Source organism: Lonchura striata, chromosome 17, assembly GCF_046129695.1.
Source record: "Lonchura striata isolate bLonStr1 chromosome 17, bLonStr1.mat, whole genome shotgun sequence".
NCBI lineage: Eukaryota > Metazoa > Chordata > Aves > Passeriformes > Estrildidae > Lonchura > Lonchura striata.
Window position 1 is genome coordinate 552,175 of NC_134619.1, and position 115,275 is coordinate 667,449.

The window sequence follows — 115,275 nt, forward strand, 5'->3', positions numbered from 1 at the left end:
ACTGCCAATATGTGTTCTCCAGTGAGCACTTCAAAAGCAAACAAAAAAAATGCTGCTACTTTGTAAAACAGTCAGGGAGTCAATTACAGGGAGTCTAACATCAATTACTATGAATTCAAGGCTTTTCATGAAGATGTAATTAATTTACATGTGCTTGTAAGTTGCTTGCAGCTGTTACATTTTTATGTTGTCTCTCCCAATAGCAGCAAGATGATAAGGTCTTCACACAGTATCACAATACCAAAGAAAATAATAATCCATGGTGTGTTCATCTGCATGCTGGCTGTATTCAGCCTTGTAGGAAAAAAATGTTATTTACTCCTGACCTGCTGAAGGCTCTAGGAAAGTCCCAGAAAGTTGGGTGAGATGTGATTGCATCTGTAGATATACAGAGTAATTTTAGAAACTTCAGTCAAAATAATGTAGTTAATAGGGATTTCCATGTGTGTGGTTAAAATCAGGTTCTGGCCTGTGTGCAGTGGATATGAATCAACTTTCACCTGTCCCTATATAATTCATTGCAGATAACTGATTTTGCTAAAGACACTGCTGATTTATTCTAGCTAAGAACTATCCCTTTGATTTCTACAAATGATCAATCTTCAAGCAAGATATATGGAGGTAGTTTGCAGTGAGCTTTGCAGAAATAATTTCTTAGCTTCTGACTCTTCAGGAACCTAGACTGCCAGTGGAGCATTTGCATTTATCTTTTTAACATCAGCCTAAAAATAGGTTTAAGCTAAAGATACTCAGGTAACTTGACAGCAGAGTGACTTGGAACAAATAGAGGCTTAGAGTGAACATGGTGAACAAAGGAAAAGAATTGCTAGGAAGGGTGGATGGAATTCTCTGTGATTAGAAGATAATATAATACACACAGTTAAACTCTGAAAGCACTTAATTAGACACACGGTGTGTGGTAGAAGGACATAAGTAGTACGTCCATTTGAAAACAGGGAAACAGATGTACGTATCTGAAGTGGCTGCCCAAGAATACTGTGAATATGGGCAAAACAGAGCCCACTCAAAGGGGTCACCACAATGCCCCTCGAGTTTCCAGTCAGCAACTCAGATTTTACCTGTGGGGTTGTTAGGTCACCTGTGAGTGCGACGACACAGCAGTGCCCAAGGCTTGTGCTTCTCCTTGGCATCCCCACTTACCTGATACCCCAAATATCCTAGAGAAAACTGAAGGTTAACACCACTTCATGCCATAAAGTATTCTGGTTTTGAGAAGAAAGATGAGATACTATAAACTGTATCATGGGTTCTGCACACAAGCTTTTGTAAAATGTTACATCAGTGTTTCTCTTGGAAGAGTGACAACACAATGAGAACGGAGAGTTGCAGCCTTCCCATGAGGGGAGATGGACAAAGCTTTTTGAAAATATTCCTGGTATTGAACTCACTAATTAATTGGAAATGCAGCTTATTTCTTTTTCATAGGTTTCAGATTTGTGTCAAATCCTAAACACATATAATTGGAGAAGAAGCGTGTGTTATTTCATACATTCTGTATTCAAGTCAAAGCATTCAATTTTGGAAGACACCCTGGGAGAAGGCTGTATTTGCTACTACTCACTCCTCTGATACTTCTTTTCTTTCCACTGTCTGATTCACTTCTTTAATCATATTTCCCCTCTTTTGCTCTTCCTCAATCATACCCACCTACTTAAAACTAATCACATACTAAAAAGTGCATAATTAGGTTTTCATTATGTTCTTTCCTGACATAATTTTTGATTATGTAATTGAGGGTTCTCACTGAGCTCTTGAACTGAGAGAAGATTTTTGGTTTAATTAATCAAATGGTCCTTCTCAATTCAGGTTAGTTTTAAGCAGTTTTGTTTTTAAGTCAGGTGCAGAAAGTTTCTATTATTCCTGACATAATGCTATATGATCTGATCTTTACCCTCTAATGCCAACAATAGAGAAGCATAGCCTTGACAGCAGGCTCAGGTATATTTATCTAAAGAAAAGAAGATGTATCAAACTTCAATATGCTTGAAGTAGGATGATTTTTTTTAATTTTTAAATTTTCTTTTTCTTTTGCAAATTAGAAGTTTGTCAGATTTTGATTAAATAGTCAGTTAAACTGGGGCTGTTCCAAGTGATTTTTCCCCATATGAGACCATTTACAAATTTGCAACTCCTTACATTTTTTTCAGACAAATTAACATTCTTACAAAATTTATTATTTTGGGAGAGTACTAAAAAAGGCTTCTGGAAAGTTTGCAGATTGTATGCAAATAAGTATTTGCCCTGTGCTAATACCTTCAAGCAAAGGTTTATTCTCTGTATTTTGTTCTCTGTAAGTACATGAAGGAAAAATAGCATGGACAATAGTGCTTGTTTTCTGTTTCGTTATAAATTACTTCTTCCTAGCTGCAATTGCGTTATTTCCTCTGCCAGTACATTGAACAGGAAAAGCCACCTACCTCTGTGTCAGCACAAGCTATGCATAGAAATTGTAATGAGGAGGTGGAGGCTGGAATTCTGTGGCTGGTTCAAAACTTGTGGTGGTTTCACAACTAAAGCTGGAAAGAATCTTCTGCGAGGAACAGAGAGCTGAAGATCATAGGAAAAAATATTTTATGGCACATAAATATACCTGGAATACATGGCCTCTATGCACCTGCTCTTCTTTTCTCCAGTTCTATTCTTTGCTTTTCCCAATGCACCTCAGTGGTGTTGAAGATGTAGGGCATGATCTTGGGGCAAGGGATTGGCACTAGCTCAGCAGTCTGTCACCAGCTGAAGGGGTTTTGGTGAATTGTTCTCAGCTTAAGATCGGACCACGGCTGAGAGACTGACTGGGCTGAGGTCCAGTCCGTGTGCTGTGTGAGGAAGAGGAGCAAACATCACAGAACGTGCTACTGCATCTCCTGTGTCTGTGACATTCCCTGTTCCAAATGCAGCTGTGCAGATATGTCATTTCTGGGATTTATTGTCTGCACCTGCAATTTTGGTCAGTTTTTTTTTTTTAATACTGGAGTATATGAGTAAACTAATATGCATTTCCAAGATGATATGTGAATTCTTCTCCACTAAATACTAAGAGTGATGGAGGTCTGCATTTGATAAACTAAAGATCTTTGCTAAGGATTGGCTGAGTCAGTTTCATATCACACCAGCACAAAATAGAGAGCTTGGTCATAATACATGATTTTGCCATTTATAGGCTCCCTGTGCATCTTGTATCAATTATAAAACTCTCTCCATGGTTATTGTAGTGCGCACATTTTGTATCTATGATCTGAATTCATGTAACTTGGAAACATTTAGTCATCTGTGTAGCTTGGACCCTGTTTTTATTGTTGAATTTAACCAAAGTGTGAACTACACTTTTTTCCCTTCGACACTGTTGCCAATTTTCACCACTTCCTTTGTGACATTGTGGCGGACAGCATCAGGAACTGATCAGCTGATCCAGCTCAAATTAACTGGAAGGCAAATAAACAAAAGGTCTTTTTTTCAGTCAGATTTGCTCCCGGACAAGCTCAGTGTGCAACCTCCAAGAGTTACTGCAGGCATGAGAGGAGCTGTTCAGTCCTGTGGTAAGGGCAGGGATGGGAGAAGGATGGGATTGCCTCTTTTGGCAGTAATTCATCTACAGATCAGTTTAAAGCCATTTGTGAAACTATAGCCTTGCACAACTGCCTGCATCAACACTGGATGCAGTCCTTGGACTTATAACCACTTGTGTAAGGTCAGTGCACTTGCAGCTCACAGTGTAGGAGCAGAAAGGCATTCTAGGAAATCATCACCAGCTCTAACAGAATGCTAATCAACTACAGCAGTCCCTCCAAGGAAGGGGAATCAGACTTTTTGTACTATTGATATTTCCAAAACAGGCTTCTTTCTTTTTCCCTGGTTGATCTTTGTGCAGAAACATTAAAAGTGTAGCAATAAAAATGCCATTAAACTGACAGTGTCACTCGTTAAATCACAGAACACTTCCATTTGAATTACAGTGTAAATACTGTACAAGTCTTAACAGGAAGCCATTAGGAAGAGAGTTAGGAGGAGGCTCTTGTGCTTTGCCATGGAAGATAGAACTGTAGGCTCAATGCTATGCTGAGGTTGCTTTTCAGGGGGGAAAAGGAAAGATAATTTGATAGAGAATGCTTTGTTTAAACAAAAACTACTTAGCAAAGTCATAGGGTATTTGTCTCTGGCCTGCACAATGTTTGGCTTTTATTGCTCGTAGGGACACCCTAGTGTGAGTATAAGGTGTACAGGATTAAGCAGAGTGTTGTTTCCCGATCTCAGGATGTTTTGAACTGGATTGTGCAGACAGTTTTACAGCTTTACATCCATTGCTGACCTCTGTGATGTATTATTACATCAATGGTCCCAAGCACTGAAAAGGACCGCCACAATTCAGACTTTTCTGGGTGTCTTGGAGACTTCTGACAGCAGCCTTGAGCTCTGTCAGTCCCTGGGGAAGGTGGCAAAATGTATTTTATGCTTGCTTTCTCACAAGCACAAGGAGAGAGAACAGCTCTTTAGAAGCGTTCAGACAAAGCCTTCTCTTGGAGTGGCTGGTGCTCTGGACATAGCTTGCACTGGGCCTGTATTGTCATCGTTCCAGCACCAAAGTCCCCACAGGGTCCTGTGTTTCCTCTGCTCCTCTAGAGGGGTAGGAGGCAGTGGTTTGTGTGTGAAGTGTGGTGGGCTTTGGCTGCATTTCTGTCTGGTATGCACCAGGGCACCAAAGCATGCCAGCTGCAGTCACTAACAATGCCCGCTTGCTAAAGGGTGCAAAGGGGTGGGTGAGTGAGTCTGAGTCTCCACATTTCATTGGGATGATGATGTGGAAATGATGATGTTTTTCCATTCTACTGGTTGAAGAAATTATGAAACCATTTCTGTTTCAAATTGAACATGCTGCCTTAGAACACCAGACCAAGACAGTTAACAGGTTCTTTCCTCTGTGTCAGTACAATATATTGCAACACAATTTTTGCACTTTGCTTTTTGTAACTTTCCTTAAAATGGTGGCCGGGACTCAAATGATGAAGTACAGAGACAAAGGGAAACTAAAACAGTGGTTTTGGAAAGAAGGCCAAAAGATATAATATAAAGACAGAGATTTTCAAGAAGATTGTGGAAAAACTTCCATTGACAACAGCATAGACAAATATTCTTGCGCTTTATAAACTGAACCGCTCTGGAAGGAGAAAGAAAGGATCAGTTCCACAGCCCCACTTTCTACACACACATTTCAATTTTTTCAATATGTTTCTTCTGATCCAGTAACATTTAGTCTCGTAAAGCATTTGGGAAATACTGCAAGGACAAATAAAATAAAGCTTAAATAAAATAGGAATGACTGGATTGCTCACTGGACCTGTTGAGTTATGCATTTTAATTCTAGTCCAATAGGAAGAAGATACAATAAGCCAAACCAAAACAAAGTTCCTTTTGTCTCCATGAAGATTCCTCTGAAGAATACCTGACTGCAACTCAAGAATAAATGGCTCAGTAATGAGCAGAGAGAGGAAGTCTTTCCTGCTGAGAGGAAAGGAAACAAGCCTTCTTAAATCTGAATCAAGTAGCCAAGGACCTGGCTTTGGGAAAGACATGAAGAGCTCTGCACATACATGAGTAAGGTCTATACTGTATGATAAAGCTAGGGACATTTCTTGATGGCACTCTGAGTTTCTTACAAGAAATTATGAGAAATAAAGATCAGATTAAAGGTTAGAGAGAAGGTCACATCATTTTAATTCCTCAAAGAGCTACTCATCTCTTCTGACTGAAGTTATCCTGATAGAAACCCACTACAATTGAAAACCAGGATCTTCTGTAGCTTAGTATTCCATTTCCTTTGTTTTTACTGAGTACAAGGTTTGTGTCAACAAAATCTGCCTCATTATACACTTGCCTAAGTGAAAAGCAGAGTGCTGTGCAAAGTAGGCTCTTCTGTGCACAGACACAATGTGAACAGCCAGGTCTGTGCCATTCAAATATACACAACTCCAACTAGCACTTGCTTCTGTGGCAAGTAAAGTCTCATTATCACCTCTCAGACAGGAAATTTGGAAGTGAGTGATTATCTAGCCCCAGGTCTTCCACCTCTCCAGCACCCCAGGGTGTGGGAGCTACTCAATTTCATTTGCATCTTTCCAAACAATTACACTTCTTGCTCTGCAGGCAAAAGCAGGAGTTGGCAAAAATATTTTCCCCAAATGCTCCTTCTCTCTGGCTGCTATCCTTTAAAAATAAATGCACTTTTGCTTTTTTCAAAACACGTTGTTTCTAATGTTTCTCTGTATGTAGGTAATTGCAGACTTTTGATATGGTTCTAAACACTGTAAAAGGAAAACAGAAAATTTCAAGCCTATGTTAAGCTATTAAAATGACTGTGTTTAGGGCTGCTGCTCATCAGAAACACACTCTGCTACCAGTGAGAGCAGTGGCTGTTCAGTAATATGGGCCACAAAGGCAATAATTTTTGAATATGTGAACACTTTGATTTAAGTCTGACCTTCAGATTCTGTTGCATCTCTGCTTGTCTGAACACTGTTATATTCCTTACCATCCTCTTATGGTTACATATTATTTGATCCCATAACAAGGAACAGAGGCTGCAGTTCAGCATCGAAGGGTCTTTGTCTGCTTCTGTCCAGTACACGTGATTTATTGTGATACCTTCATGTGAGTCTGGTACCACAGCGGATCTCAGGATTGGCTCCTTCTGCCAGGACAAGTGAAAAAAAATCTCTAACTTGGTGTTTATTGAAAGGTCAACAAAAAAAAAAATTAATTTAACAAAATTATTGTGTGGGATAAATATCTACTTTCTTTGGACAGGCTGCCGATTCTTTGAAATGTGAAAAAAATGAAAACTGCAGATTTGGGGTATTGCCAAAGTATGTATTCCAGATTTTTTAATAAGAAAGTTCAAGTTCTCTTTTGAGAGAGAGAGAACTGCAAATCTGATCTATTCTGATGGCTTTATAAGGAAAGAAGAATTTAATTTGTATTTACTTAAAATTGTATAAATCTCACTTATTTGAAATACTGCTATTATCCTTTGTAACTTACTTCAAGGTAAAATATTGGGTTAAAAAGTAAATCCCAGCAGTGAGCAGGTTTGAAAGCCAGTGGTGGCTGCAGCACCGCAGGGCTGGCAGTGGTGCAGGTCTGTCAACGGTGCAGGGCTGGCAGCGGTGCAGGTCTGGCAGCGGTGCAGGGCTGTCAATGGTGCAGGTCTGGCAGCGGCGCAGGGTTGGGAGTGGTGCAGGGCTGGGAGCAGTGCAGGGCTGGGAGCGATGCAGTGCAGGGCTGTGATGCAGGGCTGGCAGTGATGCAGGGCTGTGATGCAGGGCTGGCAGTGGTGCAGGTCTGTCAACGGTGCAGGGCTGGCAGCGGTGCAGGTCTGGCAGCGGTGCAGGTCTGGCAGCGGTGCAGGGCTGGCTGTGGTGCAGGGCTGGCAGCGGTGCAGGGCTGGCAGTGATGCAGGGCTGTCAGCGGTGCAGGGCTGGCAGCGGTGCAGGGTTGGGAGTGGTGCAGGGCTGGGAGCAGTGCAGGGCTGGGAGCGATGCAGTGCAGGGCTGTGATGCAGGGCTGGCAGTGATGCAGGGCTGTCAGCGGTGCAGGGCTGGCTGTGGTGCAGGGCTGGCTGCAGCAGCTCCTGCCCAGCCTGGCCCAGCTCGGTGGACAAGCAGCTCCAGTGCCTCTCCTGCCAAGTGATTTTTCTTTTCATCTCATGACATTACACAGTGCTGTTTAGATATATTGTCTGTCCTTTTCTCACATTACAGGGCTTCTCTGGCTGGAGTGCAAGGTCTGTGTGAGCCTGCTGGCAGTAAGATGGTCAGAAGACACAGAAGGTCTCAGACTGGGATTTGAAGAAAATAGTGGGAGTGAAAGGGAGAGCATTGTCTATACACATCATGGTGAAATGCCTCGCTAATATCACAGAAATACTTGAATAATTACTCACTTAATAGTTATCTCAATTATATTGCTAGCAGTGGAAGAGCGCTTTACTATGTGGATTTACTGATTTTAGAGCATGCAGTGTTGAACTGGAAAAAATTAGAGAGTTGAGACAGTGAATCAAATGATGATACCCCCCCGGGGAAATCCACAAATAAGTACATTACTGGACAGCAGGAAAAGTGGCTGGAAGCCAGGCAGAATAAATAGGATCAGTCCCAAAGGAAATTATTAAAAATAGGCAGAAGTAAAAGAAGTTCTATGCTAATGCTGGACTGGGAACCAAGCTACTATACAGACCAGTACTGGTTTTCCAAGAATTTCCCATTTCCAAGAATGTCCTTTCTGCATCTATTTTTAGACTGTGGTTTCCTTCCTAAAACAAGCTATGTAGCAACATGCCAGTGGGAAAGTGCTGCGAGGTTAGTCCTGTGAGTCAGTACAGAGCACCTGGCCTCTGGGCAGAAATCCAGAGCAGCTTCTTGCCAAGGAAGTAGCTTGTACAAATTGAACTCTGTCCACCTGTTCGGCATTGTTTGCTCATGATTTATGTCTCGCACTACAGACGTATTTGCCACAATGAGCTATTTACAGCAGTTTAATAGTAATCGTTGGAATTGGCATGGAACGCACTGGCAAGCACATGCATGAGATACGTGTATTTCTTCCCCCTTGCTCTGCCTCCTCTCCCACTGAAAGGCTTTCTTTCTTTGTCTGCAGCCAGCGGCACACATCACGCAGCTCCGCTCTGCAGCACGGTGCTGCGCTCAGCAGCAGCACTGCACTGGCTATGCTGCTCTTGAATTAGCCAAATGACTCACATTCTTCCCTCAAAATCAGCTACTGTAATCTTTAAAATACTCTGAGGAAAAGAATCTTTGAAACTAGTCGTAAGAATGACATCAAGGCCATTATTCTTCCACTGAGTTTAGTTCTCCGTGACGGCAGCGTAAGGAGAGCACTGTGTGCGGAGCAGGCCTCTTGGACTTCAGGACGGTCTGTCTCTCGTGGTGGAGACATCGTGTGGGCTGGGAGACACTGAGGCATTATGCCATGTGCTGGAAGCCCAGGTGCATTTGGTGTTCAGGTAAAAGAAGCCCTTGGCTATAACCAAACTTCAGCTAGGGGAGCATGCCACGCAGCAGCTCTGCGTTCTTCATCTGCCGCTGGCATCAGAGCTCGCTGAAAAACCGAGGCCTGCTACTGGCTCTTGGCTCTTTGAAATCCAAACCACAACCCCAGTGTAGCCCTACACCTATGAATTCAGATAGTACTCTGTGATTTCAAAAACAGGGGGCTTACCTGATAGAAAATTTTTTAAAATCTCCGTTAAACCATCTGTTCAATCTGTTTTCTAAAAACTAGCCTGTATCCATTTGCTTCTCTCCTGAGAACTAATCCTGTCCCACGATAAAAACCCTAAAATCAGAACTGATAATTTGGCTGACAATATGTGAAGAGCTCTGCTGCTTAATTAGTTCTGCAATGCTGCTGACAGTAATTACAGCCTCCTTTTGTGTCAATAACTAAGTCAGCAACTCTCAAAAAAGATTCAGGGCCTTGTTTGTCTTTTAGTAATGTCACTTTTGCATCACTGTAATTTCAGTGATAACAGTAAAATTACCCTTAATGTGCAGTAGAGTAAGTGAAAGGAACATCTAGATGTATACCTTGGGGGTTGGGTTTGCAGTCACATTTTTGATTTTAAAAATATGTGTCAAAAATTACAAGCACTGGTCAATTTTCCCTGGGAAATAATACTAAACTGATGCTTTGCACAGGTGTTTGGAGCTTTTGTTAGTGGTTTTGGGGACAAGAATTGCAGCTCTTGACAAAGCAACACTGAAGATTTATTGATGTCATTTTACAGAGTTAGAGTCCTGCTGTTTGAGAAAAAGGAAGCAAAACTGCAATCTGGAGAACTGAATGTGCTCCTGTATTCCCCATTAGATGTGGCCATCTGAATTTGAAGGAGACCTTTGTGGAATTTCATGGAAGAGCTGTCTGTGCACAGTGATGGTTAGCAGAACAAGGAGGGTGCAATGGAGGAAATACGGATTCTTGCCACATGGTGCTGATGGAGTAAATATGGTTTATTGCTGCACGGTGCCAATAGGGTAAATATGGATTGTTGCCATATGGTGCCAATGGAGTAAATACAGATTATTGCCCATGGCTACCGGCTTTGGAGCCCCGAACCGGGTTTCAGCTGTGAGGTGCTTTACCTAGGCAAAGGGGAAAGGGAGAAGATTCAATTAGGTATAAGGTTATTTATTAACAGAGAGTTCATAGCTGTGACTGAAAATTTCATTTTTAGTGAGTCCTCATTAGTGTACGACTTGGCTTTTTTAGATGTGCTCTCTCTGCATGCCTCGTTACAGGACTGTGTGAGAGTTAACAGGGATAATGCGAATGGCGAGATACTTAGGTCAGAAGCATTATAAACCCGACTATTCCCCCAACGCGACAGTAAATCACATCCCGGGCAGTAATTGACAGCTTCCCTCGGGCCTGGCCGGGCCCGCCCCTCAGGCAGGCCCCGCCCTCGGCCCCGCCCCGCCCCTCAGGCTGGCCCGCCCCGCCCCTCAGGCAGGCCCCGCCCTCTGCCCCGCCCTCGGCCCCGCCCCCGGCACGCGCGGCCCCGCGGGCGGGGTCAGGGCCGGCCGCATCACGTGACGGTGTCAAGATGGCGGCGCCGTGGCGCGGCCGCTGAGGGAGGCGCGTCCCTTCCGGGTGGTGTCGCGGGCCCGGTGCTCGTCCCGCTCCCGGCCCCGTCATGCAGCCACCGGCTCACGAGCAGGACGCCCGCACCAAGAGCATGTTCGTGTCGCGGGCGCTGGAGAAGATCCTGGCGGAGAAGGAGGCGAAGCGGCCCCCGCACGGGCAGCTGCGGACCGCCTGCCAGGTGGCGCTGGGTGAGTCGGCCCGGCCCGGCCCGGCCCGGCCCGCACGGGGCACGGCGGTGAAGGGGCCCGGCCCTCCGCACGTGTCCCCTCCGCCTGCCGTCCCGGGAGGTGCGGGAGAGCCTCTCGGGACCTTGGGGCGGAGGGAGAGCTCTCTCTCCAGTACAGGACGTGCAAATACGCGGGGAAAAACCCCAAATACCCGTTTTATTAAGTTCTGGTCTCGGTGTGAAACAGGAGGGACTTGGTTTTGAGAGCCACTTCGGTTTTGAGAAAATTAATTGTAACTTTTCGACTAGGAAACAAGAGTTTTTAAGTCCCGGAGCTTCTCGGGATGTCAGATATGACCTGATCTCCAGGTTGTGTTCGGACTGATTAAGGACTGTTAGCATTGTAACCAAATGCCCGTATAATATCTGTGATGTTTTCAGAGCTGAAATCGCTTTTTGTGAAATTTGTGGACTGCTCCTGAAATCTGCAAGTACAAGCTTATGCAAAGATCTCTGTGGTAAAAGTTCTGACAAAACGGTGTGTCACAGAGAGGGAGAAGATAAACCAAGTAGAACAGTAGAGCTCTGAAGCTGGAGCTCTCTCTGGCCCTTTCTTAATTTGCAAAAATGACATTTTCAGTTTTGGTTGCATCCCATCAATATTTTCCTTGGAATTGGGAACATTTAGTGTATGCAAGACAGAAAAAAGACAGGTTGGGTATGTAAGGAGGCTGGGCAGGTGCAGGTCTGGCCTGGACAGAGTGAGCTTAAAGAAATGCTGTCATTTTTATCTTCCTCCCAGCAGTCTTTACTGCCAGGAGATCTGTAGGAGCTCTCTGTAGTGACAGTATATCCAGAGAAGGGTAACCAGACAGAAGAGTATTTGAATTATTACTTGAAGTTGGCATTGTGAGCAGCAGAGCAACACATATGCCCCAGCAGCTAGGGTCTGTTTTTCCTAATGAGTTCCTTTTCCTGATCTCCTCCCCAGCTGCCCCCACACGCACTGAACCCACGTACAGGGCAGAGAACCTGTTTTGCTGCTATATAAACATATTTAGAGGCTGAGAAGGGGAACTTCCTTCTCAGGTGCCTGGTGAAGGTCTGTGTTTGCTGAGGCACTGCAGACGATGATTTTGAGAGGAGTGTTGTGCAATGGCCCCTGTTGGCACCTGCCACTGGGGCTGTGGCTGTGCCTGCATGTTCTGAGGTTGTGTGTTGGAGGGGAGATAATGCTTGTCATGGTGCATGTAACAAACTTGCTTTGAAAAGGAGCCCATGGACTTTTCTGGACTAAAGCAGAGGTCAGCATAAAGAGATAACCTTCTGTTGACCAACGGTTAGGGGCCTGGATGACTGTATGGGAGGATCTCTGTTATATTTGGTGAATATTACTTGATCATTATAGGTTGCCAATAGGAATGGGGATTCTTTTATTTACATGTGATTTTTTTTCCCCAAACTTTGTTCTATTTTGGTTAAGCCTTTTTTTTTTTTTTTCTTAAATGAAAAAATCTGTTTTATTTCCATATACTTAATTTTAATTAAGCATATAATTTGTATTAACTGAGACTATGACAATTCCAAAAGTGTCCACTTAATTTTCAAGCTCTGTGCAATAGTAAATATGTGAGGAAATGTGGCAAGAATGTTACTGGCAGAGTGAAGAATTCAGGCCAAACTTTGTAACCTACAGAGGCTGTCATGGATGAAAGAAGCTTCAGTATTATGAATAATAATAAAAAGTGCAGTTAACACTGAATAAAAATAATTCTGTTTGAAAGAAATGTAGTTACTTTTTGAAAGAGGTCATTGTGTCAGCTGCACTTTTCTCCAAGTTATACTTAGAATAATCCATTTCTACTTCTTACTAAATCCCTTTTGCTGTGCAGTCTTCTCTATGCCATGGTGTTTTTATTCAAGCCTTGTGGCATTGTGCCAATTATAAACCAGGAACACAGGCATGGAGCATGTGTAGCTGATATCTGCTCCTGGGACTAGGAAAGTCTAAGATGAATTTTTTTTTTCCCAAACAGGGAGAAACTGGTGTATTCTACAGCTGCCTAATAGAAATGAGCCAGTTTTTATGGCTTCTGCTATGGTGTTACTGCAGTAATGTTTCTATTACTTACCTATGCTTTACATTTGTTGTTTGGTGAGAGAGAAAAGTTTCTATGAGAATACTTGTTTTCTTACATGACTTGTGTATTGGTTTGTACATATAACTCCTAAGAATTTAAGTAAATTACTACTGAATGTTGCTGTCTCTCTTGTGTAGAGGTATTATCTAATTCTTATTTTAATCTGCTTTAATTTTTCTAAATTTAAAATCTTCTCACCCTTTTTTCCCCTGTAATTCGGTCCTTTCACTGGACTAATACTGATCAGTTTTGGACTACAGAATACACATGACCTTGTAGAAATCAGAAGAACATAGGTAGGTGCGAGTAGGACAGAAATGCACAGTATGCAAGTATGGAGGAAATGGAGCAAAACCACTTCACAGTGGTGGTGTTTTGGGTTCTTTGCTTCTTTTCATGCCTTCCTTTGAAATAGACAGCATTAATGTTAAGTAAGCAGAGTTTGAATAGATTCTTTCATTCAGTCTCTTGCTTCATCAGTAGGTGTAACGGTTGTCTCTTGTCTCCTCTAGTTGTAGTGCCAGTAAACCCCAGGAGAGAGTGGGAGAAATGGAGGGTTTTAAACAGAGAAGCTGTTCTGCTCTGCTTTAGAAAACTGTGTTTGAAAGAAAATTTGTTTTCAACAGACCATTGTATTGTATAAAAATAGTTGTTTAGTAAGCATTTGCATTTCCGTGAAGCTCCAGGTACACATGATTCTTAGTAAATCTACTGAAATTATCCTGAAAAATTTGCAGTGGAATACTGATAGTCTGTATCCCAGCAGTTCATGTTAGACTAATGCTAATTGTGCACCTGGGTCACTCACATAAACTATTACTTACTCCTACCTACTGGGGCTGTTTTTAATGACATACTGTGCAGCCACCCTGGTTCTGCAGCCTTCTTTGATAGCCTGGGCAGCTCCACATACATATCTTCAAGCTTTGTAAACAACAGAATTTGTTTAGTTAGCTTGTTAACAAGTTAAAATCTTTTCACCCATGCCTTCACTTAGGAATCTGGTTGTGTGTTTGGGAATCTCTGTGTCTGAATGACAAACGTCCAGGAGAAGTTGTGTTCCTTAGCTTGGCCAGCGAGTTCAGAAGCGCTGGGGCAGAGAGCAGGCTCGGCTTGCCAGCCCTTTTCAGGGGGCTCTGCGCAGCGCCGTGTGGTCCGTACCTGCTGGGCTCTGCGTGGAGGTGACGGCAGCTGCGCTTGGCAGCGCGGTCAGCTTTACGGGGCTGGGGGAGGGAAGCTCTGCTGCTGCTGCACGTGTTTGTGCTGGCTCTGCTGCCTGCTGCTCGGACCATGGTCCCTGCCCTTGTGCCAGCACAAGCCGTTCTTTGCACAGGAGCTCACCCCACTGCCACTGCCACAAACCCGACTCTAAGGCCACAGAGCAGGCATCGAGTTGCAGGCAGACAACAAATGTCTGGTTTAATGTGTAGTTTTCAGTACAAGTGAACCGAACCCATTCATCTGCTAGAGAAAGGCAGCTATCCAGTGTGAGATTTAGCCTGCTTTTATGGCCAGAAATTCTGGAAGAAATTGCTGCAAGGCCATTCTTGTTCCACGTCTGTTGCCTGGTAGGAATGCTGCCAGACTTTCTTAGATGGGCAGCGCAAGGCTTGAAGATGTTTCTGACTGAAGGAGGTGCCGTAGGAGAGACAGGGAGCTCTGGGACCTAAAGCACCAAGTGTGGGATCAGTGTTGTGCTGGGGTGACCAAAACTGGGGCAATGTTCTGTAGCTATGGAAGGGAGTTGAGCTGTGCCCCTTACTCCTGTGACTGGAGAAAAACAAGACCAGTGGCGGGCGGTTTCAAGAAGCTGGCAGTGTCTGGTTAGGGCTTGGCAAGCTGTTCTTGGCATCAGACTTCAATTAGGCAACTAACTATTTGCTTCACTCACTTGTGATTGTCAGACCACCAAATGAGTACTTCAGATTCGGAGGTTTTCAAACTGTTTTGATGCAATCAGTAGCACAAGTATGCCTGCAGCTTCCTTTTGTCCTTTCATTTATTCTCTTCTGCTAGTATTATCTATTAAAATACTGTTGTGGTTAAGATGTTTTTATATGGCTTTAGAAAAGCTTTTATTATAATAAAATTGTGGGGAACTTGGTCAGGCCTTGGTTAGATTTTTTTGTTGTTGTTGTTTATAGAGTACTTCTGAGAGTTATGTTGTTGCTCAAATATGGGATATTTTCTTGCATTATTTTTCCAGTGCAAGATCTATGACAAGTATCAGTAAAGATGGGCATGATCATGTCTCCTTAAGGCTATAATCTTTATGAGTCTTTCAATTCAACATCTTTTTTACTCTGCAAAACAATCAGTATGGGGGGAAATGATCTTGAAAGAGAAACTTAGTGGAGTTTTTGCATTAGAAAAATGTCTTCACTAAGAAAATGCTCTGTACACCTTGGTTCTACAGTGTCTGAAATACAGCATTAATTATATTTTTGCTGACCCTGGCATCCTGTTGTACTTGGGATTCTAGCTATAGCTAAAATATGCCTTTCTCTGCCAAGACCTGGAGGCAGGACTAAGTGTTCTGAAGGTGTAAAGCTACCTAGAAAACTGTATGTTTTAAGCAGCGGTTCCTGCATGCTACAGGAATATGCTGTGCTAAGAGCAAGGCAGATCAAAACAGGGACACAATTGGTGGGTCACATATGTTCTCAGTAGCTCTTTGGATTATAATATGGTGTTAAAGATGGGGAAGGTAATTAAATCAAAAGGCCTGAATTGAATTTCTTACTAATCACCTATTGGTAGGCCAGCTGGATACTGGAATGAAAAACACAGTGGTTTGAGAAGTGGTGCTGTGCAAGATTTACATTGTATGTTTGGCACAGAAAACCTTGGTCATTTCTTACCAACAGCCTCTATTCTGTTGTCTCCTCTCCAGTTGAAGCCTAAAGCATCAGGGGACAGGTGGTGCTGACTTTGTGCTGTCACAGAGCTGCAAAATTCCTACTGACCCTGAAGGCCTCAGTGCTGAATGCTGGGCTTGGCTTCTGCAGGGCTAGCAAGTGACAAGCTTTAAAGCTGTTCTTTAAAGCTGCGGGATATAGTTGGTTGTGTGGTGGGCTTGAGGAGAGCATATTGTGCAGGAGAGAATATTGTGCACCCAGGCTCTTCTATTTTTCTGGTTCTCTTTGGCTGACTCTGGAGTGATAACATTACTTCAGTTGGTGTGGCATGACTGTATGCCATGAGAACTAAGGGGTGTCAGACTGATGAGTGGATATGGCAGAGGGAACAGCAATCCTGGATGGAGCTTACCACTCACAGCTTATAGTTATAAAGGTTTTTGCTATGTTCTGCTTCCGTTTTCTCTAGCCAGTGTGGGTAGTAATTTTCCAAAATCAGTACCTGCTGTGAGGATTAATTCCTGTGCCATTTACTGACAAGCAGGTCTGGACAAAACCCTGTAATCTGTTTGCTGCAGTCTCTGTTCTTTAGTGTGATTTGTGTATTGATTCTCTTGAGACAGAAGAAATTCCTGAGGTTCACAGACAGCACTGAAATCATCTGACCTGTGGACAGCTGACCGCAAACAGTGGTGTCTCTCCAGAGTTGTGGAGTATAAGTACAGAATGAATGATCATTTTCTAATACCTATAATTGAAAGAAGATTTGTAAGCGTGGTAATTTGCAGAGTCAGGGTAGTTTGCAGCATGTGCTGTAGGGTGGGATGGAAGGTTCTACTGGTGTTACAGATGATGAGTTGTGCAGCCTTACTGTGGGTGCTGTTTTAGATACAGATTTGTCAGTTCACAGTGGTGCTTATGCTGGTCTGTATTGTGCATCGTGGGGATGTCAAAAAGCCTGACTAGAATCTTTGGGATCTGCTGCTGTATACAAGAGAAGTGAGAAAGGAACTTTCTTTGCCCCTGTATTTATTTTTATGAAAAGCTCTTTAAAGGTGTAATTAAAAAAAAAATAAATCTGCTGTCAAAAGGACAAAGTGCATTTGAGATTTCCTATCTCCTGGGAGCTTGTCCAGCTGATTCCTGTTGTAAGGCTTAAGACGAGCAGGCTAGCTGGCACTGCAGGTAAGGGGAAGGTTGGATGCATTGAACTCATGGTTTATCCAGTAGTTTAAAGGCTTCTGCAGGCCTGAGCACTCTGTGATGTGGACTTACACTGGAATAGATGTTGCATACTATATCTGAGGGTTCTGAAGATACCTTTTGTTGAGAAAGATACCTTTTGTTTGGAAAAAGTAGCTTTTTAAATGCAAAATTGGAAAGATACACTTTTCAATAACTGGTGAAACTCTAATCTCTGAAGCTGAGCTGTTACAGAAATGGAGTAGCAAACACTGAAGTGCAAAACTAGATTTAAACATCTTTACTTTATTACTGTGTTATTGATGGTGATAACTAAGGCTTGAATTTCTTTTTCTCTCTTCCAGATGAAATAAAAAGTGAGCTGGAAAAGCAAAGGTAAATTGTTAATTACTCTAAATAGAAGTGTGTGAAAAGAGCAAATGGAATAGTTTTGTGGAAGTGTAAGAGTGTATATACATTATAGCAGTGAATTTGTGAATACCCAGTTACCCACCTTTCTGCCAAGAACATGTGGCCTGACCTGTGTGTTTCACTTACACAATGTTTGTGGCTGTGGGTACTCAAGCCATAACTGCCTGTGAATTTCACCAGGAAAAAATTGTGAAATTTCTAAAAGGTGCCGTTTTTTTGCTTCCTTTTACTGGACTCAGTAGCCTGATAGGAAATAATGGGGAGCAGTACATACCCCCTGTTTGATAGCATGTGCTCTTTATTACCTAGATCAAGAACACCAATTTAAATATTACTGCAATAAAAGTTTTAAAAAAGTTTTCCAGCACTGTGCTATGATTGAAAATGAGCAGATGGGTCTCCAAATGTGTTTCTGTTTGCTTAGTGTTCTGCTTATGGGCATCGTTTAATCCATTTTGAATAACATGGGTAGATATATCAGTTGTGTAGGAGTTTTCCAATATTTCAGACAGTGGGACAGTGTTGGAGTGTAGTGAGGGAAGAGTAAAGCTGAAGAAGATACAAAAAAGATCAGATAGAACATAAATAAATGTAAAATGGGTTTTGTGTGATTTTTAAAGAAAATTAATCCTTGTTTAAGAAAGTATATGCAAGAAAACTGCAGTACATTTTTATGCTTCTTTGCATTATTTTCCTTTAAATTCAGAAAAAAGAGAAAGTGTAGTTTGCTGTGATATACATGCTTAGAAAACTTAATAATTCTTTGTATCTGACCTAGAGAAGGCACTGCTGCTCCACCAAAAGCAAATTTCATTGAAGCAGATAAATATTTCCTTCCATTTGAGCTGGCCTGCCAGTCAAAGTCTCCACGCATAGTCAGTACTTCCCTGGATTGTTTACAGGTAAGTGTTGTGGGTAAGCTTCGTCAGAGTGAGATGGAGAAAGCTGCAGTGACCATATCTGGCATGCAGCTCCTGCAGCAGGGAATGCCCCTGCCCGGGGTGACAGCAGCCCCAGGGTCACAGCAGCCCCTGCCTGGGGTCACACTGGGCACAGGGAGGAGTGTGGTTGCCCTGCTGTAGCCCCTTTGCTGGGGCTGGGGGCTCCTTACACCGGGCAGTAAAGGTGCTTCGTCTGTTGTGCTCCACAAGGAGTGTTACCATGGGGTTCCTTTGGTGCTGATGTGACAGAGGAAGTCACACTCTGGAAAAAACTGGTGCTAATTTTTTTTTCTTTGGTTATGGTGTGAAGAAATGGCCTGAGTTGAAAAAGCTTTTGTGTCATACTAAAATCTCTTTCGTCCACATGTGTGAGCAGTGAAACTATTTGCTGGCCAGACTATAGATGGTGTTAAATTTTCACATTAAAACTGATTAAGTGAGGTATGCTATCTAAGCACACCTTTTTATGCTGTGCTGAACTGTATTTTTCTTAACAGTATATGGTCATCTAAGCTGCGTTTTTTCTACCTAGAAACTGATTGCATATGGGCATATCACTGGCAATGCTCCAGACAGTGGAGCTCCTGGGAAACGACTGATTGACCGAATAGTGGAAACCATTTGCAATTGCTTTCAGGGTCCTCAAACAGATGAAGGAGTACAGCTGCAGATAATTAAGGTATTTTATGCAAATTTATTTTGGTGCAACGTTAATTTGCCTTCTCTCTCTCTCATTTCGTAACTGAAAAAAAATAAAAGCAAAATATTACTGAGGGCCCACTTGTTCCTTTTCTTACATTGTTCCATGTGTCACTGCATTCAGGGAGGCTGTCACCAGGGCAGAACTGGTGAGGAAAATGTACTTCCTGTTGGGAAAGCAGAATGTAAAGGAGTCTTTTAAAAATGTTTGTCCTTTCTGAGATAAACTATCTTTCAGAGAGTTTGGTGCTCCACTTAGTGGCTCACTGTGCCCACCTCCATCAGGCCAGGGAATTGCTTTCAGCCCTGATAGCAGGCCCTGGAATTGGGATGCAGTGCCATGGAATACTGTTCAAGCCTGTCTGCTCCCCTGGCCATTTTTCCAGGCAGCTGCCAGTGTATGTTCTCAACATGTAATGTCCGTCAGTGGTGTGTGTTCTGGCTCTGAAATATTCTTGGATTACTGTAGCTGAGGTTGGAAGTTAGAAGTTAATGAACCTTCTAGTAGTCCAGTTTGACATTAGTGTAGGCCAGTTGTCTCTTGTGTGGAAATGAAGCTATGGAATATAGTAAATTTTTTGGAGGTGGAGTATCTCCCTTAGTTTTGATAAGACCTTCTAAGAACAGCTCAGGAAGGAGCAGAGATGTGGAAGTCCTTTTGAACTTTCTTTGACTTGAAATGTTGTTGCTTGTAAAACCTTAAAAAAAGATATCTGTGTTTTGTAGCAAACCCAGTGATTATTCTGGAAGACATGCATGAGGAGCATTGCTGCTTACTTGGCTTAGGTTTCACTTGTACCATGTTATGGACTTTTCTAGGCTCTTCTCACTGTAGTAACATCTCCGTATATTGAAATTCATGAAGGAACAATTCTTCAAACTGTTAGAACCTGCTACAACATCTATCTGGCCAGTAAAAATCTTATTAATCAGACAACTGCCAAAGCTACCCTTACACAGATGTTAAATGTAATTTTTACACGGATGGAAAATCAAGCTGTAAGTAGATATTACTTTTTCTCATCTCAAATGTTTAGACTTGCAAATGACTGAAAACTTTTTTGTTATTATTGTTTTTGATGAATCTGTTATTGTAGTTGCATATCTGTTGATTTGTCATGTAAGAAAACCTGTCAACTTGTGCAGTGAGGCATGCTGACTGAATTGAACATAAAAGATGACATGCACTGCTGATAACAAGGTTTCACACCATAGCTTCTGTCAAATGGCACTGGATAAACAAATGATGCTTTTCAAATGAACTTGAAGCGTATCTTTTTAATCTCATTGGGCAAGTGGTTGTAGTTTCACTGATTCTTGTTAAGAGGTGAGTTCACAGAGGAACATCAGTCGTCATGGACAGGATTTCCCTCTGTGTATTTTGTACTTGGATTAATCTTTCCGTGTGTTTTCCAAGCTGCAGGAGTCCAGAGAAGCAGAGCGGTCGCAGAAGCCGCAGTCCCCCGCGGTGGCGGGGTCGCGGTCCCCACGGCCGGGGCAGCGGCAGCACAGCTCCTGGGGAGACAGAGCTGGTACTGCCAGCAGCATGCTGGCCAACGGGGAGCCCGGCCCTGGAGAGCCCAGCTGCAGGGAGCTGCAGCGGGCCCCTGCCCTGCGGGCAGCAGGTGAGCACAATACGGGGTCTGTTGCTTTCACTCGCAGCCAGCCTGTTGAAAAGTGCTGTTGGGGGAGCAGTGATGGGGTGACTGGCTCCCTTGGCTCTCCTCAGTAGGCTTTCAGAGTGTGCTGCCATCCTCGGCTTGTGTCTACACTGTGACTGCTGCAGAAAGGTTCCTGTTCTCCCTAGAATTCCAGTTAAACCATGTGTACTTAAACTATAGAGGATTGTAATGGAATTTGACTTGAACAGGTTGATAAAGAGGAAGGAAAGGAGGGGAGTTGTCATGGTATGTGGGATGTGACAGAACCGGTCTCAGGTAATTGAAGTCCTGCGGTAAAAATGGTGCATATTATGAAGACCATATCATCAGCACATACTGCATCCCAATTAGGAATGTTTGTAACAGTTGATAAATAAAAATGACAAAACAACTGCATTAAAAGTATCGGTGCTTTGATTCAAACAACATAAATAACATCAATGAGTATTTTTGAATGACTTCTAACAAATTGCTTTCAATGAGAGATGCTGAAGAAAACTTAAAAATTTTTATGCTTCTGCCTTTGTCATGTCTTTTAATCTTCCTGAGAGAAAATACTAAATTAAAAATTCTCTCTGTGTTTCATTAGAGGAAACAATTGATGGAGGAAAGGAAATGGTTCAAGGCATCTTGGAAGATGTGGTGGAGTCAGCTGTGAAAGGTAGTAAAGTCTTCTAAAGTAAAATAGTTGTATATGTATTGATTATAGAAGCATGGAAGTAATTTTACGTACTAAGGCAGCAGGTTTTGGTTGTATCACCATATTCTTTTGCTGATAGTTGAGAAACTTTCTAGTTTACTAGTGCTACTTCTGTGCCACTCTGTGGTAGAGGTTCACAAAGTCATGGGATAGAAAACTCTTGCATGATTTTAATAATCTTTCCATTTTCCCCTTTAGTGGCTGAAGAAAAGCAGGTAACAGAACCTGCATTAGAGGCTGCAGATACTCTTCTTTCTGGCTCTAGCAATGAGAATGTACAAACAAACGGGATTCCAGATGATGGGCAGTCTGTTTCCTCCACTGATAATCTGGTAAATAACTGCACTGGATGCCAATATACATCTACAAAAGAAGAAATGTTTTTATTGTGATAACAAGGTGGGATTTGGCAGAAGAAAGAGGCAGAAACTCTAATGTATGTGTTCTGCTCAGGTTCAAAAAGGAAGCAGCAGCTGCAGTTTAAGCATATATTGAACATACCTGTCCTAAAATTGATTATATTAGTTGTATTTTAATACAGAGTGGGGACAGAGATAAAGGGTCAGTCAACATGTGTAAAAAGATCCAGATCCCTTGTAATCCTGTTTAGGTTTAGTTTGAACTATAGCTGATTCTCAGAGGAGCTGTGGAATCTCCTAATTGCTGTTTCTTTGTCTCACTGAGGGTCTGTGTTGTGTTTCTTACTCTCAAGGAAACTGATGTATCTGGACATCAAGCTGCTGCCAGATTTTCCCATGTTCTACAAAAGGATGCCTTCCTAGTGTTCAGGTCATTGTGCAAGCTCTCCATGAAGCCGCTGGGGGAAGGACCACCAGATCCCAAGTAATGTGGCTGGCTTTCTTGTTCTGTCCTGTAGCTTTTGGGGACAGTTCAGTTGCTGCTGTATAGTTAAGCAGGTGTTCAAAATCCACTTGTCAGACCCTTGGTTTAGTTAACTTGATGAACCAACCTAGGATTGAAAATAGCTTCAAATTATTAAAAATTCAATACTTGAGATTTTTGGGTTTTGTGTAATAGGCTTATTAATCTTACCAGTTGGAGTGGCCTCGACTATAGTATTTGTGAAGCTTTTGGTGGGAGAATGGGGAAGTGCTTAAGAAGCACTGAGTTACATTTATCAGGCTAGTCTAAGGTGTTAATATTACTGAAAAAATTTCAAATTTGGATGGTAAAAGTTCAAAATTCACTTGGCTGATTTCCACCCCTTTTGCCCCTCGCATTTAAATGCATCAAAATAGCACTAATTTCTTCCTGGTGTAGAGAACTGCTACAGTGCTAATGTCGAATGCAGGTATATACTAAAAAAATATAGAAATCCATTTAATGTTGAATTTTTTTCTAGATCCCATGAATTGCGTTCCAAGGTTGTGTCTCTCCAGCTGCTTCTCTCAGTGCTGCAGAATGCTGGTCTGGTTTTCAGGACACATGAAATGTTCATCAATGCAATCAAGCAATATCTTTGTGTAGCATTATCTAAAAATGGAGTCTCTTCTGTTCCTGATGTGTTTGAGCTCTCTCTTGCCATCTTCCTCACGCTGCTTTCAAATTTTAAGACCCATTTAAAAATGCAGATTGAGGTAAGAGACTTTTAATCTATAAATTGCATATGCTCTAGTTCTCAAAATACTGTTCTCAAGGTAAAAAGATAGGTGGAGCTTCCATTTTAATATCTTAGTTTGGTTTGCTTGCTAAACTAATATATTAGTACCGTATCCAAATTCTAATATGCACAAAATATTACTCTTCAAGAAAAATTATTGAACAGAAATGAATGTGTACATTTGATCTGGTTCAAATAAGTTTCAGATTATCAAGTCCTTAATCTTATTTATTTTGCAGGTGTTCTTCAAAGAGATCTTCCTGAATATTCTAGAGACTTCTTCAAGTTCCTTTGAACACAAATGGATGGTGATTCAGACTTTAACTAGAATTTGTGCAGGTATTTCTACTCTGTGAAAGAATCACTTCTTCTGGCAGCAGATGAAAATTATTTTGAGAAGAAATGGCACATATAGTGTTAAAGTGTGAAAATTTGAATTTGGTCCTAGAGTGCTTGAGTTAAACGTCTGGATTCATCTGCAGTGCCTGCTCCAGCTGGCTGATTCCTTTTAAAATTTCTATTGCACCGAATCCTAATACTTTAATTTCCTTTTATTTTCCAGATGCCCAGTGTGTAGTGGATATTTATGTTAACTATGATTGTGATTTAAATGCTGCTAATATATTTGAACGTCTTGTAAATGATTTATCCAAAATCGCACAGGGACGAAGTGGGCATGAGTTAGGAATGACACCTTTACAGGTAAGGATAACAGCTTTGAAGATAAGGTACTATTGTTTCATAAACAGTTCTATCTTTGCATTGTTACAGATACTTCCAGAGGTTCCTGTTGTCTGTAACCTACTGATGTTACTTACGTTTTATTAGTTTGATAATTTGCAACTGGACACTGAAGCAGTGCCATTAATTACTTGGTGATTTTGCTGCCTGTTTGCATTGTAAGACCAGGCTGGTTCTTGTCTCTTTAGTTTGACTGGCAAGGGAGAGAGGACCAAATGAGCCTTCCTCTGCCTCAGTTAAATACTTCCTTTCTGAAGTGCATAACCAGTGGTACTGGCTGTGGGGTTTGCTTCGCACAGACTTTATGCCATATCTCCACCATAAGCATTTTATTTTAAAGATTATACTTTTCCATTCTTTAGAGGGAAACTGTTGTATAGACTGTGCTGAACAGTTTGTTGGTTTGATTTTTCTTTTTTTTTATTTTCTTCTTCTTCATGTTTTAGGAACTAAGCCTGAGGAAAAAAGGACTTGAATGTTTGGTTTCTATTTTAAAATGTATGGTAGAATGGAGCAAAGACCTTTATGTGAACCCCAATCATCAGACTAGCTTGGGTAAGATTGTTTCTGTATGGAGAGACTGATTTATTTAATCAGTTCATTCTTGTGTTTGTTCACTGTTTAGAAGCTATTCAGAAGTGTGGGTGCCAGGTTTGTACCTTAACAATTTGTTTACACAAGTGAGGTATTTTGCAAATAGCTGTTAGTGCTGGTGTAGTGAGTGATTCTCAAAGTGTCAGTTTTGAATAACCAGGTTCTGTTGATGAGCTTTAGCTAGGCCCTTGTCTACTATAAAGGCTGATGTAGAACAAGACATGGGACCAGTCTTGGAGTTACTAAGTTGAAGTACTGGAATTTCTCCATAGATGCCGCTGCTTTTCTGCCTTTTGTTGGATTCTTTTAGAATTGCATCAATACAGCATCTTCATGTAGAGTAGTGCAGACTGGCAAAAAGTATACATGGAAAAATAAGACTATTAACTCTCAGATTTCTGCTTAAAAGTTCTGCAACTAAAAGGTCTTGACTGAACAAGGATAAGTTAAATCTCACCTTGTTTGTAAATAGGTTCATATAAACCATCTGAACAGGAAATGGCTGAAGGTAAATGCCTGGACACTGGAGGGAGACGGAGCAGTGTCAGTTCCTTGGACTCCACTGTATCGTCAGGAGTGGGAAGTGTTGGTACCCAGACTGCTGTCCCAGATGATCCAGAGCAATTTGAAGTCATCAAGCAACAAAAGGAAATAATTGAACATGGGATAGAACTGTAAGCCTAGTATGACAGGAAAACTAAAGTTCACTTTAAATAAAATATGTTGTTGCTTATGGTCTCACAGTCACACCTGTAGGGACACTTACAAATTAATATTAATGCTGAAGACTGTTGCCTGCTGTTGTGAAAACCAATGCGGGAGGCTGTTATAGTTAAGAGAAATTTCATAAAATCCTGGGTGGAGTGGAAGGGGTTTTCACAGCTTTCCTTTTTGCTGGCTGAGCTCCACAAGAGGGTGTACGTGTAGAGAGAAATTGGTTTGAGTGACACAGTTGTCTTGGAGCTCTTACATGATTTGTTGTCCTTTATTGAAATAGAGTTCAAGGAATTAAATCATTGTGCAGCTATGCTTTACTTCTTCTTCATTAATTTGAAAGTCTACATGTTGTAAATACTAGAAAAAGGTCTTGAACAACAACATTTTAAACATTTCATGTAAAGTTTCACATTTTTCATGTTCAAAAAGGTGAGTTTTGGAGTTTTTCAGCAATAGCTTCTAAGGTTATCAGCAACTCGGTTTACCTTATGAGGTGGAGCCTGTGGTGTGATACAGGTAATAGATTTGTTGCACATTATTTTACTTTTTTCTAACTAGAAAGAAAAGACTTGGAGCTACAGCACAGAATCTTTGATTTATGTGGACTCTGTAAAACTCAAATTTTATAGGCTCTGATATTTTTAATTGTTTGTCAATTTTCCCGTGTTTTTGTCTGCATAGGTTTAATAAAAAGCCAAAGAGAGGAATACAGTATCTACAGGAGCAGGGGATGCTTGGCACTACAACAGAGGACCTGGCACAATTCTTGCACCAAGAGGAACGCCTGTGCTCTGTAAGATTATGTGCAGCACAATTAATACCCTTGCCCCTGTACCTTTGGCCCTGTCCCCGGTGTCTGTGTTCCCCTGCTCTGGATTTCATGTCTTAGAGAAATGAACGTGCAAGACTCCTCGTGGGCATACCTAATGCTGCAGCTACCTGCTGCTTGCTTGCTGTCCTAGGCTTCTCAGTAAAGTCCTGTGTTCTGGTGAGCTGCTGAGGGTTCCCCATCAATGGAATGTGCATGTTGTCTGTCCCTGGAGGCTGCAGGGAGACAGCAGTGTCAGTTGCTGGCAGTCCCTTGCCAGCAAGGGAGGATCATGTGCTGCAGTGGCCAAGCATTCTCTGCTGCGTGTGCAGCTGGGCACAGTTCAGCTTTCTGTGGCTCTGCAGTCGTGCAGATCTTGCCTTTGGCAGTGAGGGAGGCAGGAAGATGCAGACTGAGGGGGCATATCTGTGACCCCTGTCCCTCCCTCGGCTGCTCTCCCCACACGGCAGCTTGTCAGCTTTGCAGGGCTGACAGCTGTGCAACTCTTGGCATAGAAACCCTCTTGCAGAACTGGCACTTGGATTGCACAGTAATAACTGTCTCTTGTGTTTTTTAGACTCAAGTAGGGGAATTTCTTGGGGAAAGCAGCAAGTTTAACAAGGAAGTGATGTATGCCTACGTAGACCAGCTTGATTTCTGTGGAAAAGACTTTGTCTCTGCTCTGCGTATATTTCTGGAAGGTTTTCGTCTGCCAGGTGAAGCCCAGAAGATTGATAGATTAATGGAGAAGTTTGCTGCTAGATTTATTGAATGCAACCAACGGTAATTGAAACCCTTTCTATCAGATCAGTGGCCAAGGAACGTTCCCTGGCTGTACTGTTGTGTGGCCCTTAGGGGCAGGGGATTGATTCAGCTTGTACCAGGAACATCTGAGGGCTTGTGTGAGGAGGAGATCTTGCTGTTGATAGTGGAGAGGAAGGATTCTGATGCTGACATTTCCTTAAATCCTAAGTACTTGCTAAAAGGAATTACTGGAAAAGGGAAGCCCTAAGTATGTTAAAATCCAACAGCTAATAGAGAGACAATTTTAGACAAATGTAGATCAGTCAAGTATAAAAAACTGTATTAAGCAATAGAAATGGCTAGAATTAAAAAAAAAAAATCATGGCAACTAATAGCATGTTACAGTGCTTTTTCTTGCCTGTTAGATGTGGAACAAAATGTGTATATGTTATTTGATACCAAATAGGCAAAGTTGCTATTGTTCCTAATGCAAGAAACACTGAAGTTTAGTCAGGCTTAATTAGTTTCCTTTCCTTAGTCCAGTTGGTGTATCAGTGGGTTGGTTTTGTATCTATCTTTATGAAACTCTGGGTAAAAAAATAAGCTGTCATTTAACTTTTTTAAGATTATACATTATTGTTCTTTGGGTAATTGGTAGGGAATGTACTTGAAAATCCCAGTCTAGTTTTCAATATTGCAAAGATGATGCACTTCCCCCTCCCCCCCGCCCCGCTTCCTTTTTGTTTGTGTTTTAAACTGCTCAGGGTTTGGTGCATTTCTGATGGCTCAGTCTTTGTTGGCTCTTTGGTTGAATCCATAGCACTTCTGGGTATTTTTCTTGCATATGGAACTAGAGCTAATGGATTGAGGGGGAATTGAGAGTCCATGAACCTGTTTTGTTTTTTCCTCTCTCAGGCAAACAATATTTGCTAGTGCAGACACTGCCTATGTTTTGGCGTACTCCATTATAATGCTGACTACAGACTTGCACAGTCCACAGGTAGAAATTTTAAAAATCCAAACTTACAGTGGTCCAAACATCCCTGGATCTTGCATTCAAAATCTGATATCCAACTTATTCCTTCTTACAGGTAAAAAATAAAATGACAAAGGAGCAGTACATTAAAATGAATCGAGGAATTAATGACAGTAAAGACCTGCCAGAAGAGTATTTATCCACAATCTATGAAGAAATAGAAGGAAAGAAAATTGCAATGAAGGAGACAAAAGAATATGCAATTACAACCAAGTGTAGTAAACCAAGTAAGAAGGAGCTAGAAACTGGGAAGACCACAGTGCTCTTGAACTCTGGCAGGAACTAAGGGATGGCACAGTGGCGTGCAGAGTCCTTGTGAAAATACCTTGGGGCAATACATAAAGTACATTTGGAATGGTTGGTAGAGGTATATGGAACGAAACTGGCTCAGTCGCAATTTAACATTGCCTTCTGTGGTGGGAGCAGCTGTGTAGGTGCCTCTGGCACCACTGCAGAGCAGCACTAGAAACCAGATTTCTAGGGGTTTTGAGACACAAGTGTGAGGAATAATTCAAGGGGGAATTTACTTTGCAGTTAAGTTGCTTTTATGTGCTACAAAGAGTGAGGGCTTGATTTGGGCTGGTTTTCTGTCTTTTTCCATAATTCAATGTCTGGGAGGTGTCACAGTCTTTGTGATAGTGTTTGAAAACCAGAGAGATTAGAGATTTTGTCATAATCTACAGACACCTCTCCTTATCCAGACCAAATAAGGGCTCCTTTGTGTGGCATGCAGTAGAAACCACTATCCCCAGCTGTACCCTACTTTTACTCAGAATAGCTTATACTAATTTAATTCAAATTAGTGAATTCTGAATCTTCAGCACAGTGGTTTTCTCAGTGCTTTTATGCTGTTTGCAAGTTTTGTCAATCAAAATAGGAACAAAATTAATTTGCTTGAAAATTGAAGTTGCACTCTGTAGTATAAGGATAAAGAAGCAGTAAGTTATTAATTTAGTTATCATGGTGGTGAGGGCTTTTGTTTTGGGGTTGTGAGCCTAAGAAAACACAGGATTTTCCATCCACTTTTACAGGCAGAATGACTTAATAGAGTATACACCTCTGACTTGGAGCAATTAGGTAATAGCATGTATTATATACTAAAGGGCGAATTGGTTATTTTGTACAGAATAAAGTCTTAAATTTGGGTGTAGTTTTTAGTGCTGGACTTCCTTGCTTGCAGCCTCCTGACTTCCAAGATTTTGCAAGATTTCTGTCTTTAGATTTTATTTGCAATACCTTTATTTACCATTTTGTGATGCTCAGTGTGAAGAGAAGGAATATGCTCTTGTAAGAAAAGCAAGTAATGTCTGTGTGTGCTGTTCCCCTTAGGCGTAGCTAATGAGAAGCAGCGGAGGTTGTTGTACAACTTGGAGATGGAGCAAATGGCAAAGACAGCCAAAGCCCTCATGGAGGCAGTGAGCCATGCGAAGGCACCTTTCACTAGTGCCACTCACCTGGATCATGTCAGACCCATGTTCAAAGTGAGTGTCAGGTTCTCACTGTGTCTTTGTTATGAAGAGTTTAAAGCATGGGAAGAAAAGTGGAAAATTACTCTGAAGAGTTTGCTAATGAAACAGAGGGACTCTTTGGATATATTTGGCTTCAGTAACCAGTGTTTTCGGCTAAAGTTGTAAGCGGCCTCTGAATTTAATTTCTTCCTCTGTTTAGCTTGTGTGGACTCCACTGCTGGCAGCTTACAGTGTTGGCTTGCAGAACTGTGATGACCCAGAAGTTGCATCCCTGTGTTTGGAAGGAATTCGCTGTGCCATTAGGATAGCCTGTATCTTTGGAATGCAGGTTGGTGCCACACTTAGCCTGGTTCTTGCTGAGGGCCATGGGAGGCAGGTGAAGAATTACAAACAGCCTATACATAGAAGATGAAATGTCTCATCTGCTTTCTTGATGTAATCAAGATGCTTTCTTGATGTAATCTTGATGTAATCAACTCTGCTTTTCTTTGTTGGATCTTCTGTTAAGAGCATTTGCTGGCATCCTACTGTCATTTAGCTGGAAAGTGCTCTAACAGTGCCAGCTATCCATAGAAGGAAAATTTGTAGGCAAGTTGCTTTCTCTGGTTCTTTGGGGACTTGATTTTCATGCTTGTTTCTCTGTCCTGTAGCTTGAACGAGACGCTTATGTACAGGCTCTTGCTCGTTTTTCCTTGTTGACTGCCAGTTCCAGCATTACAGAAATGAAACAGAAGAACATCGATACTATTAAGACACTCATTACAGTTGCTCACACAGATGGCAACTATCTTGGCAATTCTTGGCATGAGGTAAATCCTTATTAAATAGTGAATGTGGTTTTTTCTACTACTATCAGCTCCCCGAACTTGCTCAAAAATGTGAAGGAAGTGCATTATATAAAGTTTTTTTTTTCTAATATGTAGATAAAAATAATGGATTGCATTTTTTTTTGAAGACCCTGTGGAAACTGTGTGACAATATTGTAGTTTTTGTGGCTGCATTTGATATAGGATTTAAATGATATAAAAATTTTCATTTGGCTTGAGAAAATTCTTCATATAAACTATTGTATTCTTATTCATGGAAACAAAAATATTCTAGCTCACAGGTCCAGACTTGTCTGTGCAATGTTTGACAACATGTACACCATAAGCACATGAAAAACTGGGGCTAAAATACTTTGGTGGATGATTGATAAATATGAGCTATCAGGATTATATGTATTTTCTTAAAGCCTGTGCTGTTGCTAAAAGGAGCATTTCTGCTGCATTATGTTCTCTGGCTCTAGTCTTGGAGTACATGATATGAGCCAAAATGTGCTAGAGCTGACAGATAGCTCAGACCTGGCTCACTGCACACTCTCCTGGGTGCTTGTGCCAGCCAAGGGATGTGGCTGTGGGGAGGAAGGAGGAGGCAAGCACAGCATTGGCATTTAAACTGTCTAGTTTGGAATGTTGTTACTCAAGTGGTGAGAGCTGCAGTGTTTCAGTCTTATCTCTCTAGGGCAATGAAGTCTCTACAAGATCAGCTCCAGTCTGATCTTTATAGTGTTGAAAGTTGATGGTGTAAAAAGTAATGAAAAGGTATCCTTCAATAGTTAGATTTTGGAGCACTGTTTATTTTGTTCTTATATTGGAATGATTCATGGTGGCTGATAATATTGAATGCAGTCAACTTAATTTTCAGTTTTATTAGTAATGTTTTAGCTCCATCAAAACTGTTAAAATGGCCTAAATTGTTTGAATGGTTGGAGAACCTGGGAAGGTCATAAATATTAAATACAAATATATGTTAAGAATAAAAATATGGTAGTGTGCAGAAACACAGTGTTAAATTTCTTTTGGTTTTAGATCTTGAAATGTATTAGCCAGCTGGAACTGGCACAGCTCATAGGAACTGGCGTGAAAACTCGGTATTTGTCTGGTTCTGGGCGTGAGAGAGAAGGCAGCATTAAGGGCTATGCCTCTGCAGAAGAGTTTATGAGCCTGGGATTAGGTAAGATTATTAATCCTGAACTTCACAAAGGCGCACATACAAGTGGAGTAAGGATGTTAAAGAGTCCTCAATGTTATAATATACTCAAATATACTTACTTGCTTCCAGGGGAAGCTGTGTTGAATTAATGAAACTGTATTCCAATATGTGTTATAATTACCAAATCTGTTGTAATTTTGGAATTGGTTAAGCTATTTTATAACTACTCCACATTTATTTGTTGGAATATGTTGTTGTCAAAACTGTTTTGCTGTACGAAGTCATGCTTTTGTTAAAACATTAATTAATAGAAAAAAGAGCTGTTTATTTTTAGGAATTAATAGATGTTTCAATAGCTGACAATTGGTTTTCCAAAGGAATTTCTTATCTTTACATGTTGGGCTTGCTGTTCCAGTTCCTATTGTTTCTGCAGTGTTTACAAGAAACAAATCTGAGATTTTTGTATAAAATTAGAGGGACAAGGCAAGCTGCCTTATCTTTGCGAAACCACTAAGGAAATAATTTAATTTTAAAAAAACTTTGGAGTGAATGCTGTAATAATGATTACAATGAATACAGAACTGTGTTCAGCATTAACTATTTGTAGCTAACTTAGAATTCATGTTTTTAAATGGTATTTTCTCTGTTCCAAATTTAATTAACAATATCATATCATCTTAACCTAATAAATATGATGTTTAGCGTCTAATAATCTGTCATAGATCTAGCACAGGCATTATCTGCTCCACATAAATTACATGGTAGCTAGAAACAGTAGTCAGTTCTCTTTGTTTACTTGTTTGCTGTTGGAGTTACTATAAAGTCATTGTTTCCTGATGGCAAATACTGTTTTTAATGAATTTGTGGCAGGGAACCTCGTTGGGAGTGGGGCTGACAAACGGCACATGGCGAGCATCCAGGAGTCTGTGGGGGAGACCAGCTCACAGAGTGTGGTGGTAGCAGTGGACAGGTACTGAGAATGTAACCTCTGCACTCTTACTCAAAATGTTGTCTTTGTCATCTGACCTTCTGAAATAGTCTAAAGATGTGCTTCTATCCTAAACTATGTGTTGGAATGGGAGTTCTTAGTAACTACGGATGCAATGGTGCAAGCCTGCACAATCGTATATTCAGACTTGCAGTGTTTATCCTAACTATAAACACCCTGTTACCACATCAAAGTTCAGGTCATTTGGGAATGTTCTTCGCTTTATCAGTGTTCTATAGGGGCCACTATCAGCAGTCTGAACTCCTCTCAAGATTGAACAGCTGAAGGGGAAGAAGGGACAGCAGTGCATCCATAGTCTTTCCCCTGTCTCTTTTGACAGCCACAGCCAACCATATTCTCAGAGGATATAAAGATCAAAGGTGGCTGATAACCAGTAAAGTCTTGTAGCAAAGCTTTCTGTCTGTTTATTGTCCCCTTGAAATATAATGTGCTGTCACCCAATTGAGTGTTCCAGCATAACTTGGCCTGGGTAAACTTGTGAGCCTGTGCCTGTTCCTGCAATGGGGCAGGAGTATGGTAGACTGTGACTTGGTGCAGGAAAGAGGATGCTTAGACTAAGGAAAGATGCATGTACTGCTGCCAAGGAGCAAGAATACACGGGGTGCAGAGTTCATGGCATGGAGAACTGTGAAGTACCTCCAGATGTGCTGACCTTTTGCTGCAGCACTGAGCTGTAATCGGTTCCTGTGGATGTGCAGCTGCAATTCAACTCCTGTGTTTGTTGTAGGATTTTCACGGGCTCCACGAGGCTGGACGGGAATGCCATAGGTATGTATGCTGGGTTCCAGGGCCCCTGGCACAGGAGCAGCCTGGCTCACAGCAGCCTTCTCCCGTGCAGTTGACTTTGTGCGGTGGCTGTGTGCTGTGTCCATGGACGAGCTGGCGTCCCCGCACCACCCGCGCATGTTCAGCCTGCAAAAGATCGTGGAGATCTCCTACTACAACATGAACCGCATCAGGCTGCAGTGGTCGAGGATTTGGCATGTGATTGGGGATCACTTCAATAAGGTATTTTTTAAAATCTAGTTACACAAGGTGCATAAATAGTGGGACTTCTTTAATCAACTTTTCCCTTCTGTGTTGTTAGTGGCTTAAACTCTGATATTGAAAAAAAAAATCCATTCAAGGAACTTAAAAGAAGCACCTATTTAAAAATCTAAAGTGTACAAACAGAAATGTTTATAGGAATGATCTTTACTTATATAATCTTCATTATAGGATTTGGTATTTTTGTGATTTTTCTTTGTCTTTTCCTTGGATAAAATGCCAAGTTAGTTTTCCTCTAAAATGTACACAGGTGATTCTTTAACAACAGTTGTTTTGCTTAGGAAATTGAATCATGTTAGGATGGGATTTTTTAACCTAAGATTCCATTTATTTTATTGTATTGTACTGTATTTTAATTTTAGCATCTAGCTGGCTATTACATTTCTGCTTGATGCATTCAAAATCCACGGGTCTGTTTAGATGGATGAAATGACATAAAGTCCCCTTCAGCAAGAACCCCTTCTTTCCCAAGTATCAGAACACTAGAATGTGCTAGCAGTGTTTAGTGGGCTGAGATGGAACTTGAGATGGAATCTGTCATATAAATTACACATTAACTGATAAATGTTTGAAAATATGCTTTTCTTCTAGGTTGGGTGTAACCCTAACGAAGATGTTGCCATCTTTGCTGTAGACTCATTAAGGCAGCTGTCAATGAAATTTCTTGAGAAGGGAGAGTTAGCCAACTTCCGCTTCCAGAAAGACTTCCTAAGGCCTTTTGAGCATATTATGAAGAAAAACAGGTGTGAGGCACAGCAATTTCTGCTTTAGCTTTAGTCCTTTAAGGATGTCACTTGGTATGGTGTAACATTCGGCTAGCTAAGATAACAATCATATCTATCTATCCTCTGCAACAGTATGGGTCATGGTTACCTACAGGGAAGTGGGGGAGTTACTTTGTGCCAGTGTAAAGTAGTCTTGCTTTCCTTTCTCTTTTTTTTTTAAGATCTCCGACTATTCGAGACATGGTGATCCGCTGCATTGCTCAGATGGTGAACTCCCAAGCTGGTAACATTCGTTCAGGCTGGAAAAATATCTTTGCTGTTTTTCATCAAGCAGCATCAGACCATGATGGGAATATTGTAGAGCTGGCCTTTCAGACTACAGCACACATAGTTAGTAAGTAATGCTTGACAGATGCATGCACCCAAATTAGCCTGGCTGCTGTGAGTCTGCTTCTAAAGGCTCATCAGAATAAGGCTTTTGTATTTCCAGGCAAGTAAACACACAGCCTTGCAGCTAGGCTGTTTAAACTCTGCAGCTGCATCACACCCTTTAAGTCTCCTGAATGCTGTGGACAGGACAAACTACATGCAGATACTCTGCTGTAGAACTTGGCAATGTGGTTGGTGAGGTGGGACAGGGAAGGATGCAAGAGAGGGCAAAGAACCATTTTTAATGTAGAAGATCTGGTCCTTTTGTGTTTGTCTGTTCCGTAGCAGTATGCCATGGGTGACATGCCTAGATTGATGCAGTTTATCTATGGATTTTAATATCACTAAATTTTAAAAATGTATTTGTTTGTTCTTCACAGCAAATATTTTTCAGCAGCATTTTCCAGCAGCAATTGACTCATTTCAGGATGCAGTAAAATGCCTCTCTGAGTTTGCCTGTAACGTTGCCTTCCCAGACACCAGCATGGAAGCCATCAGGCTTATTCGCTATTGTGCAAAATATGTCTCGGAAAGACCACAGGTACATTTGAATTTTTGCCCCTGCTGCATTTTCATACTCTTCTACTGTTAAATGGAGATTAATCTACTAAGAGCTTTCATGCTCAAATTTCAATTGCAAGTGTTTGTGTTCAAACACTTGAAATTGAAGTTTGAGTATGAAAGCTCTGTTAATTAAAAAGCTCTTTTAATTGAAGGATTAATCCTAATCATTCAGTTAGGAGAAATTTTGGTATTATGTGAGCAGTAAACTAGAGCTAGTTAAGTAATGTTAAGTCTTTTAAGTCCAAATGGGAAATAACTGAATTAAATAGTCTTTGTTTCTTTGTTTTTGTGGTGTTAAGATGACTTGGAAAGCAGTGCTTCCAGTTCTGTCGCCCTAGTTATGTCTAGTTCAGTTGGTTAAAAATGTGTATTCTTCTCCATCAGTCTGTTGTGTGACTACTGAATGCATTAATCACTGGCTGAGGAGTGCCTGGCATTACACTGCAGTTGCATCTTAGTGCATGCTGCCTTCAATGTACCAGAGACTTGTAGAACTGGTTTCTGCCAATTTTAGATTTCCTTGTTACGTGTATTGCTGTAACAGTTATCTGTCACTGTTTAAGTTGCTTTCTAAGAAGTCCAAACCTCAGCAACTTCTAAGGCCTTTACCTGGACTGAAATAAAAACAGATTAAAGTATTTATTTCCATAGATTATTTTCTAGTATTTTTGCAAATAGCTACATCTCAGTGCTATACTTACATTTCGCAGAATTGGAGTGTTATAGTAGGAACTAAGCCAACTTTCCAAGTTTGTCTGTACCACTGGTAGTATCTAAATTTGTCACATACAATGATTTCTGAGATAATTTTTTCTTTAAACCTTTTTTCCTACTGATCTTCAAGGTATTAAGAGAATACACAAGTGATGACATGAATGTGGCTCCTGGGGACAGAGTATGGGTCAGAGGATGGTTTCCTATTTTGTTTGAACTTTCTTGTATCATCAATCGTTGCAAGTTAGATGTTCGTACAAGGTAATTAAGCTTTCATTGTTTTCCTTTTTTCTTTTATTTTAATTAATTCAGTGAAGATATCACAGGAACAAATTTTAACATCTGTTCCAATGCTTGTTTGGGTTTGTTTATAGAGGCTTAACAGTGATGTTTGAAATCATGAAGAGTTACGGCCATACTTTTGAAAAGCACTGGTGGCAAGACCTGTTTAGAATTGTGTTTCGGATTTTTGATAATATGAAACTCCCTGAGCAACAAACAGAGGTAAAACAAAAAAAAACCCAAAAAACTAAAAAGCAAACATGCCCTAGAGTTAGTATTTTTAAGAACTTGCACATCTGAGTCAGCACTTTCTACTGACACCCCATACTGCCCCATACTTAACTAAACATATTCTATATTCCTTCAAATTCTGTGGCATGAATGAAACTTGCCACAGTATCCAGTGACCTGTGTGAGTGTCCATCTGATTCTTTTCAGGGAGAATGTTCTCCCTCTGTTGTGAACATGTGCAATTTTCTGACCAGTGTTCATGTGGCCAACTAAGTGCTTCTGACAAGACATCTGTGGTCATGAGGCTTTAGTTCGGAGTTCTCTCCTCAGAGCTGTCTCTTGTTGACCAGCCATGTGTAAGCAAAGTGTTGTCATCATGGAAGAATCCCCATAAAACAAAAGACTTTACATTTTCTGTCCCAGAAATCAGAGTGGATGACCACGACGTGCAACCACGCCCTTTATGCTATCTGTGACGTGTTCACACAGTTCTATGAAGCTTTGCATGAGATCCTTCTTCCTGACATACTTGCACAGTTACACTGGTGTGTAAAACAAGGTACCTTATTTACCTGTACCTTTTGATTAAATGTAGTTTTAAATGTCCATTACTTAAGAAGGGGAAGGTTAACTGAATTTTTGAAGAATGGAAGTTCCCATTATGACAATATGTGTTGCAGTAGATTGATGCAGTATCTTGAATATCTGAGCATCAATCTTTTTATTGACTTAGGCAACTTTTTTGTTACTGTGTTCATAAGGGGCTCATGGTATTTCTGTGACACAGCAAAAGCTTTTGGAGAACAGTGTCGATCTCCTGAACCTTCTGCCAATAACCTTTTGTGGTTTGACTGCAGTGATACATTACCTCCTTTGTTTACACATATAGATATGTGCATGCATTCTGATTATTTTTCTTTTTTCTTATTTTCTGGCACCTGCTTCCCCCCCTTCTGCCACTCAGCGAGTACTTCTAAATACAGCTTTGTAAAGAACATGTTTTCTTTCTGGCTCCAAGTCTTACACCTGAAATCCTGCATGTTACTACCATGGAATATGGGGGACGATCTTGCAGTAAATCCTAAGTTTCTGATTGCTGCTTTTCCTTCCTTTTTCTCACTCTGTGCTTCCCTTTTGCCTCTGCCCTGTCTTGTATCTTCCCTGGTTGGACTTCCACCTCTTCCATCTCATGAAGGCTATTTTGAAACTCTTTTTTTTAATTCAGTAGGTTCTTCAGCTTCATATTGTTGTAACATATTGTATAGGTAGGCTTTGAGCCAAGAGACTGTGCATTTCACAGTATTGCTAAAAATTTTTAATGAAGCAGTAATAGGGACTACTTAATTTTTCCTTGATATTGTAGAAGTTGATAAATATGGAACGTGTTTTGCAGATAATGAGCAGTTGGCACGATCAGGTACAAACTGCCTAGAAAACCTGGTAATACTCAATGGACAGAAATTCAGCCCTGAAGTCTGGGGCCAGACATGCAATTGTATGCTAGAAATCTTCAAAACAACTATTCCTCATGTGTAAGTTTATAAGTTTAATTCTTGTATTGATACCAAATTCTAAAGCAACAATATTTACACTTTTTGGTCTTTTTCGGTTTTGTTTTATTTTTTGTTTGATCTTTTGTTGTTGTTTTGTTTCTTTACTCTGTGAAGCTTGCTGACATGGAAGCCTGTAGGAATGGAGGAAGATTCATCTGAAAAACACTTGGTAAGAGTTAATTCAGGGTGATAAACTGACATGAAGAGTTTTTTGTTAGGTTAGCTTTTGAAATATTTGTTGTAGTCAATACTCTTGACAATTAATTGATAGTAGATTGTATTTGGTGTGTAGTGTTTTGGATTGCTGGAATTGCTCTGCACTCTCTTCTAGGATTTGGACCTAGATCACCAGTCTTTAAGCAGCATGGATAAAAATGCTTCTGAAAGAGGACAAAGCCAATATTCCAATCCAACAGATGAGAGCTGGAAAGGTGGTCCTTACACAAGTAAGGAAAACATACAAGCTTTTTCAATGCACCTTTATAGCCAGTCTTAATTAATTTCTGTAGCTCTCTACAGAAAGTTTTGGAGCAGTTAAACTTGAGATAAGTCTTTGCAATTTATGTTTATGCCTTGCAGTGAGATTTTCTCTTTAGAAGATAATTCACAGGATTACTAAATATAGAATTATTAAGAGGAATGTCGTATTTTGCTAGCCTGCTGTAAATGGATCATCATGAATTGCTTCTGAGACTTGTGTTGCTCCATTTCATTAGACCAAAAACTATTTGCTGGCCTCCTGATCAAGTGTGTGGTACAGCTGGAGTTGATACAGACCATTGACAACATAGTGTTCTATCCAGCAACAAGCAAGAAGGAAGATGCTGAGCACATGGCTGCAGCTCAGGTACCATCAGACTTACTTATAACCTTGGTGGCAGTAAAGTACAAACTATGGAATGTTCTGACATGTTCACAAAATAGAGCCTTCTTCTGATTTTTAGCATTACCCTGAATGTGTGTGTAAACTACTCTTTAAGTTGTGATTTTTTTTGTCTGCCTCCAGTGCTGCCTGGGGTCTGTCTGTTGTAGGATTGTATTATATTACTTCAATTTTTATTATCAATGTAATAGATTATAGTTGTTTTTAATCATGAATACATACTACCAAAATTGGTTTTGTTTGTTTCGGAGAAAGCATTAATTTCTGCTCATTAGACTGAGTGTTGTCTTTTAGCCACAGCTGAGGCTCTGCTCAGTCTCTGGATGTTTGCACAGGAAATCTTGCAAAAGTTGAACTTCAGCAAGGTCAATGGTCAAGATTTCATTAATTGCCAACCTCAGAGATGTCCCTGTCCCTGCAAGTTCTTATTCTGGGTAGTAGTGCATGGTAGCTCTGTTAATAAAGCCATAAGCTGGAAGTTCTGGCTAGTACATTCAGGTAGTGTTTTGGGGATGTTATAGTTAAGTGAGTGAAGTGAGCTAAAAATATTGACCAATTTAATTAAATTTGACATGAGCCAAAGATGGGGAATTTCTACAGTAGGCAACATTTAAACCCACACTGTTTTTGTTGTTCATTTTGATGTTTTCAGAATTCAACAGACGTACCAGTCAGCTTCTAGAGAAGAGGAAATGTTCTCTACCATATTGCTGTAATTGACTGCAATGTTTCAATGTTTTCCCTCGCTCTTTGAGTTTTATTTTCTTATCAGTAACTAGGATAGATCATAACTTCTCTCTTCTCAAGTACCCCATTAAGAAGAGTACAGCTATGATCTTTGACAGGACTACCTTGCTGTGTTGTAGTGCACTTCTACTGCATTGCACTATAAATGGAATTAGAGTTACTGGAGTTTACAGCATGTGCCCTCTCTCTCTCTGTGTCCCTCTCACCCTGCTCTTCAGCGAGACACACTGGATGCAGTTATCCACATTGACACAGAAGACCAAGGAATGTATAAATATATGTCTTCACATCACCTTTTTAAGTTACTGGATTGTCTGCAAGAGTCTCACTCATTTTCAAAAGCCTTTAATTCAAATTACGAGCAGCGAACTGTGTTATGGAGAGCAGGTGAGGCTTTTATTTTTATTTCATAAAAATGCTGGACTACACTTCTAGCTTTAAGTATCATGACACAACAATGTGCCATTGCAATCACCTTTAAAGTTTATTGGACAGTTGCATGCTTTTATTGCTAGTCTCCTTCCTGATGACTTGAGTAATTCTGTTTGCTAAATTATCTGCTTTTTTTGATTAAAGTAGAGCTGCACAGCTGGTACTGCTGTAGTTTAGTATCTTTATAAATAAATGAGAACTCAGTCAAAATCAAGGAGGAGGAAATACTGTCTGGACAAGAAATCATTACTGGTTACTAGTGCAGATTTTGTTGATAAAATTTATTTTTGGCTAGTAACACCAGCTTTGGATGTTCCCTCTTGTCCTGTGTGGGACTAATTTCTAGGGTTCAAGGGTAAATCCAAACCCAATCTCTTAAAACAAGAGACCAGCAGCCTGGCATGCTGCCTGAGGATCCTGTTCCGGATGTATGTGGACGAGAGCCGGCGAGAGGCCTGGGACGCGGTCCAGCAGCGGCTGCTCAGGTGGGACGGGGAGGGGTGGCCACTCTGCACCCAAAGTTCACTTAGCAGGGAGGAAGCAATCTGCCCGGCATAGGTGGAGCACCTTCTTGCCTGACATAGGCTTTTCTTTATGCAAGTGGTAGTGGCTGAATAGTTTTCCCGGCTGAGTACATAGTAATAGAGGTGTATAGGAGGATGCACTAATTGAAAAAGAGTGCAGTATAAGCTGCTGTACACCTGGAATTTAAACAAATGTAGAAAATAGCTCTAAATTAATATAAAAAGAGATTTTGGTGAGTTGGTACATAAAAGTCGGAAGTACTAGTCTCTTATCAAATATGAAGATCTTCCAGATTGCTCTTAGTACTAATACAGTGGATACTGATCTATCAGCATGTATGGACATGTTAATCTGTTTAGTCCTTCTTTAATTAAAAGTGTCCTGAAAATAACCTTAGTAAGTAGTACAGTTTGTACCTTGTGTTGACAATCTGCAGCAGGGATCAAAAATTTATTAATAAAATAATAATTCTTCCTTAATGTGTGATGCTGAGCTGTGCAGATCTTTATTAAACCAGTCCAAATTTGGAGGGAGAGCTCTCTCGAGGTGCTGTTGCCTAAGCTGTCCCAATGTCAGGGTGAGGAAATAATGTTTGCAGGTTGAAAGTGACAGCACTTCAATTACAAAATGTTTATCAGGCAGATTAATTTTCCTTTTCCGTCTCTGTCATCAAGTATTTCCATTCAGTTATATGAAAAGTATTTCAGTTCAGTTACCTGGAACAATTCCTGTACCGGAAAAAATAAATTTGTGTAGTTAAATTTGTTGCATGTGATTGAAAACTTTCCCATGGAAGTGCATCTTGCTTGCAAACAAAGTACACTAAGAGGACAAACAGCATGTAAGCAAAAACTTTATAAGGGTTTTCTCTATGCTTTGTGTGAACTGTGCCATCTCTGTAGTGTGTGCAGCGAAGCCCTGGCATATTTTATTACTGTCAACTCAGAAAGCCACAGAGAAGCCTGGACCAATCTCCTGCTGTTGCTTTTAACAAAAACACTAAAAATCAGTGATGAAAAGGTAAGAAAGGCTGGAAGTAATGTCTGCATTTGGGTATGTTTTTAATTCCTTTTTCAGCCTGAATTCAGTCTTTATTTCTTTCTGTCCAGATTGGAGGTGGGCGGTTCCTCATAGTGAGCGCTTTCTGTGCAGTACAGCAGTGGCAGCTCCCCTGTCTGCAGGCATTCTGCATTGTGGAAATGGGGCTGCATCCATGCAATTCCCAGTTGCGTGGGAATGCAGATAGCATTACTGAACAGCTTTCATATAAAACCACAATGAGTGTGCAGGAAGGGACACTCTTATGCTGTATTACAGCTGCACAGGAATGGTAAAATTGGAATTCCAGTTTCCTTGACCGCAATGGCAAGAATAATTTTCAGGATCTTGGCTCTTTTGAAGAAAACCAAATATTCATGTTGCTACAAATAGACTCTGGTATTACCTGTGGGCTGAGAAATCACAAACCCTGACTCGGTTTAGGGGGTAAAACCAAAGCTCGCCCTGAGTGTGCTGCTGCCACAAACAACACGGAGCCCTTGGGCCCTGGGGAGGGCTTGGGTGAGACCTGGTGCTTTAACAAGTTGCTCTAGCCATGAATGTGTCAACACTTTTCTTTTGCTCTAGCAATCGAGAGTGACGTTCTGTTTCTGTATCTTGGCCAGTTCAGGGCACACGCTTCGGCCTATTACCCGTACCTGTGTGAGATCATGCAGTTCGACCTGATCCCCGAGCTGCGGGCGGTGCTGCGCAGGTTCTTCCTGCGCATCGGGGCGGTGTTCGACATCTGCGCCGCGGGCGAGCCGGCACGCGCGGCTGGCACCACCCTGCCCCCCTGGCAGTGAGGCTGCTACTGTACGGAAAGCTGTGTCCAGAGAGGGACTGAAGGGGATGGGGCAAATGGGACCCTGGTGTATCACCACAGGAGCAAGTTCTTCTTACCACAGTGGCATTTGGGAACGAGGAAAGTAATCCTGTTCTGTCCATCCTACGGAAGTGTCAGCAGTTTTATTTAAAGTATTGCTTACAGAGTCAATACAGTAGGTGTGCAGTCTCTTTGTTTCAATGCTAATCATTTGTATGATCCAGTATGTCTCTTTGAGTCTTTTATGCACTGCTCAGTCTTTCATCCCAGCTAGAGCTGATAAATCAGCTGTATCTCTCCACAGAAGTTATGCCCCTTGGAACTAATGGCTGTATTTGTGTAGCCTCGTGATGTTGGCAAGTGTTCATAATAAACCTGACTGTGGTGGCCAATGACCACCCGAGACCCCTTTGGGTTTTCCTTTATGTCCAGGACCAGGCCAGGCAGGGCACTGGGCTATTGAAGTGGACAGCCTGGAGGATATTCGGAGAAGGTTTTCCTCCTGTTTAGCAAATTATGTAATTTTTTTTAATATCAGTACTGCATCTTCTGAGACTTAGTTTTATGGGAGATTTTACATCAGGAGCACCAATAGCATCTATTCCTTTAGCTTATTAGGCTTGAGTTAAAGGCATTTATAAAAAGAAAAGGCTTTCCTTTTCATTTCATACATTGGCAGATCATAGAGCATAAACAGGAACATCAGAAACAAGGCTCAGAAGAAATAAACTCACCTTTTTGACCCTTGAATATAATTTAGCAGTAATGGTGACTGCTTAGCAGTAAGTCCAATCCTTAACACAAGTTGGTCTCTAGATCTGCAGATTCAGAGACAAGTTCTAATTTGTCATTTTATTCAAATGATTTTTGTTTTTAACACTTGGTTCCTAGTGGCATCTAAAAACCCTGAATTTCAAAAAAACTGCTCTAGCAAAATTAAACAAGTTCATTCACATGCTTTAAATTAACAGCATAATTCTGTGCTTTGAAGGACTTCTGTGAAGCAAAATGTGACATGACACCACAGCTTTGCTTGCCCAAGAGAGATTTCTTTCTTTCCTTGAAATGCAACAGGTTTCTGTGACAATGTTTCTATGACAGGATGCTGTCTTGACCTTTGAAATAATTTTAAATTTCAAGTTTCAAGACATTTCTAAACCAGGAAAGTATGGCAGGATGGGAGGAGAGGCTCCACTTCCTAAATTAATGCAAAGTAGTATTAGCTGCTGTGCTATCCAGAGTAGCAAATCTAAAATATTAACAGTATTTAAAGAAAAAAACAAACCAACGAACAGCAACAACCTACCTACTTGAATGGAACTAAGTGTATAACATTATTTTGTTTTTTGAGTTGACTTTCCTGGTAGGATGGCCACAGGTGAGGTTGTCCTGGGATATGCTGCTCTGAGCTGCTGGGAATGTGCTGTCTTTGGAGGGTTTTTTTGGTTGTTTGAGGTTTTTGTTGTTTTTTGTGATATTTTTCCAAAGGTTTTTTATGGTGCTCCTCAATACATCAGTTTGTCCTGTGTAAGCATTGTTTGGGAAAGGTTTTACAGTCAGTAGTAGTGACAAAGCTTTCACAATTTATTCTTACTTTTTATTTTTAACCAAAGAAGAGTGATAGTTGTGGCTCTTTGACTTTTAAATGCCCTTTAGGTTAAATCTATACACTGCTGTTTAGTAGAAGGGAGTGAATGGCTGTATGTAACAAGAGGAGAAGCCTGAAAAAATACGCAACGCTGGTATTTACCTTGCTGCATTTGAAATATCCTTTTGTGTGTTTGCATCTCCTGTAGCTGCTCATTCCCTGGGAATGTCACTGCAATTGGGTACTGCAGAAAATGAAGTATTTATTTTAATTCTATTTAAATCTGTAATAATATGCTATTCCTTTTCATCTGGTCCTAGGTAGTCCTAAGGAAAATATTTGAACCATTATTTTTCAGATTTGGAATGTGTCACTGCCTCATTGAATGTGTTCCCTCATGTCCCATCAGACACACCTAGCCCAGCTGCATGTTTGAAAGCCCTACAGTCATGCCTTGGAAAAAGTCTCAATTTTGAGGTCTTAAATGACTTCACAGTTGCTTCACGGGCTTCCTTTACTGTAAGGGGCAGCATTTGTAGTCTCTCTCTGCACATAGGATGAGGATATTTAATCCATGCTTCCCTTCAGCCTTTGGTCTGAGACGGTTCTTAAGAAAAGCTTTTGTTGTATTTATAGCAGTTACAAAGCATCTGGGTCTGCAGTGCAGGGAGGAGAAGGGGCCTGGATGCAGTTGCACTGTCAGAGCCCAGTCCTGTCCTGTTCCTGCAGCAATAATCAGGCTGTGTTCAGCTTGCTGCACAGCACTTTCGGCTTTTCCCGAATCGGGAAGGGCCAAACCCACCTCCATCCCTCCCTGTGCAGCTCAGCCCTGGCAGTTCCGCCACGGCTGTGCGGGAGCAGGAATGTGCAGGGAGGGAGGCAGGGAGAGAACACAGCTCTTGGCCGGGCTGTGCAGCAGAGCAGCTGCAGCTCACCCACTGTAGGAGCATCAACCCTGCAGCTGCAGCTCACCCACTGTAGGAGCATCAACCCTGCAGCCTCCGTGGGCTTTGCTGTTTGAGTCATTCCAGGTCTCCAGGGAGGGGAGGAGCAGAGGAGGCTAACAAGGAAAACCCTAAACCCTCCCTTTGGTGGAGATTAAAAACTCACTTCATGTTGCTTCTATTGTGTCTTACCGTCCAGGAAAAGGTTGTTTCTACAGGAGTTTGTTATCCTTGTCTGGTACTTCACATTCTAAACAGAACAATCTAAACCAATGTCCACTACTAGAGCCGACAACCCCCAGAGTTTAGCTCAGTCTTACTATTCAGGAAAAATGTTAAAAATAGTTAACTCTGTCAAAAGTGCATCTCCCTTCAATCTGTAACTTCAGTTTCTTCAGCACCTTTGTTTAAAATGTATGTTTTCACATATTTAAAATGCCTGAGTTTTAATATCTCTGTATTAAGTGCATTTACTATCAATAATTTAAAGACTATTCCTTGCCAATGGATGTATAGAGTTCTGAGAGAATACCAAAATTATATAATATTAAAAACTATGTAAAGTTTTCTACATGAAAATACGATGTATAATAGTTATAATATTCCATGCTTTAATCAAGTGATAAACCAATAAAGTTTTACGAAGTGTTCCTTTTTTGTTCAGGTGCTTCCTTAAGCCGCTCAGGGGCTTCGGCGCCACTCCGGCTTCTCTGCGGGGCCGAGGGGTTCTGGTTCTTGTTTTATACCACGGGCCGTGTCCTAGTCCTTGCTCCGGCGCGGGGCCGGGCCCGTTCCCGTGACAGGGCAGGGGCTGCGGCCGGGCTCCGGGCCCCGCTCCCCCCGTGCCGGGGCTCCGGCCAGGCCCAGCTCTCCCCGAGCCGGGCCCCGCGGCTCCGGGCCCCGCTCCCCCCGTGCCGGGGCTCCGGCCAGGCCCAGCTCTCCCCCAGCCGGGCCCCGCGGCTCCGGGCCCTGCTCCCCCCGTGCCGGGCCTGGGGCGGACCGAGGCCGCCGCGCTGCCAGAGGCGCCGCGGGGCCCTGTGGGAAGCGCCCGGCCATTGGCCGCCGCCATTAAGCGCGGCGCGGATTGGCTGTCGGCGGCGCGCCCGGGTCGGCGCGGGCGCTGATTGGCCGGGTGGCAGCGCGATGCCACCGCCCCGCGCGATGCGGTCACGGAGCCGCCGCCGCGCCCTCGCCCGGCGGTTTGAATGTGAAGCGCAGCCGGAGCGCTCGGAGCCGCCGCCGCCGCCGTCGTGGGGGAGCTGCCAGGTAAAGCCGGGACGCGCTGCCACGCACGGCGATGGCGCCGGGGCGGCCCCGCGCACCGGCGGCACCGCGGCCGCCCGCGCGCCAACTCCGCGCCGCGCTCGGCGCTGGGCCCGCGGCGCGGCCACCGGCGTAGCGCACCATGCTGGGCCCTTCCGCCCGCCCCTCGCGGGCCCCCATTGGTCCGCGGCCGCGGGGCCTGCACAGCCCGCGCACCTCATTGGCTGCAGCCGCTGCCAGTCCGGGCTGCCGCGGCGGACGGGGACAGAGTTGGGCTGAGGTTCCGGGGCCGCTCGGGACCTCGCCCGGCCCCGGCCCCGCCGCCCCGCCCGGCCCCGCACGGCCCGGCACGGCCCGGCCCGGCCCCGGGGCTGCTCTGCAGGGCCGCCGCAGGAGCCGCGCCAGCGGAGCAGGCGCGGTCCGGCCCGGGATGGACGGAGCCGTCCCGGCCCTCCCGCGGGTGAACGGCCCGGCGGGAGCGGGGCCAGCCCCGCCGCAGAGCCGCGGCTACTCCGGCGCGGCCTCACCCCATGGGGAGCAGCGGGCGCGGGGCTGCTCCTGCCGCGGGGCCGTGCTGCTCCCGCCGGCCTTGGCGCTGCTGTGCCGGCCCGCGCTCCGGGGCAGCAGGGAATGCCCCCGGGAGCCCCCGAGCTCTCAGGAGGGTTTCCCCATCAGCTCCGGGCCCTGAGCGCCCTGCGGCACCGGCCGGGTGCGCTCCGTGCTGCCTGAGGCCGTGCAGTTCTGTGAGGCTCTGCCCGGTCCGAGCCCCGGGGCACGGCCGCGTTCTGTGGCTGTGCGCTTTTCTCTGGAAGCGGTCTGCATTGGTTTGCCTAAAGTCGGTGATGTTCAAGCACGCTTTATGGGTTTTCTGAGGCCTGCAACCCAGAGCATCATACCACCCCAGCTAAAGTATCACCCGTGTTTTTCGTACTGGAAAACAAACATGAAGAGCTAGAGGAAAGAGAAGGAAATAAACATATGTAGGTAACAGGTCAAAATATTTTGGTGGATGTGAATTGGTGAGCAAGAATACGGACCGCAAAAGTAAACCCCAAAAGCACAGGAAAACATAGGCGAGTACTGTTCAGGTAGATTTTTACTTCTTGCAAAATATGTTAGGATCTGATTTGGTTATTAACATTAATTTAATTCAAGGGGATACTGCTGCTGTCTTTTAAAATTATATAGATGCCATAACTGACATAAAAATTGTGTCATTACAACTCGCTGCCTTTGCAAGCATGTTTATACAGAACTGCTTATTGTGCTGGTGATCAGCATGAAACATCTCCAAAACAGGACAGGTAAATTTCAGTCAGTTGTACTAAACAGAAACTCCAGAGAAAAAATGGAAACCTTTGCTTCCTCATAGCCTTTGTTGGGAGTGAACTGTGCTGCTGGTGATGAGAAGGACGGGCAGGATTGATGATGATGTCCAAAGGAACATCTCCATTAAAGCACATCTTACTGTCATAGTATTGCTGTAATGTTAATTCTTCCAGTGCGGGCTGTGAAGTAAATATATAACTGTGGTACAGATAAGAATATGTGTGGGAGGATTACTAGAGAGGACCAATATGGATTTATTCCAGAGTTACTCTGTAAAAAGTATTGCATTTAAATTAGCTCCCACCCTAGTCTGAACTAATTTTACAGGGAGGATAAACTAACTGGCTTTGCACAGTCTTTTGTGTCTTTTTTAAAAAAAATAATTTCTTTTGAGATTTTTATTTAATAATGAATATTTGATTTTTTTTTGAAAAAGCTTTGACTCTTCAATACACTTTGAAGTGTTTTATTTACAATTATGTAGGGCAGGACTGTTCAGCTGTTTCAGTCAGGAGCAGTTTCTGGGGCTGGCAGCAGAACAAAAACAGAACCAAGTTCCTGTTGTCCTGAAAGGGCAAGAGATCATCTTTTGGCTGTACCTGGTGCATGTCTACAGGATGCATAAACCTTTTCTGGAGTTTGAGGTCCATAAACCAGAAACTAACAGTTACCTGTAGCTTGACAAGTGGGATGTTTGCTGTGCCTGGAGCACCCTGGTTGGGACTGTGCTTGTGAAGTATTGTCCAAAAGAGCTGATGTTGCTTCTGTGGGATCTGGTTTTAGATGGGTAGTTTTAGGACATATTTTCTGATCTCTGGTTGTAACAGAACTACTTGTGGGTTTTAGGTTCTGCCAGAATGGAGCTCAGTGATGCCAATTTACAAACTTTAACTGAATATCTAAAGAAAACACTAGATCCAGATCCTGCTATAAGGCGTCCTGGTAAGTGTTTCTCATGATTGAGAACAAAAAAGTTCTGTTTCTTTTTGTCTCTCCTGTTTCTGTGTACCAAATTTCAGTGGATATTTATGCAATTACCTCTTTACAGTAAAGTTCTCATTTTAAAATGAAACCCCAAAGAAACTAATGAAGGGTGGGTATAAATAGAAGTAATTTTACCTGTTTTTTGTGATTTTGTTTTTCTGTATTGTTGCTTTTTTTTCACTGTTGTTATTTAAAGCAGTGCTGCTGTTCCCAACAAGTCAGGATTTACTTCTCTCAGGTTATGGCTTTTCCAAGGGTGAAGAGGCAGAATTTCCCCATCCTGCTGGGGATCCAGAGCTGTTGTTGAGGCAGAAGTGGTGAGGAGCTGGGAGCAAAGAAGCTGTGATACCTTTTGTCAGACATGTTGCTGTGAAGCTCTGCGAAGTGTTTGTGTTGGGTATTTTAAACAGCCACTTGAGTAATCATAGGATTCCTGTTAGAGAAAGCAGTTGAGCTGTTGCTGACCGCAGTGTGTTCTCTTTCAGCGGAAAAGTTCCTTGAATCTGTGGAAGGAAGCCAGAACTACCCACTGTTACTCTTAACACTGCTGGAGAAATCACAGGAAAATGTCATCAAAGTTTGTGCATCTGTAACATTCAAGAATTATATTAAAAGGAACTGGAGAATTGTAGGTATCCTAGTGAGGAAGTGTGCTAAGAACCAGTCATCCTTTTAGGGTACAATATGCAGATCCACATCCCACCCAGCTCCGTGTCATCTGTGAACCTACTGAGGGAGCCCTTGATCCTCATCCAGATCATTAGTAAAGATATTAATCAGCCCTGACCCCAGGGCAACCCCATTAGTGACTGATGGTATAGATAAGCATATCTTGGACTTCTGAAATTGCTAACTTTTGCTTATGTGTGTGGAAGGATGGTAAAAGGGATGTGAGAAGGGTACTGGTACCATCAGGTTTAAGGTATCTCAGGATTGAGTGTCTCCCTGGAGGTCTTTTCTCTTTTAATTGCTGGATGATTTCTAGGTCTCTGACACTGGTTGGGACGAGCCACCTCATTATTTTATTTCTTTAGTAGTATTTTGCAATTTCTACTGTTTGGCACTGCTGACTGACTGCTGGTTTGAACTGGTTAGATAACTTAAAGTCAATGTTAGGGTTTTGATTGTGTAACCTGCACCTTCATGTACAGTCTCTAGAAAGGATGGCTTGAGACAGCTCACACAAAATAAATTTGTGGAGTTGGCAGAAGTGCTGTTTGCTGTGGTGGAAGAGGAGACTTGGTTAAATGTGGGGATTTTATTGCCGTGTGCACCCACCCTCACTGCTGCTCAATTGCTGACCTGAAAAGTTAACCATAGGGAATAGAAAAAAATCTTCAAAATTTTGCAGAAGGACATTATTTCTTTCAGCTTTTTTCAGATACTGCTGTTCCAGATTCATTGGAGGCAGTGTCTCTAATTCGCTGCTTAGGTTCTTCAGCATTGTAATAATTACATAAATCAGTATAAACAGTTGTTTTCTGAAATGCTGGTCATCTCTCATTGCCTGGAGTATGTTGATATGCCCATAACTTAATTATTGTTTTCATTTTAGGTTGAGGATGAACCAAACAAAATATGTGAATCAGACAGAATAGCCATTAAAGCCAACATAGTGCCCTTGATGCTTAGCAGCCCAGAACAAATTCAAAAGCAGGTAATATGTCATTTCTGGTTGTATCCATGAAACTTTGGGAATATTCTAAGCATGTCTAGAAGCTATGGTTATTGGCAGAGGTCAATTCCCTTACTTCTGAGCTCAAGTTGATCAAAATAACTTGGAGGCTATTGTGACAGGTATTCCTACCTACTTTAACATTTTTTAAAGATGATTACTGTAAAATCTTATAGTTAAATTCTAACATCAGCAGTTAAACAGCAATTCTAGAAAGCGAGACTGTGTAAGTTTAAGGTGAGATTTTTGTAGCTACTTAATCCGGTGATTTTTGAATGGGGCAGGCAGAACCAGGATTTTCTGGGATGTGGGCAGCCTCTGGCAGAGCTGCTGCGTGCCGTTCTGTGCCGTGACGGCTCCGTTTCCTTTGCAGTTGAGCGATGCCATCAGTATCATTGGGCGGGAAGACTTCCCTCAGAAGTGGCCAGACCTGCTCACAGAGATGGTGAATCGCTTCCAGAGCGGAGATTTCCACGTCATCAACGGCGTGCTGCGCACCGCCCACTCTTTATTCAAAAGGTACTGGAAATAAGGGAGTTTGTGTGTGGATGCTGAAAGTTCTGTTCAGCTGGCATGTTTTGCTGTTAGACTTCGTTTTGGACATTTACAAAAGCCAACGGTTGTGACTTCTACACATACCTTTTAAAGTAGTTATCAAATTGTACCCCTTGCATGGTTTTGAACCATGTTGTTTAGTTCCTGTTTACTTTACAGTATTTTTTTCAAGGTTCAGCACAAGACAAAATTCTGTGTGAATTACTTTGGTAATAAATGCTATTCTGTTTTTCATGTGTTTTTCTCTTACTTATCAGGTACCGCCATGAATTTAAGTCAAATGAATTATGGACAGAGATCAAACTTGTTCTTGATGCCTTTGCTTTACCCTTGACAAATCTCTTTAAGGTATTTCTTGTTGAGTCATTTCTAAAACAAGTTTAATGTTCTGAGTTACTTGCTGTGCATACCTTTAAAATTAAAACTCAAGAATTGTTGTTTGAAAGTCTTAAAGGGGTTCAGATTCAGGGCATGAAGTGAGACCTAACAAGATTGATAAGAGGATGAAAACTAACCATATTTTCTTCTTAAAAAAAAACATTCCATGACACTTTTCAGTATTTTTTATTGGTGTGGGTTTTGTACTTGACAGTCTTGCATCTTTTTCTAGGCAACTATTGAACTTTGCAGCACGCATGCAAATGATGCCAGTGCCCTGAAGGTTCTCTTCTCTTCTCTCATTCTAATTGCGAAGCTCTTCTACAGTTTAAATTTTCAGGTGAATCTCCTTGTTCTTGGGATAGTTTTACTTTGTTCTGAAGAAGCTGGTACTATAGAAATCATTTGAGGCAGCCTTTAAGGCCGTGCTTTATGGCAGAAAGAAAAATCACCAGTGCATCTGCTGAAGTAAAAGCACAGTAAGGAAGTATTATTTAAGACATTAGCTTGGTCCTATGTAAACACAAGTTCAAGAGAGTCTGTGTTGGCGCTGCTTCAAGGAGGTGTCCTATGAGGCCTATGAGAAGGGGCTGGGAAAGGCAGGAGTCCAATGCCTGAGTTTCTGTTCACTTTGCCCCTTTATAAATGTGCCTGTAATGACAGGAGCTGGGTCATGTAGGTGAGAGTCCGTTAGTGTAGCTCTGTGGCACTGCAGGAGCAGTAATTCTGGGAGCAGTGTGTGTTGTCTGGCTTTGGAAGCAGATCTGCATTTTGGACATTACTAAGTGTGCTCTGTGGGAAATAGTAAAAAGCTGCCTTGCTGAGGTGACATTTATTTAGTGTTTCAACATGAATGTAAGTGTGAAGTGGAATTGTGCCTGGATTCCTTGGGCTGCTCTGCCATAGGGAGCAGAAGAAAAAGCTGAAGTTAAAAAAGACTTGTGCTCTCTTGTTCTGAGAGAGAGAGGTGATAAGGCTCATTAATTATAAAAATGTGAGCAGTTTAGAGTCTAATCAACTAGTTTATTTGTAATTTGTACTCCAGGGCTCTGCCAGAACAGTTTTCGTTTGGGAGGAGGAAGGGGCACTGTTTCAATTTGAAGATTGTTTTCCACAGGTTATTGTCCCTCAGTAGATTATAAGGTGGATGCACCACTTCAGTGTAGGTATGTTATCTAAGCAGTGCAGTCAGAAATTAAAATGTAGATATATGCTTTTCTTTCACAGGATCTTCCTGAATTTTTTGAAGATAACATGGAAACATGGATGACAAACTTTCATAGCCTTTTAACTTTAGATAATAAACTCTTGCAGACTGATGTAAGTACTGCATAAACCACCTGGTTTGCATCTGTAGGGGAGAATGTGGACTGACAACTTAGGTCTAATTATGAACAATGCAGTGTTTTTTTGTTGGGCAAACAAAGGAATAGAATGACTGCAATAAAATGGAGTTTAAGAGAAGTTGCTCTGCTGTCTAAGGAATTTGAGGTTCAGTTCTGCAAGCTGTGACAGTTCCAGCTATGCACAGAAATTAAATTACCCATACTCTTCTGAGTTGATTCTTTCCAGAAGAGCTGCTGAAGTAACCTGACCGTTAGCATCACAAGGCTCAGGTTTTCTGTATCTGTCAGCTGGTTCTAGAAAACAGGGTATCTTAAAGAACTTGAAACAAATTGAACATAGAGGGCAGGACATCTCTCAAGTACTTCAGTATTTGCTGTCTTGGTCTAGTTAAAGAATGAGTAATTTCACAGGTGAAAGCTGATACCAGGTCAGCAAAACTCCAGTTACTTTTGTGCGTGTTTTCTGCATTTTAAGTGCTGATGTCTTCCATCATCACAGCATGACATCTCAATAGTTTGCCACTTGATGGAGCCAAAACAACTCTATAAATTTCTTGACAGCACATAGGGAGGCATATTAAGTGTATGTTGTGCTCTAGTTACCCTTGTGCTAAAAGAAGCTCTGCTGCTCTTTTGTCTTGTGTCTGTGGGCTGCTCCCAGCACAAGCACTTGTGCAGCTGAACTGGGACAGGCAGTAAAGCTGAAAGGTGCGGGTGGGAGGGAAGAGGGGCAGACAGAACTGGGGTGGTGGTTGCTTGAGTTGTTTTTTTTAATTCCAATTCAATTTCCCAGTTCACATTGTGGTTCCATGAACATCTGTGATCTGGGGAAGGGGAGGGAACTTTTACAACTATTCCAATTAAAGAATCATGATGTAGTGGCTTTTAAGTGTATTTTTCGATGCCTTGTGTTGTCTTTTTCGTATTATTTGTAAATTAATTTTATGTGAATTATTGTGTCTGTTTCCAAGTACATAGTACTTGATATGAAATGTAGGTATGATTTCTAACTTGAAAAGCAGTTTGGGTACAGATCAGCAAAATACAGTATTCTAGAGACAATGAAAAGGATTTCTTCACCTGTTTGGGACATGGTAAAACGGTGATGTAAATATTTAATGTAAATATATTGATTCTTCTAATGTTCAAGTAGTGTTGAAGTTTGGATGTTCAAGTTCTTAGTTTTGTTTTATGTGAGGATGAAGAGGAAGCTGGATTGCTGGAGCTCTTGAAATCACAAATTTGTGATAATGCCGCTTTATATGCTCAAAAATATGATGAAGAATTCCAGCCCTACCTGCCACGTTTTGTAACAGCAATCTGGAATCTGTTAGTCACAACTGGCCAGGAAGTGAAGTATGACTTGGTGAGTTGCTAAAATCTGATCTTATCAAGTGTAATAATAAATCATAAATGGATCAGTCATGCTAAAATTTTGTCTTCTGTTTGTGGTGCTATAGCTGGTCAGTAACGCCATCCAGTTTCTGGCCTCAGTTTGTGAGAGACCACATTACAAGCATCTGTTTGAAGACCAGAATATATTGACAAGCATCTGTGAAAAAGTTATTGTTCCCAATATGGAATTTAGAGGTAACTTTTTGAGACTTAAATTTTGAAAAACACAACAAAAATCTAATTATCATGGCATGTTGCTTTGCAGGACTAAGAATTGAGGATTCCTTCTTGTGTACCTTAGTGCCAGATTCAAGCCCAAGTTTCTGCAGCAGATTGCTGTCCTGTGGGCTTTGTAGGGTTGTATGATTATACCTAACTTTTCATGTTGAAATCTCAGTGGAGGAAGTTTAGGTCACGTGCCACCAATAAATTTCTACAATTAAAGTGAGTATCTGAGTAATTCAAGGAGCCTAAATAGGCAGGAATATCAGGCCTACCAAACTGTAGTGTTTAGTTCTCCAGGTTTTGATGCTCATACTGATCCTTTATTTAAAATGCAGTAAAAATATATTGCAGTGATAAGAAACTTCTCTCTTTTAAGTCTATGACTCTGAAAGTCTCTTCAAATACATCTGGTGTTGAATATGTGTTGAGGTTTTTCTTAGAATCAACACATCAGCCCCTGGGTATGAAAGACTAATTTATGGGACAGAAGCTAAACAGACTAGTCTGGCTGGATATTTCTTGTTAATTAATATTAATGTTATAGGAAGGTTCTTGGAAAAAATAGCAAGTTGATAATGATAGACCCTGTTACTATAAAAACCAGAGACTTCAGTACTTCAACTTTCATGTATTTTGTATTTTCAGCGGCTGATGAAGAAGCATTTGAAGATAATTCTGAAGAGTATATAAGAAGGGATTTGGAAGGATCTGGTAATCCACAGATTTTTACTAAGAATACTTGGTCTTTAAATATAACTCTAAAGAGCTGAAGCAATTTATTGAAGCTTTTATAACTTGATTTTGAAATTGAGAAGGTTTCCACACACCACCCCCAGCTGCATTTTATCTAGTCTGTGATCAAGTCTACTGTCACGATATGCTTGTCACAGTGTCTTTCTGATTTGATCAATGTTTTTGTAGGGCTTTTTTCTCAATTGGATTGGTATGTCTTCTGCACTGCCCACATTCTCATCTCAGCAAACACAGCCTGCGAGTCAACGCTGAGTAGTAGCCAATTGTGTATTTAGTTCCTATATGTGGAGTTTTAAGTAACAGGGAGAGACTCTTGATGCTGAGGCTGAAATTCTGCCGGGGTTGCACACAAGCTGTGCTCAGGCCAGCTGGCCAGCAGCCAGGCTGGGACGTGGCATGTGTTCAGAGCAGTGCCTGCCCTGGGCCACGGCTGTGCCGGCCCAGCTGCTGCAGGGCTGGGGGAGTCTGTGCTCTGCAGCCAGGCCAGAGCCTCAGGGAGCCAAACCTGCCTCTGTGTGACAGGCTGTGCCACCAGCACTTCACTGACAGACACCTCTGAAGTGATGGCATTTTGTAATAGATTGAAGAAATTATTGTATGCTTGCAGTGGAGGAGAAAATTCGAGGAAATCTTTTTGAACTTTTTTCAAGAAAACATTATTCTTATCCGAGAGTGGCTGTATTTTAGGTATTTGTGAAGTTTTTTACAAAAAGGTACTGTCAGATGTGGTGGGCCAATAGCTGGCTTGTGCTCCAGCCTGCTGCAGTCTGATGGGGGCGAGAGGTGAAAGTGAGAAGACTGATGGATAAAGGCAGTTTAAGTGAAAGACAGAGTAAGGAAAGGGGAGAGAAGTTAGTGACTCACCACTGCCTGCAGGCAGATTTTTGCCCAGCCTGTCCCTGAGCAATGGCTACTTCCCCCAGACCTCCTCCCCCCCAGCTGGGTTTTTATTGCTGAGCATGTCATACAGCATGGAATGTCTTGCTGGTCACTTTGGATTAGTTGCCCAGGTTGTCCCCTCCCAGTTCCTTGCCTGCCCCAAATGACTTGCTGGGAAGGCAAAGCAGGAGGAAGAGGAAGCCCTGACACTGTGACAGTGCTCTTCAGCCGCAGCAAGCCCTGGGTGTTGCCAGCAGCTTTAGCCACTGGTACAGAACACGGCACTAGGACAATAATGAACTCCCTCCCAGGCAGAGCCAGTACCTTTGGATGCATAATGCCCAGCCCCTCTGCATGCCTGCTGCACTGCTCAGGGGCAGGTGTCCCTTCTCCTTGGCAGTCCAGTTGTGACAGTGAATAAAAGTATTACAGGTGTTCTTACACAGCAGTATGGAGGGTTGCAATAATTAACATAACTTGAGAAGCTGTTACTGTTTTGATTATTATGTTTATTAATATGAAAAGCTGTCTGCTTTGTCATATCCTAAGAATCTTTGGTTCTCATGCAGATATTGACACCAGGCGCAGAGCTGCTTGTGATCTGGTCAGAGGCTTGTGCAAATTTTTTGAAGGACCTGTGACAGGGATTTTTTCTGGATATGTAAATTCTATGCTGCAAGAATATGCAAAGAATCCGTCTGTTAACTGGAAGCACAAAGATGCAGCCATTTACCTTGTAACATCTTTGGCATCCAAAGCTCAGACACAGAAGGTACTTGTACATTTTATTCTTTGTAATCTGTCCGCATTCAGATATTGCAGTGCAGATGAGGCCTGCTGCTCATTTAAACTGCTTCAAGAGAGGGAGTAACTGTGTGTGCAGTAGTTGATGTTGATGAGATGAAAAGCTGCCCTTTATATAATCGTGTCACAGCTGGTGCTCTCTGACCTTCAGGTAGATGGGGCACAGTGTGGCCCTGTGGCTGCTGTGTGACATCCCGCCAGCCAAAGAAACAAAACTGGCTCAGCTCTGGAACCTCTGAGCTCTGAGTGGTCCTGAGGCACTCTGGAAGCCATGGAAGGCAAATAGGGCTTTACAGAAGATGATCAGATGTGTTAAGCAGACTAAAAGGAATTTAAGTGACTCTTGGAGTTCTTGATATTTCCCAATATTTCCTGCTACTTGAATGTTTAATTTGTGAATGACATGTGAATGCTAATGACGGCTGGAAATGGATCTTGTTACTTGCTGATAGGCTGGAGACACTGAAAAAGCACAGGTGGGCTAACCTGTATTTTGAAACAGGAGCACTGTATCAAATGTCCAATGGAACAAGTTAAGATGTACTACTAGATCTTTTAAATGCTGTTACAGTTCAAATCTCAGTGTCTTTACAAGACAGATTTGAGGCAAACATAGTAAAATGTGTACATCTCTTTATGCAATTTTGCTGAAGGTTCTCAGTCTTTTCCTGAAGCCAGGTGTATACTGCTGCCCAGCAGTTTTTAGTGATGTGTAATGGGAGCATTTGGGAAACTGCAAACTTTGTGTATTTTTCTATGCTATTTGATGGCAAATATGAACTAATTTAGAACACTTAATTGAAAAATCTCCATATAAAAATCCTGGTTTAAAAAGAGGTTGCATTTCTTATAAAAGAAAACTAATAGTAATTTTTTAAAATTAGCGAGACAACTAGCAGCTTATATGTCAGAATATAAAAATACAAGTTGTTTTTTGCTTCTTCTAGCACGGAATAACACAGGCCAATGAACTTGTTAATCTGACAGAATTCTTTGTGAATCACATTCAACCTGACTTAAAGTCTGCTACTGGTAAGTTAATGTTAATTTTGATAGGGTATTTTTGTGATGTATCATAGCCTTGACAGTGGCCATTGTTGAAGTCTCAAGCACTTCTTTATCAGCAGATTCTCTGAGATGGGCTCTTAACACCTGGCCCAGAGTAATTCATTTTTGTGTGGCCAGCAGTGAAGGAGCTGTTACACCAAGGTGGATTGCCACCTTACCACCTGCTCTCTGCAAGAGCAGAGCATGTATACACATGGTTGCTCTCAGCTTCATGCTTAACTTGCTGAATCAAAGTAATTTGATTTCTGTATTTGAGACCTTATGGCAAACCTCTGTGCTCTATAAAACCCTGAGAAGTTAAAATACTGATGCTGTATTGATGAGGTTGTGGATGTCTAGATTTAAACCACAGGGTTTATTTTATACTTCAACAATTATCTTACAACAGCTGAAGCATAGTGGGTTGTCTCAAAATGTGTAATTGAAGGCTGCTAAAATTGAAACCAGAAAATGAGATTTCATCTGAGCTGGACTGTACTTTTAATGGTACTGTGATGTGATTTGTTCCTAAAACTGATATTCTAGCAGTGACCATACAAAAGTACAGGAACTAAGAAATGTAGAAAAACATTGTCTGTATTATTTTCTACAGGGGAAAATTATTACTTAGTGACAATTGACACTTGTATATTTAGTATATGTTCAGTAATTGCATTTGTATGAGAAGTATCAATGAAGTTTGCATATTTTTATGTTTCAGTGAATGAATTCCCTGTGCTAAAAGCAGATGGTATCAAATATATCATGATTTTTAGAAACCAAGTAAGTTTTTCTTTCACTCTTATAGAAAAACATATTGTAGGTTGTTACTTTATACTTGCCAAGCCTAATTTATCACACTTGGCCATATGCTAACTCAACAGGTGTTTGATAGTCATATACAACACTTCATGCTGAATTTTTAGTTTAGAAAGTAAATGACATTGTTATAAATATCCAATTAACATGTAGTCTGTGTACTGTCCATATGCTGTGGGAACACTGAATATCTTAGCTGCTTAATTCTGTGACACATTCAGATGTTTCCAAGTCATTGTTAGTCCAAATACCCTTGATAGCTTGTATCATTGCAGTAATTGTTACAGAGTACAGCAGTTTTGTCCTTTATCTTTTCTGATTCATGAGATGGGGTGAGAAAGTATGTTGCATACTATTCTAAATTCTAGATTACCTTTATTTATTTCCTATGAAATAACCATGATACTGTTTTTTTAAACCTTGATATTTTTGATTACCTATTAAGACAAAGTAAAATGGGAAGGGAAATACACATTAGGATTATCTGCACTTACTGCTAATCCAGTGTACTGTTGGTGTTCAGGGGAAGTATACAAGCCATGACAGAAGTAGGTACATCCTGGTTGTCAGGATGTGAAGGAGCAGCAGGAGGAGCCTCCCAAGACACCTCCCTCTGCCAAGCTCTGCGTGTTACTGATGAGCTTGGCTGTGCTCTACAGCTGAACCATCTGTATTTTTTAACATACTTATAATTTGTTGCTGTACTTGTGTAGGTACCAAAGGAGCAACTGCTGGTGTCTATTCCTCTCTTAATCAATCATCTCCAAGCAGAAAGTATTGTAGTCCATACCTACGCAGCCCATGCTCTTGAAAGACTGTTTACCATGAGAGGGACAAATAATGCTACCCTGTAAGTTTTCAAGCAGAAATAAATTCATTGCTAATAGATTTTGTGTATTAAGGATGAGAAAGACCTGTAGGAGATCCTTTGTGTCCTATATTGTGGTATTGTATAAGGCTTGAAGTTTGTGACTCTCTCTTATCATTAAAGAGCTGTGTTTCACTTAACAGCATTACAGCTGCAGAAATGGCACCATTTGTAGAAGTGCTGTTAACAAACCTTTTCAAAGCTCTGACGCTTCCTGGCTCATCTGAAAATGAATACATTATGAAAGGTAAATGCCTAATGAGTCCTGCAATAGAAGAATAACGTGGTTAATTTGAGGTAAAGGCTTACAGTTACAGGTTCCTGACATTTTTATTTGCAAAACCTGTTTTATGCAAATGTGTTGAAGAGTGCAGTTACTTATCAGGCTGTAACACGTCATCTTCAACTAAATTTGTGCTACCAAAGAGAAACACTAAACATAATGGTACTAAGTTATTTTTCAAATGGTAGGCTTGTAGTCAGGTTAGTGTCAGCGGAAGATCTGAGCACTCTGGTTATGGGGAGGACATGTGGTCATGGCTAGTGAAAGGATAGATCTGATCATGGCTAAGGGGATGCTGAGATCTGAGACTTGCCAGGACAAGTGATGGCCTCTGTAAGGTCATCATTGATCTCCTCTGTTCATCTCTAGAATGAGAATAAGGAGGCTTTGTTTTATGCTTTGTCGTGATTATAGATTGAATGTTCTTGCAGCAGGTGCTCTTTGTACCTAATTCCTTTTTGGGATCCTATTTTAACAGTAAAAGGTAAAGGATTTAGGCATATGTTGAGTGGCAGAAATGTATTTTGTCTTCAGAAGTTAAAATTTTCCATTTATTTGCAGCCATCATGAGGAGTTTTTCTCTGCTCCAGGAGTCCATAATTCCATACATCCCTTCTGTCATCACACAACTCACACAGAAACTGCTGGCTGTCAGTAAGGTAAAGAAACAGAGCTACAGGGTTACCTTTTACCTTTTAGAGCAGCCTTGCTGAGGACTTAAGTCCTATTGGTGGTGTTCTGTTAGAATACTCTAAACATTTAAATATTTTCTGATGCAACTAACTTGAAACAGCATTCCAATGAGGTACTGCCTTCCTTTTAGGACATATTCTAAGATCATTCTTCCTGCTCTCATCTGAAATTTAGAAGCAGTTTATGAACTCTTTCTGTAATGCTAGTTTGTTGTAGTATAAATGCTTGCTTGTGCAGAGGCCACCAGTACAATAATCTGGTTTTATCAGAACTCCTGTATTCTTTGCCCATGAAACTTCTGAAGCTAATAGTAATTGGCATTGAAATGTGGGATTGAATTAAATAAATTACCCTTATGCATTTGGTGGGTAAATTTCTCTTAATTTTTTATTTAGACTTGCCAAATTCTTAACCATTGACAATAGGGAATGCCTTAGAATACCTTCATTGATTGTCCAGAAAGCTACTTCTCTGTATAGTTTAAACTCAGCTGCAGCTTATAAGAAGTATTCAATAGAGAATTGACTGGACAATTGAAAGATTGAAAAATAACCTTTTTCTGGTTTTTGTTCTGTGGTATTTTAACTGTGTGGTAGCTTATATAGAGCTTCTGAAAAACGCTTCCTACAAAAAAAACGCAACCACTCTTTTATACCTTAGAGCTCTTTATGTTTGCTTTTATCCATGGAATTAATTTCATAAGCACATTAATACATAAGTTACAAGTGTCCCTCGTCTGAAAAGCTACTTTAGTCTTCAGTTGAAATAAAAAATATATTTAGCAAAATAAGTGACCTGTCTGTGAGTTTGGGTTGATGTATCTGTTTATTACTTGTTTTCAGAATCCCAGCAAACCTCACTTTAACCATTATATGTTTGAGTCGATCTGCTTGTCGATCAGGATAACGTGCAAGGCAAACCCAGAGGCAGTAGGGAGCTTTGAGGAGGCTTTGTTCCTGGTGTTCACAGAGATCCTGCAGAACGATGTGCAAGGTGAGGACACTCAGGGAGTGCCTGTGCTCTCTCCACTGGGGTTGGCTTCTAGGATTTACCTTATGGCAGGTTTATTGTAGCACAGGAAATTCAAGGGGAGAAACAACATTTTCACAGTCTGAAGTGTTTAGGTTGTTCCATAGGGTACATCAACAGCATTCACTTATTTTAAATTGCATTCTTAAAATATCTACCAATCACTACTCCAAAGCCTCTTAATATTACTCTTAATTCTATTGCCTTTTTTCTAGTAGTTTGTTTTTTTATGTTCTTAAACAGTAACAGGTAGAGGAAATAGAAAGTTTATAGATGCAATGCATGCTAATTTTTTGAATAATTACATTTAGGAAGGTATGTTTCTTCAGAGTTTTATTATTGAAATCTTTGTGATAATATCAAAATTGTGGGTTCAATCCATAGATATGTGGTTTCTGGGAATTGACAGTGACTGTGTTGTCTGACTTTGTAAATGGCATCATTTCTCTTCCAGAGTTCATTCCCTATGTGTTTCAAGTGATGTCACTACTTCTAGAAATGCATAAAAGTGAAATCCCATCATCCTACATGGCCTTGTTTCCCCATCTGCTCCAGCCAGTTCTCTGGGAAAGGACAGGAAACATTCCCCCTCTGGTCAGGCTCCTGCAGGCTTACCTGGAGCGGGGTGCCAGCACCATCGCCAGCGCTGCCGCCGACAAAATCGTGAGTGCCGAGGGCAGGGTCGGGCTGTGGGCCTGGGGACATGGGCACCTGAGCTTCCAGACTGTGAGGAGCTCCAGCAAACAGCTGGGTTGTGCACAGTTTGGTGCTTACATACAAAGACAGACTAATACTGTCAATGTAAATTTTTGGGTGCTTTTCTATTACATGGATAAGATGAATTCTAGGCTATTAGGTTTTTGTCAGCCAAGATGAACAATTTCTGCTCTTAGTTCTTGAAAGCAGGTAAATTCCCACAGCTTTCCTGTCTTGTTTGCCTCATCGTGTGTGTAATGAGAACTTTCAGGTTCTGTTCAGAACAGTATTGAGAAGAGTGAGTGGGAAGAAGCCAACATGTATCTTCCTTGGCCTGAACCATAGAAACTGAATCCTGGCTTAGGTTATGAAGCCTTTTGCCTTGGTGCATGCCTTAGATGGTAATGGCCAATTTTCTGGTAGGGTCACATATGGAAAACTGTTGTCTAGGATTTTATATCTGCTTTTCTTGCAGCCTGGATTGCTAGGTGTGTTCCAGAAGTTGATTGCCTCTAAAGCTAATGATCATCAAGGGTTCTATCTTCTCAACAGTATTATTGAGCATATGCCTCCGTGAGTATGCGCTGAAATTACATTTAAAGCTAACTTCTGTAGACTTTAATTTTGAAGTGTATAAACACGCTAAATGCTAACTTTTAACAACTGAAAACATCACATTTTTCAGTCAAATAGATTTGAACAATTCTATATATGTTTTCTGTGAAGTGACATCAGTAAAATCCTAGTGTGAATTGAATACCTATCCTTTTAAATTTCCAGTGAATCAGTTGACCAGTACAGGAAACAGATCTTCATTCTGCTATTCCAAAGACTTCAAAATTCCAAAACAACAAAATTTATCAAAAGTAAGTTTCTTGCTCTATGGAAAGCTCAGGTGACAGCAGCAGTTCAGAGGTGCACAACAAGTGTCCTGTTGTGCCCTGGAGGGACAGTGGTGACTCCTAGGACTTGCTCCAAATTCTTTGTCATCAAGAGGGGTGTATGGGGCAGTCACCATAGCAGGTGACACTTTAATGAAATTCAGGGAATGGAATTAAAATAATGAACAAGACTTGTTTTTTTCTCTTCCTTTCCTAGTGTATGATGTCATTATTGAAAATGTCTCCATTTAATCTCCAACCAATAGCAGCAAATTTTCCCTCTGGTGCAGCACAGCAATCTGACCACACGTCCTGTAGTTACCTCTAGTTGTGTGTTAGGGCTGTGAAGTGTTCCATGCTTGTGTCATTTTGGCCTTAGTATGACTAAATTTATTGATAAGGTTTTATGTTGAACTGGCAAAATTGTGACAGATTATTGCAATACATAATCTGATTAATAATCCTGTCACAATAAGATTGTCAGACTTATTAAATTATTTTAATGATACTATCACTACCCAAATTTCACAGTGTCCGTAACTTAACCCTATAAAATCCTATGAGTGTCACCTGATAGGAACAAAAATGATAGAGTTGCTTATAATGGTCTTCCACAAATAAAGTGGAAGTGGTGCTTTTAATATACTGCACCTGTGCAAAGGGGCTCATACCTCAGTCTGTATTGTGTGAAGTTTTCCGCTAAAAATAGAGTTTTTTGAAGAGTTTCTTTGGTTCTTGATCTGAAAAAAAATTGCAAATGACTTTTCTAATGTCTTTTTGTAACTGCTATAAGGGGAAAAAGGAATAACTCTTGTGTACACCTTGTTTTTTTGTTGTGGTATGTGAAAAGATCAGTTTTTATGCAAATTTCCAGGCAGCAAGTTAATGTACTTCACTAAACTGAATGCTTATAAAGACTGCAATTTCTGTCCCCTTGGAAATCTTGGAATGTATTTTTTTGCTGACTCTAAAGCTATTCTTTTGTTTTCCTGTTAAGTTTTACTTTGATTTTTTTCTTGTTACAGGTTTCCTTGTCTTCATTAACTTGTATTGTGTAAGATATGGGGCATTAGCTCTGCAAGAAATATTTGACAGCATACAGCCAAAGTTAGTATGGTTTTTTTGTTTGGGTTATATTTAATACTGCTGTGTTATTTTTATCTTTTGAAGTAAGGAAGAGTTGTCTGTTTAGCTAGAATGTCAGAGTACATTAGTCACTAATTTGACTGGCTAAATGTTTCTCTTAATGCGGTTCATTTATTTGTCTAGAAAATCTTTTTTTCTGAATTTCTGACCACAGTTCCTTGCTGATAGTTCAAGTTATAATCTAAGAAGATTATAAAAAGGAAAGATTGATTTTTTTAGTTGTTGTCCTTAGTGAAAAGTTTGTATGTTCAAATGTTTACTGCAACAGGGCAGCATCCTAACAAATTACCTAGTTGTTTCTCTTCTCTAGTGATTCACATTGTTTCTGATTCTCTTTTGTCACCATAAGGCTAATGAGTCTTTCTAATACTTCTTCTCTCAATGCCTCCATAGGATGTTTGGAATGGTGTTGGAGAAAATTATAATTCCAGAAATCCAGAAAGTGTCTGGACAAGTTGAAAAGAAAATCTGTGCTGTTGGCATTACAAAAATCTTAACAGAATGTCCTCCCATGATGGACACTGAGTACACCAAACTGTGGTAGGTATCACACTTCTTCAGATTGTGCTGGTGAGGCTGTTTGAGTTATTGAAAATGGGAGCTCAGACCAAAATACATCTTTCTTGGAAACTCCATTGTGATCTCCTCAGAGCCACAAGGCTGTTTTCAGCCTTTCATCCTGCTTCTGTTTCTCAACAAATGAAACTGTATTTTCAAAGAGGATGACAGAGCTGGTTTGAGATGTTTTTGATGGAGGCAGCACGGATTTGGCTAGCTGGACCTGCATTTAGGGAAATACACTGCTTTCCTCCAGCTTGTATTCTTTCTGAAAAGCTAGCCCCAGTTTTGACGTACAGCTCTTCTGGTCAGGAGAGCTGAGCATATTCGTAATGTGGCAGAGAAACTGTAATATCTTAGCTTGAGAGTGGAATTCTGGGGAGAGCTACCAGGGACGTTTGGTTGTCAGCCAGTCCAGCAGTCAAGCATGCCCAGTAATTTGAATTTAGTGGCAATCACTGGATCCCAGACTAGATCCCAAACTAGAACTTTTAAAGTACACAGAGGAAAGTTGTGATCTGGAAAATCATGGCTCTTTTCAGATATGTTTAATGACAATTTGACCTGATAAATACATACATTGCTCATGCTGTTGATAGGTGTACTCACATTATGCCTGTAAAATATTGAGACCCACAACTCTCCTGGTCCAGCATGCCTTGGGCATTTACAATTTCAGTAGCCAAGCAAGTACCTGCAAAGGCTAAATTATAAGGTGTTCCAAATAACTTGAGGGTCCTTGTAAAATAGCCCGTGCTAACATATTCTGAGCACTCCAGTTTTGCCCTCCCCTCTCTGCTCCCAGGATTCCTTTGCTGCAGGCCCTCATTGGCCTCTTTGAGCTACCGGAGGATGACACAATCCCTGACGAGGAGCACTTCATTGACATAGAAGATACTCCAGGCTATCAGACTGCCTTCTCCCAGCTGGCCTTTGCTGGGAAGAAAGAGCACGATCCTGTAGGACAAATGGTGAACAATCCTAGAATCCACCTGGCACAGTCTCTGCACAAACTGTCCACGGCGTGTCCGGGCAGGGTAGGTGACTTGTGCACTTGCATGCTGATGCTGCATTCTACAGAGGATGGGTCTCTCTGCTAAAGCTGGATAATCTGCAAAGTGAAGTAGGTCCTAACTACCATGCAAGATAGTGCTGTGTCCAATTCTTCATTGGAATAGAGCTTTTGTAAGGTTTTTCCTTAGGAGCCTTAGAAAGGCTTTATTTTCACAGCATGTAATTTTGCAATAAGCTTAAATATGCCATTTTAAAAAGAAAATTTACACACTTGATGGCCTATAGCTAATATGTGTCTCGAGTTTGGTTGCATGCACTTGCTGAATTCAGGTAGCTCATACAAAATTAGACAAGGTGAGTGTACAGTGAACTCTTTTAGCCCATAGCATGTTTGTGTTCCCCTCGATTTTGGTAAGTAAAGATTGCCTGCTGCTTTCCCCGTGGGTAACTGCGGCTCTGAGTCTGGCTTTGTGCTGTGAGTGACTGCAGGAGGCAGCAGGGGCTTCGTGTTCCACTCATGACACCTCTGCTCCACCTGTGCCCAGGTCCTGTCCATGCTGAGCACCAGCCTGAACGCAGAAGCGCTGCAGTACCTCCAGGGATACCTCCAAGCTGCGAGTGTGAGTCTGCTCTGAGCTGCAGAGGCTCCTCAGCAAGACAGAACCTGCTTTCTTACGCAGAGGGTGGACACTGACTGTTCTATAGCAGAGCCCAGACAACATGAAAAAGCTGCTTGAAATTGTATTGCAGATTCCATCTTGTAAAAGATGAGTGTGGCTTTAAGCTGAAACTGAAGAATTTGATGGTTTGTGTACTCATAGATAAAGGTGGCTAATTTCCATTCCCAGTTTAATTTCAAAGGGAATAGTCATAGCAGTTTGTTATGGGATTGATTTGAAATCTGCAGTGTTTGGATAATATTTGGAAATGTGTGGAGAGCCCTGGCTGTAGAAACTCACTTCAGTGACTAAAATTCCTTTTAATTTTAATGTTGTCCTTTGTATTTCTTTTGTCTTTCCTTAAACTTTATCTGAATTGTGAATAAATAAGTACTTGTTTAAAATGCTTGTCATTGTGCACTTACTGTTTCAGAAAACTATAGCTCTTTTAAAAAAAGATGTTTTACACTTAAGATAGAATATGAAATAGTGGGACTGTGAGGGTTTTTCTTTACACAATAGCTGAAGTGCACTGTAGGATCATGGAGAGCAAACCTACAACTCTGGGAGAAGAGCAGCGCGGTTGTCACTGGCTGCAGGAGGCTCAGATGCTGTCAGGACCTGCACGGAGGGCAGGTGCTGTTCCTGGGAGCGGGATCAGGCTCCAGGGGGGTTTTCCTGCCCTGAGAGTGGCATCGCGTGAGGGCTGCATAGCCTTGGAGTACTTTTCCTTCAGCCGCGTTTTGAACTGTGAGATTTTGTTAAATGCTCCTCCCGCTCCCTCCTGCTGCGGGACCGCCCCGGCGGCGGCTGCGCCCGCTGGTGCCGCCTTTCCTTCGCGGGGGCGCGGCGGCGAGGAGACCGCCCGCGTTGGATGGAGTGGCCCGCATTGGATGGAGTGTGGCCCCACTGGATGGAGTGTGGCCCGCGTTTGGTGGAGAGCGGCCCGCGTTAGGTGCCGTGTGCAGTGTGCCCGCTTTCCGTGCAGGGCCGGGCCGGGCCGGGCGGGGCCGGAAGCGGTGGCGAACGCAGCCGCACCGCGCGGCCCGGTCCCGCGCGGGGCACGCCGGGAGCTGTAGTTTCTCGCTCTGCGTCTCCCGCGGAGCACGCCGGGGCTCGTAGTCGCGGCGGAGGAGGCGGGGCTCCCGGCAGGGCTGCGCGCCCATTGGCCAGGGGCGCGGCGAGGGGCGGTGTCTCGGGGGCTGGCTCGGTGCCCATTGGCCGCGCGGAGGCCCCCGCCCCGCGCGGTGCCGTCAGTTCCGGCGGGCCGCGCCGCCCCGCTCATTCTCTTTGGTGTTTGCCCTGTGCCGCCGGTCCCGGCCCATGGACTGAGCCCCGCCGCTGCCGCCGGCCCATGGACTGAGCCCCGCCCCGGCCGGAGCCGCGCCCCGCGCAGGTGAGGGCCGCGGGGGGCCCGGGCCCGGCGGGGCCGCGGGCGGGGGGCGGCGGGGCCTGGCGGGCCGGGCCGGGCCCGCGGGGAGGGGGCGGCCGGAGCCCCCCGCCCGCTCGGGGCTCGCCCTGTGCCGCTCCCGGCCCGGGGCTCATCCCGTGCGGCCGGACCGTGCCGCTCCCGCGGCGGCGGGGCCGGGAGTCCGCCCCGGCGGCCAGCGGGACCGGAGCGCCGCGGGCCGGCACCGGCACCGGCGGCCCGACCCGCGGGGGAAATGTCAGAGCCGCCCCGGGCGGGCCGTGACTGCGACTCCGGGCGTCCCGGAGCGGCGGCGCGTACCGGGGCCACTGCTGCACGCCGCTCCCGGCGCGGCTCCCGGGGCAGCGCAGCCCGGTCGGCTCCCGGCCCCGGGCCGCGGCCGTGCCCGCCGAGAGCCCGCAGCCAGCGGCGTCCGGGCCGAGCCGTCCGGGGGGACTGCGGGCGCAGCGCAGGGGACGGCAGCGGGGACAGCGCCGGCCCCTCCCGGCGCGGCCGAGCGGGCAGCCCCGGCGTTCCTGCAGTCCCGGCGCTGCTGCACGTTCCCTTTCCCTGGTCCCGAGCAGAACGCTGCTGCAGGATCCCTTCTCCCGTTTCCGAGCAGAACGCTTTTCCGTGCCGTGCACAGCAACAGGTTCTGTCCGGGGCTGGCCCCTGCTCGCAGTCTGTCCCGGCGGTGCAGCTCCGGGCGCTCCGTCCCGGGATGCTGCCCTGCAGTGCCAGAGCCCTTGCTGCGTGCTCCTGGCGTTCCTTTGTGGGCAGGTTTAGGGCAAACCCGGGAGGAACATCCTTTGCAATGTCAGGGAAGCCTAGGTGTATAAACATATATATACACACACATATTGGTGAACTTAAATACCTGAATGAAGTCTATGCTCTGCTTTTGGAATGGTATATTTATAAAATCTTGTTTCCTCTAACTGGAACGTGCAAGTGTACTGCACAGTTCCCTTGCTCAAACTGGAGGCAATGTTTTGGGTTTGTTTTTTTAATACTAGTGGTCGTGAGAATTTGAGTTTTGATTATGCAGCTGTGGCTGCAATATAATAAAGTGATTTCTGGTTTGTCTGTTGATTATTTCATACATGCAACAAATGTGTGTTCTGACTTTTACAGAGATTCACTCAAGGTCTCTCACATCTTGATGAGAATATAAAAAGCCCAGAGGCTGAGATTTTTACTATATTTTCTATTTTTTGAAGTTGTATCACAAACTTATTTCCAAAGTGTTCTAAAAGGATCCATGCAAGAAACAATGTCTTTTTAAGCAGCCACTCTGTTCAAGAGTTTTTCATAACATCATTTTTGCACTACCAGTACAAGTCAGTCAAAATGTGTTTTGTGGCAAAATTATTCATAGGTTGAAATAAATTTGAAGTGATATGACTGTACAAAGTCAGAGCAAAACTGGAATTGCTTTGTGCCTTTCAGACCTTCCTGAAGAACAGCAGCTTTATTTTGGAGACAAATGAACATTCCAAAAGCCCTTCTTCTGGCTCCTTTGGCCAGGGTCCTTGCCAGGGTTGGTTATTTCACTAGAGGGGCTGGAGATGCCCCAGGACACGCAGGAGATCTGGGCACGCTGGCTCTCAGCAGTGTCCGTGGGCTCTGTGAGCTGTTCTACTGCAGGGAAAAAGCCAAAATCCCTGAGCTGTTTTGTCACAACACTAACTGAGCTAGAAGTTTATTCATTGTGTTACTTCCTGGTTTATCAATTTGCTTTGTTTGGAACCATCTGGTTTATGTGTATGTTTGGTAATTCTCTCTTTTCATTCAGCTTTTACTTTCCAATTTCAGCTTTTCTTCTCTTATTAATAATCCATATCTTGGCTCCTAAACTACTTTGCATAACATTCAGTGCTTGTGCCCTTACCAAAAAGAGCAACATCTCTTTCTACAGTGTTACTTTTGGGAAGGACCCTGTCTTGCAGAATTGTTGCAGAAGATTTATCTAAGAAGAAAAGATTGTTCAACCAGTATTTTACACTTTGTGCAGATAGCCTGAATTCTGTAAAATGTAGTAATTGTTCATCAATTTATAGTGAGACTTTCCAGTTGTAAATAGATGCTGTTAAACGCTGTTGCAGCAGCTTGAGAATCTTATGTTGCATGTTGCAAAGCTACCCCTAATGTGGGTTTTTCAAAGCTATTCTAGGTAACAGCATCTCAACAAATCTCCTGGAGTTTGTGGCTATTTATTTTTTGTGCTCAGAGTAGTCGATGGTTGTGTGAGGCATTTGTCCTGCTGCTCAGCTGCTGTGCCAGGTGCTGGTGGGGCAGAGCGGGGAGAGCGTGCAGGCAGGGTGGGGACGGGGGCACGGTAGCGGGCACAGGGAGGTGTCAGGGCCTGCTGAGGAGCAGCCACCTTCTGTGTGCCAGTCCTGACAGGGTGGAACTGTTCTCTCAGGGTTTAGCCTCCTGTTTGCACGCGCTTCTCGCAGCTCAGGGCAGCCTGTGGCGGGCGGTGTGAGGTGAGTGCTGCTGTCCGGCAGAGCCAGCCCCTCGTGTGCCTGGGCCAGGTGCACAGCAGTGTGAGCAGTGCTGGGAGTGCGCCCCGAGGGCCTGAGTGCAGGGCTCTGTCTGTCCCTCTGCAGAGCAGGGCTGCCAGCGCAGCCTCCTGCGTGCCTGGCATGGCCTGCAGTGGCCTGCAGGACCTGGCAGGTCCTTGCCACCGGCGGGGACCCCTCTGTCAGCAGAGCAGGGCGTGCAGTGTGACTGTCAGGAGCGCTTTTCTTGGTGCATTTTACACCCATTGCCTCTCGTTCTGTCACTTTAGCCACACAGAACAGATTGTTCTTTCCCACTCCAAAATCCTTTCAATTCCATGAACTCCTGGTTCTCAGGCCCCAGCCAGCCCTCTCCTCTTCAGAATACACATGTTCAGATCCTTTAGCGCTTTTCCATAGGTTATATTTCTCTGAAGGAAGCGTTTTGGGCTGTTCCTCCTTTACTTCTGCCTGGAGCTGGTCCCCAGGTAGGTGCAGGGCTGCAGCTGAGGGCTCAGTGTCTGAGTGCAGAGCAGGACTGGTGCAGACCTTGCTCAGGCTGGTTCTTACTGCTGCATCTCAGGATGGGGAGGGCTTTTTCTGAAGCAGCCTGGCAGCGCCAGCTTGTGCTAGGAGGTGCTGTTGGTTGTAAGACTTCTCCACTCTGCTGGTGCCCATCAGTGGTGTCTGTGCCATGGTGACCAGCAGGCAGTGCCTGCACAGCCCCTTGGGCTTATTCTGCTGAGGTGGAGGGGTTCATTCTTGGCAGGGCTACCAGGAATGGCTGCGGGAGAAAATTCTGTTGTCTTTTTGCAGCTTGGTCTTGACCCTGCCCACAAACATGATGCATTTCCTTGTTCTTCAGATGCTTAGCTTAGCGTCCAGAAAACCCTGTAGAAGAGAAGTTGAGCTGACTGTAATCCTCTTGTGTTCCCTCTTCACTCTCCTGTTGGTAAACACCAAGTGTGATGCCAGCCTGGTTCAGGCTCTGCGGCCTCCTTGTTTCCAGCAGGAGAACTGCTCACAGTCCTAGGAGTCAGCCTAAGAGTTTGAAATGCCTGTCTGAAGCAAATTCCAGAGCTCTGTCCTCTTCTAACCCTGATCAAGATTGGGCTCTCCCCCATTTTGTGGCTGGGAATGATGTTGCTGGCATCTGCACGCAGTTGGCTTAGGCATGGAAAAGAAGGATTAAACACTTTGTGCTATATTTGTAAGCAGAATAAAATAGGTTTTGATTTCCATTTAGAGCAGTCCGTGCAGTGGCAGGTTTCATATGCAGCACTGAAATAATTTTGTTCTAAAATGATTTTAGACTATTTGTGAGTGAAATCACTAGATTGGAAATGTAGCCAAAAGGTAGAATTTATATAATTCTCTGTGATTAATAACTACCAGAATTTCTCAGTTTGTGGCTTGCTTTTGGTTTGGCTTTGTGAATGAAGGTCTGAGTCTAATTTTGGGAGCTGATCTCTAGGACTCTTAGGAAGAAGAGCTTCACTACAGAAGAACTGGAAGCCTCACTACAGAAGGAAAATTGGCAAGTGACTCTTGTAATTCTGCAAAGAGCACTATTGTGAGATTCCACTGCTTGGGTGAGAAACATCGCTTGGGGGTGGGGGAGGAGCAACGAAGATTCCTGGATCAGGTTGGAAATTCAGCTTGGAAAAGCAGCTGTGTTGAGCAGTCTGTCAGTGGTAATGGAAGGGTCACACAAGTCCTTGTCATCAAATAAATGAGGCAAACTCAGTGTAGGGTGAGAGATTCTCTACAGAAGATTTTTTTTGTGCCTTTAGGGAGCAAAATGCTAACTCTCTGTTTTTTCTTTTAGGCATTCTCCATCATAAATATTCTATTTAGAACTAAATACAAATCTTCACTCTCTGGATCTTCTGAAGGTACTGGAAACTTACTTAAAACATTAAAGTTTCTTACCTTTCTATTTGCATTGTATTAAAAAAATGATGAGTTGGGGTAAAACATGATTGTCCATACGAAGTGTTTGATTTTTGTTTGGTCATCTGTCTTCTACATGCAACACCTGTGTGAATTATAATACAAACAGGCCCCAAGAAAACGTTTATCTATAAACGTTACATTCTTTTATATATGAGGATCTTTATTTTTGGGTGTGTGGACTGGCCATGCTCACATCTTCATTCATTTCTTTGGTTACCTTAGTGACACCTGAACTTTGCATTTTAACGTGTTCCAAATTTCTGGGAATGTTCCAGGCATTGATGCACCAAAGTCAAAATCTAAAAGCAAGTGATGAGCAGTCCTCTGTCATCTGGAAATCCAGGAAGTTTAGTTTTGCCCCCTGGTCACTGAGGTGTTCACGGCAGGGATCACCCTCTAGTGCAACACTGTTGTGGTAACTGCAAATACTTGGGATGAATAGGCCAAAAGTAACTGTGGCAGGGTGGGAAAGGAGCAGTTCTGTAATTGGTGCTGGCTCAGGTTGTGTGAGCAAAATGGTTGTTCTTTCGCCTCTCTTGGATATCTGAGTGGGCTTCAGGTCTAGCAACGCCTCAAGAATTGAGTAGGGATCAGTTACTTGCACCAGTAATGTCTTGAAAAGTTTTAATTATCTAACCCCTGATTATGTGGAAAAATGCCCTGAAATTCTGGTGCCTTTGTTCCCCTGTCCACTGAAACAGCCTTTCTGACTTGTAGCTTCAGCTTTCTCAGTTGTCGTGCGTGGTTTTCGGGCAGTTGGACTTTTACAAGCCTGTTACAGGGTAAAGAGCATATCCTTCATCTTTCTCAATTACCGTGCTTGGTTTTCGGGCAGTTGGACTTTTACAAGCCTGTTACAGGGTAAAGAGCATATCCTTCATCTTTCTCAATTACCATGCGTGGTTTTCGGGCAGTTGGACTTTTACAAGCCTGTTACAGGGTGCAGAGCGCGTCCCACCGCTGTGTTCTGCAGCTCACACATGGGCCCCCAACACCAGGCAGTGGCAAGCATGTGGAAGGCAGGCCTTGCCTTAAAAGCACACTGATTGTAGAAGTTCTCTGAAAACAACATCAAGCTTCCTTTCCAGCATGATCTCAAACATCCTGATGTTTCTGACATCAAAATAGCAACTTTTGGTGTTCTTTTAAAGTGAGTGGCTGAAAACTGTAACTTCAGTTGCTTAGAAAGACATTGCACTTCAGCAGGAAAGGAACGTTTGCTTTTCTTGCTGCAAGATTTCATTGCATTTCTTCATCTGCAAGACTTTGGTCTAGTCTTTGCCGGGCAATTATTATTGTTGTGTTATATTTTCAGTGATTCTAGTGATGCTCTTGGGAAGGAAACTTAGTGATTGTAAAGTTATTACCCTGGAGTCTTATTCTAAATTCTTTTCTTCTTTGTCATACAATTTTTTAGATGTCCTTTAGACAGATTCTCTAATGCCACTCTCACAGTTACAATGCACCCCATGTGTAACTGCTGCAAATTTAGTAGTCAAATATAGCATTTGTTTTGAGTATAATCTGAATATGTGTCTCCTAGACTAATGAGACCTGAACTATTTCTGCTCTCTAGTAAAAACAAAAGTTATCCAGGTGGTAGTACAAGTGTGACATGTTTATGATGTTTTTTTCTGAAGTAAAAATACTCCAGATGGTAGATTTGGTGGGGTATCTGTTGTTTCCCAGTAGTTTCTTACCTCTTATTTAGTAGATAATTACATCTTTCTGTACGTGAATGTATTAATCTAGGTTCTCCTCTTAGGCTTGTTTTGTCAGTAACTAGCTAAAAGCTTTCCTCTGACTCATTGCTGCTCCTCTCACATTTGGAAATCCATTCACAGGTTCAGAATTTGAAGCTCACGGAGCACTAGTGGAGTTGTGTTGCTACTAATAGCCCCCTGGTGGTAGCTGGAGCAGTGATTTCTCCTTTTCACCTATGAGTTAGGAAAGAATAAACCTTTGTTTGCTGCTTAATGAGACCTCTGTGTGTGTGCATGTGTGAGTGCCTTGGTGTGTAAAATGGATTTACCTGGCTGTAAAATGTATTTTTAATAAATAAATTGATATGTGGCTTGTAAGTGGATATGGACAGCTGACCTGTTTGTGTCTATTTAGGTTCTGCTGGCTGAACATGAAGATAATTTTGCATCCATGTGTAGGAGAAATCCAATACTAATTTGTCAGCAGAGGGAGGATCTGATCTGTCACAGCTCCGCACAGGGGCTGGGGCGCGTGCTGCACTTGCAGGGGTTTTTAGATGGCCATAGGTGCCCATGAGCACTTCCTGCACTTGTTTATAGTGCTGCAGAGCCAAGTGACTCTAAACTGATGTTTGAGCTGTGGCTGAGACATGCCCTGACTTAAATCAAAGTAATCTTCAGAATACATGTAGCTGATACAATTTGTGAACTCTTCCACCTTTGCTCTGCGAGCATTTCCTGCTGGACTCCAGCTTCTTCTCCTCATAAGTGGCTTGTCATTCTTGATGATCCTAGGGGAAAACTGTGATAATAATAAAGGATGTTTTCTCTAAGGAAAGGGTGTTTTTTTGTAAAGGCTGCATTTATTTCTTGCCCTCCAAGTGAAAAAGTTTAACTTCAAGTGGTAGAATGCATGAAATGTAATTTGTCCATGGAAGTTGCTCTTTGTTCAGTGTATAACCAGTGGCTCTGGGTGTAAGTAACAGGATTTGCTTCCTAAGTGGATTCAGTCTTGGGGAAAAGAGATGGACAGTAATGAACAAGCATAAATAAAGCTTCTGTACTACTCTTCTGTGAATGAAAGAAGTGTGACCCACGATGGGTGTACGGGTGGAACTGTGCTGTGCAAACTGGATGTGTGAGTGACTAACTGGACAAAATGGGAACAATGGGTGCTTGGTTGAATGCTGTTTCCCTTTTCGCTGATGGAGGAATTATTTCAGTAGGTTGTTAGAGAATGCTAAATATTTAGTATAATCTGTTTTTCATCTTTACATTTTAGGTCAGCAATTTGGCTTCCAAAATTGGAGTTTGTCTGCATTCAAAGCTGTTTGCCTACAGTAATCTGCTCTGGTTGGAAGTGAACATGTCTCAAGTTCAGATTCAGAATCCTTCTGCTGCCCTTGCAGGGAGCCAAATACTGAATAAAAACCCATCTCTTTCACAGCCTTTGAGTATTCCTTCTACTACCAGTTCTTTGCCCTCTGAAAATGCAGGCAGACCTATCCAGAACTCTGCTTTGCCCTCTGCTTCAGTTACATCCACCAATGCAGCTGCAGGTAAGATACAGGGTCAGTAACTGTATATATTTCTAATGCTTATAGTTTGGCATGATATATTCCTCATGTCTTGCACCTACATTAAAAGTAATATTTATCCAACTGCAGTAGCCCCATAGGGAATGAAATCTGTTAGAGACAGGTAACATACTTTTACATAAAGCTCCAGCAATTAATCGATATATTTGTAAGAGTAAAGAATATTTTTAATTGTAATACATTAAATTTTTGAAACATTACTATCAATCTTTTCTACCAGTAGCTTGTTTTAAATATGAAAAATTGTTGTTTGAAATAGTTTTTCTAGTTCTTTTATGACCAGTTTAATGATAAATATATTATGCTATCAAAATGCAACAGAACAAATAAAGGGTAATACAAAATAGCTAATAGGGGAAAAAGAGGAGAAGGGAAATTAAATTAACTGAGTTTTTGCAATTATTAAAAGCATATGATAATGAGGAATACTTGGAAGATTAGCTCCTTGACATGTACTAGATAAGATGTGGGCTGTTTGCAGGAGTCTTTTAACTTCATACTGGCTTGCATTAGAACCTTGAATTTAATTGTGGTGCTTTCTAGGCATGAGCATTGCTTAGAAAACCCAAAGTTCAATAGATTAGTCCTTTGGCCAGTGAGCAAAGCTGTCTATTCCAGCATTCCATACAACTAGATGCTAAGCCACTGAGACTTATTTTTTTAATTAAAATTTGTAGTAGAGTTCACAGTTGTCAGTTTATTTATCTGATTTTATGTAACCTTTCAGCTCCTTCAAACATGGCAAACCCCAAAGAGAAAACCCCCATGTGTCTTGTGAATGAATTAGCCCGTTTCAACAAGATTCAGCCCGAGTATAAGCTTCTGAGTGAGCAAGGTCCAGCTCATTCTAAGGTAAATGTTCATACCAGTTTCTTACTGCTGCTGCTCATGCTCATGATTTTGGTGCAAGATAACCCAGAGCAATGGAGAGCAAAGGGAAGCCCCCTACAGCATCAATAGGGAAGTGTGAAGCTGGTACCTGGAAAGTAAAAAAGTTGTGTTCCTAAAAATGTCACATGAGTTTTAAGGTGTGAAGGAGTCGACATTTACAAAAAGTATTGGAATAACATTCAGAACTGTTTATTGATCTGTTCAATTGTGTTTCATTGACCTGTGGGCATGTAGAAGCTGTTATGGTACATTGTGAACTTAACTTTCTTCAAACTGCTGAAAAATATCTTTAATAAACCTTTTAGAGATTAAAGCAAGAGTGGAGTTATGTGTCACAAAGAAGGGTGAGTTTCCAGTCTGCTGTTCAGTGACACAGGCACAGCAGCCCTCCTGGGGCTGTCAGCTCTCACCACACTGCTCTGAGTTTTCATGCAGGATACTTGCCAGCTGCAGTTGTTGTGAAATTCTTAGTTCAGCAATTGGGAAAATCCTGCTGATGTCCAAAGTGATGGAAATCTGGGAATGACATGGGAGTTAAAGAAATCTTGGATTACCATATTCTCAACTTGTGCATCACTGAAATACTTATTGTTTTGTGTAAGACGGTCTGATAAACTACATAAATTCTGAAGAAGCTTTTTACAAACTACCTATTTGTGGTTTTGAGGTGTTTACAGTGCAGCTGACTCTTGGGGACCAGCATTGGGAAGCTGAAGGAACTAGTATTAAAAAAGCGCAACATGCAGCAGCTGCCAAAGCTTTGGAAGGGACAAAATTCCCTAAACCTACGGCTCGTCCATCTCGTAGTGAAGGCAAGAATCCAGGTATATGCCACAACAACTGATTTAAAATAATCATGCATAGAGAGAATACACCTTTCTGCTTTTGGTATGTATTGAAGTTGTGTAAGGATGAATAAAAACTGATTCTGCCTGTTTAACAGTGGCAATTGTCAGCTAGCAAGTACTTTGTCTGTGCCTCTGTTCCATAGGTCATTTTCCTTTGGCAGTTACCTTACACCAGTCCTCTTGTAGTGGATGACAGCTGATTTCTGAGCCAGTGAGACCTGTGGTAGAAAAAATTACATTTATTGAGTGTTCTATAGACTAGGAGCCTGTTCTTCATGCCCACAATACTGGCACTGAGAGTAATGTTTTAGCCCTCAGTAGCAATTTACCTGCCTTTTGACAAGGCCAGTTGCAATTTGAAAGTGAAGAGTCATAGAAACCCTTCTAGGTCTTTGAGAACAGAGAAACGTTTGATCATTCTCAGTAACCAAGAGACACAGAAAGGATGTAGCATGTCTGGTAACTTAAAAGTATATTTGGAGAAATTTCTTTATTGCAGAAAATTCTTCTGCAGTTCGTTATATACACTGTAAACGTAGGTAAATTAGCAGCTTCAGAAATGAAAAGCAAAATGATGAAACCCTCCAAAACAAATCCAATAAGAGCCCCCAGCAAATTCACTTTTTTGTAACAGGATTTGTCACAACTGTACTAGGCTGCTTTAATGTGCATCATATAGACTTATTCTCTTTTTGTTCACTAGCAGTTCTGTTTGTAATTCAGTCATTTTAGATGCTGCATGTGGCAAAAGTTGAGCTCATTTTTCCCTGCTGTGAGCCAGCAGTAGGAGTTTAAATTGTCTCTGTTCCTTGTGACAGCTGGACAACCCTTTGTGTTCCTTTTCTGTAGACAGTGTAACCCCCACAGTGGAGTTGAATGCACTTTGCATGAAGCTGGGGAAGAAGCCCATGTACAAACCCATCGACCCTTACACGGGGATGAGGTCCACCTACAGCTACACCATGCGAGGTGGCACCTACCCCCCACGGTAGGTGTTGGCTCGGGGTGCAGGCTCCCCTCAGCACCCCTGCCTGGCTGCTGCTCTGAAACTGCCTGGGGCCCCCTCTTGGGACACTCAGATTGTGAGGCAGGGGCTTTGGAGAAGCCCACCCACTTATTTCCAGTGGTAACTTATTTCTTTGGGGTGGGGCAAGGCAGCTGGACTGAAAGTTGAAGTGGTTTTGAGAGTATTCAGGTATAGCCAGCTTCATTAAGAAAACAGCTAAATATAGAGCTAAATATTAGGTAAATATTTCTTGCATTTCCTTTCTGTGTAAAAGCAAAAGTGAAGAAAACAGGTTGATGCTGCTTCTTCTGAAACTACGTAAATTAAAGTTGCAGTTTAAATAGTTTTATGTAGGCATAGGAACTTAAAATTCAAAACTTCCTGGCTTGCCAAGTCCATAGAAGTGTGGTTATGTTGCCTTGGTGTAGCACTTGGTCAGAAATGTGTTCCTGTTGTGAAGCAAGGAATGTCAGTATTTGTTCCAAAGGTAGCTCACCAAATTCTTTTAAGCTCTAAATCAAAATTTGGCTTTTTAAAACTAGTGCTTCAATACTGGTGTGGTTACTGACATCCAAGAGATTGACCCACAACTGACTTAGGTGTCTGTTTACTTTGTAGGTGAAATAATTTATTTATTCACCTCTCTCTTTGCAGGTACTTTTACCCATTTCCTGTTGGGCCTTTACTTTATCAAGTGGAGCTTTCAATTGGAGGGCAGCAGTTTCATGGGAAGGGAAGAACAAGACAAGCTGCTAAGCATGATGCAGCTGCTAAAGCTCTGAAAGTTCTGCAGAATGAGCCCTTGCCTGAGAAACCAGAGGTGGGAATTAATCTTAGTCTTGTAAGCATAAATTGCCAGAATAAACTGGGATGTTATTGTCGATTTTTTCCTTGTTGGGAGTTGAGGAGACAGTTGGGAAATCTAATTCTGTGTAGCAGTGGTGACTTACTTATGTCAATAGATAAAAGCATGAATTTCTATGGAACTAGAATTTTCCCAGATGAAGTTATGTTAATTTTCTTACTGTCATATTTTTCCACAGCAATGCTGTAGACCTCTATCACATATGAGCACTGGAAACATAGATAGGAATTAATATCTTACCAGGTACAGAGCATACACAAACTTCTGAAGAGGTGCATAAATGGGCAACATAAAACTCAGGCATGGATTTACTTCCTAGGACAAATTCCTACATGATTTTGGAAAGAACCATGGAAGTTCTAGAAGAGCAGAAAATGCATAGAAATAGTAGACTCATACACACATTTTGATAGGAATATAAGAAGTCAGTTTTTATCCCTTCATATATTTATGGCTGCCCAGCACTTTCCATTCCAATACTGTTCTTGTGTTTTTCGTGCTTTTTTGTTGAGTGGCTTTAGGCAGAAGGTCTCACTGTGAGCACAGGAGTTGCTTTGCTGCTGGGCTGACTGGGAGCCTGCACTCCTTCATGTGTGTTGGCTGCTTTGGGCAAAGACAGAAGTGTAACTTGCATTCTGGGGAGTGTGAGAGCTGGATATGGAGTCTGGCTGTGTGCTGAGAAAGAAAGAAAATGAAGAATTGGACAAGAAGGTAACAAGGGATCTCAGACTGGAAAAAAAAATCACTGGGGACTAGTAGGAATGGCAGAGCAAGAGGCTTGAGGAAACGTGAAGCCAAGGGACACTGAGCTAAAACTTGGTGTGAGCATTGTCCAGGAGATTGGGCAAAAGCACTGGACCTGACAGTTCAGGGCACAGGCTTGGGAGGCACTGATGGAGTACTTCAGGTAAGGGAGAACTCTCCTGGAGGAATGCAGACTGAAAGATGGAGGCTCCTGGGAGTTACAGATGCTATTGGGAAAAGAGCGTGATGCTGGGAACAGGAGCTGGGACTTGTGCTGAGCCCTGCTCTGAAATCTGAGCTGGTGACTGGCAGAGTGTAGGCAGGGGCCACACTCCTGCTGGTCTTCATGCAGGAGAGGCCAAAGCAGAGGAAGATGTTCCCCTTCAGTGCTGGGAACCCCAAATTCTGGAATATTGTTCTGTGCCAGTGGTGCAGAACATCCCTTTTTTGTTCCCACCCTCGTAACAGATGAGCTGCTCTCTTGGGCCTTTTTCCCCCCCAGGGAGAGCAGCTCTGCAGGGCTCACATGCCACTGAATTATTCTCTGTTCACTCTTCTAGGAATGCTTCAGTACAGGTCACTTGGTTAAAATGTATGGAATTGTGGAGTTGGATAATGTGAGGTCTTCAGAACAAACTGTGGTTGTTGTAGGATGTCTCATTCTGTGTGAGGGGTGTAAATCCAGAGGTAGAGGAAGTAAATGAGGCAAGAGACTGCAAGAAGGGAGAGTTATTTATTAATAAAACAGGACCTGAATGGTGTCTTGACCTTGAGAAAACTGCATTTGTAATTTTATTTTTCAAATTTAATTTGACTTTGTAGAAGGAACAGTAGGAAATACAACTAGGGAAAGGAGAGTGGGCCTTGGAACAGGGTGTGCTGGTTTATAGCAAGTGCTTGGGTAATCAAGTTTTCATTTGAAGTTTGGTACTTAAATTCATTGATATTTGTGGCTTTCAACTGTTGTCATTTTAGGAATGTCTGAGGGATGCTGTTTCTGTAGCAGCATTTCACCATAGCCAAGATGAAGGCAGAGTTAAGAAGGTTGTGGTGCTGAGTGAACCCTGTTCATTCTGCATCCAGTGAGGCAAGGGCCGGAAAGGATACAGGAGTGCAAGGTCATGAGAGATGCTGTTAAAAATGCCTGTGTGCAACAGAGGCAAATGAAAATTTCAGAGGCAGATATAATCCTGATACTTCCTAAAAGTCATTTGATGTTGCCAGTAATTTTCCTTTTAAATGTAGCTGTTTTGGTGTATCTCATTTAAGTGTACGCTTGTGTAAACAGAATATTCTGATGTTTGAAGTCTTGTGTTTTAAGGGGGAGTAATTTTGTATATATTTTTTTTTATTATTTGGGGGGATTTTTTACAAGTTTTTGTTTTTATGGAATTTTACTCTTGTATTTTTAAATTAGAAAATATTCAGTGCATGGTAACAGTTGGGTGCAATGGTCTAAAAGATCTTTTCCAAACTATATGGAAAAGGGAACTGGAAGGCATTCCTGGAAGAGGGCAAGTCCCTCTAATGGAGTACAGGACTTAAGGAATTTGCTTGAACAATATGATGAGAACTAAGAATGGTAAATGCTTTGGGATCTCACTCATATTTAGAGGTACATAATTCTTGGAGAGTTTAGTCAATGCAAACATGCAAAATACCTCAAAAGCAAACTTTAGGCATCACCTGTCTTGAACTGTGCAGGGAAAGGGGGAGAGTGTGTGTGTGTATGATTATTTTTGATTTATAAAGTAAACTGATCCAGAACTCAAGTAGAGTCAAAATAATCAGTAAAATAGTTGTAGTCTGTAAGGCTTATTTGCTAGTAATTCACTCTTTTTAGATAGAAGTATTGAGGAAAAGAACGTTCATTTTGCACTGTGTACACAGATTTGGAATGTATTAAGAATATACACTGCAATAGTGCAGATAATTCTGTTCTATTTATTTGTATTCTCTTGAAAGGATATGAAGTGGGAAAATTTAATCCAATAAAGAAAAGTCATGGTCATGTTCACAAAGAAAAACTTTGGAATTTGAAACACTAGAATCTATCTGAAATTACAAGGAGGGAAAAAGTGCTTGTAATTGTTTTTTTTTCTAAGATGGGAAAAGCCTGTTTTAACTGGTGGGATTAAAAAATTCTTTGTGTTTTAAACTAACCTGTTTGCAGCAGACGTGGGGGATGCTCACTACCATCCAACAGGTTTTAATCTATGAAAGTTCTCTACCTCAGCTCCCCTCCTGCTCTCCAATAAGATACTTAAATAATTTTTATTACCTGGTTGCATAACCAGTATTGTGGCATGATATAATCAGTGATATTGTTGCTGTTCATCTTTATGAGACTCTTTCCAATATCACTGCTGGACACCTAAAATTTCTCTGTTGCTGTTGTTGGTGCCAGCATCACAGAAGACACTTTTGGAATGCCAGTCAGAGTTTTACCTGGATATATGTAGATGTGCCTGCAAGAAAGCTTCACTGGAACTGTTGTCCCAGCAGGTTTGAGTTCTCAGAGATGATCAGCATTTGATTTAGGGCAAGTTCCTGATAGGATGTCCTGGACATGAGAAAGCAAAGCTGCAGATGAAGCACTTAGAAGGGAGCATGTGAAAAGACATGACTGTGCCAGGGGCTTGTCAGCCATCCCTCGTTCACATTGGTCCCACTCTCAGAATCTTTATTTTTCCTGCCCTTTCTCTTACCTGATCCTGTCTTAGTGCTTTTGGTGCAAACGTCCAGTCAGTATATGAAAATTGTATTTCATAAAGGTACTTCCATTTGGAAATCAGTGCACTTAGCACTTCATTTTCTATAAACACATTTTTAAAACTATTGGCCCTTATTCCATTTGTTCTTTCTTGTAATGAGCATGTGAAAATATTAAGGTTTGAAAGCTTTTACACATACACCTTAATGAGCTTCTTAAGATTCAGTTCTGTTGCATGTGGGCTGCTTTTATCCACATTCATGTAACATGACAGTAAAGGTTAGAGTATTTAAAATTTGGAGAGTTCAGTAAAGTGGTTGAATGGATAAAATTCAATTTAATAGGATCTTTATTTTAAATAGAGTATGCTTCTTTTAGGTTAACGGAAAAGAACCAGATGATGAAAATCTCAATAAATCTGAAATAAGCCAAGTTTTTGAGATTGCACTTAAAAGGAACTTGCCTGTGAATTTTGAGGTATGTTTACTTTACAAGATCTAGATTTGTTTTTATTAGACTATTAAGGGTACAGATTAAGTTGAGTCTCTCCTAGATAACCCAAACAACTGACTTGTAACATGTCTTGTTAGTTGTGAATACACTTTAGCCTTTGACAGTCACCCTGATTGTCTTGGAGCTTAGATGGTAAAGGGAAGAAAAAATAAAAATCCACCTGTTCACAAATTCACCCTAAAATGATCACATGGAGTGAACAGCTGTGCTGTAGTTGTCTGTGCAATCTTTTTTCCAAGCTTTTTGAGAAAAGTTTATTACAGTGAAGAGCCAAAACACAACCCTGCATTAATGATTACAAAATGGAAGTGCAGAGTTGAGGCAAAAGAGTAGAGCTCACTCTGAAAGACACATATGGAAGTATTTGCTTAATTAAGCACTGATCTGGACTACCCATGAGTGCAGAATCTCACAAGTAGGTTTCTTTTCTTGCCATGAGGTGACCTCATGTGCATCTGACTTTCCTTTCCCTTTGGCCTGGCTGCTTACTGCCTCTTTGCCCCTCTTGAGCATTTCAATTATCTTAAATCAGGAGCTTCCACGGGAGCTTTTGTGTTTCACTAAAATATTAATTTATCATGCTGCCTTTCTGAGCTAGCAAAGTAACATTTAAGCCAACCATCTGAATTATTATAGTAAGAAAATGCAATTGTGTGTAACTAAATTACTTCTGAAACTGTTCTATGAAATTTTATATTAAACTTTCAATTATTGCAGATTAGCCTGAGCATCACTGGTAAAAATACACTGTCACACAAAGCTAATTGTGGTTGGAAGCTCTTAAAATTAATTCTTACTTTTGACTATATTGGTATTTTGGAGTATGATGTGTTATGAATGGAGTTAAAAGCCTAAATCTGTAGTGGTCAGCTATCTCTTAGATGTCTTCAGAATTCTTCAGAACTTCAGAGTTCAGAAATCAGAATTTCTGGACTAAAATGCTAGATCCAAAAGAGTTGCTTTCTCTGCAATGTTTTATTGCTGTACCATGATATATTTAATGAGGTGCTGTTAACTGTGGGGCAGTACACACTGGTGGAATAGAACAGTCCTATTTTTATACTGAAACAGTAAATCAGTAAATTAAATAAGACGGGTTAATGACTTGTGTAAATATTGTCTATTGCTTGCTGCATCTGATCTTTTAAAAATATATGCTTAGTTGGGTGGGAATATATTATTAGAGTGAGTATATTTTACTTTTTGGATTGAATGAGAATCTAAAAATCTCTTTATCCTTAGTTCTTGAGAGAAGTTTGCTGTAAACAATGTGCCCTGCCATTTTTAATAAGTGTTTATCACGCTTTCACTCAGTTTTTCCCTCTGAAACAGGTGACTAAGGAAAGTGGTCCTCCCCATATGAAGAGTTTTGTAACCAAGGTGTCAGTTGGAGAATTCATGGGTGAAGGTGAAGGAAAGAGCAAGAAGATCTCAAAGAAAAATGCTGCAATAGCAGTCCTAGAAGAACTGAAAAAATTGCCACCCCTTCCTACAGTTGAGAAAATGAAGCCACGAATCAAAAAGAAAACAAAATCAATAGTGAAGGTAAGGGGAAAAAGTTTGGAATTTGTGCAAATAATCATCAGAGAGGCTTTTCTGAATCAGTTATAAACACTCTTCAGCTGCTCAGCCTTTACTAGCCCTGGGGTGCAACAAATGGGCTGGTACTTGCCTCCCACTCTGATGGGGTTCTGACACCACTTTTAGAGCAGTTATCAGTAAATTCAGGATGAAGGAGAAACCTTATAAAGGAAAGAGCAGCATATAAAAATCAAGCTCTGACTTTCAAGCCTCAGTGTTCACAGCTTTGGGTTTCGCTTGTACAAATTCTCCTGCAAGCTTGTGCCTCCTAATATAGCAGGATTAGAATTTGTAAAGCTATTAGCAGGGTAGGTTACATGTGGTCGTGTGACAGTGGAGCCAGATAAATTCAGTGTTTCTCTTTGGCTGTGGCAGTGTTTCATTAAGCAACTTTTATTTCAGGATTTTTGAAATCTAGAGATAGCGTGCTGCATTCTGTCTATTAAACCAAATATTCATAAAGTTTGGCTTATTTCCTAAACCCTGTCCTACATAGCTGCAAACAAGTCCAGAATACGGTCAAGGAATGAATCCTATTAGCAGACTTGCCCAGATACAGCAGGCCAAGAAGGAGAAGGAGCCTGAGTACATGCTGATCACAGAACGTGGGCTGCCCAGGCGCAGGGAGTTCGTCATGCAGGTGGGTGTGATGGCACGGCCGGGAGGGGTGGCTGTGACTGTGGGACAGGGCTTAGAGGGGTGGCTGTGACCGTGGGACAGGGCATAGAGGGGTGGCTGTGACCGTGGGACAGGCTGTGGTTGTGGCTGTGGCTGTGGCACAGGCCTGGAGCTGTGGCTGGCATCTCATTTTTTTGTTTTTCTTATGGCAGTCAGGTTGTCATGATGATATACTGACTTAACAGATTTCCATGACATGATTTAACAAAATATCTAATGGACTACATTCACAGAAGATAAAGGTTCAAGAAAATTGATCTGAGTAATTAAAAAAAAAAAATACACAGGGCTCCAGTAGTCTATGTTGTAACTGCCTAATGTTTTAATTAACAGGAGTATTAATACTCTGCTAAGAAGTACTAACTTGCTTATATTTGGTAATGTAGGATTTATTAACACTAACCTGGGTTGCCAAGGTGAGATGATGAACACAATTCTTTGTGTGACTTCTGTTTGGGTTTTGTGTGCTTGAAGGCCAAGGATTATTGGTATATAAATGACAACTTGCTCAGAACAACGATCACTTGAACTATTTTGTGTCTTATGGCATGCTGGAGACACAGATCACTAATCAGAGAATCTCCATACTTCTGCTTAAGAATTGAATTTCTTCCTCTTCTGTCCAGGTGAAAGTTGGTGTACACACAGCTGAAGGAATGGGCACGAACAAAAAGGTTGCTAAACGCAATGCAGCAGAAAATATGTTGGAAATATTAGGTTTCAAAGTCCCTCAACCTCAGCCTCCAAAACCAGCATTAAAGACAGAAGACAAGGTGAGTCTTGAGGAAGCAGCAGCTGCTTAATGCTGCCGCCAAGGCTGAGCTGAACAGAAGCAGCTTTGCAAGGCAGTAACAGGGTAGGAAGTTCATTCCCTCTGCCCTAGCCAGGAAACAATTGTATTGAGGGGACTGCTCTCTGAGAAAACATTGAATATCCAGGGTTTCGGATACATTAGGTAAATCAATCTCATCAGAAGGATAAATGAATGTATTTGTGCTCTATGAAATGTCTCAGAAACCATAATAATTAACATGTTGGTCTCAGAAACTTGCAGACCCGTAGGTCTAAAACTAGCAATAGTTTTACACAGCCTTGTCACAGTTGCAGTGAAAAGTTTGTTACAGGTCTCTCTGGTAGGTCCCTTAGGGAAGGAGCCTTCTGTGTTCTGCTGTTGATTCGGTAGACACTACCAGGGAGTTCAAACAGCAAATCCAGGCTTGGTTTTCTCCTTTTCATGCATGTGCTCATTGGAGTGTGGTGTGCTCCCCTCAGCAGTATCAGTCATTAATGGCAGTTAAACTGGCTTTATTCTGGTATCTGTGCTCCTAATACCACTTCTCTGGCATGTGGTAGTTTTAGGTCTTCAGTGAATAAGAATCACGGAACTTCTCTTTTTTTTGATAGCGATGTAGTTATTGATGTTTTTGAAAAATAACTTTTTCAGTAAAATTTTGGCTGGTCAGATCACCTGCACCTTGAAAACTTTAAAATTTAGGGGGAAAAAAAGTTTTAAAGGGATATTGTGTGTTTAAGTTATTTTCCTTTTATTTTTAAGACCCCAGTGAAGAAACCGGGTGATGGAAGAAAAGTAACCTTCTTTGAGCCAGGCCCTGAAGAGACTTCAACTAGTGAGTAACCTGGTGCAAGCAGCAGGGCCCTGTTGGGGTGTCAGGTCTGTTCCCAGTCCTTCCTGCAGTGCCATCTAGCACTCTGGGATGGGCAGAGCTGTGCAGCTGCTGCCTTGCAAACCAGATGGAGCCCTTGGAAAGGTTTGGTTCAAACCCCAGAGAGCTTGTTCCTGCTGAGGCCCCTGTTCCTGGCATGAGGATGAGAAGGAGTGTCAGTACTAACTGGTTAGCCTCGGGCAGAGTTGGAGAGGGAAGGAATGGCCTTGTCCACAACCACCCCATAGCTCTTTGTGAGTTCCCCTTAAAAAGCTGTTCTTAACGCTCTTTAACTTCTATAATAATGTCAGCAAATTGCTGTCAATTGACTGTGGCTGGACATTTGCTGTAAAAAGTCTTGCCTCTTTGTGTTAACCTTTCCTACCTGCTTGTTCTCACAATATACAGTTTAAACTTTGTGGACTGTCATTTTCTTTATATCATTTTATGGTTTCATTATTTGCTCCTCAGTTTAAATGATGTAATAAAAAATTCTGAAAGCAAAAGATGTATCTAGAATATGCTTGCAGCTGAGGTGTCTATGAGCTTGACTGACCTGGAGAAGCTCCTCCTGGAGGTAAAGGTTGGAAATATTAGGCTTCCCCTTTGGCAGAAGCAGCTGTTGCACTGAGTCAGTAATTCATAAGAAAACTCTGTCTCGTTGGTGCTGAAGCTCTGACCCTCCAAAGGCTGACTGAGCTTACCAAGTTTGTCAGTATTTCAAAAGTAATTTGAAATTAATTATTTTTCCATAGTGACTTTTGGTGCCTGTGTGTGCCTGCAGGAGGACTCTCAAACAGCAGCTCTTCAGTGTGCCCCTCTCTCCTCCCAGGTAATAAAGAAGATGAGTTTAGGATGCCTTATCTCAGCCATCAGCAGCTTCCTGCTGGAATTCTTCCCATGGTCCCTGAGGTTGCACAGGCTGTAGGAGCAAATCAAGGACACCACACCAAAGAGTTCAGTCGGGCAGCTCCCAACCCCGCCAAGGCCACGGTGACGGCGATGATCGCCAGGGAGCTGCTCTACGGGGGCACCTCTCCTACTGCCGAGACCATCCTGAAGAGCAGCAGCTCCTCAGGCCACTTCCCCCACGGGCCTCTGACCAGGCCCTCCGAGCAGCTGGACTATCTTTCCAACGTTCAAGGAATCCAGGTAAACCTTCAGCTTCACAAGACTGCTTCCAAAGCTGTCCAAGAAGGTCGAACCTTTGGTTTGCTCAAAAGCTTTTTTAGTTCTGCTGCTGAGAGGTGAGTTCTGAGCCTGCTGAAATTCGTGTAGCAGTTTCACTTTACCTGTGACACGTACCAAATTTTACATATTTTTTAATTTAATTTTCAAATGTGCATTTCTGTACCATTCTTGGCCCCAGTTCAGTGCTACTCTGAGGTTTTAGAAGAATAAAATTAAAACAAAATTAAAGGATCATTTTCTGAAAATTGTCCCAATGTAGGAAGACATTGTGGACTTGAACTTGGCTGATGTGAAATCAGGTTTCTTCACTAATCTGTCATACATTTACATTTGCTGTAAGCTCTGCATTTTCTTACATTTGCTCCCTTAATGAGAATTGCATTAAGTTCCTATATTCATATGACAGATGAGTTCAGTGGATCAAAAAGCATAATACAGAAATTTGAAATGCAGATGGCAGTGGTCAGAATAAAGGTTCCAGTGACAATCATTATTAAGTAGCCACTTGCATTCAGAAGCCTTGCCAATCTCTTATGAGTACTAAAAAACATTTTAAGTGAGGTTAAACTTCAATGGCTGAGAGAATGATGAGAAGAAAGGCTCATCTTCATATATGGGCAAATAATCTATAGTTGTGATATACTTCTGGTACTTGGTTAACTGAAAAGAAATAAATCCTTCTCTTCTCTTAGGTTGAATATAAAGACTTTCCAAAAAATAACAAGAACGAGTTTGTATCTCTTATAAACTGTTCCTCTCAGCCGCCGCTGATCAGTCATGGGATTGGAAAGGATGTGGAGTCTTGCCATGACATGGTATGATGAACATTGCTGAAATGCTGCTCGTGGGCCTTCCCTGAGGGGAGACCAAGGTTTTCTATCACTGCTGGGAGCAATTAGATGTTCTGCAGTTCCCTGGCTAATTTTTGCCTAATATTTCACAAATTGCAGAAATAATAATTAATAATATCAGAATTTAATTTAAGTAATGCTTAATATGCTAAATATATGGTCACAGTTTTGGTCTACAAAAAGCACATTTGCTTTGCCTTGATAGTATTTGCATGAGCCCATGACAGTAAATGCACAAAAAGGAATGTATAAACTTAACAGCATCTCAGCTTATTTCCTTGTTATATCAGAATGGGCTGATGTTTCACTGGGAACTGTGATACTTGGGCTCAGGTTCCCAGACTTGCAGCAGAAGTGGAATCCTCTGTGGAAGAAATGCAGTTCAGCATTGGATAGTAAGAGATGCTGTAAATCTGTTCAGTTCCATTTATAAAAAAGATTATTTATTACCAGTGGCTGAAATATTTATTTGTGAAAGAATGAGCCTGCTATAGTGAAACCTGCAGGGGACATCGGCTTTCAAAGACTTTAGGTGGAGCTGACAGGATGTTCCCAGTCTGCTCCCATCCAGAGGAATTGTATTTTTTGGTCTCCAGAGGTGATCTGAGTGCAGCAGCTTGAAGGACTCATTTGCAATATTTGAATACCCTTAGGAAAATCTGATTTTGCTGATTTTTATACTAAAAACTGTTGCAGTACTTTCCTGACACAATTTGATACAGATTTCGTTGTACTTTGTCACTTTCATTGGACATTTTCATGCCAAACTCTACATTCTGCTGTGCAGAGCTCCTGTCAGATGGAGCACAGGGGTCAGTGCAGGGGGGAGAAGGGGAAAGAGTGACTGGTTTGGAGCTTGACCCTGTGACAGGGGTCACTGGGAGCCCCCTCCTCAGTTCAGGGTTCAGCTGTCACTAAGGCATGTGCCAGTCGGGGATATGCTGGAAAGCTGCTCCTGAAATTGGTCTGAATGAAGTGGGAAAAAAAGGTCAGTTCTCAAGGGAGTGACTGACCTTGGCCTGAGCCACGTCACACTGACCCTCGTAAACAGTCACATGGGCCCCCCCGTTTTGTAGTTTTGATTCTCGTGTGACTTGTTTTCTTTCCTGGAAAAGGACCCTGGTTCTGTGTATTTCTCTGTCCTTTGTCTTAATCTCTGCATAGTTTGAGCTGTTACTAATTTAGTGTCTCTTTCCTTGCTGTTTCTAGTCGTGGTGTGTTAGTTTTCCCCCAGTGCTGAAATAAGTCCAGTGGGAATCCCCAGTCACAGCACCATCCAATTGTTTAGTGAAGCAAGATGAAATTCTACACTGTTGCATTTTCCACCATAACTATGGAACTTAAAAAAATCCTTAAAAATATCGTCAAAATAAGAACATTTGTTTGGGTTGAGTGCTTTCATTAAATTACTGAACTGTCCAGAGGCTGAATTGCTGAGTGCCCTTTCTTCTCTTTAGGCTGCACTGAATATTTTAAAGTTGCTGTCCGAGTTGGACCAACAAACCACAGAGATGCCAAGGACAGGAAATGGACCAATGTCTGTGTGAGTGGTACCCACGACTTCCCTTGGCTGAGGCAAATTAACCCCACGAGAGTTTTTAGACGAAGAACATGTGAGGGGTTTGATTTAGCAAAAAGGTTGGAATGCCAAGGGCTGTTTGCCCTCCAGCAGGACCAGAGGGAGGGTTGGATGATCAAGCCTGTCCTTTCACGTGTCAAAGGCAAAGCACTGAGCAGGAGTGAGTGGGTGAAGTGTGCTGGCTGTGGTGTGACCCCAGCCCAGGGTGACAGCTCTGGGCCCCAGCACTTCTGGCCTCCCTCAGCTCAGCTGCCCCTTCCCATTTCTCTGTAAGGAGTGTGACCCTGCAGTGGCCTTGGGTTCCAAGTGCTCCTCTCTCTCTCTTACAATCATGTGTGTCATAGGTAAAGGGATATCAGGGGCCAAAGCTCATTTTCAGCAGAAGCATGGAGAGGGTGCAGATTATTCTCTTGGCTGGGTTTGGGAGAAGGTTGAGCCTCTCATTGAGATAATAAGCTCTCAAACTAACAGTGGTGGGATTAACAAAGTGCAAATTGATTAAAAATTGGGGCAGTTACATGATAACAAATTGTTAAATGCACATCAAATTATTTGTATCCAATTCAAACCATTTTATTTGTGGAAATAGTGTTTTGTCTCTTAAGTAACAGGTGTTTTCTCATTTTAGATGTGTGAAACAAGAAATGGAAAGTGACCCTCTCCTCAAACCGGCGAGTGCAAACCCTTTGGGACAAACACTGGACAGCACTGCCTGAAACAGGCTCTTGACTGAACCCAAACCTGAAAGCACCAGAGAAAATCAAATGCTTCCTCTTAATGTAACCTAACTGTTGGAGTGCTACAGTCTCTACAACCTACTGTAGTGTCTAAATCATAACTGTTGCTTTTTCTTCAAACAGTGATACATTTTTAGTTTCATTATGTTGTTTTGATTGAAATGACACTATACATTTTTCATTTAAAAGTTTCTTAATTGTATCTAGAACCATAGCACAGTTTAGAAACTTTGTCTTCAGAGACTGACATGTTACCTGTGAACTAACTTGGGAAGATCATATCCATGTATGTGGTTATTTTGGTTTTATTGGATTAGCAGCGTTTCACTGGAAACAGGCTGTGTCCCACCATTTTAAAAAGCCCCATATTTTCACAAAGCAACCCTAATTATCCAATGGTTGAATTAATTTAAACACTTTAGGAATTTTAAACTTGGTTTGATCATTTTTGGTTAATTTCTAGTTTTCTTGAGTGTGGGGTAGGGGAACTCGAATGCAATGTGACTTTCAGTGATCTTTGAGCTGTGTTTTAGGGACTGTGTGCTGGTGGCTCACAGCTCACTACAGTACAGGATATGATCTCAATGTAGTGCATATAAAACTGCAGATTGATTTTCCTTGAGTGCTTTATACTGTTTAATTACATCTCCATGTAGGGCTGAAAAAAATTACCTATGTTTATATATAACTGTGTTGCTTTTGATGTTGTGTTCTTGCGCACGGTCGGTGCGCGCTGAGGTTTGCATTGGTCCAGGTACAGCACGATAGCCGCGCGAGTTCAGTACTGCTTCCGTTCATTGTTTACGCTGGAATTTTTTCTCCCCATGGAATGTAAGTAAAACGTAGTGTTTGTCACCAATAAATGGTAATACTAAATTTTTTTGGTTAGTTTATTCCTGTACACCACCACAGGGGCTGCTTTTTTATAGATTTGTAATGCTTGTGCTCTAGTCTGGGCAGTGTGTTGAGCTGTGGAGTAACTTCCAGTGGTTCTCGAGTGCATAGAGAATGTTCTATGTTCTGTGCTGTGCAGGGTGTGCAGACCTGGCAGGGCAAAGGAATGCAAAGTAATGTGGGTACAGTTTGTTATTTGTGCCACAGTGTTAGTGCAGCTGTATTAATGGGAACTCAAAAGTTCGCTTAAACGAGGAACCTGGCACAGGCAGTGGATGGACCTCCTCGAAGTAGAGACTTTAACGCTGTTTCCTTGTTTGCTTGTAAGCTGAGCCACAGCCTTGCGCTGCCTCGGCGACGCTGGGGCAGTGCTGCAGAGCAGAGCTCGGTCCTGCAGCAGCGCTGGCCCCAGCACTGGCCCCGCAGGCTGACACGTGTCGCTGTCTCGTCCAGTGTGAGCTACAGTCAGTGTTTACTTACCTGTGACCTGCAGGAGCACTTCCTGCACCTGTGTGCAGCGCCCACGGGAACTTCTGCCACAGAGGGCAGTTCCTGCAGGTGCTGTCTCGGAGCTGAATGTCTTGGCCGTTTTATTTGCATCATCCAAAGCAATCGGGCCACAGGAACTGCAGACCAGATTGCATTGAATCACATTGGGTGTGATCATTATAAGCTAAAAACCCCCAAACATTGTAAAGGCTTTTTTGGTTTTAATTTTTTTTACATTTGTAGAACTAAAATGCTGTACATTTAAAAATTAAAAGAAACTTGCTAGGCCGAGGCTTTGTATTGCAAATTTTTCCAACTCAGAAACCCCTCACCTAAACCATTTCTATTGGAAAGCAGCGAGCACACTGACAGCAGTGGGCCCGGGTTCTCCCTCCCTTCGTCTGCTGCACTTGACTTTTCTCCTCAGGTGGGACTCAAGCCTGCTCTTGGGAACTCTTCTGCAGCAGTCACTTGTGGCTAATGCGGTGTTTTATAGGAACCTGGATTAACTTTGGCACAGGGAGCTGTTCAGTGCTGTTAAACACCCTGATCCCCTCTTGGGCCTGTGTAAGAGAAGTGTCTCCTCTCCCAGACCTTGCTGCAGTCACAGCCTCCTGGTGGGACACTCCGTGGCACCGTGTGGCTTCCGGGTAAGCTGCCATGAGCTCTGGATGAAAGTGGGGCTTTGCCTGAGTGCTACAGTCCCTTGCTTTTCCTGTTGTCTCCTCTGTACCTGATGTAACGAAGGCAGAAGACACGGCTGAAACAGTGTTCTTGTTTCTCCTCAGAGCTGCCCCCCTTACTGCCCCAGCCTTTTGACCTTGCAGCCATTCTGCACGCAGAGCTGCCAGGGCAGAGCAGGGAGGGCTGGGCTCACCATCTTCCACTCCTGGTTTCAGTGCCACCATGATGGCCTGACTCCCCAAGGAAGAAATACGACTTTGTGATCCATCAGTCTTGGTTTCAGGATTAAGATCTGAAAGAATTTGTGCCAATTTTTTTGGGAATGTTGACCTGCAAGATAGCTAAAATGCACCTTTTAACTCTCATAAAAGGCTCTGTAGGAGAGCCAAATGGGAATGGGAAGCAGCCTGGAGCCATAGCAGTAATCCATTCTGTGAATTTTGTGTTTGGGATTTTTCTTATTCTAAAAGAACAGTGTATATGATTTGGCAGAAGCTCATGAAGCTTTTTTCCCCAGCCCCCATCAGTGTGCTGACTGTTTTGACTGTCACAGTGAAGCTGCTGACCCAACAGTTCAGGGAGACCTTTTCATTGCTTTCTTGATGTGTTTTTTTTATTAAATAAAGTCTATTTGCTGAATTAGAAATGTCAAGAACATTGCAGGCATCTGGTGCTGATATTCTGGTTTAGGTTATTATGTTGGGAAAGCAGAGTTTGTATGCCGCCCAAAGTTTGGATTTCTTAATAGTCAGTTTTGATTTTAAAAGAACCCTGAACATAACAATGTAGCAGTTAAGAGGGAGGCACATGAATCATTAAATCTAACAAGGCCTTGTTTAGCAATTGAAGAACGTTTGATTTTTTTCCCGTCCTCCTTGCCCAGAGAAAAGAATGGTTCTGTGCTGGCACTCGTGAGCTGGCACATGGGAGATGCTGACAGAATCCCTATGAGGGCTGGGAGAGAATACAAATATATTCTTCGGGGCTGTGGTACTTAAAAAAGAGACAAACGTGTCTTTTAGCCATTTACCCTAACCCTGGGCACGCCTGTGAGGCTGGGCAGGGCACGGGAGTGTCCCCTGGTGCCCTGGGATGGGCTGTGGGGCACCAGTGCTCCTGCTGAACTGCACTGGAACGAGGAGAACTGGGACTGGAAACTTTTGCTGCCTCTTGAGGAACTTCCTGAGTGCAACGAGCCTGACTGAGCTGAAGAACTCAATTAAAGATGTTTTCCACCTGGTTTTGCCAAGGGGAATAAAACCCAGACATAAAATAGAATAAATTTAATACTAAGTTCTGCTGCAGCTGTTGACTATCTCAGATGTCCCTGCTTTCCCTTCCTTGCCAAGCTAGGCAACACAAATCACGTTTACAGTTCCTTTTGTGTTGTGCATGTGACAGGGGTTTGCAGTGTAACAAGATTAGTTTTCCCTGTAATCTTCTTAAAATGTCCTTCCTTTGATTGTCTTTTCATCTTTTGGTGTTCTGGTACTTGGATTAACAGCATTGAGATTTATTCCACGAGTCCTGTTTGATAAACTGCTTTCAAAAATTATTTGCCTACAAACATACTTAATTTGGAAAAAGCATTTCAACGGGAGCTAAATTAAGCAGTGTGTATTTTACAAACAGAAAAAAGAAAGCATGGCGCCATTACAGGATTCTGAGCCAGTCTGGAGCAGAGCTTCTTCGTGCAGGACACAGCTCTTCCTCTCCTGTTTAGTCCCTGCTGCTGTAAAGGCTTTGTTCCTCTTGTGCCATTGCGTGCCTCCATTTCAACTCCATCTCTTCAGCTGGTGCTCAGAGAACAACCCCATCTCTTCAGCTGGTGCTCAGAGAACAACTCCATCTCTTCAGCTGGTGCTCAGAGAACCCCATCTCTTCAGCTGGTGCTCAGAGGAGAACCCCATCTCTTCAGCTGGTGCTCAGAGAACAACTCCATCTCTTCAGCTGGTGCTCAGAGAAGCCCATCTCTTCAGCTGGTGCTCAGAGAAGCCCATCTCTTCAGCTGGTGCTCAGAGAAGCCCATCTCTTCAGCTGGTGCTCAGAGAACAACCCCATCTCTTCAGCTGGTGCTCAGAGAAGCCCATCTCTTCAGCTGGTGCTCAGAGAAGCCCGCGCGTCGCCCGGGGCCCGGCGCGGCTCCCGCGGTGCGTGCGGGCTGCGCACGGGCGGAGCGCTGCCCCGGAGCCGCGGGACAGCTCCACGGCCCCTTCCCGAGGTGAAGTTTTAGCTATGAAGATGGCCACTCACGGCAGGGCTTGGGTTTCAAACTGGGTTGTTTTTAATTGTAGACACATCCTTTGCTTTCTATTCCATTCCTCGCGTTACTCAGTGGCAAACTACTTAACGGAACATAATTTACCTGTCCAAAGCATCTAAAAGCCAATCCCTGTGCTGTGTACCCCCACACAGCCCCGAGCCGCGCTGGGGCTGCTCGGGCGGCTCCGGGCTGGCCGGGCAGCACGGTCGCGATGGATGCCGGCGCTGCAGCGGCTCGTGCCTTTGGAAAGTCACCGAGTATCTCTTAACTGCTGTTTTGTCTTTTATTTTGTAAAAAAAAATTAAATGTCCAAAGCCACGCTCGGGGATCCCGGTAAAGGGTATGAAACGTACCGGTACCCCGGGTTCCGCTGCTCGCCCCGCTCCGCCCGCCCCCGGCCGCCTTCACCCGCCCACAGCGCGGCCGGGCCCGGCCACGCGGCACCGCCACATGGCGGCGGGGCCCGCGCGGCCGCGGGAGCCCGGGCCCGCTCCCGGCCCGGCCCCGCTCCCGGCCCGGCCCCGCTCCCGGCCCGGCCCGGCCCCGCTCCCGGCCCGGCCCCGCTCCCGGCCCGGCCCCACTCCCGGCCCGGCCCGGCCCCTTTCCCGGGCCGGCCCCGCGGCCCCGCCAGCCCCACCGGATGTGGCGGCCCCCGGCAGGGCGGGCCGGGGCGGGGCCGCAGGATCCCATAAATTGCCTCGCGCGGAGCCGCGCGGCCTCTTGCTGCGGATCGGCCGAGGTGGGTTTGCGCACCGGCGGGGCTGGGAGCGTCCGGGCCTCCCTTCCCGGCCTGTCGGGGTGGGCCGGGGCTCTGCGGGCGCCGGAGCCTCCCTGCGCCCCTCTGTGCAGCGCCGCGCTCCGCTCGGCCCGGGGCCAGGCCGCTCTTGGCCGCGCTCCCGCGGAGCTCCCCGGTGCGCTGGTGGAGGTGATGACTCTTTCCCCGTCAGAGCGACAGTGCCGACTTTATCTCTGTCCAAGCCAGGTCGTGTCTGATGCACCAGCGGAGCGGCCGCGGGCCGGCGCTGGCCGTGCGCTGCTCCCGGTTCTCACCGCGCTTTGTTTCCCCAGGCCGGAGCGCCGCGCCCGGAGCCAGCGCGGCCATGGGGGCGCTTCCCCAGCGTGCGCCGGCAGCCCCGAGCCTCCGCGGGGGCCAGGCGGTGAGTCTGCAAAACGAGTGTTTCGTACCCGGTTAATACTGTATTATGTTTATATTTGCTCTTTCAAAGGAGTTACTGAATGATTTGGTCGCGCGTTGCCAGGGTGGTGTCACTGGAGAGGTACCAAGCGTCCAGGCGCTGCCCGGGTCCTGTCCAGCGCAGCGGCCTCGGGCAGCAGGGCGCCTGCCCGCACGTGGGGAACGAGAACCCCACGTGGACAGCAGACCTGGGCCTGCAAAGGGCAGTAATGACCTGTTAATCTCTTCCTGACGCCTCTTTTCCCTTTTAATGTCTTCCCTCTCTTGAGCTCTGCTCCACAACACCCATACATTGTTCTCCATTTTTTTGGGAATATGTCCCTGTCCTGTGTACTTGCAGAGCATGCCAACCAGCCGCGTTTTTGGGGGAAGAATTTACATTAACTCCCTCATTGCCCATAGTTCTGCCAGGGAAGGTGGGTGTGTGACACAGCTGCTGTGGATGTGCACCCACAGCTCCTAGGGACGTGCTGGTGTAAGTGATGACTGATTTTTTTCCCCATCAGAGCGACAGTGTTGATTTCTTACTGTTCAAGCCAGATCGTGTCTGATGCACCAGGAGGGAAATGCTGCTGTGTCTCACACCCCGGTGTTAAGAAATGCCCAAAATACTGGAATCGGGGCCCTAAAGCTGATTGTGCCCTTTGCCTTTACCCCCAGGGCACTGTGAAGGCAGAGGTGGGGAGCTGAGCCTTGGGGAGACCTGAAGATAAGGCTGCAGCTGACAGTAAAAGAGTGAGTGATGTGGGCAGTTCTCTGGTGTGCTCCACCATGCCTGAATCTCTAGCAAATAATGGTAAGTCCTTGAAGTAAATTAAATTCATAAAGGGGAAGAAACACCTTTCTGCAAGGGTATTCCAGTTTATCCCTAGAGACGATACCGATGAGTGTTAACCCTAGGTATTTTAGGAGTGAGAGTGCAGGATTTTTCTTCCTGTAGAAGCATTGCTTTGAGGCCCTTTGGGCCTCCTGTTCCATCGTGTCCAAAGTGGATAGCAGCCAGCAGGGCAGGAAGCAACAAGCTGAGCAGGAGCAGCATGGTGGCTTGCAGCTCTGTCCTGTTTGCTTCCCTGCTGCGTTGTGCTCAGAGGGCTCGTTATAAGGGCACTGTGTATGGGCATCCATGGGTGATGGGCAGCCCCAGTAAGGAACAGGAACCACGGGTTGAAGTGTGTCCCTGTGGGAGGTGCTGCTGGCAACCTCGCTGGCCAGGTTAACAGAGTGCAGAGGGGTTGGCAATGTGGGCATGGCTCTGCCACTGCCTTTGCTATTAGCCCATAGTGCCTGTGGCTCTGCCAGGGCACGTGGGAGTGTGACACAGCTGCTGTGGATGTGCACTCCCAGGGACGTGCTGGTGTAAGTGATGACTGAATTTTTTCCCCATCAGAGCGACAGTGTTGATTTCTTGCTGTTCAAGCCAGATCATGTCTGATGCACCAGCAGGGAAATGCTGTGTCCCACACCCTGACAGGGTCTGGTGCTGACAGGTCCCTTTGCCTTTGCCCCCAGGACACTGAAGGCAGAAGTGGGGGGCTGAGCCTTGGGGTGACCTAAGTTAAGGCTGCAGCTGACAGTGAGGAGGTGTGGATGAGGACATTGCTGGTTTGCTCCACCATGTGTGCACTGTTGTCAGGGGAGAATGGTAAGTCTTTAATTCACCTATGTTCACTGGCTTTAATAAATAAAAAGGGAAAGAACACCTATTTCCAAGGAAGTTGCTTTTGCAGTGAAAGTCCCTGGAGGTTTGGCAGAATGAGGATTGGTATCACAGAAGGGGCCCTTGTAAGTGCTAAAACCTGAGCATCCCTGCTAAAAAACTCGTTTCCTGCAAGGAAGTTCCTATTAGTGGAAGTTCTTTCCAAAGATAGTAAATTAATGGCAGAGAGGTCTGAGAGGTTTCAATTCAGCTTCAAGGGCATAAATGTAGTGTTTTTGTCTTGCCTTATTTAAACAGTGTTGAAGCAAGGTACTTCTTGCAGAGTCTGGGAGCTCTTGTTCTTTACAGTTTTTGGGTTAAACCCCCCAATGTGAGGTTCTCAGTGTCTTAGAAGTATGTGAAAAGTCATGCTTTCAGCATTGTGTCTGTTTGTAAGAGAGGGATTACTTTTGGTGGTTTCTTTGTTACTTCAAGATAAACTGACATCTGAAAACCTGTCCGTCTGGTTAGCATTTCACTAATTCTTTAGAAAATGTGCTTAACAGAACTTCATCAGATCAACAGCTGTTGGCCACTGGCTCGTGCAGTTGCAGCCTCATGTTGCTGTTGAGGTGCAGGTGCTCTGTCTCCAGGGAGGCTGAAGTTTCCCAAGAGCAGGACTGTGCCCTCTCTGAGCAAAAGGACACAAGAGCTCAGTCCAGGTGATGGAGCTGCTTGAGCTGACTGAATGTTTCTGTGGCACTCTGCTGTTAGTTCCCCCTGGCTGATGTCAAGTCCTGCTCTAGAAGCTCCCACAGTGCAGTTTGAGTTTATCCTGTTTTCAGTGTCTGGAAAGGAGGAAACTTGATCTATTTACAGAGCAGATGTAGTCTAGTGGTTTTTATGGGGGTCGAGTGGATTTAAAAGCTGTATATTTGCTGTGTGTGGTACAGTGGGTAGACAAAATGTTGTCTGTTCTCTTGACAGGTTGAGATTTATAAAAAGTTGTCCTGGGCCCTGCTGGAGTTCAGTGTTCTGCTTAAGAAGATGGATAGCTCTGCTGCTCGGGATCCTCGTTCAAGCCACAGCATTCCTGTACCCTGCCATAGCTCTGACCTCTCAAAACTGTCAGGAGTAATGAATTTGTGTCCTGCCAACTTAGATGGAGGGTGTTTTATTTTCTGTCCCCTGGGTACAAAGGCATGTCACTGGAATGGCTTCTGGAACTTGCTTTGCTGCATGTTTAATGCAGTTGGATGCTTTTTTCTGCAGGGGCTGCATTCCCTGCCTGGCAGAGGATGTTGTCCTGCCATAGTCATGAAATGCAAGGAAGCCTCCTCAGAGCAGCTGTCAGGTGTGGGAGGATGGCCTCGTGTGTAAGGATGGCAGTCAGGGCTTGGTTCTCCCCTGCCATCCAGAAAGCTCCAGTGGGGTATCCCTGGCAGCCTGTGAAGTGGGCAAGGGTTGTCTGGGTGCTGCAGCAGTGTGTTTCTGTACTATTGGAAGCCTGGTTTTAATAAATCCTTGAGTAATGGGTGAGTTTGGCTGGTAAGTGAAGTTCTTGAGCCATGTTTAACAGCTGATTCTGGTTCTCCCAGCGGTGTGGGAGTTGGAGAGCACAGCACCAGTGTGCTGCTGTGAGTGCTGCTGGAGCTGCCTCGAGGTGTGCCGGGGCAGCAGAGCTCCACATAGCCTGGAGCAGAAGTGCTTGGCTGCTGTGCTGCAGGAGAGGTGCAGCCTGTGCTCAGCTTCTGCCTAATTAATCGGTTTCAGTGGTTCTGGGATGGGACTTAAGGTGCCTGAGCCTAACAATGGCCTTTAGCATGTATGCTTAGGAAACAACAATGATGGAAAATCACCTACTATTCAACATTCAAAGCAGTCTTCAATTACATTGAGTAGAGATTTTTCTTATTCAATTAATGTAAGCAGCCTGATCTCTTAAAACTGCTTACTGGTGAGGGACCAGAACTGCTAATACAATTAGTTTCATTAATGTAATGAGCAGACCTACCAGCAAACATTCTGTAGGGAGGAGAGAGTGCGTGTCCAGTGGGAGCTGGAGGGACAGCTGTGGCTGAAACATGTCCTTGGCATGTTTTACTACCTCTGCAAGAACAGTTCAGGTTTCAAGCTCTGCTCTATTGCATATATGTATCAGAATGAAATTTGAAACTTCGTAGGTTAATAATACACCCTGGTTGGTAGGGTACTAATCCCAGGCAACCCCTGAATGCTGGAGAGGTGGTTTGGGCACCCAGAAAATCTCTTACTGCAGTGCTTTGGTAAGAGGTGGGGATGAGCAGGTTTAACTCTGAGGTTAAAGCAGCCTGACTTTTGCTGGCCCTGGTCAGCTGCTGAGTTTTGGATGGTTGGAATGAGGAGTGGAGGTCAGAAGTGTTCTGGATGAGGCTGACTCGCAGCTGCTCCTGGGCAAGGAGGGCTCCCTGCCCGGCAGAGCCACAGCATGGCAGGGTCGTGGCAGAGGCACAGCGTGGCAGGGCCACAGCAGAGCTCTCGGTTCCATCAGCTGCAGCAGAAACACACCTTGCTGTTGGTCCTATTGTAACTTTCTAAACTGAAGCCTGGAGTTGCTCATTTGGCTGGTATGTTTAAGCAAATGTTTACTTTTCTCAAACAGATCTGTTTCTTGGTGCCATGAACATTTGAGAGAAAAATAGCACAGATTATTTCTCTGTCTGATGTTGCTTTTAATAGAAATTTTCATACAGAGAGTTTTAACATTTGTATTCCCAAAGATCCAGGCATATTTTGGCTGCATGGTGATTATTCTTTTTAGACCCATGTGTTAGCTGCTGCATTAGTTCATAGCAAAGCGCAGCCCCATTACCCATTGCTGCTTCCACTTGCTGTGTAATTTCCTCTCTGTTCAGTGATAAGATTATCTGACACATCAGCTGTGTTGACAAGCTGGACACTACCATGGACAGCCAGTGAAGCACGACTTGAGTTTGTGACTACCAAAGGAACATCCAGATTTTGGGACCCTTAGACTGCTCCAGACAGTAAGAAGAGGACTTTGTTTTGAAGCAGAGCATTTCTGCCTCCCACAGCATCCACTGTTTTAAACAGGTGTTCTGCAGCTATAACTTTAGACTACAGACTCTTCCACACTCCTTGGCAGGTCTCTTGGCATCACAAACCAGGTATGCCAATCCTGAAGCAATCTCAGTGCAGAAACCTCAGGTGTGGGTGATGTTTGCAGGCACAGGAATGTGCATGTCCCCTGTGATGTATAAGGCAAGAGGGGCACAGCAAGCATCCCGAGAGCCTCTGACACATCCTGACATGTCAGACACGCTGACCCCGCCTCTGCCATGTCCTGCAGCTCCTCTGTGAGGTGGGGTCCAGAAACCCTGCCCAGAAAACCATGAATGAAGTATGAGGACTGGTGGAAGGGGCCATCTTAATGTAGCTGAGAGTTCACCTGTGTCTCCATGGCCTCTAAGACCTGTCTCAGCTTTGCAGCCTGGAGAGTGCTGAAGGAGATGGGAAGGAAGCAATCCACAAGGAAAGTAAACCAGTTAATTTTTGTTTTATTTCCCAAGAAATAAGATTCTTGCACCTAATGAATTATTTCTGAAAACACTAGTATGAGCTGCAGGCAACATTAGCTTCAAGTCTCCCAATGAGCAAGAATCCCATGTCTACTGTTTTAAAATTCCAGTATATTTTCATTTGCTGTAGCTCAACTCTAACATGACTGGAGGTCTGGAAAGAGGCCAGAAGAAGTTGCCATGTTTCCAACAGATTACTGTCTCCTCAGCTGAAGCAGTGGAAAGCAGTTCCTGGATCCTACTGGAGCCTGGGGCTACCAATTATCTCAGCAGAGAGGCTCCAGAGCCCTTTGTTAGCGCTGGGGATGGGCAATTGCAGCTAAGCAAAAAAATCGGTTGTGTCAGAGGTTAAATAGCTCTGCTGCTGCTTAAAACCAGGTTTGCTCTGGACTTCAAAGGCACTGGGGTTTCTGCCTCCTTTTCAAAGAAACACTATGGCGAATCTGGAGGCAAAATCCAGCCAGGAATGTGGGCTGGAATGCAGTGACCCACCAGCACATGATCCCCTCCCTGTGCCAGGGAGCAGGTGATCAACTCCCACCTCCCACCCAGAGCTGAGCCTGGGGCACTGGGAAGAGGCAAGGTGCTGCTCTGGCGGAGTCTGCAGGGTTGTGTTGGCTTGCCATGGCCCTGCTCAGTGACTGAGGGATGCATCATCTGAGAGAAACACAGGAACAGATGGTAGAGGGAGTTACAGTGGGAGGAAAACCCAATTAGAAGTTCCAGCATGGTTTGTGTTGGGGATATGGATCTTATACCTTAAATAACAGCCAGGAAAAGAGAGATACCAGGCTTTGTCACCCACGGTGGAGAAAATTCTTGTTCCAGGCAGAGAATGATATGAAAAAAACTTTGGTGAAGCTTCTAGGAGGTTTTTCTCTGAAGGGAGAGTGAATGAGGGAGATACACAATGGGCGAGACGGACTTAAGATGTCCAGTGTTGGGCTCAGTATTCCAACAGAGGCTTTTTAGCTTCCCCCTCCTGGAAGAATGTTTAATAATTAAAATATCAGTCTGAGATGTAGAAGTCTGGAGAATATCCCAGATACTCTGCAGGGAATATCCCCAGCCCCTCCTGGCATAAGCACCTTGGCATCAGTCTTGGAGGGGGTCACTTGCACCCTGTTTTGGCTATCCAGAAGTTAATTTTCAGAAGCAGAGAGCATTCTCTGAGCTGGACTCAGGCAGTGGCCCCTCTCAGCCTCAGCTGCTCTAAAATCCCTCATCGCCAAGACAGAGTTTGCAACTTTTTGCCATGCATGGGGATGGAGCTGCCTGGGAAACATTCCTTCCTGGGAGGGGGCCAGGCACTGTGAAAAGGCCAAAGACAGCACATTTCAGCAAGTGCAGCTGGGTGTCCTTTTGCTGGGTGTCCTTTCGCTTGCAAACACATGCCCTAAGTGCAGAAAGCCCCGACCTGTGTTTGTGGAGCTGCTGGTGCCACAGCCCTGCCCGGCACAGCCCTGGCACAGTGGTGGAGCTCTCACCTTCCCCTGCTCTGCCAGAGCTGCTCCCCTGCAGCTGCTGCAGGTGCAGGTGAGGCTGTGCAGGTGAGGTGTTCATGGGAGGGCAAGGAACAGGGTACATGTTCTGGAAGCAGGATGAGGGACTGAGCTAGAAAGAGATTTCTGGCTTTATTCCCTAATAAAAGTGCTACAGAATGAAAAAAAAAAAAAAAAGGTTCCTGAATAACAGAAGATATGGGAGGATTAATGTATTTTTGCTCATTCTTTCTCACTGTTTTTTTTTATTTTTCATTAAATTATATTTCTACCTGGTGCTACACTCTTAATTGCCTTGCTGAATATACCAAATAGGTCTCGGATCACTGACTAATGTTGATAAATTATTCTTATGAAACAGATGTGTGTTTTGTGTGTTTTCTGAGGGGTACTCAGAAACAAGGGTCAGAGCTCAGGCATTCCCAGGCCTCATGGTTATGTTAGGACCAAGTCAGCCTAGAAACTCACAGAAGTGACCCTGGTGGAAAGGACTGCCTGTCCTTGAAAGCTTTTTGTTCTTTATAAAGAAGTCCTAGAAATGCTGTTTGGTGAGTTTATTCTGGAATTTATGAGCGTATGAGTTGCACAAACTTTTCCTGATGTAGGCGTATATTAATAAGCCTGCAATACAGTATGGGGTGCTTGCTGTCCTGGAAATCCTCTTTAAATACATCAGTGTCTCTAAAACCTTCCTGCAGCTCAGAGTATGGCCCAGCACATCCCATCTCAGCTTCCACCCATCCACCCTGACACCAGAATAGAAAAAGTATTTATCTGGGAAACAGGCACTTAGAAAATTATTCCTTCACTCTCCCTTTATTTCTGTTAAATAAATTCTGTACTTCCTGGAATAGAGGCTCTGAACTGCTGAACCCAGTCTGAAAGCAACCCAGATAATGAGCTCATTTACATTAATAAGAAATCAACTGTTCCTTTTTGCTGCATTCCCAGGGGAGCAGCTGGTGGTCTGCTTTTTCCATGCAGCCTCCTCCATACTGAAATCCTCAGAAGTATTTGTTTGTCTGAAAATGTTACTGGAAAACAAAATAGGTGATGTGAAAAACAAACAGAGAAAGCCATGGATTGTTCTGGTCAATTAGACCTTTGGAAAGCGGTGAAATGCTTTGTATATTTATTCGATAGCTGCATTCAAGCCTCATGGCTCTTAATTTACACTTTCTCATGTCTGGATCAATCTTCATCTCACTGTCCCCAAGCCTCTCCACTGTTCAGGACAGTGCTAAAAGCTGCCTCACTGTGTGGTTCATTTTAAGACTAATTATCATCAAGGCATGAAAACAGCCTTTTACATTATGTAATTTAGAGTTTGCACATAGACCAAATCATTTTAACTTCAATTATTACTGACCATGTCTGTTTGCATTAGAAAAATGGTACTGGTAATAAAGTGTAAACTATTATGTTGGGGTTTTTTTAAATTTAAATATATTTTCTATTGATTTAGATAGATATATTTTCTATATCTATAGACAGGTATCTATAAAACAAATAGACTTATAAATAAATATAGATCTATAGGATCTATAGATCTATAGTAGATAGTCTGTAGATACAGATAAAAGGATACGATTCTAAAAAATTTGATTAGCAATGTGGGTTAATTGTTTAATTATATAAGGATTAAACTCAACAATGCAGTGTTGCACATATTTGCTTTTATTTTTCAAGACTTGTGTTTCCAGCCAGAAACCACAAACTTTCATTGCTATGATGCATTAGTCTCAGCTTGTGCCTGGATGGTTGAAAATGATACTCTGGGGCAAAATTACCTCTAAATGCTCTTGCTTGCTGAATAATAATGATGTTGCATCTCTTTGTAGCCCAATTTCCTTACAGAAAGTAGGAAGGAAGGTAACTAAGTAGAAAGAGGCCGTATGGAAGAATCTAATTCATATTTTATAAACACCTTGTAAATTATTTATATTATTACTTTCTCTTCTGAAATGATCAAAACATATTGAAAAGCTGGCCCTTTCTTCCTGTTGATCTGTGCTGAAATGCCTAAAGATCCTCCTTGGGTTTGGTTCCTCAGGATGATGTCGGGTGGGAGCGCAAACATCCCTGTGGGCTGTGCTGCGCTTCCAGCGCGACTGCCAGCGCGGCCTGCCGAGTTAAACCCCGGGAGAAGGGCGCCGGGCTCCTGAAGCAAGCACGAAGAGCTGCAGAGCTCGGCGGCCGCGGCTCCTCTCCCGCGGCTGGTGGGCGAGCCCCAGCAGTGCCCTGGATGGCCAGAGGGCTCTGTCCGATTGCCCCGGGGATTGCCGGCTGCCCCCTGCTCGCTGTGGGGCCACCACCTTGCTCTGGGTGCTCAAGTAAGAGATCTTGTGGGTTTGTAGGTGGTTTAGAGGATGGTGTGCAGCAAAGAAACAAAAAGCTTGCTAGCTCAACCTAAATAAGAGCAATCAAAGGAAAATCCATTCATGTGGTAAGGAAGAGATGATGAGGTTATTTCTGATGGAGCCAGAGAGAACAGGTACCCGAGGATGTGGGCTGGAGCAGGAGGAGAGGGTGAAAAAGCTCCTGCATTTCCCTGGTCTGCACAAGGCCTGGAAATGGCCAGGTGTTGGTAGAAAATGAAATGCACAGGTGATGGCTCCAGTAACTTCTGGCAGCTGGTGCCGAGCAAGCAGAGCTGAGCTGAGCTGGAGCCTGGGCTGGGGGTCCCTGCTGTCCACAGGGTCACTTTAACCTGCTCCACTCAGTCCTCGGTTCGGCATAAAGCACGTGTGATTTTGGGGATGAGGGCATGAAGGGCCTGGGCAAGCTAAGGCAGATTTCTGTAGTGTATGCTAACTAGGGCAAAATATTTCCTATCTATAGATTTGGGACACAATAATGAACCACCATGCCTCAGGAGATAGGCATTATTTTAATTGACTTGATAAAGTAAATCATAGAGAAAACCTCCTTGGACTCAGAGAGAAAACCTCCTTGGATAGTATAATTACAGACATGGGGTTATAACTCATGAGCCTGCACGCTCAGCTGGCAGTGCAAATAACAAGAGAAGTCATTAGCAGAAAGTGAAAGAGGGAGACATATGTTATAAGAATTTCTGCACTTTCTAATCCTTCATTTGTAAACTTCCCTTCATGTTCAGTGCCTTAGTCTTCCTAGATGTGACTGTCACTGCTTGTGATGAAAGATCTGATCATTTAAATTTTTCTTCTAAAGACCTAGGTGAAAATGAACACAAGAAAATGCAGAGCCACGCCATTAAATTCATTGACTTCTGTGATATTTGTCAATTTGTGCATTTAACTCTCTGGTTTTCTTTTGCAACTGTATAAAGTGAGATGTGGAACTGCACAGTGCACTTAGTCTTTTTCCTGGGATTTGTATGTGCAGGAACCTGTCAGGGTGCATGGAGCACAGAACCACACACGCAGGCGGAGGGTCTGGATAGAACACTCTGCTTACCTGGTCCTTGTTCTTCTCATTTTGTAATGGCCAGAAATCGAGGTCTCCAGAAATCAGGGGGTTCACATTAGAACTTTGAAGACACTGACAGAAAAAGCATTCCAATATAAAATAACATTTGATGTAATAAAGTTAGAAAATATTCCTGAGCAGTTGGAATTATCTTTGCTCTGACTTGCATAATTAAACCAGCCCAATCTCATGGAGCAGAAGACCCCGGTGACTCTCTGAGAAAGGCCATTCTGTCCCAGGTAGCAGCCAAAGCAGCCTGTTTGTCTAATTCTCACACCCAGAGCTCCTTGTCTCCAAACATCAGCTGTTCTCTCACCTGCAGCTGGCTTTGCATTGCACAATTGCACAATCAAGATGCTGATCTGGTATGGCAGGAGTGTGTGCCAGGGAACATGTGGGTGTCAGGGATCACACGTGTGCCAGGGGCTCTCTGTGTGCCAGGGATCACATCTGTGTGCTGCCCATCCCTGCTCTGTGTGTGCTGCCCAGGCTGGCCGTGGTGCCCGGTGCCAGGTGTGGATGGATTTTCTCCGTGCAGGGAGAGTGGTTTGAGGCTGTGCAGGCTGTGGTGTGAGCACTGCAGGTGCCAGACTCACAGCAGGGTGTGCCAGGCTGGGCACAGCTCTCCTGCTCTGTGGCCTCAGCCTTGAGCAATGACATCTCTAAACCCACTGGCAGCTGCAGTGAGCTGAAGCAGGAACTCAGTGCCAGCCAATGGGAGTTAGATTTTTGCCCACTATATGTGACCATGAAACAGAGCAATAAAGGCTTTAGGTTTTTCCATTCCTTTTTATTTATTTCTGTAGGCTGTAGTAAGGGACCATTGCTTTAAAACCCTTTTGGACATATTTTACAAGACAGAACAGTTTCTGAATGTCACACATTGATCACAGTTTCATACTATTACATGCATATAAAGACACGGATTTTTTTTAATAATTTGTTTTACAGAAACAACTGGAGAGGTCAATAAACTTCAACAAAGAATGAATAAATCAAAGTTACAAAAAATGTAAGACTCTAAGTACACTAGTATATGGCTAATGTTGCTGTAATCACCCCAAAATGCCAGGGCATTGAAACATTTCTTAAAAGGGAAGAAAACATCTGCTGGTGCATTGGACCAATATAATTGAGTGAATTCCAATAGAACCCAGTGAAAAGATTGTGCAAGACATGCAGGATTTGCTGGGCACAAACACTGCCCTTCCTTACAGCCACGCTGAGCTGGGTTCCCACTGATTCCCCATTGCACAGGTTAAAAAAACTCTGTGCAAGGCAATGGAGAAACCAGTCCCAGGCCGCCCTTTCTGGGGCACAGCCAGGTTCAGTTTCCAGCTGCAGAAGCAATTTGATCTAAATGTACCAGCACAGCCACAGGAAACGTATTTTCCAGTTTTTATTTGTCGTTAAGTATCACTTTCTTTTTAAAAAGGACCCCACAGCTTTCCTGTCCTGCAGTGGTGATGGGGGCTTGCGGCTGCCCTTGGGGGACGTCCCTGGGAAGCCTTTGGCAGATCCTGGGCATTGGAGGAGACCCGGGCTGGTCCCCGGCCCCAGCATCGGGCACGGGGACACCGGGCACGGGGACACTGGGCATGGGGACACTGGGCACAGGGACACTGGGCACGGGGACACCGGGCATGGGGAACTGGCACAGGGACACCGGGCATGGGGAACTGGCACAGGGACACTGGGCACCGGGACACCGGGCACGGGGACACTGGGCATGGGGACACCGGGCACGGGGACACCGGGCACAGGGACGCCGGGCACGGGGACACTGCCGAGCAGCACTTGCCTCGCTGATGCGCTAAAGTTTCCTCCCTTTTCCGAAACTGCTTCGCTGGCCTGATGAGAGAGCAGCATTCTGCTGCAGGAAGTGGGGGTGTGTTTTTTAATGCTAATCTACTTGGAAAGTGAGTTTGGTTGATAGCTGTGGCTGGCCTTTCTGAGTACAGAATCATGGCTTCAAAATTCGAAGTAAAATGGAGATGCTGGTCCCCCACCCTCCCCCCCCCGAACACATTAGTGGGGAATGGTTCAATGCAAGAGGGATTTTCTACACTGACCACCAAAAAGCCAGAGAATGGGGAAAAAAACCCGTTCCTCACAAGCCAACAAAACTGACATAAAATAAATCCCAGGGGTTCTGTGAGCCAACATGTGGCAAACAGTATGTGGAGGCAGTAAGACATAACAGGAAGAAGAGTCATAAATGGCAGAGCTCCTAAATGAAAAATACAGAGTAGAGAAGAACAGATGAATGTTCTTAAGTGCAGATTACCAACAGGATCAGAGTTCGTGCCACAGTTCAAAGTGACCCATGGCCCATCTGCTGGCAGTGTCCTCCCAGCCTCAGCAAGGGCTGCGGGCAGAGGCTGGGACCCTGCTGCAGGGACAGCCAGTTGCCCTGGAGGGATGCTCAGTCCTGTCTGGAATGACTGTCACCCTCTTGCCTCTGTTTCCCACTCCCTCACCCCGCTGGTTTCCAGGGAAGTGCTGTGGGCAGACACCTCCAGCCCTGAGGCCGTACAAAGCTATTCATTTTCCATTAGCTTTTAGAGATATGGCTCCAAATTCTTTACTGATCTAAAGGGGGCACAATTCCATTGGCCTCAATAGGCTTTATGTTACAGCAGCAAAGAATTTGGCATTTCATAGAAATTCGACTTCCTGGCTTTCATGAGGCTCTAGTTTTGAGGGGTCTTTGTGTGGAGTTCAGCCTTATTATTAATTTTCAAAGGTAGTGTCACTGCAGTCCTGGAAAGACCCCTTTAAAAATAAAGGTTAATCCTTGTTCAGTCCTACAGAGCATCAACAGTATTATTACTAGTCAAAAGGAAGAAGGAAGGTTTTGCTTTCTCTTCTAAGCCTCTAAGACTGAAAACTTCTTGTGCAATGAAGCCAGAATCAAGCAAAGCAAAATTTGGAGTAGTATTTGCAGATATGAACACTTGTGGCATCCAACCATTGGTGTCAAAGGACACTTATTGTGGCTTAGGTAACACCAGCAGCAACGGGGATACACATCGTGGATGCAGACTTCCCGTTTTCCTAAGATTTCCTTTGCCTGGCCGAGACAAAGTTTCAGTGCAAGAGCCTAATGTGATCAGCGTGGGTGTGAGATGTATGTTGGAAAATAAACATCTCTTCTTCAGAGGGCTGGGTGGAGTCTGGGTGCTCCTGTCCTGGTGTGGGAGGGCAAGGTAAGAGTGGTCTGACTAGAAGCTTTCTGTGGTTTTCTTGACTATGCTCTAGCAAACTTGCTGACATGGAAGGTGCATTTTGAAGGGATTTATGTGATTGATGACAATAGATATGGCAGCCTATTGCATTAATTGCTTCCTAAGAAAGAAAAATCCCATTCAACTTTAATATCTTCATTTGCGAACAAGTCTTGCTGATAATCACATGCTAAACTGGGTCTACAGATTATTCCTTTCATTTGAGGATACTTTCTGAAACACCTTTCCAAATTACATCTGGTTCATGTTTATTGTCCATTATGGTGGACATGTAAGAAAATCTCAGAAACAAACAAAAGGAAATGGAACCAAAGCTCTGTTGTTGGCAAAAGCATGGTCACTGACCAAACTGCTGGGCCGAATCAGGAAAAAATGTCTGTGCAGAGCTGGAGCGGCCCTGAAGCTCTTCATAGAGCTAAACTTCAACAGGCCATGAGATAGCTTTAGGATGACCATTTATCTCATGGACTTTTTACAAAATTTCTCTGAATATAGCTGTGCATTCAGCCACAAAGGAGCAAAGAGGATCGTTATGTAATCAGGTACGTGGACAGATTTTACCATAACTAAATCAAAATCTGGTCTCTTTCTGAATGTTCATGTTTCTCATTCTGCCATTTTTACTAATTTCCTGATTTTCTCTGGGACCAAAAATAAAAATTCCAAAACCCAGCGGGAAATGAAAATCTGGACACTTCTGTTTTAATCCAGGAAAAACTTCTCTGAAGGTGCCTGAGCTTTGTCAGGTCACTGCCTTGAACAAGAGCCTAGATTCTGAAGTTTATCCCAAATCCATCATGTCACTATTAGGACAATTAAATTCAAAACCTGTCTCTTCTTTCTGTTCTCAGCTTAATCGATGTAAATCTGGAGAAACTGCAGCCAGGGGTGTTGGGTGACCTTTTCCCTGCTCCACATTTCTCAGCAGGAACATCTCAGTTCCCACAGCTAGTCCCTGGTTAAAGTACCACAAACAGGAAAATACAAAAACATGACAACATCAGACAAACCCCATGACCTTTCACAGATGCACTTCCAGGAGGAATGTTTCAGGTGTTCATCAGAAAAAAAGAAAATAACAACAAAAAGGTTGGGGGATCAGCTGTGTAAATGAACACTGAGAGAGCATCTAATATATTATTCTGTAATACAAAAAGAAGAAATCTGACTTGATTGCCCTATTATAAATTTGCTAAAAATACAGATATATATTTATATTTATATTTATATATATATATATATTTTTAAATCTGAACAGAAAAATAGACTACTCTGGAATGCATGAAAGTCACATGACTTTTCCATACATCAGATACTTATAAAGCCCACACAATGGCAAGCAAGAGGTACAGAGGTAACCAGAACATCTGTACTTTATTCAAGAACTATTTAAAGCCATATTCTCCCCAGCTGGGTGATCCAAATGAACCCCAGGTAGCACTTGTTCTGTGCAGAGCGCTGGCCCAGCGGGGAGGGGCTGGCTCGGAGCCCCGGGAAGCCCTGATGCTGGCCAAAACACAGCGAGTGCTGCACTCAGCAGCTGCAGGGCTTGCTCTGGGATGAGGTGCTCTGTGGAGCTTACCAGCAGAGAGAACGTGGCTTTACAAACCTTGTCTTTGTGATGAGTTGTACATAACCTTGGTATTTACTACAAACTGTACTGGCCATCCTTCTGTCAAGACATAAATATACAGTAGGTACAAATATTAACAATACATTACAATTTTACAGAAGAGAATACGGTTTTCTTAGAAATGTGTTTCTTATTAGCTGCAAGGGAAGAAAAGGCTACAGTTTATCACAGCCATAGTTGCCAAACAACCTGACCGCCTCAGATGTGTTTCTCATGGCTCGCCCAGGCAGATATTCCCCAGCGTTTGACACACGGCCTGTTCAGGAAGGGAATGTGCGTTCCATGGATTTCTTTTCCTCTCTCTTGCCTTTTTTTTTTTTTCCTTTCTTCTACCTTTTTTTGACTCTCAAACCTTTCAGAAAAATGTGGATTACACAGGAGACTTTTGTTTTGGGTTGGGGTTTTTTCTGTAAGTGTGCTTAGGTGAAGTTTTTAAGAAAAGGCACTGAGAAATCTACTGCAAAGTCAATGCTTTTTTCCTCTGTTCAAGGCTAAAATTAAAATAATCTTTAGCCTCCTGGTTAAGAAAACTGCACCCTCTCTTTCCACACACAAATATATATATATATATATATATATATATATATATATATATATGTATGTATGTATATATGTATATGTGTGTATGTGTGTATGTGTGTATGTGTGTATGTGTGTATGTGTGTATGTGTGTGTGTGTTCTCTACGTATATCTGTAGGTATGTGTTAAAAGCGATGTTGATGGTATAAAATACAAGCAAGTGCAGACATCACACGTCCAGAGGGTCCTTGCAGGTATGATGTTTTCTGCAGCAGCAGGTCAGGCTCTGTCAGCTTGCTTGACACTTGGTGCACAGTAAATTTGCAGACCTGAATTCCAAATATCAGTGATTAAACCACCCCCTTTAGCTTGGTGCAAGAGATGTTGTCTGTTTTCCCCAACCCCTATGAACTTTGGGAAACATGTATCAGACAAACAAAAATGAAATTGTCTTTCTAGGATCTATAGGACTGGGTGAGCATTATGTTTTCCAAGCACTGCCTTTCCTTTGCAATGAGTACAGATTTCGTCTACCATAGCTTTAGCTTAGAGTAGATTTCCCAGTGCTTACATTATATATATGTGTATTATGCACACACACACTTATATAGATACATACTTCATATTCAGACTTTATTTCATTAAAATAAATTAAACATACTTCCTTTTTAATTGGGCACAAAATGAGAGCTACATCTTTGTACACAAATAAGAAAGAAATGCTCTTCAAGCATATTATATGCTTAATTTTAAATTATTTGCTTTCTATAAGAAATCTATAGGACTTTGGCTATTCAGACTTAATAGGAAGATTTTTAAACGATACTTTTGAATTTGACTTTCAAAAGTGACTCAGTAAAATGCTACTTTAAAGGTAGGACTAAATAGATGACATAAGGTGTGTGTCATGAGCGATCACGCAAGGCAGACAGAGGGCCTTTGGTTACAAGGAGAGTTGCACCAGTTGATTATCAGATAAAAATGATAGAACTGTTGATTTATACATTTTCGTCAGTGCCATCTATAAACCAAATACATCAATTTGGATGAGAGTGTGGTAAATACTACACTATATGGCTATATTTAAATACGTTCACTTTCGTGATATGTAAAATATGACTTTTTTTTCCACATGAAAGCATCAGCTCTAAAAATATTTAACTTCGAAATCACTATTACTTTATTAAAAAAAATTCCCTGATTTCTTTTCTTTTTACATTTGTGCTGATGGCAGACATGACCGATCACTGAAACACAGAGATTATATTATAACTGTTCTCTTTAAGATTTCTTGTTGCCGCTCTGCAGGCTCAGAAAGCCACAGAATAAATCAGTATTTAAAGCTTATCTGCTGGAAAGTTACTTTTCAGTTTTTCGCGACGACTCAATCTCAAGCAGTATCTCAGCAATACGTCGGCTCCTCTAAGTACACTTGTATTTACTATGGCCAAATGCTGCCCCGGGCAGAGCTCCGGGCGGAGCGGCGCTCGGGGCTGCGAGCGCGGGCGGAGCGGCGCAGCTCGGACAAAGCGAACACCGCCGGAGCCCCAGCCCAGAACCCGAGCCCCGGGCCCCGAACCCGAGCCCGAGCCCCGGGCCCGGCTCCTCCGGGGCTCCCGGGGCTCCCGGGCTCCCTCTGCCCCGGCCCCGCTCAGCTCCTCCCGGCTCGCCCTGCTGCGCCGCCGGGGATGCTCCGGAGCGGAGCGGAGTCAGTGCCAGGCACGGCTCCGTGCCGAGGAGACGCCGGGCACAGCCATCCTCACAGCCCACGCTAGCTCCTAGAACACAAATGTGCTTATTGCTTTTGTCCGTACGTGCTGCACTCGCTATTGCGGGTTACAGACGGTGCTGCACGGCCGGGACGGACACGCGGCTACATTCAGGACTAACCAACACTTGTTTTTTACAGTAGGAAGGAACAAAATGCAGTGGACTCGAGTGGCTTCGGGGGGTCTTCCTCCCACGTGTGCCCCTCTGCTCCCACGTCCCGTGTCTCAGCTCATCCCCGGACCCGCTGCCTGCGCATTGCTACACCCCCGGCAGGACCTCAGGGTCAGCTCAGGAAACGCTCGGTGACGGAGTCATTTACAACTGAGTTTTACGGTAGAAACAGAGAACAACATAAAAGGTTACCATCACAGTTATCACAGGACAACCTGTGACTTGCTACAGGCTTGTAACAAATCACAGTCACAACAAGAGGCACAAATTAAAGTAGTGCTTGGTTAAAGTGCTTGATTGTTACACTCTGCTATCCTACTCCAGCATTGCAACAACGACAACAAAAAGTCAACATAAAGTGCTTTTCCCCCCCCCACCCCGAGATTAAAAACCAAAGACAAATTTTTCCTACTCAATTTGACATAACTTTATTGAAACAATAATATTTTAAAAACCTAGGCTGGTGGCTGCTAGTTCTGTTAACTTAAAATGGTCAGATCTTTTTTTTTTTTCCTTTCCTCTTTATTTTCTTGTTTCCTTTTAAAATGACTGGATGTTATTAAAACCTCAGGCCTGATTCTCCTGCCTCTCACAGCTGCTTCGTGCCACGGCCCTGCAGGAGCCTCTCCTGCCCGGCCTGCTGGCGAGAGGGAGCACAGCCAGGCCTGGGATGGGTCACTAACGAATCCCTCTTTTTGCATATTTATGTAACACTTGCATATCTTCCACTGCGCTGCTTGGGCGCAAAAAGCTTCGGACCAACCTGCTCCTCTCCCGGCCCTGGGCGAGGCTGGGCCACGGGGCCCGGCAGTGCCTGGCACGGGCAGGGCAGCGGCGAGCCCCGGGCAGCAGGGTGAGCCAGCCCCGGGCACGGCCAGCCCCAGGCAGGGCGAGCGAACCCCGGGCACGGCCAGCCCCGGGCAGGGCGAGCGAACCCCGGGCAGGGTGAGCCAGCCCCGGGCAGGGTGAACAAACCCCGGGCAGGGTGAACAAACCCCGGGCAGGGTGAACAAACCCTGGGCAGGGTGAACGAACCCTGGGCAAGGTGAGCCAGCCCCAGGCACAGCCAGCCCCGGGCAGGGCGAGCCAGCCCCGGGCAGGGCGAGCGAACCCTGGGCAGGGCGAGCGAACACCGGGCAGGGCGAGCGAACACTGGGCAGGGTGAACAAACCCTGGGCAGGGTGAACGAACCCCGGGCAAGGTGAGCCAGCCCCGGGCAGGGCGAGCCAGCC

The 115,275-nt window shown here is 43.3% G+C and overlaps 3 protein-coding genes, 1 long non-coding RNA gene and 3 other non-coding genes across 11 annotated transcripts; all 7 read left to right on the top strand.

The window, feature by feature from the left end:
* The first annotated feature begins 10,608 nt into the window (after window positions 1–10,608).
* Window positions 10,609–45,349, top strand: ARFGEF2 (ARF guanine nucleotide exchange factor 2). 2 transcript variants are annotated; one of them, XM_021539221.2, is made up of 39 exons: window positions 10,609–10,865; window positions 17,390–17,420; window positions 18,235–18,358; window positions 18,930–19,076; window positions 19,916–20,095; window positions 20,514–20,721; window positions 21,347–21,418; window positions 21,656–21,789; window positions 22,170–22,300; window positions 22,821–23,055; window positions 23,318–23,417; window positions 23,641–23,780; window positions 24,266–24,374; window positions 24,886–25,087; window positions 25,812–25,923; window positions 26,516–26,721; window positions 27,598–27,682; window positions 27,774–27,945; window positions 29,048–29,199; window positions 29,387–29,515; window positions 29,838–29,996; window positions 31,038–31,182; window positions 32,032–32,131; window positions 32,898–32,938; window positions 33,009–33,178; window positions 33,809–33,960; window positions 34,164–34,336; window positions 34,752–34,912; window positions 35,780–35,910; window positions 36,024–36,153; window positions 36,586–36,721; window positions 37,556–37,694; window positions 37,830–37,884; window positions 38,047–38,161; window positions 38,432–38,562; window positions 39,564–39,732; window positions 40,124–40,262; window positions 41,205–41,322; window positions 41,967–45,349. In XM_021539221.2, the coding sequence occupies exons 1-39, from the start codon at window positions 10,727–10,729 to the stop codon at window positions 42,144–42,146; spliced, it is 5,352 nt and encodes a 1,783-aa protein (XP_021394896.2). In that variant the 5' UTR covers window positions 10,609–10,726; the 3' UTR covers window positions 42,147–45,349. The 2 variants fall into 2 exon arrangements, with proteins under 2 accessions (XP_021394896.2, XP_077643096.1); XM_077786970.1 differs by lacking the exons at window positions 37,830–37,884; window positions 38,047–38,161; window positions 38,432–38,562; ... (2 more) ...; window positions 41,205–41,322; window positions 41,967–45,349 and having other exon boundaries at window positions 10,610–10,865; window positions 36,586–36,707; window positions 37,556–37,620.
* A 487-nt stretch (window positions 45,350–45,836) lies between these two features.
* Window positions 45,837–66,380, top strand: CSE1L (chromosome segregation 1 like). Its single transcript, XM_021539220.3, has 25 exons — window positions 45,837–45,964; window positions 48,137–48,232; window positions 48,760–48,902; window positions 49,830–49,931; window positions 50,323–50,468; window positions 50,762–50,852; window positions 51,115–51,222; window positions 52,110–52,202; window positions 53,427–53,594; window positions 53,689–53,818; window positions 54,494–54,559; window positions 56,050–56,252; window positions 57,232–57,316; window positions 58,053–58,114; window positions 58,864–59,000; window positions 59,162–59,265; window positions 59,863–59,960; window positions 60,837–60,987; window positions 61,478–61,686; window positions 62,195–62,292; window positions 62,500–62,585; window positions 63,626–63,707; window positions 64,140–64,286; window positions 65,110–65,341; window positions 65,864–66,380. Exons 2-25 carry the CDS (start codon window positions 48,148–48,150, stop codon window positions 65,951–65,953), a joined length of 2,916 nt encoding a protein of 971 aa, XP_021394895.2. The 5' UTR covers window positions 45,837–45,964; window positions 48,137–48,147; the 3' UTR covers window positions 65,954–66,380.
* An 848-nt stretch (window positions 66,381–67,228) lies between these two features.
* On the top strand, window positions 67,229–91,883 carry STAU1 (staufen double-stranded RNA binding protein 1). 4 transcript variants are annotated; one of them, XM_021539217.2, is made up of 16 exons: window positions 67,229–67,373; window positions 71,718–71,784; window positions 74,831–75,107; window positions 75,874–75,998; window positions 76,705–76,861; window positions 77,735–77,873; window positions 78,546–78,711; window positions 82,592–82,690; window positions 84,041–84,271; window positions 84,804–84,947; window positions 85,612–85,758; window positions 86,541–86,613; window positions 87,482–87,801; window positions 88,533–88,655; window positions 90,149–90,234; window positions 90,899–91,883. In XM_021539217.2, exons 3-16 carry the CDS (start codon window positions 74,915–74,917, stop codon window positions 90,984–90,986), a joined length of 2,091 nt encoding a protein of 696 aa, XP_021394892.2. In that variant the 5' UTR covers window positions 67,229–67,373; window positions 71,718–71,784; window positions 74,831–74,914; the 3' UTR covers window positions 90,987–91,883. The 4 variants fall into 4 exon arrangements, with proteins under 4 accessions (XP_021394892.2, XP_021394894.2, XP_077643097.1 ...); XM_021539219.2 differs by having other exon boundaries at window positions 84,059–84,271; XM_077786971.1 differs by lacking the exon at window positions 82,592–82,690 and having other exon boundaries at window positions 84,059–84,271.
* A 4,179-nt stretch (window positions 91,884–96,062) lies between these two features.
* LOC110475231 (uncharacterized) lies at window positions 96,063–99,704 on the top strand. The gene is made up of 5 exons (XR_013340882.1): window positions 96,063–96,076; window positions 96,406–96,494; window positions 97,193–97,328; window positions 98,042–98,174; window positions 99,156–99,704. It is a non-coding gene; the product is annotated as an uncharacterized LOC110475231 (long non-coding RNA).
* LOC116184385 (small nucleolar SNORD12/SNORD106) lies at window positions 96,253–96,339 on the top strand. The gene has a single exon (XR_004149153.2). It is a non-coding gene; the product is annotated as a small nucleolar SNORD12/SNORD106 (small nucleolar RNA).
* LOC116184384 (small nucleolar SNORD12/SNORD106) lies at window positions 97,002–97,092 on the top strand. The gene has a single exon (XR_004149152.1). It is a non-coding gene; the product is annotated as a small nucleolar SNORD12/SNORD106 (small nucleolar RNA).
* LOC116184383 (small nucleolar SNORD12/SNORD106) lies at window positions 97,883–97,973 on the top strand. Its single transcript, XR_004149151.1, has one exon. It is a non-coding gene; the product is annotated as a small nucleolar SNORD12/SNORD106 (small nucleolar RNA).
* Window positions 99,705–115,275: the final 15,571 nt, after the last annotated feature.

What these genes read in the sequence shown, in the direction of transcription:
- ARFGEF2 (XM_021539221.2), top strand. Translation starts at nt 10,727, where the DNA reads ATGCAGCCACCGGCTCACGAGCAGGACGCCCGCACCAAGAGCATGTTC. An exon ending in TACAGCTGCAGATAATTAAG is followed by an intron (nt 19,077 to 19,915) that starts GTATTTTATGCA and finishes GGACTTTTCTAG; the next exon opens with GCTCTTCTCACTGTAGTAAC. An exon ending in TAGGAATGACACCTTTACAG is followed by an intron (nt 23,781 to 24,265) that starts GTAAGGATAACA and finishes TTCATGTTTTAG; the next exon opens with GAACTAAGCCTGAGGAAAAA.
- CSE1L (XM_021539220.3), top strand. Translation starts at nt 48,148, where the DNA reads ATGGAGCTCAGTGATGCCAATTTACAAACTTTAACTGAATATCTAAAG. An exon ending in CAGAACAAATTCAAAAGCAG is followed by an intron (nt 49,932 to 50,322) that starts GTAATATGTCAT and finishes TTTCCTTTGCAG; the next exon opens with TTGAGCGATGCCATCAGTAT. An exon ending in TTTGACAGCATACAGCCAAA is followed by an intron (nt 63,708 to 64,139) that starts GTTAGTATGGTT and finishes ATGCCTCCATAG; the next exon opens with GATGTTTGGAATGGTGTTGG.
- STAU1 (XM_021539217.2), top strand. Translation starts at nt 74,915, where the DNA reads ATGTCTCAAGTTCAGATTCAGAATCCTTCTGCTGCCCTTGCAGGGAGC. An exon ending in TAGTGAAGGCAAGAATCCAG is followed by an intron (nt 76,862 to 77,734) that starts GTATATGCCACA and finishes CCTTTTCTGTAG; the next exon opens with ACAGTGTAACCCCCACAGTG. An exon ending in CATTAAAGACAGAAGACAAG is followed by an intron (nt 85,759 to 86,540) that starts GTGAGTCTTGAG and finishes TTTATTTTTAAG; the next exon opens with ACCCCAGTGAAGAAACCGGG.